Below are 110,425 nucleotides of genomic sequence, written 5' to 3'. Positions count from 1 at the left end.
GCAATAAGGGAATAAACAAATTTAAAAAATTTTAAAAACTAAGCATGGTTGTATAGGAGAAAAAGAAGAGAAGGAGGAAGCAAGGAAAGAGAAATAGGAATTTGGAATAAGATCATGTAAATGTCATGAGAACTTAAGGTCCCCTGCATTGGAGGAGACTTGGGTACTGTGGATTTTTTCGCTTTCCCTGCCCCCCTTTCTGAAAAAGTCAGCCTTGAGCAGTGAAGCCCTAGCAATGACAAAAAGAGAAAAATTAAAAAAAAAAAAAAAAAGCATTCACAAAACTTTTTGTTGTGTAATTATTCAAGCCAATTATTTTTCTTTGAATTTACTGAAATAAGATAATCTAAATAATATGAACCATATGACCAGAAATCTAACAGTGCAGGGATATTTATTTTAAAAATTCAAAGAAAACAAATTTTTAAAGATCATCTATGTTAATATTTGAGAAGTCATTCTTAAAACCATGTACTTAAAATATAGACATAGAATAGAAAAAGACTTGTTTTTAAAAATACTTTTTTATTTATTATTGAGAAAGATAGAAGGAGAGAGAGGGAAAAACAGATATCACTCTTTTACATGTGTTGCTGGGGATCTAACTCAGGACCTCATGCTTAAGCCACCTCTTAGACCACAGGAAAAAAGCCTTCTGAAAATAAAATTTGGAAGCATAAGATGTGCAGTCTGGAAGGTGGCATGTTGGACCTCTAAAAGTATGAGACCCCAAGTTTAATCTCCAGCATCACACATACTAGAATGGTGCTATGGCCCTCTCATATAAATAAATGATAAATAATCAATATATAATTGGTTTGTATATCTGTTACTGAGTGGAAAATAATGTCCCCATGTCAAGACTTGTGGAAGTTTTGTCTCAAGTTACACTGACAATAAAAACTAACAACAACAAAAAAACACACCTGCAACCCCTCCACTCCCCACAAAGAAGCAGTTTCTTTCTCTGTTATAAAAAGAAGAATAGGGAGTCGGGCTGTAGCACAGCGGGTTAAGCGCACGTGGCTTAAGGACCATCATAAGGATCCTGGTTCGAGCCACTGGCTCCTCACCTGCAGGGAAGTTGCTTCACAGGTGGTGAAGCAGGTCTGCAGGTGTCTATCTTTCCCTCTCCCTCTCTGTCTTTCCCTCCTCTCTCCATTTCTCTCTGTACTATCCAACAACGACGACATCAATAACAACAACAATAATAACTACAACAGCAACGAAAAACAAGGGAGAGTCGGACGGTAACGCAGTGGGTTAAGCGCACGTGGCGCAAAGCACAAGGACCTTCATAAGGATCCCGGTTCGAGCCCCCGGCTCCCCACCTGTAGGGGAGTCGCTTCACAAGTGGTGAAACAGGTCTGCAGGTGTCTTTCTCTCCCTCTCTCTATCTTCCCCTCTCTCTGTGTCCTATCTAACAACGACGACATCAATAACAACAACAATAACCACAACAACAATAAAAAAAACAACAGCAACAAAAGGGAAAATAAATAAATATAAAAAAAATTTAAAAAACAAGGGCAACAAAAGGGAAATAAATATTTTAAAAAGAATAAGAATAACAATAGGTAAAAAATAGTGATTGGCTCTGGTTACAAACCCTTTATGTGGTATATTACCCTGTGCAACTGATTGGCTGTCTCTTTGAAGCACATCAGTCCCACCTGGGCTTCATGCCAAGCTCCCTTGGCACCTGGAAAACAAACTCCTCTGGTTGCTGCATAGACTTTGTGGAGGATAGGCAGCCACAAGCTCTGTGACTGACCTATGCCATTGGTATCCAGGAGGAACTGCCCACACAGTGGGGACCAGAGGAGAGACAATGTAGTGTGCAGAGGTTAGGAGCGCAGGACTCTACAGCTAGACTGCCTCAGGTAGCTGGATGCCCTTGGAAGGTGATTAACCTCTCTATGCCTGAATTTCTTTATATGTAAATGGGGGTGATTATCATGCCTGGTGGGATGTCTATGCAGATTTAATGTTTGTAAAGAAGCCAGCAATGTTTTTTTTTTCCTCCCTTTTGTTGCCCTTATTGTTTTTCATTGTTGTTGAAGTTATTGTTGTTGTTATTGATGTCATCGTTGTTGGATAGGACAGAGAGAAATGCAGAGAGGAGGGGGAGACGGGGGGGAGAGAAAGATAGACACCTGCAGACCTGCATCACCACCTGTGGAGCGACTCCCCTGCAGGTGGGGAGCCAGGGCTCGAACCGGAATCCTTAGGCCCGTTTTTGCACTTTGTGTCACATGTGCTTAACCCGCTGCGCTACTGCCCGACTTCCAGCAATAGTTTCTTATATCATAATTACTACATAATGCGTCAACAAGGGCAATAATAATAACCACAACGAAGCTACAACAAGGGCAACAAAAGGGGGGAAAAAATGACCTCCAGGAGCGGTGGGTTCATGGTGCAGGCACCGAGCCCAGCAATAACCCTGGAGGAGGAAAAAAAAAAAAAAAAGAAGAGGAGGAGGGGGAGTCGGATGGTTGCACCGCGGGTTAAGTGCAGGTGGCGCAAAGCACAAGGACTGGCATAAGGATCCTAGTTTGAGCCCCTGGCTCCCCACCTTCAGGGGAGTCACTTCACAAGCAGTGAAGCAGGTCTAGAGGTGTCTAGCTTTCTCTCCCCCTCTCTGTCTTCCCCTCCTCTCTCTATTTCTCTCTGTCCTATCCAACAACGATGACATCAATAACAACAATAATAACCACAACAATTAAAAAACAAGGGCAACAAAAGGAAATGAAAAATAAATAAATAAATAAATAAATAAAAATAAAAGAGGAGGAAGGAACCAGGGCATCATTTTGGTACATAGGATGCTGGAGATCACTCAGGACTTTGCACTTGAGAGTTCAGTGCTTTATTCACAATGCTATCTCCTGGGCTGAACTACATAAATTTTATCAGATCAGGCTGTCAGGCCCCACACACCACCATCACCACTGCTCTAAGGAGACTCCTAAGAGGACTAATCAGAGGCTCCAACTGTCCCAAGCGCTGTGTTTTAGAATAGAATTTTCCCAAAAGCAATGCTTAAAATAAAGACTCAGGTGAAAAATAGTTGAGTGGTGATTCCAGGGCAATGGGGAAGCAAGGCAGGGAGCCAACACTATGTAGGTGCAATTACCACTTCCGGCAGTGGGGGTCCATCCCAGGGATTTCTTCAAAAATTTTGGGAAAAGAAGACCTAGGAATTTATGTACCAATCCCTCCCTTGTTTCCTAAGGGCTTCTCCTAAGTACATTTGACACTTTCTGCCTGCCTATACTATGCCAAACGCAATGGAAAAAAAAAAAAAACTGGTCAAATGGAGTGACAGGCTGGAAATAGGACGCAAACTTTATCATGTATGTGACTCAGATTTAAGCCCCGTATCACATAGGAGATGCTGTGTGGCACCAGAGAAAAACTTTGGTGCTGTGGTGTCTTTCCCTCTGTATTTATTTACTTCTCTTTCCCTTTTTTTTCTGCCTCCAGACTAATCACTGGGGCTCTGCCTGCACTATGAATCCACTGCTCCTGGAGGCCATTTTCCCCATTTTGTTGCCTTTATTGTTGTTATTGTCATTGCTGTTGTTATTGGATAGGACAGACAGAAATTGAGAGAGGAGGGGATGACAGAGATGGGGAGAGAAAGATAGACAACTGCAGACTTGCTTCACCACCTGTGAAGGGACTCCCCTGCAGGTGAGAAGCCAGGGGCTTGAACCGGGATCCTTACAGCGGTCCTTGCACTTTGCACCATATGTGCTTAACCTGCTGCACTACCACCCAGCCCCACTTTTCTATTTTTATTTGATAGGACAGAGAGCAATTGAGAGGTGAGGTGTAATATAGAGAAGGAGAGATAAAGAGACACCTGAAGACATACTTCACCATTGGTGAAGCTTCCCCCCTTGCAGGTGGGGAGGAGGGACTCAGACTCAGGTCCTTGCACAGGGTAATGTGTAAGCTTATCCATGTGTTCCATTGTCAGGCTACTTTTTATTTATTTATTACTTATTATTATTGCTTTAGCAAGAGAGGGGAGAAGAGAGAGAAAGAAGAAAGAAAGGGTAGTAGAGATACCACAGCTTAGCTCTACCATCCATGCAACTCCTTTGGTGCCTTCCATCGCTTTTTTTTTTTTTTTTAATTATCTTTATTTATTTGTTGAATAGAGACAGTCAGAAATCAAGAGGGATGGGGAGAGAGAGAGGGAGAGAGACAGAGAGATACCTGTAGTGCTGCTTCACCACTTGCAAAGCTTTCCCTCTGCAGATGGGGAACGGGGGCTCAAACCTGGGTCCTTGTACACTGTAACGTGCATTCAACCAGATACTTCACTACCTGGCTACCATGGTTTTTCCTTATAGTGCCAGGGCTCAAACCCAGGCCTTCACACATGGTAAAGCAAATGCTCTACTGGGTAAGCTGTCCTCAAGCCTGCTCCACCATCTCTTCTATCTAAATGAAAAGGTCCATAGAAGTGAAATCATATATGTGTTAGCACTACCCCTCCCTCACATGATAAAGCACAAATATTAGCAGGCATGAAACATAGGGTTCGAACCTCTGTACCTTATGGGAGTACCACAGACAGACTAAGGAAGTTCTATGGATGCTGGAGCTAGAATGGTGTGGCGTCTCTCCTCTGTCTATCTTTCCCTCTCTCTTCTCTCTGTTTCTCTTTAAGAAATTAGGGCGGAGGGTAGATAGCATAATGGTTATGCAAACAGACTCTCATGCCTGAGGCTTTGAAGTCCCAGGTTCAATCCCCCACACCACCATAAGCCAGAGCTGAACAGTGCTCTGGTAAAATAAATAAATAAAAATAAAAAATAAATTTAAGGGAGTTAGGCAGTAGCGCAGTGGGTGAAGTGCAGGTGGCGCAAAGCTCAAGGACTGGCATGAGGATCCCGGTTTGAGCCCCCGGCTCTCCACCTTCAGGGGAGTCAGTTGCTTCACAGGTGGTAAAGCAGGTCTGCAGGTGTCTATCTTTCTCTCCCCCTCTCTATCTTCCCATTCTCTCTCCATTTCTCTCTGTCCTGTCCAACAACAACGACATCAATAACTACTACAACAAAAAAAAACCCAAGTGCAACAAAAGGAAATAAATATAAAAAATATTTTAAGAAATTAATTTTAAAAAAATTAAAAAAAAAGAAATTAAAACCTTGGGTCTAGAAATCACTCAGTGGTACTGTACATGTGCAAGACTCTGGGTTTATTTCCTGGCACCCCCAGCACTTCATTTAAAAAAAGACATGCGAGTCGGGCCATAGCACAGTGGTTAAGCGCACGTGGCCCAAAGCACAAAGACCGGTGTAAGGATCCTGGTTCGAGTGCTCGCTTCAGCAGCACATATACTAAAATTGGAACGATACAGGATCCTGGTTCGAGGTCCAGGTCCCCACCTGCAGTGGGAGTCGCTTCACAGGCGGTGAAGCAGGTCTGCAGGTGTCTCTCTTTCCCTCCCCTTCTCTGTCTTCCCTTCCTCTCTCTGTTTCTCTCTGTCCTATCCAACAATGACGACATCAATAGCAACAACAATAATAACTACAATGACAATGAAAAACAACAAGGGCAACAAAAGGGAAAATAAATAAATATTAAAAAATTAAAAAGACATATGCAGAGGAGGAAGCACCACAAGTGGTGAAGCAGGTTTGCAGGTGTCTGTCTCCCTTTCTATCTTCCCCTCTGCTCTCAATTTCTCTCTGTCCTATCTGATAAAATAGAAGGAAAAAAAAAAAGAAAAAAAATGACTGCTGGGAGTAGTGGATCCATAATGCTAGCACTGAGCCTCAGCAATAATCCTGGTGGTGGTGGGGGAAGACATAGGCATCTGTTGTCTGGACAGAGAACTCTCCACCTAATATGTCTGTGACCACTGAGAGTAGGCTGAGGGCACATGCTGGGGCATCAGCACAACTTGTGAAATGTATACTCCACTTGGGAAACTGCTTGAGGGAGGAATAGTCTTGGTAGTTCTTGGTTTGCTAACTCAAACAATACTACAATAAAACTTATGTGCCTATCATTTTGCATGTGTGTGTGTGTGTCCGCAGGATATTCACAGAAGTAGAGCTGCTAGGCCCAAGGGTGGATACACTTGTCATTTTGATGAATACAGCCCAAACCAGCACTACATGAAACTGTCTGTCTCCTGCAGTTTGCCAATATCTGTGTTAACACTGTTTGAACTCTGTTAGTGTGGTTGATGAAAAAATAGTATCCCATATTTTAAATTTTCATTTTTAAAACTCAAATTGAGGTTGGCATCTTTTAATAATTTGAAAACCATCTGTACCCCAGTAAGTTAGTGAATATCCACAATAACCAATGAAGGCTGAAAGTGGCACACAATGTGCCTTTTGGCAAAAGAACACAGCACACTCATGAAATATTTTTGTAAAAAAAAATCCATGTCCTAGGAGGTGGCACAACAAGTAGAGCACTTGACTTAGGAGGATGAGGTCTCAGGAGTCAGGTGGTAGCACAGTGAGTTAAGCGCACATGGTATGAAGCGCAAGGACCGGCGGAAGGATCCTGGTTCAAGCCCCTGGCTCCCCACCTGCAGGGGAGTTGCTTCACAAGCAGTAAAGCAGGTCTACAGATGTCTATCTTTCTCTCCTCCCTCTGTTTTCCCCTCCTCTCTCCATTTCTCTCTGTCCTATCCAACAACGATAACAACAACAGCAGCAATAATAACTACAACAATAAAAAACAAGGGCAACAAAAGGGAAAAAATATATATATATATTAAAAAAAGAAGGATGAGGTCTCTAGGGCCGAGTTGTGGTACACTTGGTTGACTGCACATGTTACAATGGGCAAGGATCTGGTCCCCACCTGCATGGTGAAAGCTTCATGAGCTGTTAAATAATGATACCACTCTCTCTCTCTGTCTCTCTGTCTCTCTCGCTCTCTCTCCTTGCTCTTAAGTTCTCTGTCTCTATCAAATAAATAAATACAATTAAAATTTTTTAAAAAGGAGCATGAGGTCTTAAGTTCCATCCCCAGCATCCCATATGCCAGAATGATATTCTTTCTTTCTCCATTTTTCTCTTTCTTTCTTTCTTTCTTTCTTTCTTTCTTTCTTTCTTTCTTTCTTTCTTCCTTTCTTTCGTAACCAGAGCACTAGTCAATTCTGCCTTATAGTGGTGCTGAGGATTGAACATGAAAATCTTTTGCATAATCATTACACTATCTCCCCAGCCCATGATGCTTTGCTTCCCCCCATTGATAAATAAATCTTTGAAAAAATCAAATCAAAATATCCAAATGTAACCACTGTTTATGGAATTATGGGGGACAGAGAGATAATGAATGGTGCACAGGAATGTCACTAACGTGTAGACTGGGGATCACCTCAGGAAAAATGACTCCATTTCTGTACTTCCATTTATAGGAAGATGGAACTGATGTATTTCTTCTTTTTTTCCCTCTGTTAACTGAAACAAACAAAAAGCCCAGGATATAAATTCCCTACTTTTTTTTTTTTTTTGAGACAGAGAAGCAGAGAGGGGTTGGGTTGAGAGTGAAAGAGACCAAAGCTTCCTTTAATGTGATGAGGGCCAGACTCAAACCTGGGTTGCACACATGGCAAAACAGCACACTATCCATATGAGCTATTTCATTTCCCCTTTCCTTCCCTTCCCTATACTTTCTACCTCATAAGTATCAAACTTGGAACTGAAAAAGAAAAAAAAAAAAACTGAAACTAACTGCCAACAAATAAACAGCAGCAACAACACAGCAGCTCTACTTCAAACAACACTGAAAAACCTATGGCCCCATCCATATCTGTAAAGGTCTAGTGGAGAGCTGTCTCCCATCCTTCTGACACCCCTCCCACCAACTTTGGGTGCTGTGAGATTTACTCTCTGATGACCAGTAACAAGCCCTCTGCTGCCAGCCCATCTCTCTGCAATGTCAGTGGGAACACGTTGGAATCTGAAATTCCATCTTCACCTGGCAATGATCAAAGTGGATGAAGTGACATATAGTGAGATAATCCTTCTATAATGTACTCACATTGGTAAGATGATGACACCAATACACTCTCTTAAATTATGTGTCATATTGAGTGGGGGGTTGGGTGGGGGGAAGGTATAACACAATCATTATGCTTAAGGTTCCAAAGTTATGTGTAATAGATGACCACTAAAAATAAGCTATACAAAGAACAATACTCAAAACACTATAGATGGACTAAAATGAAGTTCTAACAAATATCCAAAGGATCTACATGAAGGCAGAAAAAAAGAAAATGGGAATGAACAGCAGAGAACACAAAACAAGATCAGTAGATCTGTCTTTATAATTATGTTAAATGTAAATGGTCTGAATATGCCAATTACAAGACTGATATTGGCAGTGAGTCCTTAAGAAACCAACTACTAGGGGGTCAGGCGATAGCATAGTGGGTTAAGTGCACATGGCGCGAAGCCCATGGACCAGTTTAAAGATTCTGGTTCGAGCCCCCAGCACCCCAACTGCAGGGAGGGGTCACTTCACAAGTGGTGAAGCAAGTCTACATGTGTCTATCTTTCTCTCTCCCTCTCTGTCTTCCCCATCTCTCTCCATTTCTCTCTGTTCTATCCAACAACGACATCAATAACAACAATAATAACCACAACAACGATAAAATAACAAGGGCAACAAAGGGGGGAAAATAGCCTCCAGGAGCAGTGGATTCATGGTGCAGGCACCAAGCCCCAGAAATAACCCTGGAGGAAAAATAAAATAAAATAAAAAGAAACCAACTATTATGGTCTGGAGGTGGTACAGTGGATAAAATGCTGGACTCTCAATCATGAGGTCCTGAGTTCAGTCCCCAGCAGTGTATGTATCTATTTATTTAATTTTTAAATTATTACTTATTTTATTGGACAGAGACAGAAAGAAATCAAGAGGGGAGAAAATAGGGAGGGAGAAAGAAAGACACCTACAGTACTGTTTCACTGCAGGTGAAGTGTTCCCTCTGCAGGTGGGGACTTGAACATAGGTCCTTGCACTTTGTAACATATGCATTCAACTGGATGCACTACTGCCTGGCCCCTATTTAATTCTTACTTATTTTTGTCAGAGAATTTTGGACCTCCAGATCTGTGAGGAAATACAGCTCTATTATTAGAACACCCTCCTTTGGTGAGTAAGATAGAATAATGGTTATGCAAAGAGACTCTCATGTCTGAGGCTTCAAAATCCCAAGTTCAACTCCTCACACCACCATAAGCCAGAGCTGAGCAGTGCTCTGGTAAAAAAAAAAAAAAAAGGCGGGGGGGGGGGTGTCAGGTGGTGGCACACCTGGTTAAGTGCACACATTACAGCGCACAAGGACCTAGAATCAAGCCCCTGGTCCCCACCTGCAGGGGAAAAGCTTCATGAGTGGTGAAGCAGGGCTGCAGGTGTCTGTCTCTCCATCTCTATCTCCTCCTCCCCTCTCAATTTCTGTCTCTATCCAATAATAAATAAATAAAAATATTTTTTAAAAAAACCTTCTTCCACTCCACCCCGAGTATATGTGTTGTCAAAATAGCTCTATCAAAACCAAAATACTAACATACAGTTCATAACTAAACCTAGTCAACCCTAGAATAATTCTAGTCAACTCACAGAAACAATTGCTCAATGTTGTAAGCCACCAAATCTGCAGGTTGTTTGCTGTACATCATCATCATAATCTCCCCACGGGCTATTTTTGACTATTTTCTTTTTTTTTTCCACTCATAAAACAAGTCTTTGCTAATCTGTGAATTTAAAGATTCATTAATGGACCAGAGGAATGGTCACTGGGGAGGGCACATGACTTGTCATTGTACATGGTCCACAAATAAGGGACCTCTCTCTACCTGCTTACCTGCTGAGCCACACCACGGGCCACATGATAGACATTTTTTTCCAAGGTTCCCCACTGACCTGACCAAGACTTTCTCTAAGATATTGTTTACCAGTCTTGGGTCAGTTCTTACTGCCAAATTCAGAACCTGTGCTATCATAATGAATCCTGAGCATTGCCTCTCTGCAAACTTAGGCAGAAAGGGCATAAGTTATGCGGAACATTGCCAGCAGATGTTGCTAGAGGTGACAGTGTCAGAGGACAGTGGGAATTGTGTATGTAGTAGTGTGCACTCTTGCTCCTCACATATAGGTTGGTCAGCATCCTGTGAGGAGAGCTGGTGGTGGGTGATCTGCTGCAGACATGAGTCTATTAGTAGCCTGGAAGCCCCAGATCTAGAGACTATGTTCTTGCATCCCTCCTAGGGCTTCACATCTACAAAGGGGTCCCAACTCTGCCTGGCCACCTGCCCTGTTGAGCTTCTAAGGGATGCTTTCTGCTTGCCTGCTGACCATAGGCCATCTCTGGCAAGGCCACCCAGCAAACTTCTTATGCATCCAATGAGGTCTGAACCCCAGTTTAGAGGAGACACTCCCGTTCTAAATGTATCCTTCTTTGGACAATTTCCAAAGAATACCCATTAACATTCTGTTTGCATCTTTATATTTCTTTCATATAAGCTTACTATTCTAAGCATTTATCTTTTTCAAAAAATATTTTCATTTATTTACTATTAGATAGAGACAGAGAAATTGAGAGGGGAAGGGGAGATAGAGAGCAAAAGAGACAGAGAAACACCTGCAGCCCTGCTTCATCACTTGTGAAGCTTCCCCCCCCCCACAGGTGGGGACCAGGGGATTGAACCCAGGTCCCTGCACACTGTAATGTGTGCACTTAACCGGGTACACCACCACCTAGCACCCCCCTTACTATTCTTTCCTTAATAGGAAAGAATCCTGAGCATTGCCTCCTTTCTGCAAACTTAGGCAGAAAGGGCCTAATAGGAAAGAATAGTAAGTTTACAATGCTGTGTTTACAATGCCGTGTGATTCTGGTTTGCTTTGTTTCTTTGTAGCATGCTATATATAATATGTTCTATATTATATTTACTCATTTTTCTGGTTTTTGTTTGTTTTTTACATAAAGGAATATCTCCTCTGTGAACCCAGTGACTTTGTTTTCCTCACTGCTGCATCCACAGAGCCTGGATTATTAGTACCAGCACACAGCAGACAATCAACACAGCACCACCATTGGCCAGAGCTGAGCAGTGCTCTGGTAAATAAATAAATAAATATTGACTGAATATAGGAGCAGCTTTGCTTTTGCTCAATACACCCCAACCAAGAATCCCTTCTCCTTCCTGCTTTTTTTTTTTTAAAGATTTTATTTATTTATTGATGAGAAATATAGGAGAAGAGAGAAAGAACCAGACATCACTCTGGTACATGTGCTGCCAGGGCTTGAACTTAGGACCTCATGCTTGAGAGTCAAGCACTTTATCCACTGCGTCACCTCCCAGACCACCCTGCCTTTTTCTAATCCTCCCTTTTCTTTAGGACCATAGCTCTAGCTCCTCCAGGAAGCCCTCCCCTGACTATCTGAGCCCTTGGAAAGTGGCTTATTCTTTCCCTACACTCACTACACTACCTAATTTGGGGCTGTAACAGACTTTATGACTCAGTGGCAGCTATAGACCAAGGCAGAGATTGAAGGCAGAAGAGAATGAACCAACTTTAATGGGGTTAAGGAGAGAGGAGTGGCCTCCACAGGCTCTGGGCCAGGGTGGGGCTGCAGGGATGTTGTGTCACTTCTTCCACTCCTTCTTCTCATAGTCCCAGCGGGAGGACAGGCCTTGCACAGGGTTGGCCTTCATATCCAAGATGCGCTGGAGCTGCTGGGCCTTCCACTCGTCCGTCAGTGTGATGGGCTTCTTAGGGAAGACTTGGGGAGGCACAGAGTGGAGACAAAACTGGTTCAAGAGCCTACCAGGCCCACCCCACCTCCCCTGGGCCAGTCACAGGTTTAGGGGGTCCTGCACAGAGGCACCCCTTCTACCCTCTCTGTCTTCCTACCAGATTCCCTCTTCTGGCTTCACTCCAGAAACCTCTGAGTTCTGATTTCAGCTCTGCCTTAGATTTGCTGTGGGAACTAGACTGCTGGCCTATCTTTATAGATTGTTTTTCTTTTTTAATTTCCTGAGGTGGAGGTGAAGGGTTTGGGGGGAGATCACCACTCTGGCATGTGCAGTGCCAGTGACTGGTCCCAGAATCTGATCGACCTCTCTGATATTACTACTGATATCCCTTCCTGAGCCTTAGTTACCTGATTTTCTCTGTGGCCAGTGTTAAGTGGAACACTGATTTTAAAATCTGCCTGGATCCAAATCCCAGCTCTACACTCTTGTGTTGTGTGATTTTAAATACATCCTTTGATCTCTCTGAGCCTCAGTTTCCTTACCTGCATGAAATAGGTCCTTTTGGGGGCCAGGCAGGAGCACACCAGGTTAAGCACACACGGCATGAAGTGCAGTGATGGGTGTAAGGATCTCTGTTCAAGCCCCGGCTGCCCTGCAGGGGGGTCACTTTACGGGCAGTGAAGCAAGTCTGCAGGTGTCTAACATTCTCTCCCCTTCTCTGTCTTCCCCTCTTCTCTTGATTCTGTCTGTCCTATTCAACAACAGCAGCAATAACAACAACAAGGGCAGCAAGGGCAACAAAAATGGGGAAAATGGCCTCTAGGAGCAGTGGATTTGTAGAGCAGATACTGAACCCCAATGATAACCCTGGAGGCAAAAAAAAAAAAAAGGCCCTCTCCACCATGCCGTGGGGAGGTGAATGAGTTCCTATTTGTAAACCAATCTGCGCTATGTAGGATAGATATTAAGCACATGGTAGATACTATAACTGTAATTATTGAGTTGCTTTCATTGGGAAGAATACAGGAAGAGATAGATGGTTTCTTTTGCTTCCTGAGGGGGTTGGAGTAAGGAGTGTTCACTTTTTTTTTTAAACATATTTATTTATTTTCCCTTTTGTTGCCCTTGGTTTTTTAAAAATTTTTTGTACTTATTATTGTTGTTGTTATTGATGTTGTTTGTTGTTGGATAGGACAGAGAGAAATGAAGAGAGGAAGGGGAAGACAGACAGGGGGAGAGAAAGATAGACACCTGCAGACCTGCTTCACCATTTGTGAAGCGACTGCCCTACAGTTGGGGAGCCAGGGGCTCCAACTGGGATCCTTACACTGGTCCTTGTGCTTCGTGCCACGTGTGCTTAACCCACTGCGCTACCACCCGACTCCCAGGAGTGTTCACTTTTTAAAAAATATTTATTTATTTATTCCCTATTGTTGCCCTTGTTGTTTTTATTGTTGTAGTTATTATTGTTGTTGTTGGATGGGACAGAGAGAAATGGAGAGAGGAGGGGAAGACAGAGAGAGAGAGAGAAAGATAGACACCTGCAGACCTGTTTCACCACTTGTGAAGTGACTCCCCTACAGGTGGGGAGCCGGAGGCTTGAGCTGGGATCCTTATGCCGGTCCTTGAGCTTTGTGCCATGTGCGTTTAACCTGCTGTGCTACCACCCAACTCCCAAGTGTTCACTTTTTAAATGAGGGCAGTACTCAGGCCAAAGACTGAAGCACTGATGGAAGAATTTTAGGTGCTTTGAAGTGTGGATCAGTAAAGACTTGGAAGCACTTCCAACACTACCCACATTTAACTTTCTGGCCCATCTGCCGCTGAGGCTGAGGAAGCCTGCCTAACCTCTACCCTGATACCTTCTAACCCAGTGATTGGTCAAGCAGACAAAGATCTTTATGGGCACCTATTAGTATCAAATACTGAGATGCACTAGAAAAATTCCCAGACTCTTTGTTTCCACCTTTATACAAAGTAGAGAAATTCTTACCAACTTCTACAAGAAGAAAGAAGATGAGGTCACCAGAGGTGAACTCAGCTGAGGTGGAGACTGCCAGCCATCCCCAATATCCTACGCCTATTTCCAGAGCAGTACTTTGCAAACAGGAGTGGGCAGCAGAAACACTAAAGGCTGTTCAAACAGATTGTTGGGCTCTACTCTCAAAGTATCTGGTTCAGAGTATGGCTGAGAATCTGCATTTTTAGCAAGATCCTGAGAGAAGCTGTTGGCCCAGGGCTCACACTATTTTTAAAAACATTTATTTACTAAAGATAAAGAGAGAGTAATTGGGCTGGGGAGACAGCATAATGGTTATGCAAACAGACTTTCATGCCTGAGGATCTAAGGTCCCAGGTTTAATCCCCAGCACCACTATAAGCCAGAGTTGAGCAGTGCTCTGGTCTCTATTTCTCTGTATCTTTCTCTCATTTAATTAAGTAACTAAATAAAAATTAAAAAAAGAGAGAGAGTAATTAAAAGAGAAAGTAAGGAGGGAAAGAGGGAGAAGGACAGAGAAAGAGAGAGGAAACCAGAGTACTACCCTGACATATGTGATGCCAGGGATCAAACTTGGGACCCATGCTTGAGAGTCCAGGCCTTTATTTACTGGCCTATCTCCCAGGCTACAGGTCACATTTTGAGAATAACTCTTCTGTAATAATAAAGTATGAGCTAGGCACGTGACAACCCAGCTAAACACTACATTTTCCAGCTCCCCATTGGCTAGATATGTTTGTGTTAATCATTACTAGCCAATAAACTATCAGCAAAAGTGACACATATGACTTCTGGACCTTCAAGAGGACCTTCCTCTCTTTCTTCTGGTTGGAACACAGGTTTTATGGGCAGGAGCTGAAGTGGCCATCTTGTATGTCAAGAAGGAAGCTGTGGGCGGGAGAGATACCATAGTGACAAAGCACCAGACTTGCATGCCTGAGGCTCAGAGGTTCAATCTCAGGTACCACCATAAGCCAAAATTGAGCAATGTTTTCACCTCTTCCTCTCCCTATCATAAAGAAATAAAGCTTTTGGGAGTTGGACTGTGGCGCAGCAGGTTAAACACACATGGCGCAAAGTGCAAGGACCGGCATAAGGATCCCAGTTCGAGCCCCTGGATCCCCACCTCCAGGGGAGTCGCTTCACAAGCAGTGAAGCAGGTCTGCAGGTGTCTTTCTCTCCCCCTCTCTGTCTTCCCCTCCTCTCTCCATTCCTCTCTGTCCTATCCAACAATGATGAGGAAATTAATAACAACAATAATAACAGCGACAACAATAAAAAACAACAAGGGCAACAAAAAAGGGGAATAAATAAATATTTTTCAAAAAGAAAAGAAACATTTTAAAAATTATTTTTGGGCTGGGGATACACAATAATGGTAATTCAAAAGACTTTCCTGTCTGAGGCTCTGAGGTCCCAGGTTTAATCCCCAGCACACCACAAACCACAGCTGAACAGTGCTCTGGTTTCTGTCTCTGTGTCATTCATTCTGTATCTCTCCTTAATTAAAATAAATAAAATATAAAAATTATTTTTTAAAAGGAGAAGAATAAGAAGACCAATAAGATAGTTCACCTGGGAGCATGCCTACTTTGTCATGGGCGACACCCAAGTTTGAGCCTCGTCCCCACCACACTGGGAGAAGCTTCAATACTATGGTGTCTTTCCCTTTATCTCACTTTATATCTGAGAAAGCCCACCCAGAGTAGAGTGATGACAAATGATGATGATAGAATTGTAAAATAAGAAGGAAGAAGTTGAATGTTACAGTTAGTAGAGCAACAAGACAAAAGGAGTCTGGTATTGCAGAGTCCTGTTTTCCCTAATACCTGACTACTTCTCTGGCCCTTGTTTGTGAGAGAGGAACAAGCCTTAAGTTCTGGTGTGTTGGGAGGCTTTGTTGTAGCAGCTAAAACCATATGCTGAAAAATTCACAGTCAATAATGACATTTAGTAATGACTCTATCCATGACGCTGTGCCAGGCACTGGCCTCCACCTCTCATTAGATCCTCACAAGAACTGTGACATGTGGGTACTATTGATTCTACTTTACAAATGAGGACATTGAGGCCCAGATGGGTAGTTCTTGTACTGCAACTAGGGCAGCTTTGTTTGTTTTACCCTTTGTGCTACATTTCTTTACGGGGACTTTCCAAAATTCTGTGAATGAGTGCCCACACGATTCCCCTATAGGAACTTGACAGGTGGTTGCAAGCACCATGGCATGGCCAGGGGTAATGCCACTCACCGTAGATCCGCTGCCACCAGATCAGCAGAGCTGTAAATCCCAAGAAGAAGAAGACACCTCCCATCACAGTCTTCCACTCATTGGAGCGGTGGTTCATCTCAGCAAAGGTCTCATGGAATTGGATCCGGTACACTGGAGGCAGGTGGGGTGAGGAAGAAAGCAGCCCAGATACATTCTAAGACCCTGGGCCAATACTTGGCTTTGGAGATTCCCTAGCCGCTACCCCACCCCACCCACATTCTAGTAGATGTTATTCATTTGATAAATTCTCTGTGTGTGTGTGTGTTTAGATTTTCTTTTTTCTTTTATTATTATCTTTATTTATTTATTGGATAGAGACAGCTAGAAATAGAGAGGGAAGGGGGAGATAGAGGAGATAAGAGGTAGAGACACCTGCTGTACTGCTTTACCACTCGCAAAGCTTCCCCCTGCAGGTAGGGATTGGGGGCTCCAGCCCAGTTCCTTCTGCATTATAATGTGCGTTCAATCAGGTGTGCCACCACTCAACCCCCTATTTGACAAATTCTTTTTTTAATATTTATTTATTTATTTATTCCCCTTTGTTGCCCTTGTTGTTATTATTATTGTTGTCGTCATCGTCGTTGGATAGGACAGAGAGAAATGGAGAGAGGAGGGGAAGATAGGGTGAGAGAAAGATAGACACCTGCAGACCTGCTTCACCGTTTGCGAAGTGACTCCCCTGCAGATGGGGAGCCAGGGGCTCAAACCGGGATCCTTACATTGGTCCTTGCGCTTTGCGCCACGTGCGCTTAACCTGCTGCGCTACTTCCTGACTCCTGACAAATTCTTATTGAGCATATACTATATACAAAGATGGCCAGCATCTGGTGACATAGTCTGATGAAAACTGTGGAGCTTACCAGGGGGAAGTAAGATAGACAATTCCTGGTATCCAGAAGTTTGCAGGGGAGGTGGCATTAAACTGAGGCTTGGAGGATCAAAGGGAGTTATGTTACATGGAAACAAGTACATAACAAAACAAAACAACCCTTCATTCCCAGCACCACTATAATCCAGAGCTGTGCAGTGCTCTGATAAAATAAAAATAGAAAAAAAAGAAAAAAATATTTCTTAATATTTATTTTTTATTTCCTTTTGTTGTCTTTGTTGTTTTGTTATTGTAGTTACTATTGTTGTTGTTGCTGTCGTCATTGTTAGATAAGACAGAGAAATGGAGAGAGGAGGGGAAGACAGAGAGGGAGAGAAAGATAGACACCTGCAGACCTGCTTGTGAAGGGACTGCCCTGCAGGTGGGGAGCCGGGGGCTCAAACTGGGATCCTTCCACTGGTTCTTGCGCTTTGTGCCACCTGTGATTAACCCACTGCGCTCCGCCCCCCCCCCCCCATTCCCAGAAAACAAAGATTTTTAGGTGGAGGGTAGGTAGCTTAATGGTTATGCAAAGAGTCTCTTGTGCCTGAGGCTCCAAAATCCAGGTTCAGTCCCCTGCGCCACCATAAACCAGAGCTGAGCAGTACAGTGCTCTGGTTTTTTTAAAAAAAAATTACCAAATTAAAACAACCCTGAGCCAAGAAGTGGTTTTATGTCGCGTGCAAGACCCAGGTGCAAGCCCTATCACACTGAACCTTACCCTCTCCCTCAGCCTCTCTGTCTCACTGTTTCCATCTGGAAAAGTCAGCCCAGAGCAGTGAAGTCCCAGAAACTGGAAAGGGGTGGGGGAAAAAAAAGAAGGGAAGAAATATAAAGAAAGGAAGGAAAGAAGAAGAGGAGAAAGTGGTTCCAGAAAGGGTTGGATGAAGGCCAGTGTGGCTGGTGAAGAGGGATCTAAAGAGAAGATTCAGCAAGTGAGACATCTACTGGAAGCAGAATACACAGAACCTTGCTGGCCATGGTGAGGAAACTGGATTCATCTCTAAATGAGGAGGCATGACTAAACCATGCTTTTATTTAACTCAGACTTATCAGGACTGTTCCTTACCTTTGCTTTCATCACACTATAGTGCTATTTTTATTTATCTGTTTTCCTATCTGTTGTTTAGCTTGCCTACTTGACTACACATTTCAGAGGAACAAGGATTCTGTTCACTATTAATAGTCCCAACACTGACAGTAGTATTCAGCACATAGTAGACTCTTGATTCTCATTTTCAGAATGAATGAGTAAATTAATATACTGCTGGAGATTTCAAGAGAAATCAAACAAGGTAACTGCCCTCAAAAAGATCAAGCCCAGAATGTGAGGCAATGGGTAGAGCTTTGGACACTTAACTTGAAATCCTAAGTTTGATCCCTGGCATCACATCTGCCAGAATGATGCTTTTGTTCTTTCTCTCTCTCTCTCTCTCATAAATAATTTTTTAAATAAAAAAAAATAAGAGGGGCTGGGTGATGGCACACTTGGTTGAGCTCACGTGCCATAAAGCACAAGGACCTGGGTTTGAGCCCTTGGTCCCCATCTGCAGGGGGAAAGCTTTGAGAGTGGTGAAGCAGGGCTGCAAATGTCTCTCTGTCTCTCTTCCTCTCTATCTCCCCCATCTCTCTCAATTTCTGGCTGTCTCTATCCAATAAACAAAGATTTTTTTAAAAAAGACATCTAGGGAACAGCCATTCTAGCAAAGGGGACTGCTGGTGGACAGGCCTATGGCAGTACATGACGTGTTCAAGAAAAGAAGATAGTGTGGTCCGGTAGGTGGCGCAGTGGATAAAGCATTGGACTCTCAAGTATGAGGTCCTGAGTTTAATCCCAGGCAGCACATGTACCAGAGTGATGTCTGGTTCATTCTGTCTCTCCTCCTGTCTTTCTCATTAATAAATAAATAAAACATTTAAAAAAATAGCAAAGAAGATAGAGTTAGGGGGTTGGAGGGTGGTTCCCAGGGAAGGGTGGGTGGAGATGAAGGCATATGTGGCCAGGAAAACAGTATGAACAAAACCAGCTGGGTGTGAGAAGAGCAGGACACATTTAGAGAATAGCAAGGAACATTGAGTTTCTGAGACAGAAGAGGCAGGGATAAGAATCTTACATGTCAGGCATAGGTCTAAACTTGAAGCTCTTCGACTTTTCTGTGACCCTAAAACAGCTCCATCTTCTCCATGAAGCTCCTCTGTCAGGGATTCACTCTTTTCAACTAAGCCTCTACCAGAACAATCATTCCGTCCAAGTGTCTGTGACTTGACTTATATCATAAGCATCAGTGTTAAGTATCACCTACAACTCCTATGTGCTCTGGCACCAGAGATGTAACTCTGTGGTAGAGCATAAACCTTGCCTGTTTGAAAATGAGGGTGACACCAAAACACAAAAACAGAGTCAAGCAGCCCTCAGGCATGGGTCCTGGTTTCACCACTACTTGGCTCTGAAACAAATCACCTGTCTGGGTCTCTGTTTTCTCATCTGTGAGATGGGGTAATGTCTATCTCACAAAGCTAATGTGACATGAAGTGGATCATGCAGGTCACATGTTATACATGTTCCAGGGACCCAGTAAGCACAGAGTTGGTCACTATATTGCTAATTGCTATTACTAATTTTTTTTGAGCCACACAGCTGCCTAGGGTGACACCTTCACTGTTAGACCAACGGTATTTGCCATGTGAAAGAGCAAAGTGCAGAAGAGAGGATGGGGGGAGGGACCGCATGCCACGGCAGGCTGGGAAAGCACACCTGACCCTGTTCACAGAGGTGCCGGCTAAAAAAGGGACTGACTTTTCTTCTCTTTTTTTGTTTTTGTTTGGAAGTTTTTGAATGTCATAGTGTGTGTGTAGTTCTTTGTCAGTACACTAAGTTAATATGAAAATAAACAGCTGAATGAAAACCAAAGCTAGAAGCAGAGGAACTGTTTTTGGTGTTAGCAAGACATTCAAGTAGGTGGTACAGATTGAGGCAATCAGGTTAAGCATCAAAAGGAATCTGAATTTCCAGAAGGCAGAAATTGGAGTTGGAGGGGGCGCTGGGAACGGAGGATGGAAAACTAAGACAGGGGAGTGAAGAAACCAGGCCAGCCAGCAATAAGGAAGGGCCACGGTCTCAACACTGCCACTTATAATAGTCAGATTCAGTTGTTGGCCGAGCTCGGAGGTTTTACTCTAAATCACCAAGGTTCCATTACTTCTTTAGTATGAGGGGGTTACATGGCAATTAAGGGAATTATCCCTGGGGCCCATTTGCAGGTTTTGCCTCCAGGCTCTACCACTCTCTAGCTGTATGCCATCTCAAAGATCCTCACTGCTCTGAACCAACTGTGAACTAACAAGAGAACCTCCCTCCACACTTGCACCCTTTGTGGTGAATATGCAGTGACATTAGGTTATTTTGCTGTGTGTGTGTGTGTGTGTGTGTGTGTGTGTGTGTGTGTGTGTGTGTACACTCATGCGCGCATAACAGTCAGGAGGAGTTAAAGAACAGAGAGGGCAGTGTATATTTCTCAAGTGGAAGGAGAGGAGGCCAAGCTGCTACAGAGACTGAGAGAAAGAGCCAAGAGGGCTGGAAATTTGAGCTCCTGTGGACTCATGTAGTGGGAGCCTGACTTACTCACAAAGCCTGGCATTGTAGTGAGTGCTCAGTAGAGAGCTGTAGAATCAATGGGTGACCACACTGTCTCTTGGACTTTGCGAAAACTGTGTGGTTATATGGGGTGGGGTGGGGTGGGGTGGGCACAGAATGGTGGTGGTGGGTTTGGTGACTTATACACACTGTGTGGGTATGAAATCCTACTCCGGGTATCTTACTATTTTATAAAACAATGTTAAATCATTAATAAAAGAAAGGCATGAGCTTCTTCTCACCAGAAATCCCCTGAAATGCTGGAGGTTAGCCTGGTTCCTCCTCTAAATATCAGAATCAGTCTAGACAGTGGTGGGGCAGGACTAATAGGCTCACATTCTTTCTGCTTCCTAGGTTCAGGCTCCTGTTCCCACCCCCTACCCACCTCAGCTGCTTCTCTGTTCTGCCACCTCCAAAGTACTTGGTGATCCCATAGACCTTCGTGCCCTCCTACTTCCACATTCCTCACTGCAGCCTCATCCACACCATTCCAGACCAGCTGGACAGGCCCCTGCTGGAAGGTCCACCAGGATTCCCTGCCTCTTGCTTTGCACATAGCTTACCCTCACACATGCCATGTAGCCCAACAACCTGGGTCTGTGCTTGTTGCCACACTGGACTGGACACCTAGTATCTGGGGAACTCACCTCTATGTCTCCAGCATTGTCCAGTGTCAGAGTGTGACAGGTGGGTGAGGGAGGGAAAGAGCGAATGAATGTCACCCCCTCAGGTATGCATTCAGTGCTTTGAGGGTCTCTGGCTGTCTTGGTACAGGCTCTCTGCCCATAACTGCCTAAAAGACCATCCTTTTCTCCCTTTATTTATTTATTTGCTTGGACCTCACATTCTTGGGCTGATTTTTCATTCAGCTAGAGAGAGAGAGAGAAAGAGAGAGTGAGCAAGAGAGAGAGACAGACAGACAGACAGACAGACCACAGTACTGGAGCCTTCCCATGCTTTGTGATGCCTAGGCTCAAACCAGGGCTGCACATTTAGCAAGGGCCACACCCTACCCAGCTAACTATCTCTCTGGTCACAACAAGTGCTCCCTCCCCTCCTCTCTCCTCCCCCTCCTCATCTCTCCTTTTCTTCCCCTTCCTTTTTTATCACTGCCTTAGGATGACTTTTTCACATAGTATGGGAGAGAGGAGAGACACCACAGCACTAAAGTTTCCTCTAGTGCTGTAGTGCTCCCTTGCGGTTTGTTGGGTGCTCCCAGCTGAGCTATTTCACCAGTCCCAGAGACTTCTTTTCAAAGTCACCCCCAGCCCAATCTCCCCAAGCAGCCCTCCTGAGACCTACAGGCCACCTTCTCAGCATGGCTCAGCTGGGTCCAGCTTCCTTTCTCCTTTTCTTTCAGGGCCCGCTGTTCAGTGTTGAGCTCTGTGCAGAAGGGAGCCTCTGGCATGGGGTAGGAGCGCTGGGCATGGTAGTTGGTGTAAGGAGGCATCTTCCTCTTGCTGTGGGCTGTGTGTACAAGGGAAAAGTTGAGTTCAGGCTGCCTGTGGACATGCCAACTCCAACCATGTTAATAAGATAGGCTGTGTTTATTGAGCACTTACTGTATGCTGGGAGCCAGACTAAAGCTTTCAGATTTTTTTTAAGATCATATTTATTTATTTATGAAGAAGATAGGTGGAAAGAGAGAAAGAACCAGACATCACTCTGGTACATGTGCTGTCAGGGACTGAACTTGGGACCTCATGCTTGAGAGTCCAGTGCTTTATGCACTGTGCCACCTCCCAGACCACTCAGATGAGTTTTTATTCCACATGACTATGAGCCAGGTGATGCTATTATCTTCATTTTACAGATGAAGAAACTGAGCAACTATGTGACTTCCTGAGGCTGACAGAGCAAGAAGGAGCAGGGCCCAGGCTGCAGTTCAGTCTCTCTGGCTTCATGCCCTGTGCTCTCTGGGAAATCTGAGGCGAGGAGGGCATTTAGGTAGAAGTGAAGCCTGGCCAAAGGCTCAGCAAGGTGAACCTGAGGTCACAGACATGAATCTGCTCTGCACAATGTAAAGCACTAGCCATGTGCCTTACAAGGGTGGTCGGGGCATGGCTTTGGGACCAGCTGAGCTTGAACCCCAAACCCACCCCACCCCCAGTTTCAATAGGCCTCTTCATCTCACTATGTTTCCATGTCCACATCTGGAAAGTGGGGATAACAAGAGACTCCATCACACACTGTTGTGGGAAGCTCCAAGGTAATGAATTATTAACACACCAAGACCTTAGGGGTGTGGGGCCTGGGGGTTAGATTCTCAGAAAAGATGGCTTTGCTGCTGGTTTCCATTCCTGGAAGATTTCCCTGGTGGCAAAACCCTTGAGGACCCTGTGAATGGGTGTCCAGGGTGCCCAGAACAAGGGTGGGTACGAGGGGAGTCTCAGTGACACATCTTCTGTTTACTGTCAGTAAAGATGCCCAGAGGAACTGGTTTGGGGCCAGGGGTTCTGGCTCTTTTAGTCTTGAGGTCTCTTGGGCTCAGTTTGTTCATCTGAGAAATGGAGGTAACAGTATAGCAGTGCAGCAGCCAACTCTAAATATATTCATCCGCACAAAACTTATCACAGCTTGAGGCACCATAGCAAAGACTCAATAAACATTAACTTTGTTATTATTCTTTGAAGGTCAGGAAGGCCTTTTCCTATCTGGTTGAAGTCTCTCCCACTTTAGGCCTCTTTCTTCTGACTACCACTAACCTCAGGGCCTGGAAAGGAAGAACCGGGGTGCAAGCTAATTGTCTGCACCTTCCACTGTAGAACACTGAGGTCTTAGGGGCCTGAGGTTTGGGAGTCAGGTCCTACTCTGGTTTCTCTTCAGATCGCATAAATCTTTCCCCTTTTACTAAAGATTTCCATGGGGAGTCAGGTCCTGAGGGGGCTGTTGTCTGCTCACCCAAAGAGCTCCATTTCCTGGAGGACCTGGCCCAGAACCAAGGAGTAGGGCTATGGAAAATGGTTTCAGGGTAGGGCAGCTTGGAAAGGAAAAAGGGCAGACTGGAGACAGAACCCCTTCTTCTAGTCTTGGAGTTAGGCAAGGGAGGGGGAGGGTGTCCAAATCTTACCAGTGCCTTCTGAACTGTGTACCCCTCGCATTCCAAGTTCTCCTTTCTTCCACACCAAGTTCCAAGCAGCTCTGAAGAACATCTTGGGGGTGAGGGGTTGGGGGTTGGGGTGAGCGGAGTTGTGGATGATTCCTGACCCTACATGGTCCTCTCTCTACCCCTCAGGACTCAGATTAAGAAACTCTTTTTTACCAGGGTGGTAATGGGGCCTAAGGATATCCCCATCCAAGGAGGGAAACACAATGACAGTCTGGGTCAGGAGGGAACAGGTCCTGGGATGAGCCTCTCTTCCCACAGGGCCATCTGCCAACGTCTCAGCACAGACCACACGCCTGCCCCCAGCCTCCCCCCTAATTGACTGCCTACGTGCAGCTGGGAGCCTACTCTGCTGGGTCTGGTTGTGGAAGGGGACAGTCTGAGCCCACACCCACTGCAAGGGAGTCTCTGCGTCTGGCACCAGTGGGGGTGGGGAGAGGTCTTGAGAGAAGAACAGGGACCAAATTGGGTCAGTGGGAGGAAGAGGAGCACATGTCTGGGGAGAAGAAGGGGTGTCCCCATTCTGGGGTTAGAAAAGGCCCCAACATCTTGGGAGATCTACACCCAATAATTAGAGAGACATAACACTAACTGTGGTAAGTGGGGGGGGGGTGTCCCACATCTAGAAGGAGCAGTTCCCATCAGTGCTAAGTGGGTGACAGTCCCACATAGGAGGAGGAAAGAGATAGCACCCCATCAGTGGACATCAGTGCTGTACTGTAACCTGCCAGAAGCCCTTGCAAAGCTCCGCTACAGCACAGACCACTCACTCACCTCCAGGCTCAGCAGCAGCAGGAGCTCAACCCACGTCAGCTAAACCAGTAATAAGGGAGAGACTGCCAAGGAGTAACTGTAATGGAGAACTGAACAGGCTGTGAGTGGCCAGAGCATCCGCCCCCTGGCCCGCCTCCCGCTGGCCCGCCTCCCGACCATCCCACAGCCTCTCTAGGGCTGCCCCTATGTGGGAACATCCTGCCTCCCAGGGGCGTGGGAGCGCCCAGGCCCTGTCCCTGGGGAAGTCACAGCTCCCTTAACCCCACCCCTTCACCTAGGAAGAAGGACTGCAGAGTGACTCCCTCTCTCAATTTTTCTACCCACCCGCTCATAATCAGGGGTCCTGACAGCATGACAGTACTCTGTCAGCGGGCTATGTGTCCTGTGTAGGCCCAATCTTCTTCTGAGTTGGGTGTTCCTAGAAGCTACCTCCATCCCTTTGTTCACTGCTATTCCTTTCACCTGGATTGCTGTCTTAGAGCCTCTACAAAACAAGGATTTCACACGAAGACTTTCCAGAGCAGGCCCAGTGCTTCTTGCTCTAGAAAACTTACAGGGTGGTCAGGAGATGGTGCAGTGGATAAAGCACTGGACTCTCAAGCATGAGGTCCCAAGTTCAATCCCTGGCAGCCCATGTACCAGAGTGATGTCTGGTTCTTTCTCTCTCGCCTCCTTTCTCATTAATTAATAAACAAAATTAAAAAGAAAGAAAGGAAGGAAGAAAACTTACAGGCACCCGGAATCTGGGTGCTGGCCTGTGGTACACCACCAGGCTCCCATGTCCCCAGACTCAGTGAGAAGCAAAGAAATCCTGCCTCTGCTTTCTGTGTGCTCATCTAGGCTCAGTTCACCACATGGAATATCAGGCACTGGGAGAATCTTCTGTGGTGTTCTGTCTCTCTCTCTCTCTCTTTCCTTATATATATGAACAAGTTGACCTAAAGCTGTGAAGCCTCAAGAATGACAAAACAAACAAGCAAACAAAAATACTCCTCTGGGAATCAGGTGGTAGTGCAGCGGGTTAAGCACAAGGACTGGAGTGAAGATCCCAGTTCGAACCCCCGGCTCCCACCTGCAGGGGAGTCACTTCACAAGCGGTGAAGCAGGTCTGCAGGTGTCTATCTTTCTCTCCCCTCTCTGTCTTCCCCTCCTCTCTCCATTTCTCTCTGTCCTATCCAACAACAACGACAGCAATAACAACAATAACAATAACCACAACGATAAACACGGGCAACAAAAGGAAATAAATATTAAAAAAAAAACCTCTAATGTTCAAATCTGACTGCTGTGACTTTCTGATGTTCAAATCTGACTGCTCTGAGCTCCTCTTTTCTTTTCTATAAAACGAAGCTAATGGGGGTCAGGTGGTGATGCACTCGGTTGAGTACACACTTTATTATGCGCAAGGACCCAGGTTCAAACTCTTGCTCCCCACCCAAGGTGGGGAGCTTCACCAGCTGTGAAGCAGGTCTTCAGGTATCTCTCTTTCTCTCTCCCTTTCTTTTTTAAAATTTTTTAATTAAGTTTTTTTTTTGAGAGAGAGAGATGCAGAGAGAGACACACAGAGAGAAACACCAGAGCACTGCTCAGCTCTGGCTTCTGGTTGTATGGGGGATTGAACCTGGGACTTAGGAGCCTCAGGCATGAGAGTCTGTTTGCATAAACATTATACTGTCTCCCCTGCCCTCTCTCTCCCTTTCTATCTTCCCATCTCTTCTCAATTTCTTTCTGTCCTATCTAATAAAAAATAAAGGGAAAAAATGAATAAAAGGAAAAAATGGCCACCAGGAGTGGTAGATTTGTCATGCAGGCATTGAGCCCCAGTGTTATCCCTGGTGGCAATGAGAGAGAGAGAGAAAGAAATAAAGAAAGAGAAGTAGAAAGAGAAAGAGAGCAAGAGAGAGAGAGTTAATGGGACTCTGCATTGGCATGACTGGTAAATGGTATAGGGGTGTGAAGACACCTGTTTGAGCCCCTGGTCCCCACATTCAGTGGGAGAAGCTTCAGGTGTGGTAGAGTGGACTGTAGTTTTTTCTCTCTCTCCTCTTCTATTACCATGTTTCTCTCCATCTCTATCAAAATTTTAAAAAAATTAAGTAAAGTAGCAACCAATAGCACAGCTATGTATATACAAGATACTGGGTACTGTACAGCAAACCCTAACAAAAGGACTTTTCAAAGTTAACCCAATTACCAAATAATGTGATGATAACATTAACTATCGATTGTCTTTTTGAACACTAAGACAGCAGGAACCTCACATCTCCACTATAGAGCCTCTACTTCCCCCAGTAGATAGGGCCCACTTTCCCGTATGCGTCTTCCAATCCATACCAAATAACATTGCATCTGCCGATCACAGCCTAACCAACACAACGATTGCCACCTCAACATGCTTCACTTCAGACTGTGTCCAGAGACTACACGTGTGGAATGACAACCCTTCAGCTTCATTACTCGGGTGAGACCTTTCCTTTCATAGTATACTCTAATTCCATCTCAGGTGGTTCACTTTCTAACAAAGTCCCAAAACCTAGATATAGACCAGTTTCTGTGAGAGAGAGCATATGTTCACATGTATCCATAAACTATTGCAAAATATATACCTGAAAGCAGAAGTACACTAGAGTTTGCAGTGAGTATCCCCCTAACACTTCCTCTCCACTATTCCAAGCTTTGGGTCCATGATTGCTCAACAATTTGTTTGGCTTCGTATGTTAACTCTTTTCAGTCACCAGGTTCCAGATGTCATCAGGATGCCGGCCAGGCTTCCCTGGACTGAAGACCCCACCAATGTGTCCTGGAGCTCCGCTTCCCCAGAGACCCACCCTACTAGGGAAAGAGAGAGGCAGACTGGGAGTATGGACCGACCAGTCAACACCCATGTTCAGCAGGGAAGCAATTACAGAAGCCAGACCTTCTACCTTCTGCAACCCACAATGACCCTGGGTCCATGCTCCCAGAGGGATAGAGAATGGGAAAGCTATAGGGGGAGGGGGTGGGATATGGAGATTGGGCGGTGGGAATTGTGTGGAATTGTACCCCTCCTACCCTATGGTTTTGTTAATTAATACTTTCTTAAATAAAAAAAAATTAAGTAAAGTAAAATTTTAAAAAGGGTGGTCTGAGAGGTGGTGCAGTGGTAAAGCTTTGGACTCTCAAGCATGAGGTCCTAAGTTCGATCCCCAGCAGCACATGTGCCAGAGTGATGTGTGGTTCTTTCTCTCTCCTCCTCTTTCTCATAAATAAATAAAATCTTAAAAAAAAAAATTTTAAAGGAGTTAATGGTGTCCAGTAGGTGACTCAGTGGCTAGAGTGTTGGATGTGGATAAATGAAGTCTCCAGTTCAGTCTGCAGCATCATGTAAATAAGTAAATAATTTTAATAAATGTAAATAAGTAAATAAATAATTTAAAGGGACATATTTATTATCTACTATTAAACAGATTAAATGCATATGGCTATAGAACCAAAAGAAAACACAGCTCTGCCCTTACAGGAATTACAGTCAAATTTCAAGCTGAGAGAAAAAGGCCTATGCAAAGTCGCAAAGGCAGAATAACACAGGAGTGTTTAAAGAACAGTGAAAACCATCTTGGGGTATAATGGACAAAGGGGAGAGCTGGACCACCAAACAAGACCTAAAGGACCATTATGAGCCTTTTGAATTTTATTCTAAGCAAGATGATGGGCTGAATGATAGTTCACCTGGTAGGGTATGTACCTTGTCATGCACATGACCTAGATTCACAATGAGGTACCACTTGGATGTGCCACAGAACTAGGGGACAGTCCAGTGCTGTGGTGTTTCTCCCTCTTTCTCTGTCTCCATGTCTCTATATACTTAACTATCTGAAATTTAAAGGATTTAAGACTAGGCCCAAGGGTAATGAAATTACATATGCATGGCACCATAGTACAAGAAAAAAAAATAAGGAAGAAGCACACATAGTACTAAGTGCAAGAAAGAAAGAAGGAAGCCACCAAAGGTGGAGGGGGAGGGTGGTGATGTAGCTATGTGAAGCAGAAGTCTTATTCAGTAAATGTGGCCTGATCTTGTCAGAACATTGATTATGCATTAATAGATGAAGGCTGTAGGCCCCTTCTGGAGCCTGGGGCTAGAGTATTCTAGGCTCCCCAGTTCTGTTCCTTGAGGTAAAGTCAGCCCCACACTCTGAGTTTCTGAAGTGTGGGGAGGCCATAGTCTGGAGGAAGGAGCTCAGTCCCTGGGGCAGAGAGCCTAGAAGGTCAGGGATTAGGGGTCGAGCAGTAGCTCAGTGGGGTAAGTGCATGTGGTGAAGTGCAGGGACCGGCTCAAGGAATCTGGTTAGAGGCCCTGGCTCCCCACCTGCAGGAGGTCGCTTCATGGGCAGTGAAGCAAGTCTGCAGGTGTCTATCTTTCTCTCCTCCTCTCTCAGTCTCCCCTCCTCTCTTGATTTCTCTCTGTCCTATCCAACAACAACAACAGCAATGACAACAACAATAATAATAACAACAAGGGTAACAACGAAGGCAACAAAATAGGAAAAATGGCCTCCAGGAGCAGTGGATTCATAGTGCAGGCACCGAGCCCCAGCAATAACCCTGGAGGCAAATAAATAAATAAGAAATAAAAAACTAAAAAAAAGAAGGGCAAGAATTCAGGGGGAAGGTGCTAGAGATGCCCAAAGTGACGTCGGTCACCTCCATAATGGACTTCAGCAACAACTGTCACAGCTAGTGAGAAGACAGCCAGGGAGACTCTGGGATCTCCAAGACACTCTTTAACTCAAAAGACCACACTTGGAGTGTTGGACACCTTCTGGCTGCTTACTCCTTGGAACTGCTCCTCCCCCTTTGCCATCACCAGGGAATTCCAGATTTAGGAGACACTCCATCTGACCCCTGCCCCCCCCACGACCATCTTTTTTTTACTTATAAAATGGAAACATTGGGGAGTCGAGCGGTGGCGCAGCAGGCAAGCGCACGTGGCGCAAAGCACAAGGACCATGGAAGGATCCCGGTTCAAGCTCCCTGTAAGGGAATCACTTCACAGGCAGTGAAGCAGATCTGCAGGTGTCTATCTTTCTCTCCCTCTCTCCGTCTTCCCCTCCTCTCTCGATTTCTCTCTGTCCTATCCAACTATGACATCAGCAACAACAACAATAAGAACTACAACAATAAAAAACCAAGGGCAACAAAAGGGAATAAATAAAAAAATTTTTTAATGGAAACATTGACAAGACCATAGGATAAAAGGGGTACATTTCCCACATTGCCCACCCCCAGAGCTCCATCTCCAATTTCCTCCCTTGATAGCTTCCCTATTCTTTATCCCTCTGGGAGTATGGACCCAGGATCATTGTGGAGTGTAGAAGGTGGAAGGTCTGGCTTCTGTAACTACTTCTCCACTGAACATGGGCATTGGCAGGTCGTTCCATACTCCCAGCCTGTTTTTCTCTTTCCCTAGTGGGCTGGGATATGGGGAGGCAAGGCTCCAATACGCATGGTGGGATTATCTGCCCAGGGAAGTCCGCTTGGCATCATGGTGTCATCTGGAACCTGATGGCTGACAAAGAGTTAAGATATAATGCAGAACAAATTATTGATGAATACACACGACCATCTTAACCTGTGTGTGTCCTGAAGAGCAGCCCTCTGTACAGAGGACAGGGGAGACCTTCCTTCAAAGAAGACTGGGGCAGAGCTTGTGTCTTGTGAGAACCTTACAAGCAGGGGGCTGGGCGGTAGTGCAGTGAGTTAAGTGCAGGTGGTGCAAAGTGCAAGGGCTGGCCTAAGGATCCCAGTTCGAGTCCCGGCTCCCTACCTGTACTGGAGTCGCTGAAGCAGGTGTGCAGGTGTCTGTCTTTCTCTCCCCCTCTCTGTCTTCCTCCCCTCTCTCCATTTCTCTCTGTCCTATCCAACAACAATGACATCAGTGGCAACAATAGTAATAACCACAACAATGATAAAACAACAAGAGCAACAAAAGGGGGAAAAATGGCGTCTGGGAGCAGTGGACTCATGGTGCAGGCACTGAGCCCCAGCAATGACCCTGGAGGAAAAAAAAAAAAAACTTTACAAGCAGGCAGGTGACCAGAGTGAGTGGCTGATTTCTGTGATCTAGTTGTGATATGCTGGGTAGCCAAGCAGCACCAAGCATTTCTAGGCTTGTTTCTCCATCTGTCAAAGGCCCTCTTGAGGAAAAGCGTTTGGGAAATGGGACCCTCTGTTCTGACCTACTCTCTCCCACCCGCCTCTGTGGGAACCCAGATATGCAGCGAAGCTGTGATGAGGAACAGCTGTTGAGGAAACCGGCCTTCAGAACTGAGGATGATGGGGTGGAGACAGGACCTTGGTAGCTCCGAGCAGAGAGAGGACCCTGTCAGATGCAGAGCAGTGGCAAGAGGTTCTGAAGCTGGGGATAGGTGGACTCTCTCCCATGACAGGTCACTCAGAGATCTTGAGATGAAGGAAAAGGTGTCTTCCCAAGAGAACCTTACTGGGCGGCATGGATAGGACCTTACAGGCCAGGCCACTCATCACCATTCAGGCACTTGGCACCTCACAGGCCCCATCTCTGGACTCTTGACTTAAAGGGGCTACTGAAGAGGATGCAGAACCTGAAGAAAAAAGCATAAAAATGTGTTGGACAAAGCTTCATGGTCCATGCTAGCAGGGTGGGGAGCTCCTAGTACATTCTTTTTTATTTGTTTGTTGGTTTTGTAGTGCAGGAGCCTTGCACATGAACAATTTCCTTGCTTCTGAGCTTTATTTATTTATTATTTTTTTAACCAGAGCACTGTTCAGCTCTGGCTTATGGTGGTGTGGGGGATTGAACCTGGGACTTTGGAGCCTCAGGCATGAGAGTCTGTTTGCATAACCATTATGCTATCTACCCTCTGCCTTTTTTAAAAAATTATTTATTTATTTATTTATTCCCTTTTGTTGCCCTTGTTGTTTTATTATTGTAGTTATTATTGTTGTTGTTATTGATGTCATTGTTGTTGGATAGGACAGAGAGAAATGGAGAGAGGAGGGGAAGACAGAGGGGGAGAGAAAGACAGACACCTGCAGACCTGTTTCACTGCTTGTGAAGCGACTCCCCTGCAGGTGGGGAGCTGGGGACTCGTACCGGGATCCTCATGCTGGTCCTTTTGCTTTGCGCCACGTGCATTAACCCACTGCACTACCGCCTGACTCCCTTTTTTTTTTTTTAAAGAGAGAATGACAACACTAAACTAACACACTACACTCAAGTTTCCTTCAATGTGATGGGGGCTGGGTTTGAAACTGGATGGTGTGCGTAACAAAGAAGCATACTAAGCCAAGTGAGGTGTCTGGATTACTCTGGGATGGCTTTTTCATTCTTTTTATTTCACAGAGAGATGGGGAGACACCACAGCACTGGAAAAGCATCATGATACGCCCATGTGGTACCAGGGCTGGAACCTGGCCACATGCATGGCAAGGCACTTGCCCTAGCAAGTGAGTGATCTCCTATCTCACCCACTCACATGATCCTGCCTGAGAAAACTTTCATGTAGCAACACACCTGTTTCTCACCCACAAATCTGGGCTTTGATCTACAAACAGGTTTATCAGTAATTGAGCTCCCAGCAATATCTCCAAGCCTATGTTCTCTTTTACAATGTAACCTTGACTCTCCTTCCATTGAGTTGTGAAGTCTGTGCCTCCCATTCCTTGGGGATATCCATACCTTCTGTGAGAGTCTTAAACATAGTGAAGCCTGGGAGATGACGCAGTGGATATGGCATTGGACTTTCTAGTATTAAGTTCCAAGTTTAATCCCCAGGCTTGTGCCAGGGTGATGCTCTGGTTCTCTCTCACAAATAAAAACATTTAAAAAAATAATTAAAGCTTTATAAAATTGAATAAAGATTTAAGAAAAAGAATTAAACAATGACAGTGAAGCCAAATGTGGCCCATTCACTGCTGGGTGCCACAGAAAGTCAAACACTGTGGTCCAGTAGGTGGCGCAATGGACCACATTGGACTCTCAAACATGAGGTCCTGAGTTCGATCCCCAGCAACACATGTGCCAGAGTGATGTCTGGTTCTTTCTTTATCTCTCCTCCTATCTTTCTCATAAATAAGTAAAAATCTTTAAAAGAAAAGAAAGCCAAGCACTCATACCAGCTTTTGTAAAAAAGGGAAAAGTGGTAGTCCAGGAGATGGCACAGTGAATAAAGCATTGGACTCTCAAGCATGAGGTCCTGAGTTCAATACCCAGCATCACATGTACCAGAGTAATGCTCTGGTTCTCCTTCTCTCTCCCCTCCTATCTTTCTCTAATAAATAAATTAAATATTTAAAAAAGGGAAAAGTTTTTGTTTTCTGCTGTTGTAAACCACCATATAGACTGAAGCAATGCTCAAGCCAGCTTTTCTTCCATGTTTTTGGGAGCACTTCTACAGGTAAAGAGTGGAGGAGAGAACCAGGAGATGGGTTCAGGAGCAAGCAGGTTAGAGGTTAAGGATGTCTGCTTCTTCTGCTTGCTAGAAGATGACCTGGATCCCTCCTGTGTTGTTAAAGTTCGGAGGCTCCAGCAGGCCGGGCTAGCTTCACGGCGGTAGACAGGGACGACCAGAGACACACCGCTGGGTTGAGAAGCTGCAATTTAATCTTTATTCACCAGCGGACAAATCACCACACCATGTGCTTCCCCATCATTCTCCCTCTGCAGCTGCTGCTGGGACTCTGGACGTCCTTAGCATAGGGGGCAGGGAGAAAGGGGGCGTGAAACTAGCAAGGGCCAAACTAATTCTCTCAGAGGTGGGGGGGGAAGGGGAGCAAACCAATATGAAACATACCAACACTCCTGGATCTACTAGAATAAAACCTGTATTAGGACTTAAAGTTCTCTTCATGATTCCTAAAGGGGAATGATAGCAGGGATTGAGGTGGGGGACTGAATGAGTCCCTGATTATGTTTATAATAATAATAATAATAATAATAACTATTGTTATTACTACTATTACTTTACCAGAGCACTGCTCAGCTTTTTAAAAACATTTTATTTGCTTTTTAAAAATTATTTTTTAAAGATTTTATTTACTTATTAATGAGAAACATAGGAGAAGAGAGAAAGAGCCAGACATCACTCTGGTACATGTGCTGCCAGGGATTGAACTCAGGACCTCATGCTTGAGAGTCCAGTGCATTAGCCACTGCGCCACCTCCTGGACCATTATTTGCTTTTTTATTTCCCCCTTTTGTTGCCTTTGTTGTTTTACTGTTGTTTTAGTTATTGTTGTTGTTATTGATGTCGTCGTTGTTGGATAGGACAGAGAGAAATAGAGAGAGGAGGGGCAGAGGGGGAGAGAAAGATAGACACCTACAGACCTGCTTCACCGCCTGTGAAACGACTCTGCAGGGGGGGAACCAGGGATTTGAACCGGGATCCTTACGCCAGTCCTTGCGCTTGGTGCCATGTGCATTTAACCCGCTGCATCTGATCCCCTTGCACTGCTCAGCTTTAGCCTATGGTGGTACTGGGGATTGAATTTGGGGCCTGAGAACCTCAAGCACAAAAGTCTTTTCACATACCATTATCAATCCCAGGTTATCTGCTTCCCCTAAGACTATGTCAGTCTCAGGATACAATTTGAACAGAACATGGTGAAAGTAATGTTATGCGACTTCCAAAGTAGATCTTTAAAATTCCATGTACTAGGTGCACCTCGTTAAGTGCAAATATCACCATATGCAAGGACAAGGGTTTGAGCCCTAGCTCCCTACATGGAAAGGGGTGCTTCATGAGTGGTGAAACAGATCTGCAGGCGTCTTTCTCTCTTTCTGTCTCCCTCTCTATCTCCCTTCCCCTCTCAATATCTCTCAGTCCTATCAAGTATAATAGAAAGGAAAAACAAAAGGAAAAATGGCTTCCAGGAGCGGTGGATTTATAGTGGGGGCACCAAGCCCCAGTGATAACCCTGGTGGCAATAAAATTAAAAAAAAATTTTTTAATGCCATGTACTTGAGACCCCAGAGGTGGCACAGTGCCTACACCTTTAGACTTAAAAGCATGAGATCCTGAGTTCAATTCCCAGCATTGCATATGCCAGAGTGACATTCTGGTTCTCTCTCCCTCTCTCTCTCTTTCTCTCTCTCTCTCTCTCTACACACACACACACACACACACACACACACACACACACTTTATTTTAATGAAAGACAGAAAGAGATAGATATCAGAGAACTGCTCAGATCTGTCTCCTTCTGTCTCTCTGTCCTCCAGTATCACATATACCAGAGTAACATTCTGGTTTTCTCTCTTCTCTCTCTGTCTCATACAAATAAAATGCCATATACTCACTTGGGACATTCTGAGAATCCATCCACCATACTGTGAGGAAGCCCAGCTCACCCATGTGGAGAGAACACACACAAAGGTGGCACATATGTCAGTGGTCTGGCTGGCAGACACACTGCAGGGCCTGCCTAGAGCAGCCTCAGCTTTTAGACATGTGCGTCTCCAGATGGTCCCAGTCCCCAGTCATCAAAATTGTGGAGTTTTCCCAGCTGAGGCCTCACAGATATAACAGGCTCACTCTCTACAAATGAGTTATTTTGCCTCACATTTTGTGGTTAATTTTACAAAATATATTTAATTCCTATTTCTTCCACTAATGCCTGTTTTCCCCTTCCTTCCTCCCTCCCTCCCTGTTTTCCTTCCTTCCTTCTTTTGTGTCTTCCTTTCTATTTTCCATTCATTTCTTTTATGATTGTTGTTGGTGGTGATTTTATTACCACCAGAGTTATTGCTGGAGCTCAGTGCCTGCACGATGAATCCTCTGGTCCTGGAAGCCATTTCTTTCTCTTTTTTCTCTCTCTTTTTAAAAATTTAATTTAATTTTTATTTGGCAGGACAGATAGAAATTGAGAGGGGAGGGGGAAATAGGCATGAAGAGAGAAAGAAAGAGCTCTGTAGTGCCTGTTTCACCACTTGTGAAGCTTCCTTCCTATAGGTGGGGAGTAGGGGCTCAAGCCTGGTTCCTGGTACATGGTAATGTGTGTGCTTAATAGGGTGCCCTTCCATTGGCCCCCTTCCATTCATTTCTAAAGTGTTCATCTTCTCCTCATGGCGGATGGTTATAACAACTATTCTGAAGTCTTTGTCTACATCTGAGTATTTTCATGGTTGGCATTTGTTGATTGGCTTTTTCTTTGATAATTGATCAGATGTTCGTTATTGAGTAACTTTGCATTGTGTCCTGGACATTTAAAATATTGTGTGATGGGAAAATAGCTCGATATGTTAAAATATTATCTAGTAAGCAGAGGGTGCTTCAGTAGTAGAGCACATGTGTTATATGTTTGATGCTCTGGGCTGCATCCCCCAAACCAAAGGAAAACATTTATGTATATACACACACAATCTTTTGAGACTTTGGATACTTTTAACTCTCTGAAGAATCTATGTATCTGGGGCCAAGCAGTGGTGCACTTGGTTAAGCACACACATTATAGTGTTCAAGGATCCAGGTTCAAGCCCCTGGTCCCCCCCCACCTGCAGGGGTAAAGCTTCACGAGTGGTGAAGCAGGGCTGCAGGTGTCTCTCTGTCTCTCTCCTTCTCTATCTTCCCCTCTCAATTTCTCTCTGTCTCTATACAATAATAAATAAATAAATAAATAAAACATTAAAAACTTTAAAAAACATTTTTAAAAAAGAATCTGTGTATTCATGGATAGATAGATGGATGGATGATTGGAAGGTAAATAAAGAGGTAAGTAAGTAGGTAGGTAGGTAGGCAAACAGCAGCAAACCTGGCTGAGTTCATGTTGTGTGTCACCTGTGGGAAATGGTTTTTATTTTTTCAAGCTCTGCTATACTGTTTGGGTCTACCTAGTACAGGAGTTAGTCTGAGATTCAGGTACTGGTTTATTTGGTGGTTCAGTACTCAAAGTCTTTGTTATACTTCTGAAGGGGCTCAAATCAGACTGTCCCAAGATTCTTAGAACTGGTAATCTTTTTTTTTAAATTTATTTTCCCTTTTGTTGCCCTTGTTGTTTTTCATTGTTGCTGTAGTTATTATTGTTGTTATTATTGATTTAGACGCTGTTAGATAGGACAGAGAGAAATGGAGAGAGGAGGGGAAGACAGAGAGGGGGAGAGAAAGACACCTGGAGACCTGCTTCACCGCCTGTGAAGCGACTCCCCTGCAAATGGGGAGCCGGTGGCGCGAACCGGGATCCTTGCACTTTGCGCCACGTGCGCTTAACCCGCTGCACTACTGCCCGACTCCCAGAACTGGTAATCTTTTAAAATTTTATTTTATTTATTTATTTATTTAATATTTATTTTCCCTTTTGTTGCCCTTTTTTATTGTTGTAGTTATTATTGTTGTTGATGTCATCGTTGTTGTTGGATAGGACGGAGAGAAATGGAGAGAGGAGGGGAAGACAGAGAGGGGAAGAGAAAGACAGACACCTGCAGACCTGCTTCACTGCCTGTGAAGCAACTCCCCTACAGGTGGGGAGCCGGAGGCTAGAACCGAGATCATTATGCGGGTCCTTGTGCTTTGCGCCACGTGTGCTTAAACCGCTGCTCTACCGCCCGACTCCCAGCAGAACTGGTAATCTTAAGAATCTTTTCTTTGGTATGTAGTTTGTTCTTTGGTGGATCCAGGGCCATGTACATGTTCAATTTCATTACTTCTGGTTACATTTTTTTTATTATTCAGATAGAGACAGAGAATGAGAGGGAGCTCTCCCTGGTGCCATGATACTCATTTGTGGTGCCAGGGTTTAATCCAGGGCTGCACACATAGTAATGTATATAATTTACCCCGTGAGCCTTGGTATGCAAATAAATTTAATCTGAGGAGAATATCGGCCCTGGAGCCTCACGAGGAGCCATATTATCCTTCTGCCCCAGAATCTTTACCTTTCCATCCTAGCTGTTAACACCTGTGTATTCATTAACAGAGACAGCTTCACCTGGGACTTTCCCAAAGGTCTCCACACACAGAGAGTGAAGGACATCTGAAGAGCACCTGCATAGACCAGAGACTCGTGCATTGACTTGCTCTTGACTGAACAATGTGGAGGAATCTCATGCCACTTGCACGCTATTGCCCAAAGGACTCACTTGGGAGAACTGTCATGTGGACATGTCACCAGCCTGCGTTATCTCCCTTATGCTCTCACCCCCCCTTCTGCTTTATTTGTTTGTTTATTTATTTATTTATTATGTGTCCATGGAGATGGTGCAATTGATAAAACATTGGACTCTCAAGCATGAGTTCCTGGGCATCAAATGTACCAGAATGATGCTCTGGTTTTACCTCTCTTTCAAATTAATTAATAAATTAATTAATTAGTGGGGCTGGGTGGTGGCACAACCAGTAGAGCTTAAGGACCCAGGTTGAAGCCCCTGGTCCCCACCAGCAAAGGGGAAGCTTTATGAGTGATGAAGCAAGTTGCAGGTGTCTTCTCTTTCTTTCTCTCTCCCTGTTTCCTCCTTCCGTATCAATTTCTCTCTGTCTCTATCCAAGAAAGAAATTATTTTTTAAATATTTTATTTATTTATTCATTAGAAAGATAGGAGAAGAGAGAGAAAGAACCAGACATCACTCTGGTACATGTGCTGCCAGGGATCGAACTTGGAACCCCAGGCTCTAGAGTCCAGTGATTTATCCACTTGCCACCTCCTAGACCACAGAAAGAAATTATTTTTAAAGATATATTTATTTACTTGGGAGAGAGAGAGAGAGAAACAGAGAGAGAGAGAGAGAACCAGAGCAACACTCTGGCACAAGGAACTTGAGACATCAGGCTTGAGAGTCCAAGGTTATATCCACTGTGTCATCTCCTGGGCAGTGTCCTTCCTCCTTTAAAGTATAAGCTTCAGTAAACTTTGTTTGGAATATGCTGGTCCCTTATTAATTTTGGTTATATGAGAGCCTAAGAATCCAAGTTAATAACACCCCCTTAGTAAAGTGAGCACCACTTCACAAGTCATTGTCTTTTATTAGATCTAAAAGGAAGCGATTGTTAGTTCTCAAATCCACTTCCAGTATGGTACAATAAACCCCCTCTCTTATAATCAATTCCTTGGAGTCATTTTAAATACAAATTTTCTGGCTTCCCTATCAATGGCAGGACTTGGATGGTCACTGTCACTCCTCTGTGCACATTATTAAATTGATATTCCTCCGTGGACCTCTCTAGTGTTTTTTTCTTGTTTGTTTTGTTTTTACCTCCAGGGTTATTGCTGGGGCTCAGTGCCTGCACTACAAAATCCACTGCTCCTGAAGGCCATCTTTTTTCCATTGTTGTTGTTGGATAGGACAGAGAGAAATAAACACCTGCTGACCAGCTTCACCGCTTGCGAAGCAAGCAACCCTGGCAGGTGGGCTTGAACCCGGATTCTTGCACTGGTCCTTGTGCTTCACACTATATGTGCTAAACCTGGTGTGCTACCGCCTAGCCCCCTCTAGTGTTGTTTTGATTGCTAGTTCAGTCTAAGAAGAAACCAAACACCTACCTACCTCTGCCCTACCACTTGATCGGTTGTGTTCCAGACAGACACAGCTTGTGGCCAATCCAAGGACATGTGAGGGTTCATTTACAGAGTTTGAGGTTCCCTTTATCCAGTCTCCCTCTTCAGGATTTTCTCTATATTCTCTGACTTCCAGGGCACATTGATCCATTGGTTAAAAAAATAGAAATTTTCTGAATTCTTCTCCTCTTTTTCTTCCTCTTCCTTCACCCTCTTTTTAGAGAGAGAGAAAGAAACCAAGGGTGTCTGGCAGTATAGTACAGCGGGTTAAATGCACATGGTGCAAAGCACAAGGACCAGTGTAAGGATCCCAGTTCTAGCCCCCGGCTCCCCATCTGCGGGGGTGGGGGGGTTTGCCTCACAAGCAGTGAAGCAGGTCTGCAGGTGTCTATCTTTCTCTCCCCATCTCTGTCTTCCCCTCCTCTCTCCATTTCTCTCTGTCCTATCCAACAACGACGACATCATCAACAACAACAATAATAACTACAACAATAAAACAAAAAGAAAGAAAGAAAGAAAGAAAGAAACCAGAAAGGCTCTACCATTTATGATCCTTTTGTATTTTAATTTCTCACCCAGGGCCTTAGACATGCAAGGCCTGCTCGTGTCTGCTGATATACCATCCAGGTCCCTCAGAGTTTTGTTTTTTTTTTAATGGATTTAGTTGGTTATTAGATAGAAACAGACAGAAATTGAGAATGGAGATAGAGAGGGAAATAGAGGAATCTAGAGATAGAGAGGGAGATAGAGAGGGAAAGAGACAGAGAGACACCTGGAGCTCTGCTACATCACTTGTGAAGCTTTCCCCCTGCAGACTTAAGCCCGGATCCTTGAGCACTGTAATGTGTGTGCTTAACCACTGCCGAGCCCCAGTCCTTCAGAGTTCTAACTGTCACTAACTCACAGTTCTTTGCCACTGGGCTTGCCCTAGAAACAAAATAAAAAAAGAAAGAAAGAAAGAAAGAAAGAAAGAAAGAAAGAAAGAAAGAAAAGAAAGTGGTCCGTGAGGTGGCACAGTGATAAAGCTCTCAAGCATGAGGTCCCGAGTTCGATCCCTGGCAGCACATGTGCCAGAGTGATATCTGATTCTTTCTGTCTCCTCCTATCTTTCTCATAAATAAATAAAATCTTTTTTAAAAAAGAAAGAAAAGAAAAAAGAAAGAAAAGAGGAGGCCAGAGAGGTTGGACAGTGGTCTAAGCAGCAGATTTTCATTCCAGAGGCACCAGTGGTCCCAGGTTCAACTCACAGTACCACTGTAAGCCAGAGCTGAACAGTGCTCTGGGGAAAAAAACAAAACAAAACAAAACCTAAATCCTGGTCTCACACTATCTTCCAGGTTCTTTTCTCCATAAATTGAATTTTCTTCCTCAACAAGACTAAGTACTGCTGACCTGGGGCAGAGTCAGGTGAGAAAAGGGTGAGCTAAATTAATAACAAGGATCCAGTACACATGCTTCACCATGGTGAGAACCTGGGTTTGAGTGTTGGCACCACATGAGGGTGCCTTGAATAATACAAGGGAGAAGTTCTACAGATGCTAGAGTGTGTTGTTATGTATCTTCTTCTCTTTCTCTTTCTGAAATAAAGAGAAATCAAGAATCAGTCTGCCAGTAGTGAAACCACACATGTATAACATCTCAACACTACTTAAAGAGAAAAAAGACAATAATGAGAATTGTTCTCCCCCTCCCAAGCTTACTGAGGTCCATTCCTGGTTATCTGAGCAGACCTGGGGCTTCTCTGAGGTGAGTTTTTGCTGTCTGTGTTGATATCAGTTTCCTGGGTCAGAGCAAGAGGATACACTAGCACTGCTCCACTGGCTGTTCCTCAGAGTCTGACTTTTCACCCAAGTCTGTTCTCTGCTGTTTGTTTTAAAAAGCTCTTCCTTAAGTTGCTGCTCTTATGTGTTTGTCCAAGGCTTTCAGCAGGAGAGATGAAGTGTAATAACTTACTCTATCCAGCTTAGCCCTCATTATCAACTTTACTTACGTTATATCTTTTTTCTTTTAAGATAATCACAGGCTTATAAAAAGTGCATAAATAGTACAAAGTTCCTGCAGACTTTTGGCCTTGCTCTTCCTTTTGTAAGCATCTTACAGAATGAAGAAATAGCCTTGGGTGGCCTTGGAGGAGGAGCAGTGGCTTGAATGATGGTCCCTCAAGTATGAAGTCCTGAGTTCTATGTCTGGAATCACATGTGCCAGTGATGCTCTGCTTCTATCTCTCTCTTTGTCAGCCTTTCCCTCTCATAAATAAATTGAAAAGAGAAAGGAAAAGAAAGAGAAAGAAAGAGAAATAGCCTTTTTATATTTTCTATATTGCTTTGTACTAAAGGACAGAAATGATTTGAATCTCATCAGTTTGTTTGATAATGTCCTTTCTCTATTCCTATATCTGATTCAGGCTTCATATGCCATTTAAGCATCATGTCTTCCTAGTCTCCTCCAGTCTTCTATTTCATGGCCTTGCCACTTGAGGAGCACCATTCATAGACTGTTGGTGTGGGTTTGTTTTATTATCAGACTGATGTTATGCATTGCTGGGAAAACTATCACAGTAGTGATGTCATGCCTTTCCCAGTGCATTCTTCTAGGGATACCTGATGTTGAAATGTATAACTGGTGATGTTGACCTTTATCCCTCGTCTTAGACTGGGTCTGCTACACTTCTGTACTACATAACTACTGCTTTACTCCTTGTAATTACTAAGTACATTGAAGGAGTTACTTTGAGACTATGAAAATGTCCTGTTTCTGGTTAGTTTAATCCATTAAATTCATCAGTCTTGGGAGTTGGGCGGTGGCGCAGTGGGTTAAGCTCAGGTAGCGCGAAGCTCAAGGACCCGTGTAAGGATCCCAGTTCGAGCCCCCGGCTCCCCACCTGCAGGGGAGTCGCTTCACAAGCAGTGAAGCAGGTCTGCAGGTGTCTGTCTTTCTCTCCCCCTGTCTGTCTTCTCCTCCTCTCTCCATTTCTCTCTGTCCTATCCAACAACGATGACATCAATAACAACAACAATAATAACTACAACAATAAAACAAGGGCAACAAAAGGGAATAAATAAATAAATATATATATTTTTATTTATTCCCTTTTGTTGCCCTTGTTGTTTTATTGTTGTAGTTATTATTGTTGTTGCCATTGTTGGATAGGACAGAGAGAAATGGAGAGAGGAAGGGAAGACAGAGAGGAGAGAAAGACAGACACCTGCAGACCTGCTTCACCGCCTGTGAAGCGACTCCCCTGCAGGTGGGGAGCTGGGGTTCGAACCGGGATCCTTATGCCGGTCCTTGTGCTTTGCGCCACCTGTGCTTAGCCCGCTGCACTACAACCCGACTCCCATAAATAAATATTTTAAAAAATTTTTTAATTCATCAGTCTTGAGTGGATTTTTTGCTGGGGGGGATCTTTTGGCACTTGGAGTCCCCCAAGGAATATTATCAGGGGTCACCCAGACGGCAGGAGCTCTGTAGCTCCTACAGGAAAAAATCCCTTCATGATCCAATGCCACTGGGTCATTCTCCCAAGTGATCTCACAGATAGCAGGGGAAGGAATGCTTCCAAGTGTTTCAGTCTGTCACGTGATTTGGAGTTTAGACTCTTTCAGGAAGAAAGCTGGAGAAAGTTCCCAAACAAAGAAGAGTTAAGAGATGTCTAAGAGCAGACAACTGAAACATAGCTGATATTAGGGAAGGCAGAGAGAGAGAGGGGAATAGAAAGGGGGGGGGAGTCATTCCAGTGATGCTGTGGAAGAATTGTAAACATTAAAAGATGAGAGAAGGGGGTTGGATGGTAGCGCAGCGGGTTAAACGCACGTGGCTGTAAAGCGTAAGGACAGGCCTAAGGATTCTGGTTCAAGCCCCCTTCTTCCCACCTGCAGGGGGGTCACCTCACAAGCGGTGAAGCAGGTCTGTAGGTGTCTTTCTCTCCCCTTCTCTGTATTCCCCCTTCTTAATTTCTCTGTCGTATCCAATAACAACAACAACAACTGCAATGACAAAAATAATAATGACAATAACAAGGGCAACAAAATGGGGAAAATGGCCTCCGGGAGCAGTGGATTCATAGTGCAAGCACCGATCCCCAACAATGACCCTGGAGACACACAAACAAACAAACAAAAAAACACGGCTGGGTGATGGCGCACCTGGTTGAGCGCACCTGTTATAGTGCGCAAGGACCCAGGTTAAGTCCCTGGCCCCCACCTGCAGGGGGAAAGCTTCACAAGTGGTGAAGCAGGTCTGCAGGTGTCTCTCTGTCTCTCTTCCTCTCTATCACCCCAGGCCCTCTCAATTTCTGGCTGTCTCTATCCAATAAATAAATAATGATAACAAAAAATAAATAAAAAACACAAGAGAAGTCAGGAGAAGACAAGCTGAGAGATTGGAGAGGGTCAGTCTCCAGCCTGAGAGGGAGAGAATGGGAGGAAGAAAGAGTGGGCAGTGTCTCTGCACATTACCAATCCTACAGTGGTATCTGAGGTCACCTGCTTGTCCTCATTAAGCTGTCCTCGGCTTCTGGCTTCTCAGAGCTCAAAGATTTTAGTTTCTCTGCCTTGGTAGGTCTTCCTACCAACATACCACAAATATTAAGAACATTCAGAGTTAACTGGATCAATTGCAGGAAAGATATATGTTTATTAGACAGCTGGGAAGTAGAGAGAGAGAATAAAGGAAAAAAGGATAGGCAAAGTGAGCCAGCCCCGCTTTATAGGAGAGAAGGCCAATGGATGCTTTTTTCTCATCTATTTGTTGGTTTCAGCAGAGCTGAGAGGCCCTGAGTGGAAAAAGTAACTATCACATGTTCACCTTCAGTTTCTAGTCTAGTCTAGGCAACTATCTCCCATTCTCTAAAAGAGACTTTGGAGGTCAGTCTGGCCTTGGTTTTCACTCCCAGAGTTGCAAGACACAGATATAAGAGAAACAAGAAAACAAAAAACAGTAGAAGCAGTTTTCTCAGCTGCTGATGATGTCAAGCTTCACCTTTCTCACTCTCCTGTGTCAGACTGATCATTAACTTTTCAGTCAGTGATTAGTAAGTTACAGTCAAGGTGATCATAACAGTGATGACTTGGATCCAAAAAGAGCAACTGCAAACCATGACCTAGAACTAGTTTTCCCTCTTGGAATCTTGGTTTTCTCACTCATAAAGTGGGATAATGATGGATGTGACTATACTGGATTATGGCAGTTGATATGAGCTACTGATAGCAAGGACCTTGCATGAGGTAGATGACTTGAAAGGGGATTATTAGGTTTGGGGAGATAGCATACTGATTAATCAAGCTCCCAAGTTTAATACCCAGTACCGCCATAAAGCCAAGCTGAGGAGGGAGGGAGGGAGAGAGAGAGAGAGAGAGAGAGAGAGAGAGAGAGAGAGAGAGAGAGAGGAAGTGTTCTGGTTAATAAAAGAGAGAGAAATAAATAAATCAGTCATTGTTAAAGATCTCCACTGGTGGCTGGGAAGGTGACTCAGTGGTAGAGTACAGGACTTGCATGTGTGAAGTTCTGATTCCCCACAGTGCATATGCCAGAGTGATGTTCTGGTTCTCTCTCTCTCTCTCTCTAATAAATACTTAAAATAAGGGAGTCGGGCAGTAGCTCAGCAGGTTAAGTGCACATGGTGCAAAGTACAAGGACCAGCAGAAGGGTCCTGGTTTGAGCCCCCAGCTCCCCACCTGCAAGGGAGTCCCTTCACAGGCTGTGAAGCAGGTCTGCAGGTATCTGTCTTTCTCTCCCCCTCTCTGTCTTCTCCTCCTCTCTCCATTTCTCTCTGTCCTATCCAACAACAACATCAATAACAACAATAATAACTACAACAATAAAACAACAAGGGCAACAAAAGGGAATAAATAAATATTAAAAAAATAAATAAATACTTAAAATAAAAGCTTCAACTGTAGGAGAGAGAACTCCATGTTTGGAAATGGTAATATGGGGCAAAGAGGAGCCTTGTGGGTGCTGAGTGAGGATGATTTTAGAGAATTCCCTTATTATTGTACTAAGAAGCTATGGAATGGCAGGGGAAGTAGCTCAGTTTGTAGAGCACAGGACTTGCATGCCTGAGGCTCCCTATACAGTTCCCTGAATCATGTGCATTAGAATGGTGCTCTTACCCCCACACCTATGGACATCTAATCTTTGACAAAGGGGCTCAGACTACTAAATGGGGAAAGCAGAGTCTCTTCAACAAATGGTGTTGGAAACAATGGGTTGAAACATGCAGAAGAATGAAACTGAACCACTGTATTTCACCAAATACAAAAGTAAATTCCAAGTGGATCAAGGACTTGGATGTTAGACCACAAACCATCAGATACTTAGAAGAAAATATTGGCAGAACTCTTTTCCGCATAAATTTTAAAGACATCTTCAATGAAACAAATCCAATTACAAAGAAGACTAAGGCAAGTATAAACCTATGGGACTACATCAAATTAAAAAGCTTCTTCACAACAAAAGAAACCACTACCCAAACTAAGAGACCCCTCACAGAATGGGAGAAGATCTTTACATGCCATACATCAGACAAGATGTTAATAACCAACATATATAAAGAGCTTGCCAGACTCAACAACAAGACAACAAATAACCCCATCCAAAAATGGGGGGAGGACATGGACAGAATGTTCACCACAGAAGAGATCCAAAAGGCCGAGAAACATATGAAAAAATGCTCCAAGTCTCTGATTGTCAGAGAAATGCAAATAAAGACAACAACGAGATACCACTTCACTCCTGTGAGAATGTCATACATCAGAAAAGGTAACAGCAGCAAATGCTGGAGAGGGTGTGGGGTCAAAGGAACCCTCCTGTACTGCTGGTGGGAATGTCAATTGGTCCAACCTCTGTGGAGAACAGTCTGGAGAACTCTCAGAAGGCTAGAAATGGACCTACCCTATGATCCTGCAATTCCTCTCCTGGTGATATATCCTAAGGAAACCAATATATCCATCCAAAAACATCTGTGTACACGTATGTTCTTGGCAGCTCAATTTGTAATAGCCAAAACCTGGAAGCAATCTAGGTGTCCAACAACAGATGAGTGGCTGAGCAAGTTGTGGTATATATACACAATGGAGTACTACTCAGCTGTAAACAATGGTGACTTCACCGTTTTCAGCCAATTTTGGATGGACCTTGAAAAAATCATGTTGAGTGAAATAAGTCAGAAACAGAAGGATGAATATGGGATGATCTCACTCTCAGGCCGAAGTTGAAAAACAAAATCAGAAAAGAAAACACAAGTAGAACCTGAAATGGAATATGCGTATTACACCAAAGTAAAAGACTCTGGGGTGGTTGGGTGGGGAAAATACAGGTCCAAGAAGGATTCAGAGGACCTAGTGGGGGTTGTATTGTTATATGGGAAACTGGGGAATGTTATGCATGTACAAACTATTGTACTTACTGTTGAATTTAAAACATTAATTCCCCAATTTAAAAAAAAAAAAAAGAATGGTGCTCTTAGCCTCTATCTCTAGCTCATATGAAATAAGCCTTTTTTTTTTTTTTTTTTTTGTCTCCAGGCTTATCGCTGGGGCTTGGTACCTGCACTACGAATCCACTGCTCCTGGAGGCTTTTTTTTTTTTTTTTCTGTTTGTTGCCCTTGTTGTTTATCATTATTGTTGTTATTATTGTTGTTATTGCTGTCATTGTTGGATAGGACAGAGAGAAATTGAGAGAGGAGGGAAGACAGAGAGGGGGAGAGAAATATTGACACCGGCAGACCTGCTTCACTCTTTGTGAAGTGATCCTGCAGGTGGGTAGCTGGGGGCTTAAACCAGGATCCTTACATGGGTCCTTGAACTTTGCGCCATGTGGGCTTAACCCGCTGCTGGGCTACTGCTTGCCCCCCCCCCCCCCCTTTTAAGAGAAGTCCTGGAGGTGGTACAGTGTATAAATTGTTGGATTCTTTTTTTTTTTGGCTGTGTCCCTGTCTGCTTTTTTTTTTTTTATTTAAGAAAGGATTAATTAACAAAACCATAGGGTAGGAGGGGTACAACTCCACACAATTCCCACCGCCCAATCTCCATATCCCACCCCCTCCCCCGATAGCTTTCCCATTCTCTATCCCTCTGGGAGCATGGACCCAGGGTCATTGTGGGTTGCAGAAAGTAGAAGGTCTGGCTTCTGTAATTGCTTCCCCGCTGAACATGGGCGTTGACTGGTCGGTCCATACTCCCAGTCTGCCTCTCTCTTTCCCTAGTAGGGTGGGTCTCTGGGGAAGCTGAGCTCCAGGACATATTGGTGGGGTCTTCAATCCAGGGAAGTCTGGCTGGCATCCTGATGACACCTGGAACCTGGTGACTGAAAAGAGAGTTAACATACAAAGCCAAACAAATTGTTGAGCAATCATGGACCCAAAGCTTGGAAAAGTGGAGAGGAAGTATTAGGGAGGTACTCACTGCAAACTCTAGTGTACTTCTGCTTTCTTACTTTGGTGCCATACCAAACTCAGTCAATTTCTGCTTTGCGTTTCTACTTCTTTTTTTTTTTTTTTTTACATGCATAACATTCCCCAGATTCCCATTTAACAATACAACTCCCACTATTTCATTCATCATTTTTCATGGACCTGTATTCTCCCCACCCACCCCCGAGTCTTTTACTTTGGTGTAATACTCCAATTCCATTTCAGGTTCGACTTGTGTTTTCTTTTCTAATCTTGTTTTTCAACTTCGGCCTGAGAGTGAGATCATCCCGTATTCATCCTTCTGTTTCTGACTTATTTCACTCAACATGATTTTTTCAAGGTCCATCCAAGATCGGCTGAAAACGGTGAAGTCACCATTTTTTACAGCTGAGTAGTATTCCATTGTGTATATATACCACAACTTGCTCAGCCACTCGTGTGTTGTTGGACACCTGGGTTGCTTCCAGGTTTTGGCTATTACAAATTGTGCTGCCAAGAACATATGTGTACACAGATCTTTTTGGATGGATGTGTTGGGTTCCTTAGGATATATCCCCAGGAGGGGAATTGCAGGGTCATAGGGTAGGTCCATTTCTAGCCTTCTGAGAGTTCTCCAGACTGTTCTCCACAGAGGTTGGACCAATTGACATTCCCACCAGCAGTGCAGGAGGGTTCCTTTGACCCCACACCCTCTCCAGCATTTGCTGCTGTTACCTTTTCTGATGTGTGACATTCTCACAGGAGTGAAGTGATATCTCATTGTTGTCTTGATTTGTATTTCTCTGACAATCAGAGACTTGGAGCATTTTTTTCATGTGTTTCTCGGCCTTTTGGATCTCTTCTGTGGTGAATATTCTGTCCAAGTCCTCCCCCCATTTTTGGATGGGGTTATTTGTTGTCTTGTTGTTGAGTCTGGCAAGCTCTTTATATATGTTGGTTATTAAACTTTTATCTGATGTATGGCATGTAAAGATCTTCTCCCATTCTGTGAGGGGTCTCTTGATTTGGGTAGTGGTTTCTTTTGCTGTGAAGAAGCTTTTTAATTTGATGTAGTCCCATAGGTTTATACTTGCCTTAGTCTTCCTTGTAATTGGATTCGTTTCATTGAAAATGTCTTTAAAATTTATGCGGAAAAAAGTTCTTCCAATATTTTCCTCTAAGTATCTGATAGTTTCTGGTCTAACATCCAAGTCCTTGATCCACTTGGAATTTACTTTTGTATTTGGTGAAATACAGTGATTCAGTTTCATTCTTCTGCATGTTTCAACCCATTGTTTCCAACACCATTTGTTGAAGAGACTCTGCTTCCCCCATATAATAGTCTGGGCCCCTTTGTCAAAGATTAGATGTCCATACGTGTGGGGCCTCATTTCTGGGCTCTCAATTCTATTCCACTGGTCAGTGTGTCTGTTCATGTTCCAGTACCAAGCAGTTTTGATGACAATGACCCTATAATACAGTTTGAGATCTGGCAGTGTGATGCCTCCGGTTCTGTTCTTTTTTCTCAAGATTGTTTTGGCAATTCTAGGTCTTTTCTGGTTCCAGATAAACATTTGTAGCATTTTTTCTATTCTCCTAAAAAATGTGCTTGGGATCTTGATGGGGATAGCATTAAATTTGTAGATGGCTCTGGGTAATATATTCATTTTGATGATGTTAATTCTTCCAACCCATGAACATGGAATATCTTTCCACTTCTTTGTGTCTTTTTCAATTTCTTTGAGTAGTGACTCATAATTTTCAGTATACAAGTCTTTCACTTCTTTGGTTAGGTTTATTCCTAGATATTTTATTGTTTTTGTTGCTATAGAAAAAGGAACTGATTTCTGGATTTCAATTTCTTCTAACTTAGTGTTTGCATAGAGGAATGCCACTGACTTTTGAATGTTAATTTTATAGCCTGACACATTACTGTATTGCCTGATGATTTCCAAAAGCTTCTTGCTGGATTCCTTAGGTTTTTTCCATGTATACTATCATGTCATCTGCAAATAAGGAGAGTTTGACTTCTTCTCTTCCAATCTGTATGCCTTTAATTCCTTGCTCCTGCCTGATTGCTATGGCAAGAACTTCCAACACTATGTTGAATAGTAATGGTGATAGTTGGCAGCCCTGTCTAGTACCTGATCTGAGGGGAAATGCTTCCAGTTTTTCACCATTGAGTATGATGTTGGCTGTAGGTTTGCTATATATAGACTCCACTATCTTCAGGAATTTTCCATCTATTCCTATTTTCTGTAGTGTTTTGATCATAAAGGGATGTTGTATTTTGTCAAAGGCTTTCTCTGCATCTATTGATATGACCATGTGGTTTTTGGTCTTGCTTTTGTTGATGTGGTGGATCACATTGATTGATTTACGTATATTAAACCAACCTTGCATGCCTGGGATAAACCCCACTTGGTCATGATGAACAATTTTTTTGATATACTGCTGTATCCGGTTGGCTAGAATTTTGTTCAATATTTTAGCATATATGTTTATCAGAGATATTGGTCTGTAGTTTTCTTTTTTGGTTGTGTCCCTGTCTGCTTTTGGTATCAGGGTGATGTTGGCTTCATAGAAGCTGGCAGGGAGTATTCCAGTGTCTTCAATCTTCTGGAAGACTTTTAAAAGTAGAGGTATTAGTTCTTCTTTGAAAGTTTTGTAGAATTCATTTGTAAAACCATCTGGTCCAGGACTTTTATTTTTGGGAAGATTTTTGATAACTGTTTCAATTTCATTAGCTGTGATGGGCCTGTTCATGTTATCTACTTCCTCTTTACTTAGTTTTGGAAGTTGGTAGGTATCTAGGAAATCATTCATTTCTTCCAGGTTCTCTAGCTTGGTGGCATATAGTTGTTCATAGAAGCCTCGCATGATATGTTGAATTTCTGCAGTGTCTGTTGTGATTTCTCCTCTTTCATTTACTATCCGATTTATTTGGGTCTTCTCCCTTTTTTGTTTTGTGAGTCTGGCTAAAGGTTTGTCAATTTTGTTTACTCTTTCGAAGAACCAACATTTACTTTCATTGATCTTTTGTATGGTTTTCCTATTCTCAATGTTATTTATTTCTGCCCTAACTTTAGTAATTTCTGTCCTTCTGGTTGCTTTAGGATTCCTTTGTTGTTCTTCTTCTAGGTCTTTAAGATGTGCAATCAGGCTGTTTATTTGTGCCTTTTCTTGTTTCCTAATGTGTGCTTGTATAGCTATGAACTTCCCTCTTAGGACTGCTTTAGCTGTGTCCCAAATATTTTGATAGCTTGTGTCTTCATTTTCATTGAACTCTCGAAACATTTTGATTTCTTCCTTGATTTCCTCTTTGACCCAGAAGTTGTTAAGAAGTGTACTGTTGAGCTTCCACATTTTGGCACTGTTACTAATCTTTTGTTGATTGTTAAGTGTTAGTTTAATTCCACTGTGGTCTGAGAAGATGCTTGGGATGATTTCAGTGCTCTTGAATAGGCTGATGCTGTCTTTGTGGCCTAACATATGGTCTATCCTTGAGAATGATCCATGTGGATTTGAGTAAAATGTGTATTCCAGTTTCTTGGGATGAATGACTCTGAAAATGTCCAATAGTTCTAGTTTATCTATCTCTTCATTTAGCTCCCTTATGTCTTTACTGATTTTCTGCCTGGATGATCTGTCAAGTTGAGATAGTGGGGTGTTGAAGTCCCCTACTATGATTGTGTTACTGTTAATATATTGCTGTAGCTCCTTCAGTAGAAGTTTGATGTATTTAGATGGCTTCTCATTGGGTGCATAGATATTAATAATTGTTAAGTCCTCTTGATTGACTGATCCTCTGAGCATTAAGTAGTGTCCATTCCTATCTTTTTTAATCTTATCTATTTTAAAGTCTATCATGTCAGATATGAGAATAGCTGTTCCTGCCCTTTTTTGTGGGCCATTGGCTTGAATGATAGTTTTCCATCCTTTCACTTTAAGTCTGTGTTTGTCTTGTTGCGTTAGGTGAGTTTCCTGTAGACAACATATTGTTGGGTTGTGTTTTCTGATCCATCTTCCTACTCTGTGTCTTTTAATAGGTGAATTCAGGCCACTGACATTTATTGATATCAAAGATTGAAGATATTTTAATGCCATTCTTGTAGAGTTTTAGAGTGTTTTGATATATGTCCTATTTGTGGTGGTCTGGTTGTTTATAGGAGACCTTTCAGAACTTCTTTCAAGGCAGGCTTGGTGATGGTTGCTTCCTTCAGCTGTTGCTTGTCTGAGAAGGTTTTGATGCTTCCATCTAGTCTAAATGACAATCTAGCAGGATATAGTATTCTTGGCTGAAAGCCTTTCTCATTGAGCACTCGATAGATATCTTGCCATTCTGTTCTGGCCTGTAGTGTTTGTATGGAGAAGTCTGCTGCTAATCTTATGGGTTTTCCTTTGTAGGTGACTCTTTGTTTTTCTCTTGCAGCCTTGAGGATCCTTTCTTTATCCTTATTCCTTTCCAATCTAAGTATGACATGTCTTGGTGTCTTTAGGTCTGAGTTAATTCTGTTTGGGACCCTCTGGGCTTCTTGAATCTTTATGTCTTTGGTGTTGTCTAGACTAGAGAAATTTTCAGCTATTATGGCGTGGAGAATGCTTTCTTCCTCCCCTTCTCTTTCTTCCTCTGGTAAGCCAATAATGCGTATATTGTTTCTTTTGAAGTCATCCCATAGGACTCTGTTGTTGTTTTCAGCATCTCTTCATCTCTTTTTGAGATCTCTTACTTCTTTTTTAGTTGTCTCTAATTCATCCTCAATCTTGCTAATTCTGTCTTCAGCCTCATTGATTCTATTCTCTCTGCCCTCTACTGCTTTCTGGAGTTCATCTATTTTGTTGCCCTGCTCTGATACTGTTTTAGCTTGTTCAGCTAGTTGCCTTCTTAGCTCAGCGATTTCAGCTTTCAGCTCTCTAATAACCATGAGATAATTAGAATTTTCTTCCATATTCTCATTTGTTGTTCCTGCATTTCTGATTACAATTTTTTCAAATTCTTTACTCACTGCTGTTATTATTTCCTTGGCTAATGTTTGGATGTTGAACTCGTTGTTTTGTGCTTCACCCTCTGGAGGACTTTTAGCTGGACTCTTGTCCTGGTTCGAGTCTCCAATATTTTTTCTTGTTGTTTTAACCATTTTATATAAGTTAACAGTTTTTTCAATCCCTGAGTTGGAGTTCAGTGGTGTAAAAGTGGTGTAAAAGCCTTTTTTTTTTCCCCTGTAGGCTATGGGAGCCTGAGGGCTTTTAAACTATCAATAGGCTTCTTAGCTTAATCACTGACTCCTGACCAAGAGATAAAGCAGGGTGTGGCAGAGATAATCCAGTGGTTATGCAAAGAGACTTTCACAGCCCCTCAGCTATGCCACCGAGGTATAGGTCTTCTCCTGAGTTTCCCGGTTAGATCTCTGTCCCCTGGTGTCCCTCCCTGTTGCTGCTCCAGATTCTGAGGGTAGTAACAATGGAGACTCAGAGTTGCACTTGGTGAGTCTCTGGGGAGTCCTTTCCTCCCTTCAGCTGTCCCCTTGTTGGTGGAGCAGTGGTGTCTCCACTGACAAACTGTTGAACTGTTAGCAGTCACTTAATCTCTCCTTAGGCCCCTCTCTCCTCTCTGTCACCAGCCACGCGTGTTTGTACTCACGGGTGATTTACTGGGTTTCTGTGGTCATTCTAGTCCTGTCTTGTTTCGGTCTGGGTGGTCTCCTCTGGTATTCCTAGTTGATCCGGGAGAGGAGAGGAGAGGAGAGGAGAGAAAGTGATCTGCTGCTCGTAGCTCTGCCTCCGGTAGTCGAATCAAATTGTTGGATTCTTAAGCATGAAGTTCAGAGTTCAGTTCTGGGCGCGTCACATGTGACAGAATGATGTTCTGGTTCTTTCTCACTCTTTAATAAATACATTTAAAAAACATTTTTTAAAAAAATTAAGTCTGGGAAGATAGCAGAATGGTTATACAAAAAGACTTTCATACCTGAGACACAGAGGTTTCAAGTCCTCCAACCCCCAACACCAACATAATAATCCAGAGCTAAGTAGTGCTCTGATAGATAAATAAATAAATAAATAAATAAATAAATAAATAAATAAGCAAGCTGGGAAGAGGATGCTGTTTCTGGAGGACAGAAAGAGAGCTTGTGAGAATTCACACTGTGCACATGGCAAGACATGTGCCCAACCTGCCAATCTGGTAAGGTCTCTCTTCAGTCTCTTGGAAGATTTGTTTATTTCTTCTCTCTCTCTCTCTCTCTCTCTTTCTTCCTTTCTTTTCTTTCCTTTCCTTTTCTCTTCTTTTCTTTCTTTCTTTTTTCTTTTTTTGAAAAGTGCTTCATTTTCCCAAGAGTTTAAATTCACAGAGTGTGGTGCTTATGTCTTCTAGTGTTGATGTTCTCTCCTCCATCTGATTAAGTCCTCTTCCAAAGCCTCTTACCACAACCTGAACTGCATTCAAAGTGACCTTTAGGCCCTGCATTTGTCTTTGGAGCTTTTTCCCCCTGTACTTTGTAATTCTTTGGTAAAATGGTCACTTAGTTCTTGAATGGATTTTATAATGAGTTTTTTTCTTTTCTTTTCTTTTCTAATTTATTTTTTCCTTTATTGGGGGGATTAATGTTTTACATTCAATGATAAATACAACAGTTTATACATGCATAATATTTCTCAGTTTTCCACATAACAATACAACCCCCACTACTTCCACTGTCATCCTCTTCCAGGACCTGTACTCTTCCCCCCACCCACCCCAGAGTCTTTTACTTTGGTGCAATACACCAACTCCAGTCTAGGTTGTTTATTTTCATGAGAGAAACTAGAGCCTTGTTCAACTCTGATTTATGATAGTTTGAAGGACTGATGTGACATCTTGGATCCTAGGGCATGAAAGACTTTTCTTCCTTTTATTTTTAATGTTTATTTATTTATTCCCTTTTGTTGCCATTGTTGTTTTATTGTTGTAGTTATTATTATTTTGTTATTGATGTTGTCATTGTTGGATAGGACAGAGAGAAATGGAGAGAGAAGGGGAAGGCAGAGAGGAGAAGAGAAAGATAGACACCTGCAGACCTGCTTCACCGCTTGTAAAGCGATGACTCCCTTGCAGGTGGGGAGCCAGGGGCTCGAACTAGGATCCTTACGTGGGTCCTTGCGTTTTGTGCCATGTACACTTAACCCACTGCATTACCGCTGGACTCTCATAATTTTTTTATTATTTATTTTCCCTTTTGTTGCCCTTGTTGTTGTAGTTATTATTGTTGTTGATGTCGTCGTCGTTGTTAGATAGGACAGAGAGAACCCGAGAGAGGAGGGGAAGCCAGAGAGGGGGAGAGAAAGAGATACCACAGAAATAAAATCTTTTTTAAAAATGTAACTGGGCGGGAGAGACAGCATAATAGTTATGCAAAGGGGTCGGGTGGTAGCGCAGTGGGTTAAGTACATGTGGCGCTGAGCACAAGGATCGACATAAGGATCCGGGCTCCAGCCCCGGGCTCCCCACCTGCAAACGGTGAAGCAGATCTGCAGGTGTCTGTCTTTCTCTCCCCCCTCTGTCTTCCTCTTCTCTCTCCATTTCTCTCTGTCTTATCCAACAACAATGACATCAATAACAACAACAGTAAAACAACAAGGGCAACAAAAGGGAATAAATAAATAAATAAAAATTTTAAAATATATATTTTATTTGTTTACTAATGAAAGAGATAGAAGAGAAAGAAAGAGAACCAGACATCATGGTACATGTGCTGCCAGGAATTGAACTCAGTACCTCATGCTTGAGAGTCCAATACTTTATCCACTGCTCCTCTTCTATGAATACCAACCTAATAACCTTTTTTTTAAATTAAATTATCTTTATTTACTTATTGGATAGAGATAGCCAGAAATTGAGAGGTGGGGGGTGATAGAGAGGAAGAGATAGAGAGATACCAGCAACACTGCTGCTCTGCTCACAGAACTTTCCCCCTGCAGGTGGGGACCGGGGGCTTGAACCCTGGTCCTTGTGCACTGTAACATGTGCACTCAACTAGGCGCACCACCACCTGGCCCCCCAACCTAATAACCTCTAAACTTTCCTCAGTGCTGACTGGGAGATGTGTTGATACAAGGACTTTAAAATAATTTTTTTATTAACTTTATATATTTATTGGATAAACAGCCAGAAATTGAGAGAGAAGGGGGGTGATAGAGACAGAGAGATACCTGCAGCACTGCTTCACCACTCCTGAAGATTTCCCTATGCAGGTGGGGACCAAGAGATCAAACGTGGGTCCTTGTGCACTGTAATGTGTGTGCTTAACCAGGTGTGCCACCACTCAGCCCCCGATACAAGGACTTTTAGTGCAGCACCACTAATAAGATTAAAAGCGATGAAACAACCCAAACATTCATCCACGTGAGATTAGATGAGTAAATCACACAGTACAATATTCTGGCAGTGAAAATGACTGAGCCAAGGCTATACACATCCATATAAATGATTCATGCAATTCATATTGCATGGCAACAAAAACAAGTGATGGAAAACTGCAAACAGTAGCCTGGGCCATGGCATAGTGGGTAAAGTGCTGAACTCTCAAGTGTGAGATCAAGTTCAATCCCTATTATCACATGTGCAGAGTGATGCTCTGGCTCCCCCCTCCTCTCTCTCTCTCTCCATCACTAATGAATTAACTTTTAAAAAATAAATATTTAAAAAGCAAAAAATTGCAGATAGTGTAGTTATATTTATGTGTAGGAAAAAAATAGGTAAGGGGCCAGGTGGTGGCACACTTGGTTGAGCACACTTGTTACAATGTGCAAGGACCTGGGTTCAAGCCTCTGGTCCCCACCTGCAGGGGGAAAGCTTTGCGAGTGGTGAAGCAGGGCTGCAGGTGTCTCTGGCCCTCTCCCTATCACTCCCTTCCCTTTTGATTTCTGGCTGTCTTTATCCAATAAATAAATAAAGATAATAAAAAATTAAAAAAGAAAAAATATGTAAAAATTAATCACTATAGCATTTAGGGATGCACATTGGCACTTTGACACACACACGCACACGCACACACACACACACTCGCTTAACAAGCTCACAACTCTGGCTCCTGCAATATCCAAGGTATTCCACTAGAGGACGCCAAGACACCAGTCTCCTCTGCCCCCAGAAAGAGGCTCTCATTTCTTTCCCCCGCTGGCGCAATTCCTATTTCTTCCAGAAGGGGACGCGAGTAACCCGAAGTATGCCGGAGGCGAATTGGACTCCCAAATGTGGTGGGTGTGTGAGTTCAACCGAGTAAGGAGCACACTGAATCATCCAGATCTTCCCTGATGCTCCAGATCCTGTTTCTCAAGCTAAAGAAACATAGACATGATTCTTCACGACCTTCAGTGGCGTACCTTTCAGCTCAGGTACTGCTGAAACGCAATATACCAGGGAGAGGTTAGGTTTTGTGGTTTTGTGGGGGTCTATATTCGTTCATTTGGCAAATTCTCAGACACACATACACAGATACACACACACACACACACACACACACACACACATACACGAGCATATTGCTAGGACCTTTTTCAGATGAGATGACTTCAAATTCAGGCGTCAGTATTTTCAAAATAAAAATACATACACATATCTAATTTGCATATTCATTGTCTTCTTACACCAAAATAAAAGCTCCATAGAGTGGGGGGTGTGAGTGTCTTTTGCTTTTTTAAGTCTAAACCGTGAACTTCCCTGGCCAAGTTCCTGGCACATTTTGAAATTTTGTAATTATTTGTTGAATGAATCAACTGCGGTTGGTACAGTTTTCCAGGTAGTGATGACAATAGCATTGCCTGGGGCTTGAGGAGTGAACAGGATAGGAATGAAGTCACTGAAACCTCAGAGCAGTGACAGTACCACCTATTTTAAAGCTGAAGATGCCAAGGGCCAGGGAGTGGTACAGATAGATCCTAGAACCCTAGTCCATCTTCTCTAGCATGGACACCCACCTTTGCCCTTCTTCCCCTTACACCCCAGCCACCCCTTGCATAAGATCCTGATGCAACCCTGTATCAAAAGGGCACCCCTCTTGGGGGACTGGGCTGGGGAAAAGATTTTGCAAGAGTTTGGGCAGGAAGCATCAGCCAGGGTAAGCCCAGGGAAGATAAGGGTGCCCCCGCCCCTCAATGGCCTCCAGGCACTCTGGTTTCCTCCCTTCCCTTCCCTTCCTTTCCCTTTCCGGGAGAGCAGTGCAGGACCCCAGCCTGGCTGTGACTCACCTCCTTTCTCTGCCAGCCAGGCTGGAATCCCAACCCCGCCTATCACTGGAAAGCTCTGCTGTAAGTGACCCTGGGCAGTAGGGAGACCTCCCTGGCCAGCAGTTCCTGGAGTTCAGTAAGAATAACTGGCATGAGAAATGTCCTGCCACAGGAGGCAAAATGCAGAGGGCTCCCACTACAGCCACCTATTAAGCCAATTCTGAGGTCTGGGGTAACTCAAATCAGCAGGTGTAAGGTTGGCACTTGTGCTTGAAGCACCCTTGGAGGGAGAGTGTGCACCCAGAGGTCAGGGTCTGGCAAGGCCTCAGCCTTCAGGATGGAAGCAGCTATGACCACTGTTTGGTTGGTCTCTATGTGGTTCAAGACTTGTGCCCAGCCTTGCAACCAGCCCTCTGAGAATCAAATCACAAAGGGACATGGTGCAGGGCCTTGTACAGGCAGAGGGCCAGGGCCATTTTCATGTTTTGAAGGTCTAGTTATAGTTTTTAATTATCCTCATGATGATAGGAATCCTGTAAGTCAATATCTCCTCAATGAAGTGATACAGAAGTTGGGGAAAAATTAAAGGAAAAGCTAAAATGTGTGTTGCAGAAATTGGAATTGTCCTTGTGTAACAAAAGGATTATGTCCTACATTCTTCCAGTTTACATGTTTTAAATGAAAATATATAATGACCAGGTATTTTATTGGAAATAAGATGAAAGGGCTAAATAGGAAATCCTGTGAGCATCTTGAGGCCCCCCCAAAAGCCTGATTTGGAGTAGCCTAATTTCTGAGTGTGGCCTGGGTGTGTGTTGCAGGGGTTTGGGGGTGGGGGAGGGATGAGGAAATCACTTTGTATCTCTCCTGCCTTCCTTCCCTCATTTGAAAATCAGGAATACTATTGAGCCCATACACCTGGCACTTTCCTTAGTAGGGCTCAAAACATATTGCGGTCCAGGAGGTAGCACAGTGGATAAAGCATTGAACTCTCAAGCATGAATTCCTGAGTTTGATCCCTTGTAATACAATCAATCTCTCTCTCTCTCTTCTATCTCTCTAGCAAATACATAACAAATTATAAAAACCATACCAAGTATACTAAGAATCTGCTATAAACCAATCACAGTGTTAGGATTTTATGTGTAAGGGTTCAACAGATTCTTGAGGCTGAGGTTCAGGAGCCCATTTCCCACATGAGAAAACAGTTTCAGACAGCTGAAATGATGAGCATGGTGTGGCTCCACCAGCCAGGCTACTGGCATCAGGTTATTGCTGTTATTTAAATGAGCACATGCTACAGCTGCCCCCTTAGACCTGTGAAAAGGAGTCAGTGATTTTTAAGAAAGAGCTTAGTGTAGTGCCTGGCACATACCAAGCCCTCTTTTTATTAAATAAAACAAATGCTCCAAGTCTCAGGCCCACACTCCCAGGACCCAAACTTCTTTTTGATGTCTCTCTGCAGGCCTCTGCCCTGCTTCAAGTTCTGTCAGACAGGTTAAGGCAATAATGATTTCTCAAGAAATGGCAGAAAGGAGCAGTGGTTACACACACACACGTTAAGGCAATAATGATTTCTCAAGAAATGGCAGAAAGGAGCAGTGGTTACACACACACACACACACCTACCCCTCTCCCCCTTCCCCCCTCCCCCCTCTCTCCCTCTCCCCCCCCTCGGCCTCTGCCCCCTCCTCCCTGTGCGAGGCTGGGCCTCTTATGCAAGCCGCCGGCGCCCGCCGGTTCCCAGGCCCCGCTGCAGCTGCGGGCGGAGGGGCAGGGCGGGGGCGGTGCTGTTTGTCTAGCGCGGCCGTGCCAAAGGCGGCAGGCCCCAGACAGCCAGGCGCCTCCGTACACCTGGGGATGCTCAGGTTAAATAGCTCCGCATTCCTCGGGCCCAGCTGATGGAAACGCTCCCAGGCCGCCGCTGAGCCGGCCTCCAGATGGGCTGGACGCGGGCCAAAGGGGAAAAGAAGGAAACGTGGAATCCAAAGTGTGCCTGCCTGAGTGGTGGGGGAGGTGGCCGAGGCCTTAACAGACACAGTTTCCCCCCTAACTCCGGAGGTGAGGAGACCCTCTGGGGTTGGAGTCCGCGGGGGACATGCCCATGTGCCCGTGGGTGGGCTAGCAGATGGGAATCACACTTGAGAGGGAGTGGGTGCACACGTGTGCCTCTAAAAATGCTCCAAGGACACACTGGTGACAATTAATTTATAACTGTCAAGCACTTATGTGCTAAGTACCATTTCATTATTCTCTGCAATTCTGGGAGATTATACCATAGACCAGTAACAGACTGGAGGGTTCCATGGGGAGCAAGGAAGGATGAAATTTACCTACAAATGCTATGTTCTTAGACAACGTTCATAATATAGTGAGGAAGGAAGGTGTGGCTCCTGCCTTAATATTAGTGCTCAACAGATTATAATCTTTCAATTTTTCATTTATATATATATCATAAAAATAGCATAATGGTTATGCAAAAAGACTCTCATGCCTGAGGTTTCAGTCTCAGGTTCAATCCCCCAAACCACCTAAGCCAGAGCTGAGCAGTGCTCTGGTAAAATAAATAAGTAAATAATAAATAAATTGGGGCCAGGTGGTGGTGCACCTGGTTAAGTGCACATAGTATTGTGCACAAGGATATGTGCAAGGACCCAGGTTTGAGCCCCTGCTCCCCACCTGCAGGGGGTCCACTTCAAGAATGGTGAAGTAGGTCTGCAGGCGTCTTTCTGTCTTTCTCTCCCTCACTCTCTTCCCACCTCCTCTCAATTTCTCTGTCCTATCTAATGAAAGGAAAGAGAAAAAAAGTCACCAGAAGCAGTGGATCATACTGGCACTGAGTCCCAGAAAAATGGAGACAAAAAAGAAAAAAGGAAAAAGAAATAAATGCTGTTGTTCATTGTGCTGAGCCTCAATTTCTTCTGTTACAAACTGTGATCAGAATTCTGCCTTTAACTCCACAAGGATCTCTGATATCCTTTATGTAAAGTACTGATCAGTCAGGCTGATAGTGCTAGATATTACTTTATCCTTCTCTATTGACAAAAATGCATTAGTAGGCTTCTGAGTAAAGACTTATCCTCTTCTCCCTGTATTAGACATGGAGACTGATATAGTAGGGACCTTGAAGGCAAGTGTCCCAGAGCCTGTTCACCCAGAGGGTTGGTATTAAGCTTAGAGGGTTTGCCTGACTACAGATGACCAGGAATGCCAGGAAATCTATAATCACACACTCAAAAAAAGCCAGTATATTTCTGAGAGCCTAGACACACAAACCCTCCATCAAGCCAAGTCTATGCAGAGATGCCCACAACACATTTAGGCAGATCACACCAGCCCAGTTAGAGGCTGTGCATTTCTTTGCAGTACACATGTGTTTGCTCATATTTGCCTCTGTATACACCCCAAGCATACCCTCACCTACACCCCCAGCCTGTATACCAGCCTCATGGGAGAGGAGTAACTGCCAGTTCACTCATGCCACACACACAGGCCCAGACACCCATCTGCACTCCCCCATGAGTACAAACTCACATGCATGTCCAGACATATAGGCCCTTGCCAGTGACACCTTTTTCCTGCTTAGAAGCTAGGGACTCAATCGCCCACTGCTCCTCAGAGCTCCCAGGAGCCCTGGAGGAGAGAGGTTAGTGTGAGCTGCTGGCACAGCCAGGCCAGGGTGAGGGGGCTGAATCAGACCTAGAGCAGGTGGCCTAGCAGCTGTGCCCAGGCTGGCCCTGCCAACAAGCTCACCCACTTGGACAAGCTGGGAGCCCCAGGGCAGCCTGCTGGGACCCAAGGTTAGGCTGCCCCATCAAAGACACTTCCTACTGCAGGATGGGGCATTAGTTTGGCCTCAGGCAAACTGGGCTCTGGGCAAGTTCCCTTTTCTCTTGGTGTCACTGTCTCAGATCGACAAAAATGCAGGCAGTCCAACGACCTGGTTCTCCAGTTCCAGTGGCTTGTTGAATACTCCCCAACCCAGAGGGGACCTTAGCAGGTTGATCTGCATTTTAGCAACCTCCCCAAGTGACTGAAATGACCCAGTGATCACTCTGAGAAACACTAGAGGTCTATAGGATAAGTTTTATGACACTGGGGTCGAAGGGAAATGGCTTGGAATGGGGAAAAGAATAGACTTTAAAGATACCGGAAACATTCTTTTCAGGCGGGTAAAAGCAACAGCCCAGATGTGGCCCTCCAACCCCCCTCCCCCCAGCACCAGCTGTGAAGGGGTCAGGGGTCACTCCCCAGGGCCCAGCCCCCCCTCCCCTCAATCTAAGAAATCACCGCAACTTTATCAGCATCTAAGTTATTTGTTTAATAACAATAACAAAAAACACCCCCACAGAACTATTGTAAAACAATATTCTCAGTCGGTGATCATTGTAATATACAATACAAAACAATTTCCTCAGAAATCTGAGAAGCACCAAACGTGACCATTTTTTAAAATGTCTTGCTTTTCAAAAAATAGAAACACACGGGGGATAACCCCCCCCACTCAAGTCTCTGGCAACTGGAGGTGTGGAGGGAACATCGCCTGTCCTGTCAGTCACCGCCCCCCCCACAAGTCCAGGGCTGGATCCACCAAATGTTCAGTGGTCTCCGATCTCAGTCCGGCTCCTCCCCAACTCTGGGGAGGCGCCTGGGAGCACCAGTGAGCACTTTTTCTTCTCGCCCCCTGCAGGGCCGGGGTCCGCCGGTTCCGGAGAGCGCCACTTCAGCGACATAAGATGCGATCGTCCGCTGGAACACATGCCGCCTGTGAAAAAAAGAAATTGAAGAGGTGAGACGGGCGGAGAGAAAGAGACAAGGCTCTAAGCCCCAGGGACACCGAGGAGGAGAGCTTTTCCAGATAACATGGGGCATCCTGCATAGCCATGTGGCTGAAAGGATAGGGAAGACATAGGGACAAGTCCCTCCTTCTCTTCTGGGCCTCATGCAATCACCCTTACCGGTCGGCACCCAGTTCCCCCCCCTGTGTACGGAAGATAGTCCTGTGTTCTGAATGGGGCCTTACCTCGGCAGCCAGGGCACTGATCTCGCCGTTGAGGGTGCTGAGTGGAGCCCGGGCGGGAAGTCCCCGGCTCCCGGGGCTCCCGACTTGGGATTCGGATCTCAGCTCCGACTCCAGGTCCCAGATGTAGTCGATGACATGCTGGAGTATCTCCACCCTGCTCACTTTGCGGTTCTGGGGCAGGGTGGGCACCAGCTCCTTGAGGCGCGAGTAGCAGCCGTTCATGTCGTAGAGCAGCACGTTCACTTGCGGTTCGTCCAGCAGGGCGGGCAGGCGCGCCCCGGCCCCGCCGGCGCAGCGCGAGATGGCCACGCTCTGCTCGGACAGGCAGCGCACCACCTCCCCCGCGCCGCCCGCCGTCTTGCCGGCCTTGAGAGCGCAGCTAGGGCCCGCGGCGGCCGCGGCGCTGCCACTGGCAACCTTCATGGTTTGGGCGTCCGGGTGGAAGAGATGAAACAGCTGGGAGCGAGGTGACCCGGAGCGAGGCTGCGAAGCGAGCGAGGGATCGCGAAAAGGGAAAGAAGAAATTGCAAGAGTGTGGTAGAGCTGCGTCCCAAGCGGACTTTTATAGAAACGCCGCGCCCCCGGGAGGGGCGGGGCCAGATGTTCAAAAACAGCCAATGACAGACATGGGTGTGGCCTAGCGCTGCTGAGCCCCGCCTCCTACTCAGCTTGCGCTCCTTCCCGGGTGTGAGCTGCATTGTAGCCCGAGTGTCAATAACAGAGAAATTGGGGATGCACGAGGCAGGGTGGCTACTAGAAAAAGGGCGGCCTTTTGGGCTTCCTGGGGAGGAAGCGAGAAGGTTACCCCGATGGCGTTGAGAGCGAAAAGACTCCAGAAACGAGTTTTCCCAGGTTTATATTCTCCCCATCAGCAGTCCCATTTCACAGATGAGAAAAACCGAGGCCCAGGCGGCGGTCTCTGGTCCATCGAGACAGCCCGGTACAAGAGCCTGGCCTTTAGGGCACTCCTGGAAGTTTATCTCTAGGAACTTGATCGACCAAACGTTTGGGTCTAATTTAAAGTGTGTTCTCCTTTGCATTCTGCTCCCCGGGGATGTGGTTGGTTCATGTTCCTGGGAGTGAGATGTGGGGGAGCCTTACTCGAACTCCGAGAGATGGGCTCAATTAATTCGGCAAAGTCTTCCTATAGGATTGGGTCCTGAGCCTTTGGGACCTGAGCTGGGTAGAAGGTGGCCTGAGTAGAGCTACATCCTTGAATTTCCAGCCCCCAGCAACATTTCCCCAAGTCGGCATCAAGTAGTGATTTAGAATTTTTCTCCCTTTTTTGGCTTTTTGTTTTGTTTTGATTTTCCCAAAGGCCTCGGATCAGGGTCTCCCTCCCACAGCGCGGCAGCTGCGGAGCTCCAGTCTTGCCCCCCTTCCCGGGCTGGTCTGTGTCAGCGTCTCAACAAGCGGCTCAGACCGTTAGACGCCAGGCCCGTGACGTCACCCATTCATAAAACCCGGACTGGCTGTCAGGCTGGCGCCGCGCGGGCGGTCGCCATGGAGACCGCAAACTGGGCTGGCGCGCTCCCTAGCTTCCCGCCCCCCAGTCCCACCAGTCACCTGCAGACCTCCAGCGGGAGGCCTGGGAATGCGCTACTGGGGAGCGGTCGCTGAGCTAGGGTCACCTTACCTCCCTCCCCACACCTGGGAATCTCTCCCTCCCCCCACCTCAGGCTCCCATTTTTGAGTCTCTAGCGAAAACTTCACCGCCCCCTCCTCACGCCTAGCACCCCACCTTGCGCTAGGGAAAGAAGTCCCAGTTTTGATCCAACTCTATTGCTTGGTGAATTTAAGTGAATCAAGGACCCTCTCTGAACCTTATGTGCCTGACATTTCGATAATACTAATTTTTAAAAACTATTTTATTTATTTTAACGAGTCACAGGGAGACCACAGGTCTGGCTTATTACAGTGGTGCTGAGGATTGAACCTGGAAGCCTCGGGTATGAAAGTATTTTGCATAACTATTATGTTATCTCCCCAGTCCAATAATATATTTTTAAAAGTGATTGGTTGCCTTTTTTTGTGCCTGATACTGTGTGAAGACTGCCTTTAGTATGTTCTATAATTCTTGCAACAAAACTGTTTGGATTCTTTCTGCAAATTAGGAAATTGAGGCTCAAAGTACCTCCCCAGAGTCATCGCTGTTGTAACAGCTGAATTATTATGACTAAGGCACATTATTGTAATTCAGTGCCCCCTGTGACTCAGGAACCATTGCTAGGCCAGACACTGGGGACTAGTCTTAGACTAATAGCACAAGTCGCACAACATTAGCAGGGTTAAAATTCTGTGTCTACATAGGAAAGAGTGGTATTATGGTCCATTCTCTCTCCCTGCCTACCCCCCACCCCCATTCACTGAGTATCAACAGGTTTCCCTTTCCCACAGAATCTTGGGGGAGGAGACAATAAGCCAGCTCCCTGGCCCCACATCAGGAAACCAGGAAAACCCATCAGTGAAACCAGCTTCAAAAGACAGACATCAGTTAATTAACTGGACTCCTCACCTCTTGCCACCACTCTCCACACCCCCTTGCACACAGATTCTCCAAACTCCCTAGACTTTATTTAGCAGTTATTTAATGATTAGATAGAATGTTTTGCTGAGCAAAATAATTGCTAAATAATGGAAAGGACAGTGACCAACCAGAGGAAATTATAATGTGAATCTATTACTGAACTTTATTAATTGATCCAGCAATTTCACTTTCTGGATCAGTTTCAAGAGGCACATGCACACAGGAGCACAGAGATTGTTCAAGGATGTTCATTGAGGGGGATTTACAAGGGGAATTGATTACCTAATTGTCCACCTACAGTGGCAAATTATATAAACTATGAAGAGAACATCAGCCTGTGAACTGGCTATGAAGCAAGTAGAAAGTCTAGATCTGGGTTGGGGAGACAGCATAATGGTTATACAAAATAACTTTTATGCCTGCAGTTCTAAGGTTCTAGGTTCATCATAAGCCAGAGCTGAGCAGTGCTCTGGTATCAAAAAACAAAACAACATAGAATTATATATGCTCATGTATTTCATTGTATTTAAATTGACTTCATTAATAAATATTTATAAGCTATCTCCTTGGCCTTTTAAAAAATTTTTAAATATTTATTTATTTTCCCTTTTGTTGCCCTTGTTTTTCAATATTGTTGTTATTGATGTCGTCCTTGTTAGATAGGTCAGAGAGAAATGGAGAGAGGAGGGGAAGACAGAGGGGGAGAAAAAGATAGACACCTGCAGACCTGCTTCATTGCCTGTGAAGCGACTCCTCTGCAGGTGGGGAACTGGGGGCTTGAACTGGGACCCTTATGCTGGTCCTTGCACTGTGTGCCACATGCGCTTAACCTGCCGTGCTACCACCCAACTCCCCTTGACCTTCTTTTTAATATAGATTTAATTTATAGTTGACTTATTTTTTATATATATTTTAAAATTTAAATATTTATTTATTTTCCCTTTTGTTGCCCTTGTTTTTTATTGTTGTTGTAGTTATTATTGTTGATGTTGTCGTTGTTAGGACAGAGAGGAAGGGAAAGAGAAAGACACCTGCAGACCTGCTTCACCGCCTTGAAGTGACTCCCCTGCAGGTGGGGGGGGATGGAGGAGGGGCTCTAACCAGGATCCTTATGCCCATCCTTGTGCTTCCCACCATGTGCGCTTAACCCATTGCACTACTGCCCAACTCCCCGTTGACTTATTTTTTTTAATGCTGAACCCAAGAACCCAATATGCAATCTTGCTGGGTGACCTCTTGAACCCAATTTTCTAATTCTTTTTTATTTAGAGAGTGGAGAGAAGAAAAACACCACAGCACTATTCCACCATCCTGGTGTGATTCTAGCACCTTCATGTGGTGTTTGGGCTCAAACCCAGGGCTTCATGCTAGCGAGGTGCATGCTCTGTGAGGTGGGCTATTTCTTGGCCACTTTTTCTTTTTTTTTTTTTTTAATATTTATTCATTTATTCCCTTCTGTTGCCCTTGTTGTTTTATTGTTGTAGTTATTGTTGTTGGATAGGACAGAGAGAAATTGAAAGAGGAGGGGAAGACAGAGTGGGGAGAGGAAGATAGACACCTGCAGACCTGCTTCACTGCCTGTGAAGCAACTCCCCTGCAGTTGGGGAGCCGGGATCTCAAACCCGGATCCTTATGCCTGTCCTTGGCCACTTTTTCTTTTTCTCAAACTATTATTACTGAAGTATAATTAGCATGCACAAGCTGCAGATATTCAGAGTACATAATCTGATAAGTTTTGACATTTATAACTAAGAATTATCAATGCAATTAATATATAATGTTAATATATTAATAATTATTAATATAACTGTGATGGGAAAATAGCATAATGTTTATGCAAAACTTTTAAGCCTGACACTCTGGGCTTCCAGGTTCAATCCCCAGCACTACCATAAAACAGAGCTAAGCAATGTTCTGGTGCCTCTCATTAAAATAAGTAAATAGGAGGGGGCTGGGCAGTAGCGCAGCGGGTTAAAAGCACATGGTGCAAAGTGCACGGACCAGAGTAAAGACCTTGGTTCAAGACCCTGGCTCCTTACCTGTGTGTGGGGGGGTAGCCTCACAGGAGATGAAACAGGTCTGCAGGTGTTTTTCTTTCCCCGTCTTCCCCTCCTCTCTCGATTTCTCTCTGTCCTATCCAGCAACAATAACAGCAATAATAACAACAATAATAATAACAACAATGATAAACAACAAGGGGAAAAAAAGGGAAAAAATAACCTCCAGGAGCAGTGGATTCATAGTGCAGGCACCGAGTTCCAGCAATACCCTGGAGAAAAAAAAAAAAAGTAAGTAAATAGGGTAGATAGCTTATGCAAAGAGACCCTTGAGCCTGAGGCTCCAAAGTCCCAGGTTCAATCCCCCGTACCACCATAAGCCAGAGTTGAGCAGTGTTCTGGTAAAAAATAATAATAATAATAATAACAATGATAATGATAATAATAAGTAAATAAAATATTAAAATAAAAAAAGAAAGAAAAGCAATATAGTGGTATAGTGGATGGCTCAATGGATAAAACTTTACAATCCCTAGCATGAGATGCAAGTGTGACTTCCTTTATCTTATATACCAAAGTCACACTCTGGTTCTCTCTTTCTCTTCCTCCCTCTTTTCCTATCTTGTGTTAATAAATAAAATAAATAAAATCTTTTAAAAAAAATTAATATAAATTTCATTCCTAAGAATCTTTCTCCCTCTTTTTCTTCCTTTTTTTCCTTCCTTTGTCCCTTCTCCCACCCAGTACCCAGGCAACTACTGATCTGTTTTCTCTATATATTAGTAAGAATTATATATAATTTCTTTCTATTCTTTTTTTTACCAGAGCACTGCTCAGCTCTGGTTCATGGTGGTGCTGGGGACTGAACCTGGGACTTGGAGCCTCAGACATGAGAGCCTCTTTGCATATAACCATTATGCTATCTACCCCCACCCTAGAATCTCATTTAATGACTTTTTTCTTCTTTTGTGCCACCAAGGTTGCCTGCATGGTGAACCCACTACTCCCAGAAGCCATTTTCTTTTTTCTTTTCTATCTTTTTATTTGACAAGTGTAGTGAACATGTAACCCTAGTAACTATAGTAACCATAGTGCACCCGTATAGTGTGATAAAGACAGAGACATATATATATACACACACACACACACACACACACACACACACACACACAAACACACATAGGATAAGATGTCAACTGAAACGTGATTGGCCAATGGAGATGTAACTTTGAAACCTAAGGCGGGCTGTAGCGCAGTGGGTTAAGCACAGGTGGCACCAACAGCAAGGACTGGCTTAAAGATCAAGGTTTGAGCCTGCGGCTCCCCACCTGCAGGAGAGTCACTTCACAGGCAGTAAAACAGGTCTACAGGTGTCTATCTTTCTCTCCCCCTCTCTGTCTTCCCCTCCTCTCTCCATTTCTCTCCGTCCTATCCAACATTGACGAAATTAACAACAATAATAACTACAACAATAAAACAAGGGCAACAAAAGGGAATAAATAAATAAATAACATAACATAACATAACATAACATAACATAACATAACATAACATAACATAACATAACATAACATAAAAAAAAAGAAACCAGAGGCAACCTAGTATAAGTAGAGGCTCAAAAACCAGCTGGCTGAAGCACCTTCACTGTTACTGACCGGGATGCTGCCAGTGCTGCTAAAGACAAGCACACGCAGCTAGGCTAACTAACAGCTTCCCCAGCTTTCAGAGACCCTCACTCCTCCGGTCGCGCCAGCAGATGAAGGACCTCCAGCGTCTGGGGACCATGTCGTGAGCCTTACCTGCGAACAGCTACTAGTAAGGAGAGGTATCGGGTTGACTGTGTGTTGTGTGAATTGTGTGACCCTTCTTTGGCATCTAAAATAAGTAAAGAATTACTGCTTAACCCCGACACGCTCTCTGAGTGAGTCCTTGCTCTAATTCCTTGCTCGCGACAATAAGACAGAGAGAAATTGAGGGTGGGTGGGAGAAAGACAGACAACTGTAGACCTGCTTTACCAGTTATGAAGAGAACCCCCTGCAGGTGGGGAATGGTGTCTCAAATCAGGGTCTTTGTGCATGGTGATATGCATGCTTAACTGGGTGCTCCGCTGACCTCCCACCCACCCCCCCCCCTTTTTTTTTTTACCAGATAACTGCTCAATTCTGGTTTATGGTGCTATGGGGGAATTGAATATAAGACTTTGGAGCCTTAGGCTTAGGAAAGTCTTTTTATACTATGCTATTTCACCTGGCCTATTCAGAAATTTATACAGATGGAATATAGTATATACTGTATGCATAATGTATCTACAGAGAGTATATATATGTATGTATATATTATAATATGGAAGGCAGCTATGCTCAACACTATACCACCAATTCCCTTGACTATTATATTATGTATATACAGTATACATAATATATATCTCAGTTTTTGTGGATTTTTTCACTTTAGCTTTATTTTTTACCTTAATACCTTACATATGCATTTCACATCTCACTGGCCTGTTTTTATTCAGATAAAGAAAGACAGAGGGACTCGGGCGGTAGCACAGTGGGTTAAGCGCACATAGCGTAAAGCGCAAGAACTGGCTTTAGGCATAAGGGTCCCAGTTGGAGCCCCGGCTCCCCACCTGCAGGGGAGTCGCTTCACAGGTGGTGAAGCAGGTCTGCAGGTGTCTATCTTTCTCTCCCCCTCTCTGTCTTCCCCTCTTCTCTCCATTTCTCTCTGTTCTATCCAACAATGATGACAACAACAATAATAACTACAACAACAATAAAAAACAACAAGGGCAATAAAAGGGAAAATAAATAAAATATTTTTTAAAAGTTTAAAAAAAAGAGAGGGAGGGAGGAAAAGAGAGGAAAAGAGGGAGAGAAAAAGACCACAACAGTAGAAATTCCCTTAGTTCCAGTGGTAAAGGAGATGGTACAGTACACTGGACTCTCAAACATGAAGTCTGGAGTTCAATCCCTGGCAGCACATATACCAGAGTAATATCTGGTTCTTTCTCCTCCTATCTTTCTCATAATTAACTAAATGAGTTAATAAAATATTTAAAAAATAAAATAAATTCCCTTAGTTCCACAGCACTACCATGCTCAAACCTGCTCTGCACACACGGCAAGGCATGCATTCTCCCTGGTGAGCCACCTCTATGGCCCCAGATTAGATTTATTTATTTATTTATTGCCACTATGGCTATTGCTGGAGCTTGGCGCTTGTATGACAAATGCACTGCTCCCGGTGGCTATTTTTTCCTTTTTTTATTTCTATTTTTATTTGATAGGACAGAGAGAAATTGAGAAGGGTGGGGAGAGAGAGAAAGAGAAAGATTAAGACATATATAGACCTGCTTTGCCCCTTGTGAAGCCTACCCCCTGTAGGTGGGGAGTGGGAGCTTTAACCAGGTTCTTTGAGCTAAACCTCCCAGCTCTTAGGGTGTGTGTGTGTGTGTGTGTGTGTGTGTGTGTGTGTTTTAACTTATTTTTTTTTTTTTTTTTAAATTTTTTTTATTTATTTTATTTATTTATTCCCTTTTGTTGCCCTTGTTGTTTTATTGTTGTAGTTATTATTGTTGTTATCGTCATTGTTGGATAGGACAGAGAGAAATGGAGAGAGGAGGGGAAGACAGAGAGGAGGAGAGAAAGATAGACACCTGCAGACCTGCTTCACCACCTGTGAAGCGACTCCCCTGCAGGTGGGGAGCCGGGGTTCGAACCGGGATCCTTATGCCGGTCCTTGTGCTTTGCGCCACCTGCGCTTAACCCGCTGCGCTACAGCCCGACTCCCGTTTTAACTTATTTTATGATTCTTCCTGACTGATGAGTAGTAGTATGTACCAGAATTTGTTTAACCCTTCACCTCTTGATATATTTGTTTATAGTTTTAAAAAAAGATTTGCCTGGGCTGAGAAGATAGCATAATTGTTATTCAAAAAGATCTTCATGCCTGAGACACCAAAGGTCCCAGGCTCAATACCCAGCACCATCATAAACCAGAAATGATTTATAGTCTTAGCTTTTATGTTTAGGGCCATGATTTATTACTTATGGGTATTTCTTGAGAGAGAGAGACAGAGAGAGACAGAGAGAGAGAGATACCTCACTATGGCTTCACTACTTTCCAAAAAGACATGAAAGTCCTTTGCATAATCTAATGCTATCTTTTAGGCCCCTTAATATGTTATTTATTTATTTTTATTTTTTTAAATTTGCTTCCCCCCCTTTTGTTGCCCTTGTTGTTTTATTGTTGTTGTAGTTATTATTGATGTTGTTATTTATGTCGTTGTTGTTGGATATGACAGAGAGAGATGGGGAAGACAGAGAGGGGGAGAGAAAGACAGACACCTGCAGACCTGCTTCACTGCCTGTGAGGCGACTCCCCTGTAGGTAGGGAGGGGGGGCTCGAACCGGATCCTTGTGCTTTGCGCTTCCTGCGCTTAACCTGCTGCGCCACTACCATTCACCCCCCCCCCCCAATATGTTTTTAAACGTAAGTTGGTTTTCTTTTCTTTTTTTCTTACCAGAACATTGCTCAGCTCTGGCTTATGGGGAAGCGGGGATGGAGGGTGGGGATTGAACCTAAGACTTTGGAGCCTCAAGCAGGAGAGTCTCTTTGTATAGCCATTATGTTATCTACCCCTGCCTGGAAAGCATTTTCTTTCTCTTTCTTTCTTTCTTTCTTTCTTTCTTTCTTTCTTTCTTTCTTTCTTCTTCTTTCTTTCAATGACAAAGAGAGGTAGAGTTACAAAGGAAAGATAAAGAGCAAAAGACCAAAAGCACTGTTTAGCTCTGTTTCAGGGTGGTGCTGGGGATCAAACCTGAGAAGTCTGAATCTCAGGCACAGAAGTCATTTACGTAGCCATTATGCTGTCCCCCTAGCCCTTAAACAGAAGTCACCTCCAGGGCTCCAGAATACTTCTGTTTAAGGGCTGGGGAAACAGCATAATGGCTATGTAAATGATTTTCATGCTTGAGACTCTGAGCTCCCAGGTTCAATCCCCAGCACCCTATAAAACAGAGTTGAGCAATGCTCTGGTAAAAAAAGAAAGAAAGAAAGAAAGAAAGAAAGAAAGAAAGAAAGAAAGAAAGAAAGAAAGAAAGAAAGAAAGAAAGAAAGAAAAGGGAGTTGGGTGGTAGCGCATCGGGTTAAACGCAAGTGGTGCAAAGTGCAAGGACCTGCATAAGGATCCCAGTTCAAGACCCAGACTTCCCACCTGCAGGGGAGTCAGTTCACTAGTGGTGAAGCAGGTCTGAAGGTGTCTATCTTTCTCTCTTCCCTCTATCTTCCCCTCCTCTCTCCATTTCTCTCTGTCCTACCCAACAATGGAGACATCAATAACAACAACAATAAAACAACAAGGGCAACAAAAGGGAAAATAAATATAAATATATATATTAAAGATTTTATTTATTTATTTATTAATGAGAAACATAGGAGGAGAGAGAGAGAACCAGGCATCACCCTGGTACATGTGCTGTCTGTCAGGGATTGAACTCAGGACCTCATGCTTGAGAGTCCGATGCTTTATCCACTGCACCAACTCCCGGACCACAGATAAATATTTTTTTTAGAAAATAAAAACACTCCAAATGTCTAGTATCCCTTCCTCTGGCTTAATTGCTGGTGGGATGGGGTGCAAAGTCAGAGACACTTTGCAGACAAAGAGAAGAGATATTAAATGGGCATACGACTCCCTATTTTTTTTTGTTTTTTAAAAAAATTTTAAAGTTTTTATTTATAAAATGGAAACACTGACAAGACCATAAGGATAAGAGGGATATAATTCCACACAATTTCTGCATGACTCCCTATTGTTAAGGCATATGGCATTCTTGAACATTCACTTCTCCCCAGGTCCTTTGCTAGCCACAGATCACAAAAAGGAATTAATCTCACATCAAGGCACATTGGAGGGCCAGAGAGAGCATTTTGGTGGTTTATGCAATACTGTTTCCTTCCTGAGGCTCTGAGGTTCCAGGTCCAATTCCTCATACTACCTTAAGCCAGAACTGAGTAATATGCTGGTTTAAAATCTAGCCCCCCCACACACACCCTTCCAACCTATATGAAATAATGGAGTTAGGAGCTAGATAATCCCAGGAGTGTATGCTTGAGAGGATCATGAGTGAGGTCCTGAGTTTTATCCCTTGCACAATATGGGAGCACTGTAGACAATGACAGGGGATAGGGGTAGGTAGCATAATGGTTATGCAAAGAGGCTCACGCCTAAGGCTCCAAAGTCCCAAATTCTAATCCCCGTACCACCATAAACCAAAACTCAACAGTGCTCTGGTAAAAAAATAAAAATAAATAAAAGGGGGGGGGGGGCGTTGGGCGGTAGTGCAGCAGGTTAAGTGCATGTGGTGGGAAGGGAAGGACCAGCCTAAGGATCCCAATTTGAGCCCCCAGCTCCCCACCTGCAGGGGAGTCGCTTCACAGGCAGTGAAGCAGGTCTGCAGGGGTCTATCTTTTTCTTCCCCTCCTCTCTCCATTTTTCTCCGTCCTGTCCAACAATGACGATATCAACTACAACAATAAAAAACAAAGGGCAACAAAAAGGAAAATAAATTAAAAAGACAATGATAGGAAGTTCCAAGATGGCAGAGGTGCTTTGGTGCCTCTCCTTTCTCTTTCTTTCACAAAAGGAAACTAAATAGAAAATTGGTCTTGGGAGTATCACTAGGCAGTATTGTTATGGGGAAAGGGGGGACAGCATCTGTCCCCACACTGAGAGTTCATCACACATTTTTCTCAACAAAGAATTAATGGAAGAGCATGATTATACAGGTAAATTAAACTTTATTTAACAAAAATTCACTTGTTAGGGCATGAGAGAGAGAGAGAGAAAAAAAGAGAAAGAGGCTGACTTACATTATGTTGGTCACATGGTAATACCGGGAAAAAAAAAGACTGGACCCCCCCAAAGGTTAAGTCTTTTAAAACCAAAGCCCCGCTGCACCTATAAACCATACCTGTAACCACTCCTATTTCTGGGTGGTACCTTCTCCCTCAACAGTATCACAAATGTGTGAGGCCCTGAGTTCATTTCCCAGAGTTGCATAAAAAGCCAACAAACAAAGAAAAAAAAAAACGTACATCATAAAAATTTCCTACTAGATTATTAAAAACATAAAGAAAAGAAGAGCTCTACCTTGGAGGAAATCAGAAAGACTTTCTAGAATAGGTGACTTATCTTCTGGGCAGTCTGTGTGGGAAAAAATTGCCTGAATGAGTACAGATGGTGGGGGGCCAGAGGCAGGGGTGGCCTGAACAAACAGCTTTGACAACTTGAGGAGAAACAGCTGTGGAATAGTTGATAATGTCTGGAGCTTGAGTTCTAAAAGCTCAGTATTCAAATCCTGGTTCTACTGTAACTTGGGGCAAGATAGTCACCTGGCTGAGCCTCATGTCCTCACTGGCAAAATGGCCCACTGCATCCTTGTTGATGCAAGTTTATATCTGGTATGCAATTAGGCTTAAACAGTTCTGCCTGTATGATGGCACACAGCAGAGTAGATGCTCACGAAACAGTGGATAGTAATAGGCATCTATTCAATTCCAGGCCAAGCCCCTGGGACCCATTTGGCTGAGGTTTTGCTTTCAGGGTTTTTAGTGAGCCCCACAAAACAGGCTTTAGACACCCCCACAATGTTCCCTTCACTGTGCTACCCTCAAACTTCCCAAGTGAAATAATGCACACACACCAGACCTGTGGGAAAAAGTTGGTTTTCATTTCATTCCAGAAATTTTTTAGCATTACCAGACTTTGGTTTTTATCGCTTACTCTTTTTAGGCCTGACAAGAAGTCTAAATAAAGACTGCCTGTTCATCTTGTTGCTAAATGGGTATTTTTCTGGCCTTTTCCTTGGCCATGTGAATTGAGTGAGTGTTTGCCTCCCATTCCTACCTACTAGATCAGCTCAGGAAAATAGACTCCTTTTTTTGGTGGTCACGAGGTTAGGTAACTTGTTAGCAGAAGCCCCACCATACCAACTCAGAGTTCAAGTAAGGAAGCCCTTTTTTTTTAAAAAAAAATTTATTTATTTATTTATTTTCCCTTTTGTTGCTCTTGTTGTTTTACTGTTGTAGTTATTGTTCTTGTTGTTGTTGGATAGGACAGAGAGAGATGGAGAGAGGAGGGGAAGATAGAGAGGGAGAGAGAAAGACAGACACCTGCAGATGTGCTTCACTGCCTGTGAAGCGACTCTCTGCAGGTGAGGGAGCTGGGGGCTGGAACTGGGATCCTTATGCCAGTCCTTGAGCTTTGTGCCACGTGTGCTTAACCTGCTGCGCTACTGCCCTACTCCCAGGAAGCCCTTTTTATGAACTGAGGTAGGCTATGATTTTCACAGCTCCTCCCTGGGGCTACTAGCAACTGTATTATCATAATGCATGAGAAAAATGAGGTCAAGCACAATTTGTAATAGCCAAAACCTGGAAGCAACCCAGGTGTCCAATAACAGATGAGTGGCTGAGCAAGTTGTGGTATATATACACAATGGAATACTACTCAGCTGTAAAAAATGGTGACTTCACCGTTTTCAGCCGATCTTGGATGGACCTTGAAAAATTCATGTTGAGTGAAATAAGTCAGAAACGGAAGGATGAATATGGGATGATCTCACTCTCAGGCCGAAGTTGAAAAACAAGATCAGAAAAGAAAACACAAGTAGAACCTGAAATGGAATTGGCATATTGCACCAAAGTAAAAGACTCTGGGGTGGGTGGGTGGGGAGAATACAGGTCCGTGAAGGATCTTAAATGACATAGTGGGGGTTGTATTGTTAAATGGGAAACTGGGGAATGTTATGCATGTACAAACTATTGTATTTACTGTTGAATGTAAAACATAATAAAAAAAATATATATACATAAAAAATAAGAAAGAAAACTGAGGTCAGAGAGGAAAAGGTACCTGCCCTTCACACAAATACTGGCTCTACCAGTAACAAGCGGTTACTTTAGTTTCCTTGTCTGTAAACTAAACTTGTCTGTAAATGCTTATCCTTCTCTGTAGCGTGGCTGAAAAATTAAAAATGAAATTATCTTTGCCAGAAGGTGGATGAGAAGGTCTGTTCACTCCTTTTCTGGCACTGCCTTTCCCTTTAGATCTCCAGAACTTAAAGGGAATGACATGGTTCTGAATATCAGCATGAGCTCAGGAAGGCCAGGACCCTGCTGGCCTAACCCAGGCCTGCTGCAGAACCTGGCATCAGTAAATAAGGACTTTGTCTTGAATGAGAAGAGAGACAGAAAACAAAAACAAACAAACAAAAAAGCTACAGTGTGGGTTTTTTTTTTTTTTTTTTTTGTACAGTGTAGAAATATATGTCCCCTTTACAGTTAAGGCTACTGAGGCCTGAGAAGTGGAATGAGTTGCTTCAGGTCATAGCCTGGACTGCCACATTGAATCAGACAGCTGCCTCCTGCTGCAGAGTCTTGTGGGGCACGAGCTGGAGTACAGGCATCTCATGTTGTCGAGAGCATCCTCCTTGATGCAGGTTCATGTCCAGCATGTTCCCCACTGCACTTCTCCAGGAAGTCTTGGCCTTGTAGGCTTCAGGGCGGGCCTGCGCTGGGCCACGTGACCTGCTCTGGCCCTGGCCCGGCAGCTGCTCCCCAGATGTGCCCATAGTGCAGTCTTCCAGCCGCCAGGCCGGCGCCTCTGGGCTGGGACTGCCAGAGCTGAGAGCTGCGGGGGAGAGACCTTTGGCTCTGGCTATTGCTCCCCCTCCCTGCTCATAACAGAAATAACAGAAGACCACAAGTACCCCTTACCAACACACACACACACACACACACACACACACACACACACACACACACACACACACACACTACTTCAGAACTGTGTTCTCTGCCAATGCAGCACTCAGGCCAAACACATCTCCTGTAACCCTCCTGCCTTTCACCAGCCCAGACACACTGGCTACATTGAATTCAGGGGTCTACCTCAGGACCATTGTTCTTGCCATTCCCTCTAGCCAACAACACTCTCAGAGCTTTACAGGACATCTCATTCAAGCTTCAAGTCAAATGCCATGTCTTAGAACCTTCTTTGGTGGCAGGGTCATGGCTCAAGGTTAGAGACAGTGCTTTGCAAACCCAAGTGCCTAGGCTCTGTCCTGGAGCCATATAAGAGCAGAGAATAGCTCTGGTCTCTCTCTCTCTCTCCCCCCCTCTCTTCTCTCTCTCTCTCTCTTTATAAACAAGCAAAGATTTTTAAAGGAGAGGCTGGGGATGTAACACAACTTAAAAAAATTATTTATTTATTTTCCCTTTTGTTGACCTTGTTATTTTTTTATTGTTGTTGTAGTTATTATTGTTGTTGTTATTGATGTCATCATTGTTGTTGGATAGGACATATAGAAATGGAGAGAGGAGGGGAAGACAGAGAGGGGAAGAGAAAGACAGACACCTGCAGACCTGCTTCACTGCCTGTGAAGCGACTGCCCTGAAGGTGGGGAGCTGGGGGTTCGAACCAGAATCCATACGCCCGTCCTTGAGCTTTGCGCCACGTGCACTTAACCCGCTGCACTACTGCCCGACTCCTGTAACACAACTTTAAAGTCCAGACTTAGTTGCACAACTAAAGCCCCAAGAGATTCCAGGTTGAAATCCCAACACTGTGGTCTGTGAGGTGGCACAGTGGATAAAGCGTTGGACTCTCAAGCATGAGGTCCTGAGTTCAATGCCCAGTAGTACATGTTCCAGAGTAAATGTATGATTCTTTCCTATCTTCCTCATTAATAAATAAATAAAATCTAAAAAAAGAGAAAAAACCCAACACTGCCATATTCCAGAACTGAGCAGTGCTCTGGTCTCTCTTTCATAAAAACAAACAAATTGGGAGTTGGGCGGTAGTGCAGTGGGTTAAATGTAGGTAGTACAAAGCGCAAGGACTGGTGTAAGGATCCCGGTTCGAGCCCTCGGCTCCCTACCTGCAGGAGTGTCACTTCACAAAGCAGGTCTGCAGGTGTCTATCTTTCTCTCCCCCTCTCTGTCTTCCCCTCCTCTCTCCATTTCTTTCTGTCCTATCCAACAACAATGACAACAACAATAATAACCACAACAATAAAACAAGGGCAATAAAAGGGAATAAATAAATATTTTTTTAAAACTATAAAAAACAAATAAATTAATCCTTAAAATTGCTTTAAAAAGAGACAACACTCACCCTTAGCTATCCATTTTCTTTTACATCTTCCATAGAATGCATTACCATCTGAAATGAGCTTTGCTTTCCTGGAAGCTATTCCTTTTCTCTGCCCCACCCCCACTCCACCCTGTGTCCTCTCCTGGTTCTGAACTCAATAGAGGCAGGAACCATGACTTCACTGGTCACTTCTAGGTCCTTAGAGTTTGAGCACAAGACCTAGCCTAGAGAGTGTAAGTGAGGGGGCCAGGTGGTGGCACACTGGGTTGAGGCACATGTTACAGTGAGTAAGGACCCAGGTTTGAGCCCCCAGTCCCCATGCGCAGGGAGAAACTTTGCAGGTGGTGAAGCAAGATTGCAGGTGTCTCTCTCCCTCTCTATCACCCCTTTCCCTCTTGATTTCAGGCCTATCTCTAGCAAATAAATAAAAATAATTTTAAAAAGAGTGTAAGTGACAGTGGCCTAGGAAGTGGCACAATCAATGAAGCACTGGACTCTCAAGCATGAGGTCCTGAGTTCAACCCCTGGCAGCACATGTACCAGAGAAATATCTGGCTTTTTCTCTCTCCTCTTGTATCTTCCTCATAAATAAAATCTTAAAAAAGAAAGTTAGAAAAGATAAAGACAAAGAGAGTGTGTAAGTGACAAGCACAAAGTCACACAGCATAGTGCTTAGGATAATGTAATATTTATTTTTATTATTTTTTAATATTTATTTATTTTTAAATCTTTATTTATTTGATAGAGATAGCCAGAAATTGAGAAGAAAGGGGGGACAGATAGAGAAGGAGACAGAGAGACACCTGCAACACTGCTTCACCACTTGTGAAGCTTTCCCCCTACGGGGGCTCGAACCTGGGTCCTTGCGCACTTGTAACATGTGCACTCAACCAGGTGCACAACCACCCGACCCCAATATTTATTTATTTATTCCATTTTGTTGCCCTTGTTGTTTTATTGTTGTAGTTATTATTGTTGTTGTTATTGATGTCATCGTTGTTGGGTAGGACAGAGAGAAATGGAGAGAGGAGGGGAAGACAGAGAGGGGGAGAGAAAGAGAGACACCTACAGACCTGCTTCACTGCCTGTGAAGGAAGCGACTCCCCTACAGGTAGGGAGCTGGGGGCTCAAACTAGGATCCTTACGCTGATCCTTGCATTTTGCTTAACCCATTGCATTACCGCCCAACTCCCTAATGTAATATTTAGAATATTATCTATTGAATCAGTGAATGGTTACATTATAGTCTCCAGTTTTCTCACATGCCAAGAATGGATGGGATGGTGAAATAGCTCAACTGGATAGTGTGCTGCTTTGCCATGTGTGCAGCCTAGATTTGAGCCTGGCTTCTACTGCTTTGAAGGAAGTTCCAATGCTGTGGTCTCTTTCTATCTCTCTGTCTCTCTTTATCTAAAAACAAAAGTACAGATAAAACCTGAATTTACGGGAGTCAGGAGGTAGCACAGTGGGTTAAGCACAGGTGGCGCAAAGTGCAAGGACTGGAGTAAGGATTCTGGTTCGAACCCCTGGCTCCCCAGCTGCAGGGGAGTCACTTCACAGGCAGTGAAGCAGGTCTGCAGGTGTCAATCTTTCTCTCCCCTCTCTGTCTTCCCCTCCTCTCTCCATTTCTCTCTGTCCTATCCAACATCGATGACATCAACAACAATAATAACTACAATAATAAAACAACAAGGGCAACAAAAGGGAATAAATAAATAAATAAATTTAAAAAATAAAACCCTGAGTTTACTACTACTTGAATGTGCAAGGTCTCAGAGTTGATTCCTGGTACCACATTATGCCAGATATTATGCCTTCATTCACTCTTTTTCTCTCAGTCTATCTCTCTCATTCTCAGCACCCCCTTAATGTATCTGGCAGCATTGTGACATATATATTTTTTAATATTTATTTATTCCCTTTTGTTGCCCTTTTTTATTGCTGTAGTTATTATTGTTGTTATCGTTGTTGTTGGCTAGGACAGAGAGAAATGGAAAGAGGAGGGGAGACAGAGGTGGGGGGAGAAAGACACCTGCAGACCTGCTTCACCACTTGTGAAGCCACTCCCCTGCAGGTGGGGAGCCAGGGGTTCGAACCGGGATCCTTAGCCAGTCCTTGCGCTTTGCGCCACCTGCGCTTAACCTGCTGCATTACCACCTGACTCACTCATTGTGACATTTTAGTAGTTAGCATTCAGAAATGGGAACCAGAGCAGAGAGTTTTGTCTCTTTCTGGGTTTTGTGTCATTCCACTCTTCTGCCCCCAAATTGTGTATGGGCACAGAAGGGGTGTGGTGATTTCAACCTCTCTGTCCTGAATAGGCTGTGAAACCTCTACCAAGTCACTTTTCCATTCCGGTCCTCAGTTTCCCCAACTGTAAAATGGGAACTGTAACTGGTCAGTCCTCCATCCTAGGAGTTACTGGACTCTTGGGTTATTTTGGAGAGTTTTAGGGGTCCAGGCTTAGGTTCACATTTTGCCTACCATCCTGTTTTCCAAAAAGTCCCAGAACAATGGGCAGGAGGCTGGAGTCTGTCAGTCTGGGCCCCTCCCAGAATCCCCTGCAGACAGAGGAGGTGGGGCCTTCCTGTGGCCTGACAACCACTTCCCTAGGATCTCCTGGTGCCAAAGCAAAGGCAGAATTCAGGCTCAGGGAGGTCCCATCTAAGTTCATTCAGCACAGGCCACACCTGCAGGACTATATAAACATACTGCTACACACACACAGGAAGACACAAGTTGAACACACCTATACTCTCAATGCAGCACATATATAAACACACACAAATGACGACTCCACTGACTGTGACACAACATGGCAGCCTTCCAAGATACAGAGCAGAGTAATGCACCATCACATACAACAGACACACCAACTCAAGGTACACAACCCAAACTTGTATCTGTACAACGCACACCAACAAAAATGCAGAGACTGGAGAGGCAACACTCTGTGATCACACCTAACAGAACGATGCTAAAGTAGCACACCACAGCAAACACTTAACACACCACACACACACACACACACACCAGTATCTTTCACCTAGATGCTAATACACAATGTTCTCACATCCTTAGAGAAAATAGGCATTTGCAAATGGATGAACCAGCTTGTCTGTGTCTTCCCTCCCAAAATGCACATATTCCAGCAGCACCCACCTTCACCAGTTTAGATCTAAACTGCCTCCCACCACCCCCATGCCGTTTTAGATATATAGCCCCTCCCCAAACATACATGAGTCAGAATCCTGCATAAACCCCAAGAATGAACAACCACCTATCCACACCCTCCCAGCTCTAGGAACCCATGGTCAGGAACACAGGCCTGGGCTCTGTCCAGAGCAGAGGTGTGGGAGCTGGCCTGACCCACAGCTGCCAGATGCTGGGCTGTCAGCTGAGAGCACCCTGAGGCTAACTAGCCATACCTCCTGTGTAAACTGGCAGAAACCACCCACCACTCCTGCAACAAGGCCCATGCAGAATGGCTGAGATTAAGATGAAGCAAGGTAGAATGGGCAAGAGGCCTCTGTTAAGGGGACTTCAGAGGTTTCCCCAAACTCTTACTTGAGGATCACAGAGGCCCTAGAGGGCCCCTCCCAGAAGCAGTATCCCCCACCCTCAGTGCCTCATGGGATAATGAGGTCCTGCCTAGCCCGAATCACCCAGCCGTTTATGTTGGAGACTTTAATAGTCATCACCAAGACTGGGGATATTCCTCCACTCGTGCTGACGGCTCTATCTTAGCCGACTGGGCTTCAGCGAATGACCTCTCCCTATTATATGATCCCAAACAGCCAGGCTCTTTTCACAGTGCTAGATGGAATAAAGACTCGTCACCCGACCTGTGCTTGATTAGCACAGTCAACGGCCAAGCCTTTCCCGCTACGAGACAAGTTCTCAAGATCTTCCCGCACAGTCATCACCGCCCAGCTATCATCCACATTGGCCTCCAGCTCCCACTGATTCTGTCCTCGAAGAAACTAAGATGGAACTTTCGGAAAGCAAACTGGTGTCTGTTCAGTGATCTTACCAACAAATCTATTCCTGCAATTCCAATGAACTCTATCCCCTCTGAAGATTCCTACAGGCACTTCCGCCAAGCCATCTTCAAAGCAGCTTCCCAAGCCATTCCTCGTGCTAACTATACGCCTTGTCTTGATGCTGAATGCGAACAACTACTAAAGCAGTATGATGAGTTGGGCGACCCAGATGTGGCTGACCACCTCATTGCCTCCCTAGATGCAGCACGCCAAGCCCGCTGGCAACAACTTACGGAAAGTCTGAACTTCACCCACTCAAGTAGAAAGGCCTGGAAGCTTCTTCACAGACTGGGTGCCGGTAGCCAACCCTCTCCTGTCTCCCATCCTCCCGTATCTCCAAACTCAGTAGCCAGTCACCTAACTCAAGTTGGACGTGCTAAGATCGACCCAGTCTGGAAAAGAGAAATTTCCCACGAGTGGTCATCCCACTTCCGGTTATCTTGTCCATCTCCAAAACTCTCTCCCTTTACACTGTCTGAACTGGAAGATGCTTTGAAGAGGGTTAAACCGGGAACAGCTGCTGGCTATGATAACATCACCCCAGAATTCATTCTTAACCTGGGTCCCGCGGCAAAGAAGTGGCTCACTTCATTCCTGTCCCACATCTTGGAATCTGAGTCTATGCCCAAAGTTTGGCATCGTGCGAAAATTATAGCGGTTTTGAAACCAAAGAAAGACCCAACACTGGCCGCCAGCTATAGACCAATTTCTCTCCTCTCCGTGTGTTACAAACTCCTTGAGAGGCTGCTTCTGTCACATATTTCTCATCTTACAGAGAAATTCCTATCACCCGCCCAAGCTGGTTTCCGCCCAGGAAGATCTACCTGCGAACAAACCCTGGCCCTCTCAATTTACATTGAAAATGGATTCCAGAAGAATTTAAAGACGGGTGTGGGGTCAAAGGAACCCTCCTGCACTGCTGGTGGGAATGTCAATTGGTCCAACCTCTGTGGAGAACAGTCTGAGAACTCTCAGAAGGCTAGAAATGGACCTACCCTATGACCCTGCAATTCCCCTCCTGGGGATATATCCTAAGGAACCCAACACATCCATCCAAAAAGATCTGTGTACACGTATGTTCTTGGCAGCACAATTTGTAATAGCCAAAACCTGGAAGCAACCCAGGTGTCCAACAACACATGAGTGGCTGAGCAAGTTGTGGTATATATACACAATGGAATACTACTCAGCTGTAAAAAATGGTGACTTCACCGTTTTCAGCTGATCTTGGATGGACCTTGAAAAAATCATGTTGAGTGAAATAAGTCAGAAACAGAAGGATGAATACGGGATGATCTCACTCTCAGGCCGAAGTTGAAAAACAAGATTAGAAAAGAAAACACAAGTCGAACCTGAAATGGAATTGGAGTATTACACCAAAGTAAAAGACTCTGGGGTGGGTGGGTGGCTGGGGAAAATACAGGTCCATGAAAAATGATGAATGAAATAGTGGGGGTTGTATTGTTAAATGGGAATCTGGGGAATGTTATGCATGTAAAAAAAAAAAAGAAGAAGTAGAAACGCAAAGCAGAAATTGACTGAGTTTGGAGTATGGCACCAAAGTAAGAAAGCAGAAGTACACTAGAGTTTGCAGTGAGTACCTCCCTAATACTTCCTCTCCACTTTTCCAAGCTTTGGGTCCATGATTGCTCAACAATTTGTTTGGCTTTGTATGTTAACTCTCTTTTCAGTCACCAGGTTCCAGATGCCATCAGGATGCCGGCCAGACTTCCCTGGATTGAAGACCCCACCAATGTGTCCTGGAGCTCAGCTTCCCCAGAGCCCCACCCTACTAGGGAAAGAGAGAGGCAGACTGGGAGTATGGACCGACCAGTCAACGCCCATGTTCAGCGGGGAAGCAATTACAGAAGCCAGACCTTCCACCTTCTGCAACCCTCAATGACCCTGGGTCCATGCTCCCAGAGGGATAGAGAATAGGGAAGCTATCAGGGGAGGGGGTGGGATATGGAGATTGGGCGGTGGGAATTGTGTGGAGTTGTACCCCTCCTACCCTATGGTTTTGTTAATTAATCCTTTCTTAAATAAAAAAATTAAAAAAAAAAAAAGAAAAGAAAAGAAAACACAAGTCGAACCTGAAATGGAATTGGAGTATTACACCAAAGTAAAAGACTCAGGGGTGGGTGGGTGGGGAGAATACAGGTCCATGAAATATGATGAAGGAAATAGTGGGGGTTGTATTGTTAAATGGGAATCTGGGGAATGTTATGCATGTAAAAAAAAAAAAAAGAAGAAGTAGAAACGCAAAGCAGAAATTGACTGAGTTTGGAGTATGGCACCAAAGTAAGAAAGCAGAAGTACACTAGAGTTTGCAGTGAGTACCTCCCTAATACTTCCTCTCCACTTTTCCAAGCTTTGGGTCCAGGATTGCTCAACAATTCGTTTGGCTTTGTATGTTAACTCTCTTTTCAGTCACCAGGTTCCAGGTGTCATCAGGATGCCAGCCAGACTTCCCTGGATTGAAGACCCCACCAATATGTCCTGGAGCTCAGCTTCCCCAGAGACCCACCCTACTAGGGAAAGAGAGAGGCAGACTGGGAGTATGGACCGACCAGTCAACGCCCATGTTCAGCGGGGAAGCAATTACAGAAGCCAGACCTTCTACCTTCTGCAACCCACAATGACCCTGGGTCCATGCTCCCAGAGGGACAGAAAATGGGAAAGCTATCGGGGGAGGGGGTGGGATATGGAGATTGGGCGGTGGGAAGTGTGTGGAGTTGTACCCCTCCTACCCTATGGTTTTGTTAATTAATCCTTTCTTAAATAAATAAAAAAAAAAAGAGAGACAGGTGATGAGAGCCTGAACAAAAAAAAATAATAATAAAATAAAGATGGGTGCTGTCTTTGTTGATCTCACAGCAGCCTATGACACGGTCTGGCACTGTGGTCTCCTAGTCAAGATCTCAAGATGCCTGCCTCCATGGGTGGCCAACACTTATATCGTTTCTTCTCCAAAACAGAAGATTCCAGGTGCATCTGGGTGACAAGTCTAGCAGATGGAGACTTGTCTCAAGTGGCCTCCCCCAGGGCTCTGTTCTGGCTCCTATGCTATTTAATATTTACATCAATGACCTCCCAGAAACTTCTTCAAGGAAGTTCATCTACGCCGATGACATCTGCTGTGCAACTCAGGCATCAAAGTTCGACATCCTCGAGGAAACACTCATGAAAGACATGTCTCTGATATCTGATTACTGTAAAAAATGGCGACTAATCCCTAGCACTGCAAAAACGGTATCATCTGTTTTCCATCTACACCATGCCTCGGCCTCGCGTGAGCTTAATGTGCAGCTTGGCGATACGAGAATCCGGCATGAAGCCCAGCCAGTCTATCTTGGCGTTAGTCTGGATCGGCGCACCCTGTCATTTCACGAACATCTCATAAAAACTGCAGCAAAGGTGGGCGCGAGGAATAACATCATTGCAAGACTGGCCAGCTCCTCATGGGGCGCGAGCACTTCCACACTACGATCATCATCTCTGGCATTATGCTATTCCACTGCAGAATACTGTGCCCCAGTATGGTTCCGTAGCCCCCATGTCCACGTGGTCGATTCCAAATTATATTCCTCCATGAGGATAATTTCTGGAACCATCCGTTCCACCTTGGTTCCATGGCTGCCAGTTCTTAGCAACATCGCCCCGCCAGATATTCGTCGGGATGCGTCATCATCTAAGTTCGTTTCCCACGTCTGCGCTCTACCGGACCTGCCAATATACGCGGATATCTTCACCCACCCTGTCCAACGCTTGACGTCTCGTCACCCAATCTGGTCCCCTATGCCTACACTGAACTTCTCTGTTCCAGTCTCTTGGAAACAGTATTGGCAGTCAGCTGAGGTAAAGAACAAACACCTCATCACAGACCCCTGCAAGCGTCAACCCGGCTTTGACCTAGCGGTTATGATTGGGCCCTCCTCAATCGCTAATTGAACAGGCCATGGCTGGTGCGCCGCTATGTTCCATCGCTGGGGAGCCAGAGACGACCCAAATTGCCCCTGCGGCTACAGACAATGACCCACATAGTCAACGACTGTCACTTCTCCAGATTCAAAGGAGGTCTCGAAACTTTACATCAGGCTCAACCTGACGCTGTTGACTGGCTATGGAAGAAGGGCAAACACTAGAAGAAGTGCCCAGCCATATCCTCACCTTGACTCACCTGCTTCCCATACACCTGGCTTCTCCTCCTGCCCCACTGCCTAGAACTGGGAACCAGCTGAGGTGCCTCTCTCAGGGCCAGCCCAACTCCCTGCCCATCAGGAAGAGCCTGGGGCAGTCCCCACCCTCTCTGCTCAACCCAGCCTTAAGCACCCTGTCACCAGAGGGTGGCACCTCCAGCTGCACCTTTGCCTCAGGTCACAGGCGTGGCTACACTTCTCCAATACTATGACTCATAACACACTCTTAAGTCTTTTAAACATCTTACTATTTTCTGCTGATGCAAAAGCAGAGATGTTCTTGTTGAAAGGAAGTTGGCAGCTCAGACACACTTATGGAAGAAAGAGTTTCTTTTTGGTAGATAGCAGAATAAAGTCTCTTAGAGGCCGTGGGTTGGCCTCCTAGTTCACTGCTTATGAGCTAGGTCACTTTCTCTCTCTCTCTCTTTTAAAATATTTTATTTATTTATTCCCTTTTGTTGCCCTTTTTTATTGTTGTAGTTATTATTGTTGTTGTTATTAATGTTATTGTTGTTGGCTAGGACAGAGTGAAATGGAGAGAGGAGGGGAAGACAGAGAGAGGGAGAGAAAGATAGACACCTGCAGACCTGCTTCACCACTTGTGAAGCAACTCCCCTGCAGGTGGGGAGCCAGGGGCTTAAACTGGGATCCTTATGCCGGTCCTTGTGCTTTGCACCACCTGTGCTTAACCTGCTGTGCTACTGCCTGACTCCCAAGATTTTATTTATTTATTCATTAGTAATGAGATAGGGGGGGTATCATTCTGGTACATGTGCTGAAAGTTACACAAAGAGTTACAACAATGCTTCACAAAGTCTGTGTGCAACAAAATTAGTTCCTGACACTTGTGATGAGTCTGTCTCTCCTAGAGGTAACCCCTCGAATATGTGCACCACCACTGAATTTTAGGACTTTGGGATCACTACATACTAACCATTCAGTGAGGTAAATGACAGAAGGTAGAGAGCATAATGGTTATGCAAACAGACTCTCATACCTGAAGCTCCAAAGTCTCAGGTTCAGTCCCCTGCACCACCATAAGCCAGAGCTGAGCAGTGCTTTGGTTAAATAAAAAAAGAACAGCTCACTGAGGTAAATGGAAACATTGCGCACATCTATTTTGCCAGAGGCCCAGCAGTGAAAAGACAAGACACAGGAATGTGCGTTTGGGACCTGTGTCCAGTTGGGAGTAACCAAATGGGAATAAACACTAACCAATAGTCAGTTTCTGGGCCCAGTGTTCATGTGCTGGTGCTGCCAGTATGTGAGCTTTTGCCACATCAAAGGGGACAACTTGGCTCTATTTTCCTCTTAGAAACAGTGAGCTCAGGAGCTGGGCGGTAGCGCAGTGGGTTAAGCATATGTGGTGCAAAGCAAAAGGACTGGTGTAAGAATCCCAGTTCTGTGGTCCGGGAGGTGGTGCAGTGGTAAAGCTTTGGACTCTCAAGCATGAGGTTCCGAGTTTGATCCCCGGCAGCACATGTGCCAGAGTGATGTCTTGTTCTTTTTCTCTCCTCCTATCTTTCTCATAAATAAATAAAATCTTTTTTTTTTTAAAAAAAAGAATCCCGGTTCCAGCACCCAGCTCCCCACCTGCAGGGGAGTTGCTTCACAAGCGGTGAAGCAGGTCTGCTGGTGTCTATCTTTCTCTCCCCCTCTGTGTCCCCCTCCTCTCTCCATTTCTCTCTGTCCTATCCAACAACAATAACATCAATAACAACAACAATAATAGCTACAACAATAAAGCAACAAGGCCAACAAAAGGAATAAATAAATATTTATATATGTAAAGGAGTTGGGTGGTAGCGCAGCAGGTTAAGCACGCATGGCACAAAGCAAAATGACCAGTAAGGATACCGGTTCGAGCCCCTGGCTCCCCATCTGCAGGGGAGTCGCTTCACAGGTGGTCCTATCTAACAATGACATCAATAACAACAACAATAACTATAACAACAATAAAAAACAACAACGAGGGCAACAAAAGGGAAAATAAATAAATATAAAAAAATTGAAAAAGAATGAAAGAGTGAGCTATTCTTCTGGGTAGAGAAAGCATTACAGAAATAACATTGTGCTTCTTATATTTATGAATTTTCCCTTTTGTTGCCCTTGTTTTTCATTGTTGTTATAGTTATTATTGTAGTTGTTATTGATATTGTTGTTGGATAGGACAGAGAGAAATGGAGAGAGGAGGGGAAGACAGAGAGGGGGAGAGAAAGATAGACACCTGTAGACCTGCTTCACCGCCTGTGAAGTGACTCCCCTGCAGGTGGGAAGCTGGGGGCTCAAACCGGGATCCTTATGCCGGTCCTTATGCTTTGTGCCACCTGCGCTTATCCTGCTGTGCTACCACCCGACTCCTAACATTGTGCTTCTTAAGAGCATGCTCAGTGGTCCTGCAAACATGATCCTTGTTTGGGAAGAGCAACTCTGGTGGGGAAAACACTTACCCCCAAGTCCCCAGGGCAGAGATGGGAACGCAAAGGGACTGTGACCTAGGAAGGACCCCATGCACTGGAAAGCCAGGGAGACCTTTCAGTAAAAGGAGAATTTATCAGGCACCAGGCAGTGGTATATCTAGATGAGCACACATTACCATGTGCAGGCACCTGAGTTCAAGCCCTCTGCAAGTAGAAAGTTTCGCCACCAGTGTCTCTGCTTTTCAGAGGTCTCTCTCTCTCTCTCTTTTTAATTTTACCAGAGCACTGCTCAGCTCTGGCTTATGGTGGTATGGGGGATTGAACCTGGGACTTTGGAGCCTCAGGCCTGTGAGTCTCTTTACATAATCATTATGCTATCTACCCCTGCCCTATCTCCCTCTCTCTATCTCACTATACCTTCTCAATTTCTCTGCCCTATCAAACAAAACAAAATATTTTTTAAAAGGAGTCCTTATCCCAGCTGAGATGGAAAAAGGAGAAAAGATGGGAGATGATGTTTTTGAGTCTTGGCATTGGCATACCTGGCCTGTATACTGGAGACAATTGCCACACAGAACTATAAAAGCTTCTAAGTCTGATAATATAAAGTGTAGGTGAGGCTATGGGAAAGCATAAACTTTCATCCACTGTTGGCGAGTGTGTAAACTAGTATGATCACTTGCGAGCTCAGTTTAGTAATATTGAGTAAAAGTGAATATTTGAACACCATATGACCCAACAATTCACTCCCACAGACATATTCTGAAAGCCTTGCAGACAAGGTGCCAAGAACATGGGCAAGAACATGGCAATTGTCTCTACAGCAGCAACAAATGGAAAATTATTCATTTGTCCACAATAGAACAGAGCAATAAATGGAAGCAAACTAGTATACAACAGTGAATAGGAATGGGCTAGACACACACACACACACACACACACACACACACACACACACACACACACATTCTGCTGTATATATAGGACAGCATTTAGTGAAAATGAAGAATGATTTTCTTGTGGAAAATAATCACACTTAGGATGCCAATGCATTTCTTTTTTTAAATGTTTATTTATTCCCTTCTGTTGCCCTTGTTGTTTTATTGTTGTAGTTATTGTCATTGTTATTGATGTTGTTGTTGTTGGACAGGACAGAGAAATGGAGAAAGGAGGGGAAGACAGAGAGGGGGAGAGAAAGATAAGACACCTGCAGATCTGCTTCACCACTTGTAAAGGACTCCCATGCTGGCGGGGAGCCTGGTGCTGGAACCAGGATTCTTAACACTGGTCCTTTGGCGTTGCACCATCTGCGCTTAACCCACTGTGCTACCGTCCGACTTCTGCCAATGCATTACTATACAGTAAAAGATAAGAGAATAGTGACCTGGGAGTAAACATGCCCAAGTCATGATGCTCGTTTAGGGTGGGGTGTGGGTGAGAAGAATGGCAAATAGTGTTGGACAAAAGGGAAAGTGCCACTAGTGTATGGCCTGCACAGACGGTTAAGTTGTTCTTCTTTTTTTTTAATTTCCTTTAAAATTTTTTTTTGTATTTATTTATTTATTTTCCATTTTGTTGCCCTCGTTTTTTATTCTTGTTGTAGTTATTGTTGTTGTTATTTATGTCGTTGTTAGATAGGACAGTGAGAAATGGATAGAGGAGGGAAGACAGAGAGGGGGAGAGAAAGACACTTGTAGACCTGCTTCACCGCCTGTGAAGCGACTGCCCTGAAGGTGGGGAGTGGGGGCTCGATACAGTAGGATCTTTACTCCAGTCCTTGTGCTTTGCGCCACCTGCGCTTAACCCGCTGCGCTACCGCCCGACCCCCAAGTTCTTCTTTTAAAGATGGGAGAGGATTGGCTGGGGAATCAGCTTAATGGTTGTTCATTCAACTCGCATGCCTGGTGCTCTGATGTCCCAGGCTCAGCCCCAGGCACCACCATAACCAGAGCTGAGCAATGCTCTGGTAATAAACAGGGAGCAAATATAGCAAACTGTTGGCAGTTAACTAAGGGAATGGGAAGGGTGAGAATGTGTTATCGCTAAAATCAAATTAGACATTCTCACAAAAGTAAGCAAGCAATGAGGAAATCCTTGTTTAGAGCTGAGAGGCCACTGTAGTGAGGGGCTAGAGGTAAGGGTCTCAGGAGGCTCAGGAGAGTGTAAGGAATGAGGGGCAGGGGGGCTTGGCAAGTGGGCCCCAGGGAGGCGCGCCTCGCAGCCTTTTGCCCAGGCAGCCTGATGTAGACAGTTTGGGTTTATTAGGGTCGGGAGGTGCCCGGCACCCCGGATTTTGTTCTGGGCGCGCTCAGTCTGAAAGGCATTCCCGGGCATGGGGGCATGGTGCCCCGCCCCTCAAGCCGCCGGGCGCCGGACTCGCCTCGCCAGGCAGATGGGCCGACGGCTTCCCGCGCTCGAACCGTGGGAACCGAGCTCCGCTGGCGGGGGCGAGGGCTCGGGAACCGCCCCGGGGGAGCCGCGCGCAGATGGGGTGGGGGCCGGGGGCGGCAGCAGATGGGTGCGAGGCCGGCCTGGGGCCGGGCGACAAAGGCTAAGGGCAGATGTTCGCAGCCAGATGTTCACGGAGGGGGGAGCCTGGGAAAACCCGGCTTGCTTCCCGCCACCTCCCCCTGCGGCTGCTTAGGCCGCTGCAAGGAAGGTTCTTCCTCCTCCAGGGGCCAATGGGAAGAGGCAACCCAGGGCAGGGCAGGGCTCAGGAACTTCTCTGGTGGCAGTCTTTTACCTCTAGCTGCCCCTCTCACCACTAGCCACCCCTCCCCCTTCCTTCCCAAGTCAGAGCCCTGGCGCCATTTGGGAGGTCCTTTGGTAATGGAAGAAGGGTGGGTGATGTGGTATCCCTCCCTCTCTCTTAGTTAAAAAAAAAAAAAAGGTGACCGAGGGCAAGGCCTGGATTCCCCACCCCCATCCCCACCCCCAAAGAAAGGAAGAAGGAAAATAAAGAAGACACCCTAGGAATCAACCCCGACTCCCAGTATCAGTACTGTATCCTGTGTGAGGTGACAGCACTCACCATTGGTCACATTACCCTCCCCCCCACCTCCATCATTAGAGCATAGGCAATGCTGACTGACATTCACGAAGCACTATCAGATCCTTAAACCATCACTTTATTTCATTTCTAGACCATTAGGTGCAGAAGGAGCTCTAAGCACCACTTCCAACCGAAGAATAATGAACACAGAATATTGAATTATAAATGACTTGGCTAAGGTCACAGCAAACCTCAAGATTAAAGTTGGAATGAGGATCCTGCATCTTTTTCCCCACACTGTCTTTGCTTCCTGTGTGCAAAGTGCTTTACAACCTCAGTCCTTCACTTAGTCTGTGAAGGTGTGCAAACACTCTAGTGCAGGCCTTGCTCTGGGCCAGATGTGGGCTATTACAGCAGAGAACAGAGAGAGACCCTAATCCTGTGGTGTTTATATCTGGCAGAAGAGGGCACACAATGAACAGGGCAAGTTTAATATGTACAACCTCTTCTGGTGATAAATATCATGGAGAAAACTATCAGGAAAGAAGGCAACAAGGAGGGTTGAGGTGGATTTTTTAAAAAATATTTATTTATTCCCTTTTGTTGCCCTTGTTGTTTTATTGTTGTAGTTATTGTTGTTGTCATTGTTGTTGGATAGGACACAGAGAAGTGGAGAGAGGAGGGGAAGACAGAGAGGGGGAGAAAAAGATAGACACCTGCAGACCACTTGTGAAGTGTCTCCCCTGCAGGTGGGGGGGGGAGAGTTGTACCGGGATTCTTACGCTGGTCCTTGTGCTTTGCACCACCTGTGCTTAAGCTGCTGCGCTACTGTCCGACTTCTTATGGATTGTATTTTTTTTTAAAGATTTTATTTATTTATTCATGAGAAAGACAGGAGGAGAGAAAGAACCAGACATCACTCTGGCACATGTGCTGCCAGGGATTGATCTCAGGACCTCATACTTGAGAGTCCAGTGCTTTATCCACTGTGCCACCTCATGGACCACTGGATTGTATTTTTAAAAGGTGGGGTTGGAGTAGTATGGAGGTTCGTAAAGGCCTCTATGAAAAGGTGTTACATGAATTACAAATATGTTCTCACACCTTCTTTTGCTATTAAGGGAAAGCACTCCAGGCAGAAGACACAGCCTATGCAAAAGTCCTGAGGCAGAAAAGTGCCTGGTGTATGTAAAAAGTCATTCTGGGGTTGGGGAGACAGATAGTGGTTATGCAAAAGACTCTCATGAGGGAGCCAGGCGGTAGAGTAACGGGTTAAGTGCACGTGACTGCAAAGCACAAGGACTGGCTTAAGGAACCTGGTTCGAGTCCCCCACTCTCCACCTGCAGGGAGGTCACTTCACAGGCGGTGAAGCAGGTCTGCAGGTGTCTATCTTTCTCTCCCCCCTCTCCATTTCTTTCTGTCCTATCCAACAATGACGACAACAAGAATAACTACAACAATAAAAATAACAAGGGCAACAAAAGGAAATAAATATAAAAAAAAAAACTCTCATGAACCTAAGGCTCTGAAGTCCCAGGTTCAATCCCTAGTACTACTATAAACCTGAGCTGAGCAGTGCTCTGGCATTTCTCTCTGTATGTCTTTTTCTTTAAAAAATGTTTTTATCTTTTATTTATTTATTGGATAGAGACAGCCAGAAATGGAGAGGGAAGGGGTGATAGGAAGAGAGACAGAGAGAGACACCTGCAGCCCTGCTTCACCACTAGCAAAGTTTTCTCTTTGCAGGTGGGGACTGGGGGCTCAAACCCGGGTCCTTGAGCACTATAACATGTATGCTCAACCAGGTATGCCACCACCCTGACCCTATATGTCTTTTTCTCATTAAAGGAATATATATATAGTGGTTCGGGAGGTGGCATAGTGGACTCTGAAGCATGAGGTCCCGAGTTCAATCCCTGGCAGCACATGTACCAGAGTAATGTCTGGTTCTTTCTCTCTCTCCTCCCATCTCCCTCATTAATAAATAAATAAAATCTTTAAAAAAAGGAATATATATATATATATATATATATATATATATATTTTTTTTTTTTTTTTTTTTTTACCAGAGCACTGTTCAGCTCTGGCTTATGGTGGCACGGGGGATTGAACCTGGGACTTTGGAACCTCAGGCATGAGAGTCTGTTTGTATAACCATTATGCTATCTACCCTCCGCCATATATATATTTACATATTTTATATTATTTATTTATTTCCCCTTTTGTTGCCCTTGTTTTTTTATTGTTGTTGTAGTTATTATTATAGTTGTTATTGATGTCGTTGTTGTTGGGTAGAACAGAGAGAAATGGAGAGAGATGGGGAAGACAGAGAGGGGAGAGAAAGATAGACACCTGCAGACCTGCTTCACCGCTTGTGAAGCTACTCCCCTGCAGGTGGGGAGCTGGGAGCTCGACCAGGATACTTACGCCGGTCCTTGCACTTTGTGCCACCTGTGCTTAACCTGCTGCGCTACTGCCCGACTCCTTATATATGTTTTAAAAAGAGTCAGTTTGCCTTTAGCAGAGTTGAATAAGGAGGAACTGCTGGCAAGTAAGGCTAAGGAATTATGGGGATGGGGCATGATAGGGGGTACAGATGGATCACATAGGTCCATGTAGGTTACAGGGAGCAATTTGACTTTTTCCTTAGTGAAACATAAGAGAATATTTAGAACAGAAGACTTTGATCTGTTTCTTTGTGCTGAGTCTCTGATCCCCAATGTATGTGAGACTTGACGTCCTCCCCATCTTGGGTTGTACATCTCTACATCAACAATGATTTAGTTCAGAGGTATTTTTGTTTTTGTGTTTTTTCCCACCTTTGAGATTTGTGAGTGGGTTCAAAGTTGGTGAATTTGGGGAGAAAGGATTCACAACTTCTAACACACTGCCAAAAGGAAAGGAATTTAAATAGTCATAATAGTCATGTTCATACCAGAACCATTTGGAGCCAACTTGAATATTCTCAAAAGGTGAATCATTAGAGACTATGAACTATCACGTGGCCCTTGGAATTCATGAGACAGCAATTCACTTTCAGAAGTTTATACTATGAGTATATTCCATAGTGTGTAGAGGAGGAACAGTCAGTTGGGGGAAAAAACTGTCTATCTCCATCTCTAGGGAATTGGGAGTAGAGGATTTTTTTTAAACTTTATTTTATTTTTTTATTTTTTAAATTATATTTATTTATTTACTGGATAGAGACAGCCAGAAATCGAGAGGGAAGAGGAGAGAGCAAGAGAGACAGAGAGACACCTGCAGCCCTGTTTTACCACTCATGAAGCTTCCCACCTTCAAGTGGGGACCAGGGGCTTCAACCCAGGACCTTGTGCACTGTAATGTGTGTACTTAACCAGGTGCACTACCACCTGGCCCCGAGGATTTTTTTTTTTTAATCCAGGGCTTTACACATGTATGATTTTACTATTCCAGGCCACCTTTTCATTCAGATGTATCAGATGTAGAGAAAGAGAAGTGGAGAGAGAGTAAAGTACTGAAGCCTCTTCTATTACCATATTGCCTCCTATGTGGTGCTTAAGCTCAAATCTGGCTAGCATACAGGCACCCTAACCAGTGAGCTATCTCAAATAAAAGAGGTTCTCAGGGAGATAGCATATGGCTATGCAAGATGACTTTCATGCCCGTGGCTCTGAGATCCCAGGTTCAAATCCCTTCACTACAAGCCACAGCTAAGTAGTGATCTAGCTATAATAATCAAATAAACAATTAAAATAAATAATTAGGGGCTGGGGAGATAGCATAAAGGTTATGAAAAAAAAGACCAAAGGCGCCAGGTTCAAGCCCAAGCACCACCATAAGCTAGAGTTAAGCAGCGCTCTTAGAAAAAGAAGAAGAAAATGAATCAAGTAAAAGTGGTTCTGTTCATACAACGGAATACAGAGAGTTGTAAAGAACAGTGCGGAGTGACCTGGCTGGTGACACAGTGGATAAAAGGTTAAACTCTCAAGCTTGAGGTTCTAGATTCAATCCTTGGCATTGCATGTGCCAGAGTAATAGAGTGATGTTCTGGTGTTCTCTCTTTCTCCCTCTCCCTTCTCCTTCTCATAAATAAATAAAGAAATCAAAAGAAACAAAGGAAGGAAGGAAGGTAGAAGCAGGATTAGAGGTATAGCTCACCTGGGAGAGTGCCTGCTTTGCCACAGACATGACTAGGTTTGAGTTTCCAGGATAACTGAGACTGTTAAAGCACTGAGGAAAACTTTGCTCTATCTCTCTCTTACTTTAACATATACATATATATATATGTATATATATTATTGAATAGAGACAGAGAGAAATTGATAGGGGAGGAGGAGAGAGAGAGAGAGACAGAGAGCCACCTGCATCCCTGCTTCACCATTCATGAAGCTTCCCCCTTGCCAGTGGGGAGCAGGGGCTTGAACTTGGGTCCTGTGCACTGTCATGTGAGCACTTAGTCAGGTGTGCCACTGCCTGACCCTGAGTCTCTCCCTTACTATATGAAAAGGTTGACCTAGAATGATGAAGACACCAGTGATAATATTAATGTATGTATGTATGCATATTGTAGTATATATAATTTTTGTTTATAAACAGATGATATGGAAATTGCCTTTATTCTAATATTGGAAAGTCTTTTTTTTTTATTGAGGGGGCTAATGCTTGACAGTGCAGTCACTGACTCATGTGTACAATTTCATTATGTACCAGTCCCCCAAAGTTCTCTTCCTTTCCTCCCTCTCTTCCCCTCTCCATAGTCCTTTGCTTTGGTGGAATATACCGATAAGGTATATTGTTAAGTGAGTAAAACAAAACTTGTAGAGTAATATACATATAATAATTTAACATTTGTGTTTACAGTGAAGAAAAAGAAAAGGGAAATGAATATAGGGGCTGGGTGGTGATACACCTGGTTGAGCACACATGTTACAATGCACAAGGACCTGAGTTTAAGCCTCAGGTCCCACCTGCAGGAGGAATACTTTGCATGTGGTTAAGCAGTTCTGCAGGTGTCTTTGTGTCTCTCCCTCCCTATCATCCCCTTCCCTCTCGATTTCTGTCTGTCTCTATCCAGCAAAGAAATAAAGATAATAAAAAAGAAAAACTAAAAAATATATGCTTTTAGTTTACCAGAAAGCTAGATTTCCCCCTTTTGTTGCCCTTGTTGTTTTATCGTTGTTGTTATTGCTGTCGTTGTTGTTGGATAGGACAGAGAGATGGAGAGAGGAGGGGAAGACAGACAGACAGAGAGAGAGAGGGAGGGAGATAGACCTGCTTCACCGCTTGTGAAGTGACCTCCCTGCAGGTGGGGAGCCGGGGACTCGAACCGGGATCCTTATGCAGATCCTTATGTGGGTCCTTGTGCTTTGCACCACGTGCACTTAGCCTGCCTGGCCTCCTATAAAGCTAGATTTTTATTAGCAAGCACAATCATGGATCTAGATGGAAAGGGGAGATACTTGTACTTTAAAAATGTGTACCATTTCTCTCTGTCCTATCCAACAACAACAACAGCAACAACAATGACAATGATAAACAACAAGGGCAACAAAAGGGGAAACAATAAAAAAAATAAAAATAAAATAATTTTTTAAATGTATGCCATGGGGCGGGTGAAACAGCTCATTTGGAAGTATGTTGTTTTGTTCTGTGAATGACTTAGGTTTGAGCTCAGCTTCTACTGCATCGAAGGAAGCTTCAATGCTGTGGTATCTTTCACTCTCTCTTTGCCTTCTCTGTCTCTATTTAAAAAAAGGGAAAAAAAATAAAAGAAGCAGCTTTAGTGCTATAGTTATTCACTTAGTCTCTCTCTGGTTCGCTGCCAATAAATAAATAAATAAATAATACATCTTTAAAAAATGCGTGCCATTAACATATATTCCTATTAAAAAATAGACTTAAACTAAAACTAAAATAGAAAGAAGTCTGGGCCCAGAAAAGAGGAAGGGGGAATGCTATGTCTTGGGGGGTTTTTAGACTATGGTTGGATAGTTTGGCAACATCTGCAAATAAAGACAGACTCAGCTGACCTCAGGATCAGCCTGAGCATTGCTCATATTCAAAGCCACCTGGATGGGGGTTGGAGGTAGTGACAGCCTAGTCTGTGATCTGGGGACTCAGAGATTGATTTTTTTTTTTTTTTGCCTCCAGGGTTATAGCTGGGGCCTGGTGCCTGCACCAGGAATCCACTGCTCCTGGAGGCTATTTTTTCCCCTTTTGTTGCCTTTGTTGTTTTATTGTTGTGGTGGTTATTATTGTTGTTGTATAGGACAGAGAAATCTAGAGAGGAGGGGGAGATAGAAAGGGGGAGAGAGAGGTAGACACCTGCAGACCTGTTTCACCATCCGTGAAGCGATCCCCTGCAGGTGGGGAGCCGGGGGCTCGAACCAGGATCCTTATGCTGGTCCTTGCGTTTTGCTCCATGTGCGCTTAACCCACTGTGCTACTGCCTGACCCCCAAAGCAATTGATTTTTATATTTGTAGATTTGTATAACCATCACCACAATTAATGTGAGAGCATCTTTTTCCCTTCAGAAGAAATCCTGAGGGGTGGGGGTAGATAGCATAATGGTTATACAAAGTGACTTTCATGTCTGAGACTCCAAAGTCACAGGTTCAATCCCCTGCACCATCATAACCCAGAGTTGAGCAGTGCTCTGGTAAAACAAACAAACAAACACCCAGAGCAATAAAACCTCAGCTTCCTTCAATGCAGTGGAGGCCAGGCTCGGACTTGGCTTGTGCACATGGCAAAGCAGCACACTATCCAAGTGAGCTATTTCACCAGCAATTCTGATTTTCTTTCACTTGCTATGATTGGTAAGTTTTCTTCTCTTGGAGGAGGCCTGATGTGAATGCTTCTTGTAGCCTCTGTTAAATTATCACAAGATGGAATTATGCATTTATTTGGGTGATCCTTTATTCTTGAATACTCTGGTTCCTAAAGGGTGTAAACTAAGTAAGAATAAGGACTCTAGTGTTACTTGGTTAAAGAGCAAACACTATGGGAGAAGTCTGACAGCAGCCAAGATCTAGTGTCCCACATAGAGCAGATGCTTAATAGAATGTAAAAAAAAAGGGGGGAGGGAGTCGGGTGGTATCGCAGCAGGTTAAGTGCAAGTGGTGCAAAGGACCGGTGGAAGTAACCAGGTTTGAGCAGCCGGCTCCCCACCTGCAGGGGAGTCGCTTCACAGGCAATGAAACAGGTCTGCAGGTGTCTATCTTTCTCTCCTCCTCTGTCTCCCCCTCCTCTCTCCATTTCTCTCTGTCCTATCCAACAACGACATCAATAACAACAACAATAAAACAAGAACAACAAAAGGGAATAAATAAATATTTTTAAAAAAGAATGTAAAGGTGAGTAAGCAGACTCCAAGACCCAGAGGAGATCTGTTTCATTTCTCAACTATCTCATTCACTCAGTTGTTCATTCACTGGGAGTTGGCACAAATGTGGATAAAATGTTGGACTCTCAAGCATGAAGTCTCAAGTTAAATCCCTTCATTGCATGTGCTAAAGGGATGCTCTGTCTTTGTCTTTCTTTCCTCCATTCTTTTTCTTTCTTTCTTTTAAAAAAATATTTATTCCCTTTTGTTGCCCTTGTTGTTTTATTGTTGTTGTTGATGTCGCTGTTGTTGGATAGGACAGAGAGAAATGGAGAGAGGAGGGGAAGACAGAAATGGGGAGAGAAAGATAGACACCTGTAGACTTACTTCACTGCTTGTGAAGCGACTCCCCTGCAGGTGGGGAGCCGGGGGCTGGAACTGGGATCTTTACACCAGTCCATTAACGCTTTGCACCACCTGTGCTTAACCCGATGCACTACCGCCCAACTCCCTTTCTCCTCCTCCTCCTCCTTCTCTTCTTCTTCTTATCCTTGTTGTTGTTCTTCTTCTTTTTCTTCTTCTCCTTTCTCCCTTCTCCTTCTCCTTCTTCTCCTTGTTGTTGTCCTTCTCCTCCTCCTCCTCCTCCTCCTCCTCCTCCCCCTCCCCTCCCCTCCCCCTCCCCCTCCTCCTCCTTCTTCTTCTTTTGCCTCCAGGGTTATTGCTGGGGCTTGGTCCCTACACCAACCAGGAACCCACTGCTCCTGGAGGCTATTTTTTCCCCTTTTGTTGCCCTTGTTGTTTTATTGTTGTTGTGGTAATTATTGTTATTGCTGTTGGGTAGGACAGAGAGAAATCAAGAGAGGAGGGGCGACAGAGAGGGGGAGAGAAAGATAGACACCTGCAGACCTGCTTCACTGCTTATGGTCCTTACCCTGGTCCTTGTGCTTTGCGCCATTTGCTTTTACCCCGCTGTGCTATCGCCCGACTCCCTCCTCCATTGTTTTTCATTAATACATAACTTGCAGCAGGCTTTGTGCATGTGATTCCAGCTCCTGGTTAAGTTCTTCATTCCTTTTGTCTCAAGTACAGAGAGAGGGAGAAAGACACAGAAAGTAGAGAAACCACAGCACTGCTCCAAAGTCCACAGAACTTCCCCTGGTGCCATGGTGCTCAGATATGGTGCTGGGGTTTAAACTCAAGTTCTTGTGCTTATTTGTATCAGGTGAACTATCTCCTAGCCTTTCAACTGTTAGTTATAAACACTTACTGTTTGACACACTCTGGTCAACTCCCGGTGAGATAGAAATGAGTAACACTGAAGCCTCTTTCCTTTCCTGAGAAGTGGCACAGCATGTAAAATGCCAGAACTGCAGGCATGAGGTCCAGAGTTTGATTCTCAGCACCACATATGCCAGTGATGTTATGATTCTCTCTCATACATAATTCTTTATGATCATGGTATTGCCAGGTAGGTATTAAATAAATAACTGTATAAAAAGTAATTGTGATAATCATAGTAACAATGACCGGTGTGATGGTTAAAATTTCAGGCTCTGAGGTGTGGCAAAACCAGTTCAAACCATGGCTCTGCTGCTTTGGGTCTGTAGTACATTGGCAATACAGAAAATCTTCCTGGGCCACAGGTCTGTTTGTCACACTCTGGTCAGCTCTTCTTCTGGCTTTCCTCCCTTCCTTCCTCTTTCTATTTCTTTTCTTCTTTCCCTTTCTCCTTCTCCTCCTCCATCCCTTTCCCTTTCCTCTCCTTCTCCTTCCTATTCTTCCTCTCTTACTCCCTCTCCCTCTCTTTTTCTTTTTCTTTTTTTCTTTTTTTTTTTTTTTACCAGAGCATTGCTCATCTCTTGCTCATGGTGACAGGGATTCTCAATGGGAGAATCTTTTCTTCTGCAGTGGGACTCAAGCAAGGACATCCTAGAGGACTATGGTGCAGGTGCATGGTGACTGTGGTGCTCTGAGCTCTACCCTGACTGGTCTAGGAGAAACAGCTATGGTTACTGTGGGTTTATCACTGGACCTCACTCTCCATTTGCCCTCATCCAGTTCCTTGAGCCTGTCACCATCAATCCTGCTGGAGTTCTCTCAGTCATTGCTGTGGTTCAGGTCACATTTTACAGATGAAAAAACTGAGGGTGCAGAGTGATAGGTTGAGGAATGAAGGACCTGCTCTGTCAGGGTCTGACTCCCAAGATCAGGGGGCAAATGGGGCCGGAGACTGGGAGGAAGGAACCTTCTCATCCCTCTCCCTCCTTTCCCTGGGAAAATTCAACAGGTGGTGGGGCCCTAGGCAGTGGGGGCCATTGTGTGGGGACCTGGAAGGGTTGGAGGGCTCAGTGTGTGTCTGGGAGAAGATGGATGCCTTCATTATCATGTGAATCCTGGGAAACTACTGCCTGGCTGGGTGGTGGGTGGGCGTGAGTCAGGCTGGGGGGCTTGGTATTCTCAGGCCTGGACCACACAGCAGCTGGGAAGAGGTCTCTGTGGAATCCTGAGGGCCCATTTTTAAAAAAAGATAATGGGATTTTTCCTCTTGTTTAATTTCTTGTTTTAGGCCATCTCCATCCTCTGAGGTTTAAAGGGGACACAGATTGCAAACAAAAAGATTTTTTTCAAAGGAAGAAAAAACCTTTTTCCCTCCGCCTCTCAGTTGCAACTTTCCCACCAACTGCACTGCACATTTGGGCCAGAACAGTTAAAGCTGAGCCTTTCACAGCATGTGTGCAAATCAGCGTCTCTGTGGGAACATTTCCCAGCAGCACTGCTCCTTGAATGGCTTTCATTCATGTAAAATATGTCCTAGGTGAATCCAGGGTGATTAGCAAACAGTTGCTGAGCAAATTGGGAGAAACCAATTTTAGGTTTAAAAACAAATGTGTGGGGACCCAGTGGTGGCATGCCCAGACCCAGTTGAGAACACATTACCATGTATAAGGACCCTGGGGCTAGCCCTGGCTCCTTACCTGCAGGGAGGAAGTTTCTTAAGTGGTGAAGCAGGTCTGTAGGCATCTTTCTTTCTTTCTTTCTCCCTCTCTAGGTCCTCTTCCCCTCTCAATTTATCTCTATCCTATAAAAAAAAAAATAGAAAGATAAGAAAAAAAAAAGATAAAGGAAAAAATGGCCACCAGGAGTGGTAGATGTATAGTGCCTGCACTGATGCCCAGCAATAACCCTGGTGACAATAAAACAAAGGTGTGTGGGGAGAAGTAAAGACGCCATCAACGTGGCTGTATCTAGATTGGAAAGGAGTGGACAACATTTGGGAAGGGTGTAGGCGGTGGAGAGAGAATAGTAGTTATCAGGGTAACCATGCTAATCAGTGAGCATCACCCATTTGCAGGTGAAGAAAGTGAGGTTTCCAGTGAGATAGCTAAGCCTGCAGTCCGACATTCAAATCCTATCCTCGAATCGCAGTCTGTGCTCTTCATGAAGCCTGAATAGAGACTGTGGGATAGTACAAGAGACCAGGAGGTTAAGGGGGAAACCAGGTTAAGCACAGGAGACCTGGAACACCCGCAAACACCCACCGACAGAAAGAAGGCAGAACAGCATACATTCACAAAAGGCTTTTCAAAAGCCCCTTTATACACCCAACTATTTCCAGCCACACGAAGAAATCTAACCCCTACCACTCCCTGCCTGACACATCAGGACATCTGCTCACAAATACTCTTTTTAAAAATATTTATTTATTTCCCCTTTTGTTGCCCTTGTTTTTTTTTTAATTGTTGTAGTTATTATTGTTGTTGTTATTGATGTCATTGTTGTTGGATAGGGCAGAGAGAAATGGAGAGAGGAGGAGAAGACAGAGAGGGGGAGAGAAAGAGAGACACAGGCAGAACTGCTTTACCGCTTGTGAAGCGACTCCCTTGCAGGTGTGGAGCTGGGGGCTCGAACTGAGACCCTTACGCCCGCAGGTCCTTGCGCTTTGCACCATGTGCACTTAACCCTCTGCACTACCGCCTGACCCCCTATCACAAACATTCTTAAATGCCCAAGATAGATGTTTTCACAAACACAACCAGTTTGAAGTAAATCTACAGAGGTGGCCTGTGTAAGATTTCCACACTTACATTTACCTATACTTGTGAAACCCAAACACTCAGATACTCATAGAATACACACTTCCCCTCTCTCTCTTTCTCCCTCTCATAATCCACACAGTGGTATCTGGTTCTCCAGTCTCAGGTCCTTGGGTTTTCTCTACCCCTCTCTGTACAGCACCCCCACCTGTGTCCCACTAACTAGACTCCAGGGGACTTAGAAGGGGTGACAATTAGCTTTCTGCACTAGAACAGTTGCCTACTGGTGGGAGGCAGACATGTGGCTGCCTAGAATGCACATCCAAGGGGCCAAGCCTTATCTAGATTTCTTTTTCTCCCACTCTCCTTCCTGTGGCAGAGAACTGAGCCACTTTACAGCTTTGAAGGGGGGAAAAAGGTCCATCATGGACCCCAGTGGATCCCAGGATCCATGCACGGTCCTGCTTTCCCAGGCAGATGGCCTATGTGTCTCACCTAGTCTGTATTAAAATGGCAAAGAGGCTGGATGCTGTCTGTGCATTAGAAGAGATGACAGCTGACCACAGTGGGGCGGGGAAAGTTATTAATTATGGGAACAAAATAGATGTTAAAGTTAAAATCCCTGATATGATTTCCACTATGATATACCAGAAGCATAAAAAGAAAATAAATCTAGTGTGAGCAATACTAATATCTGACTGGCAATAATGATGCATTGTTTTATCTTTCCATTTCTTTTTTTTTCTGATGATGCTGGGACCTAAAGCAAGTGCAGTTCCACTGTTCCCAGGTTGATTTTTCTTTCTTCTTCTTCTTCTTTTTTTTTTTAAATTTTTTAACTAGAGCACTGTTCAGCTCTGGCTTATGGTGATGTGGGGGATTGAACCTGGGACTTTGGAACCTCAGGCATGCGTGTCTGTTTGCATAACCATTATGCTATCTACCCTCTGACCATTAAAAACTTTTTAAAAACATTTATTTATTTATTTTCCCCTTTTGTTGCCCTTATTGTTTATTATTGTTATTATTGATGTCGTCGTTAGGACAGAGAGAAATGGAGAGAGGAGGGGAAGGCAGAGAGGGGGAGAGAAAGACAGACACCTGCAGAACTGCTTCACTGCCTGTGAAGCGACTCCCCTGCAGGTGGGGAACTGGGGGCTTGAACCGGAATCCTTACACTGGTCCTTGTGCTTCACGCCATATGCACTTAACTCGCTGCACTACTGCCCGACTCCTGATTTTTCATTCTTTTTATGCAGATAGGTAGTGACACAAAGATACACTGTAGCATCACTCTGCTATCTGTGGAGTTTCTTTTGGTATTCCCATGTGTGTTTGAGATCCAACCCAGGACCTCATACATGGTAATTTTCTACTAAGTACTTCTAAAATGGGACACCAAATAGAAAAGCATAAATTTTGCCAATTTCACTTGTGCAAATAAATATTTAATGACATGAAAAATGACAGGGGGTTGGCCTCCTGTGAACCCAGAGCTTATAATGTCTCATGATTATTATTATTTTATTTATTTAGTTATTTCCTTTTCTTGCCCTTGTTGTATTTATTTATTTATTTATTTATTTATGAGAAACATAGGAGGAGAGAGAGCCAGACATCACTCTGGTGCATGTGCTGCCGGGGACTGAACTCAGGACCTCATGCTTGAGAGTCCGATGCTTTATCCACTGCGCCACCTCCTGGACCACATGATTATTTTTTTTTTAAAAAATTTTATTTATTTCCTTTTGTTGCCCTTCTTATGGTTATTATTGTTGTTATTGATGTCGTTGTTGTTGGATAGGACAGAGAGAAATGGAGAGAGAAGGGGAAGACAGAGAGGGGGAGAGAAAGATAGACACCTGCACACCTACTTCACCGCCTGTGAAGCAACTCCCCTGCAAGTGGGGAGCCATGGGCACGAACCAGGACTGTTAAGCCGGACTTTGCGCTTTGAGTCACCTGTGCTAAACCCACTGCGCTACCTCCCGACTCCCTGTCTCATGATTCTTAATGGACAAGTTCCTTCTCTGTAATTCCCACCCCCAACCTATGCAATGGAAACAAGACAAGAATGATATACCATAGATGTAATGCACACAAACTTTTGGAATGGTGGTAGGCACAGTTAGTGTTTAACAATGACAGCAGCAGCAGCTGTTATTTATTTATTTATTTATTTTAAAAGACTTTATTTATTTATGAGAAAGAGGAGGCGAGAGAAAGAACCAGACATCACTCTGGCACATGTGCTGCCGAGGATCGAACTTGGGACCTCATGCTTGAGAGTCCAAAGCCCTATCACTGGGCCACCTCCAGCACCACTGTTATTTATTTTTTTTGTAAAAGATTTATTTTATCCATTTCACAAGACACACACACACACACACACAGACACACACACACACACACACACACACAACCAGAGCACCACTTGGGCATATACAAAATCAGGGACTGAACTCAGGACTTCATGCTTATAAGTTTAGAATTCTGCCACTGTGCCACCTTCTGGGCCACAAGTTATTCAATCTGTGGGCAGTGTGAACAGGAACCTGTATGGGAGAATAATAACAACAGTTGCTGTGAACATGCCAGACTGATGCTCTTGCTCTCATGAAATAAAATACATTTTTGAAAAGATTAGGCACCTTGTGGGTACTTGAAGGGATAGATGTGCAAATGCCCTAGGATATCCATATGTACACAGATCTGTGCTTGTACAAGTGTGCGCCTTGTGTTCACTCAGTGTGTGGCTGCATGTGGCACGGTAGGAGGGGCATCAGGTATTTGCACATGTGCATGCAAACAGGGCTGAGGCCCTTGGCACTGAGACACCTCAGTGGAGAATGCCATTTCCATCTCATTTCTCTACCCCCAACACTCTCACACCATGGATTCTTTCAGCTCAAGGTTTCTGGGAATTGGGGCTTCTTCCTGGTATTAGACCATGGACACTGAAAGGTCTTAGAGACATTTTTAAGATTGGGAGCAGTGTCAGTTGAGCAATCCCCAAAGAAGAGGAAATTTGGTAAGTACTCTGCCATGCTGCTGAGGGGACATCTGGACAACCCTTGTTTCACCCTCTTGCCTGTTTTCAGTTGTTATCCCCATGGTCCTTGACTTTTTATCAATCAGAGCATCACCATTGCTGGCCTCAAGTCCCATCTGTGCTCCTAGTCTTATGCATTTCTCATGCTTAGAAAGAACTACATCTTTCAGAAACCTTCCTTGGCTCCCATGTGCCTCCTGATAAAGCCCAAAGTTCTTGGTCTGGTGTGTGGGATCTGCTCACCTTTCCTCATTTCTTGCTTTGTGAGACTTTGCTGTCTATAGACAGGGGATTAAGCAGCTTCTTCTCACCTATCTGCTTAATTTGGAGTCCATTACATTTTGCCATTTGTAGCCTGCTTGTGATCCTGAGCACATTTCAGGCCATCTGAGTTTTTTTCAGATGCTTCCTTTGATAGGTGGAAATACATAGTCTCCCTAGGGTTATATTTATGTTTATTTTCTCTCATTCTTCCTTTCTTTCTTCCTTTCTTTTTCAACTAGAGCACTGCTCAGCTCTGGCTTCTGGTGGTGCAGGGGATTGAACCTGGGACTTCAAGGCCTCAGGCATGTGGGTCTTTTTGCATAAACCATTATGCTATATCTCCCACCCTATGTTGTATTTTCACTTGCATTTGTTTTTGAAAATTTATGATTTAACATAATCAAAGTACAAAAAATACTTGTTACACATCTAATTTTTTCTCCAAGCCATCCAATTACTTTGTATTTTCATTGCCTTCAAATTTAAATATCTCTTTTTTACACTTAAAAAAAACAAAAAAGAAAAGATTTACTTACAAGAACTAGAGCATTACTCCAGTAGCTGACAATGGGAAGCGCACACAGCCCCGCCCCCGGGGCGGAGTCAGACAAAGCCCCGCCCCTCTCCCTTCCTGGCAGCCGGCGGGCCCCTTCCTGCCTGCGTCGCTGGGCGGCCGGCCCATCTGGCAGCCCCCACGGGGCGGCGCGGGGAGGCGGCCTAGACTCGCTGGAGCCAGGCGCCGGCCCCGGGCCCCCCAGCCCGCCTCGAGAGCCCAGGTGTGGCCGCGGCGGGTGGGGGTGGTGCTTTCCTTCCCGCTCGGCCCTTCCTGACGCACCCGGGGCAGGATGCAGCCTCCCCCGCCCCCCTACTCAACCGGCCTGGAGTCATAAGGTGGTGGGAGAGGGTGCGCAGGGAGCAGCAGGCCCGCCCCTGGTATACCCGCTCTTTGTAAGACCCCCGTCCCGTTTTGGTGGCATTCATTTGTAACAGGATAGTAGAACTCTGACCTGGGTCTCACAGGTTCTTGCATCCCCCCCCCCCCTTCCACCCCCAGTCCTAGTAGGACTGTGGAAGCGGGAGGCGCCTCTCCTGCCTTAGCTCAGGGAGAGTTGTATTCTGACCTGTTTCCCCAGCAATTTACCAGGTGCCCAATTCATACCTGGTGCCAGGGCCTGAGGGGACCTTTTTTAAAAAAAAATTTTTTTAAAAATTTATTTATGAAAAAGATAGGAAGCGAGAGAAAGAACCAGACATCACTCTGGCACATGCAGCCCTCATGTTTGAGAGTCCAAAGCTTTTTCACTGTACCACCTCCCAGACCACACTGAGAGGACATTTTAAGACTTTACTCCCATATCTTGAGGCGGTCCTGGGAAGGTCTTATCCACTTCATGGGTGGGTTGCCGTATCACTGTGGCTGCCAGTCCTAACCCATCAGTCAGACTAACTTCTCCAAGGAAATCCCTGAGAAAGGGGAGTTGGGATCCAGAAACCTGGTCTATTTCAAACAGCACATTATGGTCTTGAAAGCAAGGGAGCTCTGGGTTCAAACCCACCCAGGGTAGTCTTGCTTGCTGCCTTTACATGTAAAACTGAGTCTCTACCTCACAGGGTTGTTTTTAACTAGTAAATGTTAAACATACAGCATAATGCTACATACATATTAAATACAAACTAAGTATGTAGTGGGACCCTCAGCAGGCCTGGTCTTCCCCTGTGAGCCCCCTTCCCCCACTGTAGTCAAGGGGGACTGACAGCACAGAAACAGACCTAACTGATCAGGGGTAGAACTAGGGGCTTTTGGAGAAGTTTCCTAAGAATCCACCCCCTGGGGGGGTGTTGTTTGTGAGTTTGGCACTAGGCCCACCCAGGGCCCTGCCCAGCTACCCACCCCCGCCTCTCCAGAGTGCAGGCCCCAATTCGTGCCAGGACTGGTGCCATTTTTCCATGGGACTGTGGTGGTGGCAGTTCACATCTGGAGTCTAGACTCAGAGGCTCTGCGGGCCGGGTCTACCGCCTGGGCTGGGCCACCGCTGCCCACTGTTTGCTCAGCTGAAGCTGGTTAATTGGGATTAGAGTGGCCTCTGTGGTGCCGGCTGGCCGGGCGGGCCTTGAATGGCCGCTGCCGAGGTCTGTAGAACATCTGGCTGGGCCAGGATGGTCATTAGGTGGCAGGCGCCCGGCGCCACTGCCACCTCAGCCTCTGCCGGGGGCTGGTGGTGACTCAATGAGTTCTTTGTGGGTCCTGAGATGCAGAGCCAACCAAGTTGTGTGCCTGGGCTGCCTGCCCCATCCGCTGCCCTCAGAAGAGCCTTGTTTCAGGACCACATGGCCTTCCCTCTGAGGTGACTGAAGACAGCGGAGAGCTGAGCAGCTCATCTGGAAGAAGCCTTTGATGTCTATTCCTTTTTTTTTCCTGCAGAATACTAGGCCCAGAGAAGCTGAGTGGCTGGCTCCAAGGTGCCCAGCACATTCAGGCTTAGTGATCTGGAGAGATGCTGCACGATCCTTAGAGACTTCACTTGGAATCACTTAGAAATCACTTGGATCATTTGAGGTCAAATTCACATCTTATAGAATTCTTACAGAATCAAGCTAACTTGATTCACTGGTTTGCACAATGATGGTAAATCCTGGAATCTACAACCCTAGACAGTAAGAATTACGTGGAATCCTGTATTGAGGTACTTGATACATGTAACAATACCAGTGAGATTATTATACTTTTGAATATCTGTTCATACTTGTCTTTTAAAAATTTTTAATTATCTTTATTTATTGGATAGAGACAGTCAGAAATTGAGAGGGTAGGGGAAATAAGAGAGGGAGAAAAAGACACCTGCAACCCTGCTTCACCACTTGCAAAGCTTTCCTTCTGCAGGTGGGGACCAGGGGCTCGAACCCAGGTCCTTGTGCACTGTAACATGTGCACTCAACCAGGTGCGCCACCACCTCGTCTCCATACTTGTCTTTTAGCCACCTCCAAATGTTTGGAAGTTTCAGCCTCTGAACCTGGGTCGTGTGCAAAGGTGACCCCTGGGTTGGGAATTGTAGACCTGAGTTTCAGGCCACTGCCTACTCTCTCTTACTTTCTCCACCCATCTGACACAAGACGGATGAGGACGGTGCCCACTCTTTGCCTGGTCCACTGGCCAGTGATACTGGAGAAACCCTGACCTTGAGATCTCTAGGTCTTAGGCTTGGATGGCCTCTTAGAAGCATTAAGCCCTTGGGGCTAGGTGGTAGTGTACCTGGTCAAATGCACACAATACAGTGTGTAAGGACCCGGTTCAAAGCCCCTGGTCCCCACCTCAAGGGGGAAAGCTTCACAAGTGGTGAAGCTGGGCTGCAGGTCTCTGTCTCTCTCCCTCTCCCCTGTAAATTTCTGTCTCTATTATCAAATAATAATAAAGCACTGAGCCTAAGCCCTCTCCACCCTAGCCTCTCCAGGAGTCCTGGCTCATGTGCTGTGAAGAGGCCTCATTGTGGGGAGAAGGGTACTATACCAGGGTCTTTCTGGCCTTGTGCAATAGTCACTTTGGGAAGGGCCCTGGGGAATGCTGGCTCTTTGATCTGCAGGGCAACTCAGACTCCAGGTATTCTCTTGTTGAAGCCATATGGTCACTGAGATCAGATAAGTTGCTCCTGTCAGCCTGGGAATAAATCTAAGCCCTTCCCTAGGGCCATAAGGCCTGGCCTGTTTCTCTAGCTTTACAGATATTATCTGTTCCCTTGCTGAGTCACTTAGCATTTTGGTACTTTCCCCCCTGCTCTTGCTGGGGGTTGAGGAAGACACACTGAGCACCTGTCTAACATCCTTAGTGCCCCTAAGAGTTGGGAGGCAGGTGATGAAGAAAACAGGATGGCTGCGGTGAGGGAAGGGCTCATGAGTC

The 110,425-nt window shown here is 44.6% G+C and overlaps 2 protein-coding genes and 1 pseudogene across 5 annotated transcripts; 1 reads left to right on the top strand and 2 right to left on the bottom strand.

The window, feature by feature from the left end:
• Positions 1-11,547: 11,547 nt before the first annotated feature.
• On the bottom strand, positions 11,548-30,273 carry LOC103113500 (cytochrome c oxidase subunit 4 isoform 2, mitochondrial). Of its 4 annotated transcripts, none has more exons than XM_060188052.1 (7): positions 30,214-30,273; positions 24,408-24,496; positions 23,598-23,679; positions 21,830-21,994; positions 16,005-16,136; positions 12,299-12,422; positions 11,548-11,782 (listed from the first exon to the last, which is right to left on the bottom strand). In XM_060188052.1, exons 3-7 carry the CDS (start codon positions 23,677-23,679, stop codon positions 11,773-11,775), a joined length of 513 nt encoding a protein of 170 aa, XP_060044035.1. In that variant the 5' UTR covers positions 24,408-24,496; positions 30,214-30,273; the 3' UTR covers positions 11,548-11,772. The 4 variants fall into 4 exon arrangements, with proteins under 4 accessions (XP_060044035.1, XP_060044030.1, XP_060044026.1 ...); XM_060188047.1 differs by having other exon boundaries at positions 12,299-12,408; XM_060188043.1 differs by lacking the exon at positions 12,299-12,422 and having other exon boundaries at positions 30,214-30,252.
• Positions 23,335-23,418, top strand: LOC132542655 (U5 spliceosomal RNA; annotated as a pseudogene).
• A 31,533-nt stretch (positions 30,274-61,806) lies between the features above and the next one.
• ID1 (inhibitor of DNA binding 1) lies at positions 61,807-63,092 on the bottom strand. The gene is made up of 2 exons (XM_007523056.3): positions 62,534-63,092; positions 61,807-62,275 (listed from the first exon to the last, which is right to left on the bottom strand). Exons 1-2 carry the CDS (start codon positions 62,954-62,956, stop codon positions 62,234-62,236), a joined length of 465 nt encoding a protein of 154 aa, XP_007523118.1. The 5' UTR covers positions 62,957-63,092; the 3' UTR covers positions 61,807-62,233.
• Between the last annotated feature and the right edge of the window lie 47,333 nt (positions 63,093-110,425).

Source organism: Erinaceus europaeus, chromosome 1 (assembly GCF_950295315.1).
Source record: "Erinaceus europaeus chromosome 1, mEriEur2.1, whole genome shotgun sequence".
In the NCBI taxonomy this organism is placed as follows: Eukaryota; Metazoa; Chordata; class Mammalia; order Eulipotyphla; family Erinaceidae; genus Erinaceus; species Erinaceus europaeus.
Note: the sequence above shows the minus strand (reverse complement) of the source record. Positions and strands in the feature narration are given on the sequence as shown.

Bases quoted from the DNA above. Each gene is read 5' to 3' on its own strand.
- ID1 (XM_007523056.3), bottom strand. From the start codon at position 62,956: ATGAAGGTTGCCAGTGGCAGCGCCGCGGCCGCCGCGGGCCCTAGCTGC. The intron at 62,276-62,533 runs GTAAGGCCCCAT...TTTTTTTCACAG, and splicing joins TCAGTGCCCTGGCTGCCGAG to GCGGCATGTGTTCCAGCGGA.
- LOC103113500 (XM_060188047.1), bottom strand. From the start codon at position 23,679: ATGTTCTTCAGAGCTGCTTGGAACTTGGTGTGGAAGAAAGGAGAACTT. The intron at 16,137-21,829 runs GTAGGTCTCAGG...ACCTGCCTCCAG, and splicing joins CCATGCTGAGAAGGTGGCCT to TGTACCGGATCCAATTCCAT. The intron at 12,409-16,004 runs GTGAGTGGCATT...ACCCCCCTGCAG, and splicing joins CTGGTGGCAGCGGATCTACG to GGCAGCCGGGGCTTGAACAG.